Source organism: Triticum urartu, chromosome 1A (assembly GCF_056163025.1).
Source record: "Triticum urartu cultivar PI428250 chromosome 1A, HENAU_Tu73, whole genome shotgun sequence".
NCBI classification, from domain to species: domain Eukaryota; kingdom Viridiplantae; phylum Streptophyta; class Magnoliopsida; order Poales; family Poaceae; genus Triticum; species Triticum urartu.
Window position 1 is genome coordinate 534,082,667 of NC_141873.1, and position 144,179 is coordinate 534,226,845.

The 144,179-nt window shown below is 44.2% G+C and overlaps 1 protein-coding gene and 1 pseudogene across 1 annotated transcript; one reads left to right on the forward strand and one right to left on the reverse strand.

Moving 5' to 3' along the window:
• Positions 1-3,968: 3,968 nt before the first annotated feature.
• On the forward strand, positions 3,969-121,033 carry LOC147992312 (uncharacterized; annotated as a pseudogene).
• LOC125537734 (putative receptor protein kinase ZmPK1) lies at positions 98,846-101,471 on the reverse strand. Its single transcript, XM_048701055.2, has one exon. It carries the CDS (start codon positions 101,463-101,465, stop codon positions 99,048-99,050), a length of 2,418 nt encoding a protein of 805 aa, XP_048557012.2. The 5' UTR covers positions 101,466-101,471; the 3' UTR covers positions 98,846-99,047.
• Positions 121,034-144,179: the final 23,146 nt, after the last annotated feature.

Sequence of the window (144,179 nt, forward strand, 5' to 3'; positions counted from 1 at the left end):
GAAAGCAGATTCAATTTAGGGAACTATCGAGGGATTCTATTGAGGGATTATTATTGAGGGATTCGACCTACTTTAGTGGTGAGGATCAAAAGTGGAGGTATAGTTCCTCACAGGGTCAAAAGTGGAGGTATAGTTCCTCACAGGGTCCCCTTCATTTTGTACAGCCTGGAGGTATCATAATCTAGTCGAGCGACCCTTGCCTCTCTTGAGATTATTGGTGAGGATCAAAAGTAAGAAATATATCCATCAGTAAAAGGCCCAAACGGCTTCCTCCTATGCAGTATTACACCATTATTATTATTTGTGGGAAAGGTCTAGAGTTATGGTAAATATCTCATGTCTTCTATTCTTATGTAAATAAGAATTATTGTGACCTTGAACCTTAGGCATATTGATAACTCAACTCTTGCTTTTCTGCTTCAGAATATATATAAAGTTGTATGCCTTTATTTGTTAAAATAAAATCAAACTGATTATTTATTGATCATTAACTAATACCTCATTTAGAGATACTGCATATTGTCACCAAAATCTTATTTTAAATACAACCAAGATGAACAGAAATAAATCTCAACTTACTTTTGGTGGAAACACACTTGTCTAATTGATCATTCCTTGAGACAGTGATCTTCTCAACATATCGCAAGTTGATATGCTACCACATAAGTCAAGCATCGGCATCAAAACAACACGAGGAATGAAATGTTTGATATCTCAAACAGAGAGCAATCAGTACTACAGATCTATTGCTAACCAGCCTACCAATGCATGCATATTTGTATATCATTGTCCGCACCATTTATGCTTTTCACGATCCCTCATTGCTGCAACACATATGCTGCTAAGCCAGATCCAACTAAATAAATAATACATGTATCTGTTTGAACTGTCACAACTGACAATAAAATAGACTTTATATGAACCAGCAAAAAGGTACTATTTAGCTAGTTCGGCAGAATTTTAATCTGTGGTTATAATAACATATTGTAGCTTACTGAGATCATATTTGCATAACAGGGATAACACACAGGAGTTCAACATTTGGAAGTAGACCAGTTCACACAGAACTCATGCAAACTCTTTTTTCTTGGGTACCAGTCTACTCTTTTGTTAGCACTCCGTGTGTATGTATTAGAATTGCTCATAATAATTCCCGTAGCATTTGCACTAATGCTTTATAAGGGCATTTGGGCTTAGTGACATATATATATAAAGTTCAATTCAAAACTAAGAAATCTCACAGCTCTGTACTCCATATTAGTGACAAAACAAGTGTTTAAAACATTTGATAATGCAACATCCTTACATGATACATTAATTAAATTAAGAGAGAGCAGTAGAATAATACCTTCTCCATTCCCCTCACAAAAAGTGTCCACCAGAATAAAAAAAGGCAGTCACTTTCCCTGAGTTCATGCAACCAACATAAATTTGAATTAACCATAAATGGAAGGCGACCAATAGAAACCAGATGAGTTTCATCCACAAGATCTCTCTTGTACCCAAAAAGATCATTCTCTATTTTAGACTTGACACTTTTCTCCATAGAATAAATTTGTTAATAGTTTAGAGCACGTCGGTAAATGTTGACTCAGTGACTACAACACCTAAGTGCACAAATATGAGTATCCGATATTGATGAGGTAACTTCAAAATACACACACCATGAGAAATCTTATCACATAGTTTATATAAGTAAATTAACATATCAACACAATAGTTCAATAGGATCAAGCGCATGAAGAATTAGCACACATCAGTGACATCCACAACTATGTAGCTAATCTGGGAACATCAAGCAACCATTTGTTCCTTGCTGCTCCATTACATGTTGTGTCAATGGACTTGATTCTTCTACAAATAGAAAGACATGAAGAATAAGAAAAGTCATGTACTTGTTAACAAATATCCACCACCGGTGACCCTATGCGGCAATTCATACTGAGATCAGTGCCTACAAAACAATAGACATCAAGGAAGGAACACTGTGTTAAATCTGTGATTCCTGCTGGTAAAGGATTAACAAGAGGTAAAAGGAAAAGGAAAAAAAATGATGGAACTGGTGCCCATGTCTTCGCCCCTAGTTGGATGGCACCCCGCCGTCTACCAACCCAACTCGTGCTTCAGTTTAGGAAACCACATCAAGAAACAACAGTAGTTGGAGACACATACCTTTCTTTTGGAATTAGGTATTCGAAGCAGTGAAAGCACTTTCCAAAGAAATTAAAATGTAGTTCGTACCCAAACTGCAAGTTGAAGAATATGATTGGTCATTTCAGAACTACGAGATTGATCACAAAATTACATCTAATCTCATCCCTCAAAACATATGTAACTGTTCTAAATAATTAGAGAAACATAATAAGGTTTTAATACTCATATGCCAGAGGACTGATTGGTAAGACCTTTTGACCCCCGCTCGCCCCCCGCTCGGGCGACTCGGGGTAGCGGAGTAGCGGCCCGACTTTGCTACATCAACGGACTAATACGGGGCTTTACGGGGTTTGGCGCCCACCCCCACCAGTTAGAATAAGGGGGCCCGGTTAATTAGGAGGGAAGGTTAATTAGCCCAATTAAAAAGGACAAATCAGCTGATCCGTAACGGCCTATGAATTTATTCCGTGTGTGTAGCATTTTTGGTAGCAGCCCGCGAAACGGTGCGCTCTACGTGTGATGCGTAATTAGCGTAACAATGTGGAGTGCTAGGAGGACCAACTGATCCAGAGCGTCCATGAGCATGATCGGACGGCTGCTGAGTCAAAATCCTTGTGGAGGCTCCTAGGTGGCTCAGTTTTACTGTTTTTCAATACCCTACCCTGCTTGTCATCAAGGCCGAGCCGCAAGCCCTTGTCAGTGAAGTATGAATCATTCACTACCGGATACGCCAACGTGGGTTTTCTTAGATCTATATCGCTGGCGGAATTTTAGCCCTAGACATCCTATAAACTTATATTGAGCATATTATCCTCGGTGATGACCAATACGCGATCAATAAGGAGATGGATCCCTCGGGTATATTCTCTGTCAAATCTGCCTACGCCAAGCTGGTTTGTGGGCCCAAAGTTCGGTACGCCAAGGCTTGGGCTACTTGCGTGCCCCTCAAACTGTGTATATTCATTTGGCAAGCGGCCGTGGACCTTCTTCCGAGCCCTGCTCCAGTGCTCCCCCCTAACCTAATTTCGGAGGGGTATTTTTGTCCTCGCGGATTTGTTTTTTTCCTGGCCCGCCGCAGCCCAGATCCAAGCCCTGTCTAGCCCTGTATAACCCAGACCGTATACGTACACTACCCTGGTCCGAAAAGAAACATGACACGACCCCACGTCCATGTAAGACCTACTGAATCCAATCATTCACGCGAGCAGCTCCATCAATCTCGCGAGCATTGACGCAGCTCCATAAGTCACGTAGTAGATCTCCACCGGTGGCTATCTTGTTGCCGGCAATCTCGTCGGACAGCGGGCGCGACAACGTCGTGAATCTCCAACGATCGCGCACAGGTACCGCATCCCGCGTCCCCCCTGTAGTCTCGCTCGCGGCAACATCGAACGAACTGCCGTCGCGCCAGTGGCAATGGTTAACCTAGTGGAGCGGGTAACCTAGCTACCCGGCGGCACATGCGATCGTGGATCTTGTTCTGGTAGTGCTGCTCCTCATGATCTGGGTTCACGTAGCATCGGTAGCCGTCGGCTGTGCGCACCACCAGTATCCTTATTTGATGTGGTGGCTAACCTAGGTATCCGGCGGCAGAGGTAATCACGGATCTAGCTAGGTTTTGAGATCATGCAGTTCCTCGCGATTGAAAGTGATCACGACGGGTGCCGTGGCCATCTTCCTTGATAAGTTCAGCAGATCTGAACGGCCTCAGTTGCGGTTGTTTACATAACACCCGTGATCGTGTGCTATGTGTTTTATATTTCATCATTGATAATGTTTGCACATGTGATGATACATAATATTGGTTGTAGGAAATGGCGGACGAGGAGTTAACTGCTATCATGGTAGACATGGAGTTTGGGGAACTAATGAAAGACTGGATAGAAGATTGGTCAGATGATGAAAATTCAGATCGTGAAGATCGGTCAGAGAATGGGAACGAATGGGACGATCTTAATGTGAGTGGCATTGTCATGTTGTAATTTTTTGGTGGCATCCGACAACATTAAATCTTTGTGTTGAAAATTTATAGATCGATGAGCTTGATGATGATCAGGAAAACAACTCGGAGCTCTCGAATGAAGATTACATTAGTCAGGTATGTAAGTGAAAATTTTTGTTGGCATGCAAATTGAATTTCTTCTGGAATATTATATGATAAGTAATTATGTATTTGTGTTGTATTTTTCAGTTCATTTATGAATGTCATAACGCGTACGACTATTACGGTGAATCCGACACGGAGACAGGCCTTAACGACGAATCATTAGATGCACCTGGTTCTGGGGAGTCCGAGTCGTCTGTCATCATGAGTGAGGTATGTGTGTAATCAATGTTCTATGGAAGTAAGTAATGTTAAACCATAGAAATCTGTTTTCATGGCTGTGGTTTGATTGTGTAGGTGACACAAGATGATGGTGCAAAGCATGTCCAAGATACTGCCAGTGCAGATGATAAGAGGGATATGTTCATGCAGATAATGGAAATGACCTTTACGTCTCACGATGCTGCGTATGATTTCTACAACATCTATGCTAGAGATAATGGTTTCAGCATTAGAAAGAATAAGGTCAGGTATAGGAAAACAGAGTCACGTCATATGCGTTATAGGCGGTTTGTTTGTTCAAGACAAGGGAAATGTGACAGCAAGTTGCTAACCGAGGAAGGACACAGCCGCAGGCTCAGAGCCGAGACACGATGCTTTTGCGAAGCGCACCTGACCGTCAAGCTTGACCAAAAGTGTGGGGTTTGGTATGTTGAAAGTTTTGAGGACAAGCATAGCCATATGTTGGCAGGACCGGACGAGGTACCTTTTCTTTGGTCCGACAGAAAAATCAAGGGACAATTCCATTTCTCCCCCTAACTTGAGCCACCACCTGGCATTTGCCTCTAATTTTCAGGTATGCTCAAAAATACCCCTCTTCCGTCAAGTCACCTTATAGAAATGCCCTTGCCGTCCGGTCAAAGGGCTTTGACCGTCTAGTGAATAGTAACATGGTGAACATTAAATTTGAAAAAATAGCAAAAAAAATCAAAAAAAATCTGAAATTTTGTTGGCTCGAAGATACTCAAGGGCGCAAGGAGCGTACAAATTTTCAAGCTATTTGGACATTCCAGGAACTCGTGGGAAAGGAAAAAATGTAAATCTATACGCTATGAATAGTAAATTACAAAAAAATAGCAAGAAAAATTTAAAAAGTATGAATTTTTCTGGCATCAAAGAGGCTTGGGTGCGCAAGGCGCTTGCAATTTTTTTTGATCAAATGACATGCGAGGTGCTCTAGCAAAAAAAAACAAAATAGTGCATTTTTCAGAGTTTTTTTCTGCGCCAAATATAGTTTTTTCTCCACGAGCTCCTACAGTGTCGAAACACGACAAAAAATTGCACACACCTTGCGCACCCCAGCTTCTTTGATGCCAAAATTTTTCATATTTTTTTGAATTTTCTTACTATTTTTTTTGAATTTACTATTTACAGCGTACATTTTAAAGTTTTTCCTTTGACACGAGCTCCTGGAATGTCCAAACTGTGCCAAAATTTGTACGCACCTTGCTCCCTTGAGTATCTTCGATCCCACAAAATTTCAGATTTTTTTGATTTTTTTTGCTAGTTTTTTCGAATTTACTGTTCACAATGTTACTGTTCACCGGACGGTCAAACCCCTTTGACCGGACGGTAACGGCAGAAAAGGGCATTTCTGTAAGGTGACTTAACGGAAGAGGGGTATTTTTGAGCATACCTGAAAATTAGGGGCAAATGCCAGGTGGTGGCTCAAGTTAGGGGGATAAATGGAATTGTCCCAAAAATCAAAGAGTACCAGAAGCATGAGATATTGTCCATGGGAGCTGCAGGGATTAGAATTCATGACATGATGGATTGCTTCATCAGCAAGCATGTATGGTACGGCGGTGTTGGTTTTACCAGGCGTGAAATATACAACCTTTGCGCCAAGGAGAAGAGGAAGCTGCTTTCAAAAGGTGATGCTGCCACAGCCATAGGCATCATGGCCAGTAGGAAACAGAGGGATCCTAGCTTCTTTTTCGAGTAAAGGCTAGATAAGGAAGGACATTTGAATAGGATGTTCTGGTGCGACTCCTAGTCTCGTCATGACTATGAGGACTTCAGCGACGTGCTTGTATTTGACAACACGTACAAGATGAACCGCTATGGTATGCCATTCATACCTTTTGTTGGTCTTAACAATCACCGGAAGACCATTGTTTTTGGTTGTGCCATAGTTCCGGACGAGACCGAGGAGACATACGTGTGGCTTCTGCAGACGTTTTTGAGGTCCATGTGTCAAAAGATGGCTAAGAGTGTTATCACAAACACCGACGCTGCGATGATCAAGGCAATTCGCGAAGTCTTGCCAGACGTGTGGCACCGTATATGTACGTGGCACATAGAGAAAAATATGAAGATTCACCTCAGTCACAAGTCCTTGAAGGAGTTCCGAACTCTTCTGTACTACAGCACATCCACGGCAACGTTTGAGGAGAGATGGCACGCATTTTCCAAAAAATGGCAGTCGGAAGAAATTGTAACATGGTTGAGGCGGATGTATAAGAAGAGGAGACTATGGGCCGCGGCATATCTAACACAGGGGTTTTGGCTTGGCATGAAAACCAACCTGCAGAGTGAAAGCCTGAACTCATGCCTTCACCTCCACCTAGACGGTGAAATGACCCTGGTGGATATGATTTTGCACTATGAGAACGCCGTTGTGCGTATCCGTGAAAACGAGGCGCGAGATGACTGCACGGCCTCACAGAGTTTACCGGTGCCAGTTACTAGCTCGAGGGAACTTGAGATAGCTGCTTCTCACGTCTTCACTCCAGCAAACTTCTATATGTTGCAGGATGATCTTAGAAAAATTGACAGCATGGAGATTGTAGAAATTAAGCTGGGAGACGGATCACTGCAGTACATCGTGGCCTGGAAGAATAACCGGAAGCACCGTTTTTGGGTGGAGTATACACCAGTAAATTCTGCAGAAACTATAAGGTGCAGCTGCAGAAGAATGATTCGAAAGGGTCTACCTTGCAAGCACATATTCCATGTACTGAAGCACTTGAACATATCTGAAATACCAAAGTGTTTAGTTCTTATTCGGTTCACAAAAGAAGCAAGGTTGGGACTGCCCGCGAGGCGCACAAGCGATCTGTTGGGATTTGGTTGGACTGGGGCCGGAGAAAGAATGAAATATAGCTAGGTCAGTGTGTTAGCGTCTGAAGCTATGCATGCGACATGCAAACACCCTACTTTGTGGGATCAGTTACAGGAGAGTTTGAAGGCTGTGATAGCTAGGAGTCATGAGTATGATCTGCTACAGGAAAATTTGTTGAAGCAAGCAAATGACATCAGTAAGTGTGCAGTTGAATATGTGGACGATGGTGAAGGCAACATGATTGAGGTTAAAGATCCTATGAAAGTGTCAAGCAAAGGTGCAACAAAGGCAGATGAGAGCGGCCCTGTCTCGAAAAATGGTAGACCACTCTCTTTTGATGAGTTGAAAACCCGGTGCGGCGCTTGCAAATTGGTAGGATACTCTAGACGTAGCAAGAAATGCAAACTAAATCAGAAGTAAGTGTTTGTATGCATTGTGGATTATTAAATTTTGTATCATTCATTAACTTAGCTTGTCTTCTATCATGTGGAGAAAAGTGGAGAAGGAACAAGAGTAGAACACTTGCTTCAATTATTTACTGTGTTAATCAGCCGGCTCATACCTTGGCTAAGGTAGCTGTAGGCGCTTGTGTTTCTTTGGTTTGGAGGCTTTGGCCCCCTGATTGTATCCTTAGTGTATTAGCAGACGAGATCCCAGTCTTTGTTCAAATAAAGTAAAATAAAAAAAATTCTTTACTGTGTCATGACCGGGGCGGGAGGTAGAAAGAATATTATTGTACATTTCCCCTGCCCACGTCCTAAATGCCATTAAATAAGTAACTATACCACTCTCCTCCCCACCACACACTCACCCACCTCCCACGGGCGCCGGTTCGAACTCCCCTCTTATCCCCACCTAAAGTAGATCGAGAATACCCTCGCCGGCGACCGCTGCAGCCACCTCCATGGAGAGAAGCCTCAGCTGGCAGAGAGCGATGATGGACCTCGCCGGCGATGACGAGGGGTGGCGCGCAGTTGATGGACGTGTGCGTCTGGTTCCCCAGCACGGAGAAGTTGGTCAACCACGCGCGTGGCCTCGTCAAAGTCCTCACCGACGCCAGAGGAAGCGCGCCTTCCCCTACGGCCGCGGCGTCCTGCCGGCTGTCCTACTCGTGCGGGCAATGCAAGAGGCCATGCTGAGCAACTCCCCTGTTCAGCGCGCAAGGTGGTGGATGTACCGCTCCACCACCATGACGCTGCGGCCAGATTCAGCACACGTTGCGTCGAGGGCGGACCGCATCGACGTCGAGCTCGCTGTCCCTGCGCCCATCAGCCCGGACTACCAGGCCCGCCATGTGTCGAAGCCAGTGCTGCCATTGGGCTCTGACGTCGTGGAGGATGACATGGAGGAGGTACTGGTCATCCTTGATGACCATGAGGAGGGCGAGGAGGACGCTGTGCAGATGGTAGTGCCGGTCGCCGTCGAGGGTGGCAAGACAATGCCCATTAACGTCAAGCTCCTTCCCCTCCTCCCTGACATAGTGAAGGTGGAAGAAGAGGAGGTGGCTCAGGATCAGGTGGCGCAGCTGTCCAACACAACGGTGGTCAAGAAGAAGGCTTCTCCGTGTGTGGTGCGCCGCTCACGCCGCCTCAAATTTCTGAAGAAGTGAAGATGGGCATAGTTGCTGAAGGAGGAGGAAGCTGCTGGTTATCTTAAGTTACGTATGCTGTTATATGTTTCAGCATATAAGTTAACATTATTTTGGGTTTGATGTTGGTTAGGTATGCTTTTATATGTAAGCATATAAGTTATGCAATCGGTACGGTTTGATCGGGTTCTTTGTGGCTGAAGAACTGAATATCTACTGCTCACCCTAAGTGCCAAGTTCAGTTAAATTTCTGATTATTGAATATGTATTGTTGCTTTGCTTCAGTGTTACATGGAAGCTGCTAGATGTTGCTCCTATGTTGCAACAAGACAATGAACTAGTCTTCTACATAAATCAGTAGTGTTGCTAGGTGATGTGCCCATGTGCATCACATACCAAATATAGAACATGCCAAAAGTGCATTGTCTGTCAAATACAGGACATGCCGAAAGTGCATTGTCTACCAAATATAGAACATGCCAAAAGTGCACTGTCTACCAATCATGATGGCCCCATGTTATTTATGCTGCAATCTCTGTTACACTTTGCCCATAAACTGAATAGCAAATAATTCAGCATCATTTCATCATGTCAATTACAATGATGTCAATAACTTTATGAACAATCTACTTGCTAACTATGACAGCAATCATAATGGCAAGCAGGCCAAGATACAGAAGACCTCCAAATCCTAAAATCCTATCCCTATAGAGCAATATCTCCTTGTGCATCTTAACCATTGCCCTCTTTTCTTTCTCATTCCTTTTAATTTCAGCTTCATATTCTATAATCTTAGTCTCCGGTTTCTTGTTCTTCATGGCAAGATACTTAATGACTGACTTTGCTTTGCTATCCCACTCCCCATCAACCCATTCAACATACTCAGAAGTGATATCATCCTAAATAAATCATGAGCAATTCAAGTCATTTTATAACTGAACTTGTCTCTACAAGAGTTAAATACTGAACTTTTTTGCAGCTTGACCGCAATAGCAGTACTAGTTTGACGATCATGCTCAGTAGACTAACCTGAAACACACATCCCCCGAGTGCCTACCAAAATTGTCTACATCTATGTAGACACGGCCACTAGGAGTTTCCTGATGACCACATAGATGGAGCTTGTCATGGCCACAGGTGATGAATTATGGGCGATAATGCTGGGATGTAAAGAACAACGGTAAAGAACTTACCTTTTTGCCACCAAAGTGTAGCACTGAAGAAACCCTAGCCGTGGGTTCTCCCGGCCCGCCGCCGCCCACAAAACCCCCGTCCCCTGTTCCACTAGATCCGCCGCCGCTGCCTCCCGTGCCACTGAATCCGGCCCACCTGCTTGCAGGACCCAGGGTTCGACCTAACTTGCGGTCGCCACCGCTCTTCTCGCCGCAGCCGCCGCCGCCCGACGCCCAGCTCGCTGTCATGCTTTCGCCGTCGAGATTTGGAGGCGCAAATAGAGAGGGAGGGCTTGGGATTTGGAAAGGGAAACGAGAAAAGGGGAAAGATCGATGTGAACCTAGCAAAATGGGCTGGTGTAGCGCTGCCGGGAAGATAGCCCGCCTGTGGGGCCCCTCAAGTGGTTAGATGGGCCGTGCCTGGCATTATGGTGAGTACTGAAAAAGGTAATTATACATATAATAAAAAAACGACGGTTTTGTAAAACAAACTAGAAAAACATGATGCCTGATAACACGCGATAGAGCCAACGAGCTGACATGACTAATTTTGATGAGTGTAATATTACATTTTGGCTCGATATATTTACTTATCTACCATGACTAATTTTCATAATAATGTGATGAGGGGGAATTACTAGGAGATTATGCAAGATGATGGCATGCAGATAGCTAAGGCAGAATGCTAAGCTTGGTAGAGTTTTAAAAAAAGTTAAGATTGTGAAAATTTTAATATGAAACTTACGAGAGCAGTTGAAGAGAAAAATAGACTATTATAAAAAATTGGAGAAGGAGAAAAATATTAAGCAAGAACACTTGATAAGTGAAGCCGTGAAAAATACAATTATAAAAAATTGGAGAAGGAGAAAAATATTAAGCAAGAACAATTGATAAGTGAAGCCAAAACTTTATTGGTAGGACCAAATTGTCTTCTCCGAGCGAATTTTATGACCGAATTGTCTTGTACGAGCGAATTGTCTGACAGACACATACACATGCATGTGCCCTATTTATTACATAAAAATGATAGAACCCCTAAGATAATCATGCCGTCAAAACCTTCGACCGGACTAAATCCAAACCACTAAAACTTCAATCTTGCATGCCGCATGAATTCTTCAGGCGAGCCTTTTGCTTGCGATTTCGTGAATTTTGTTCTTCACACACTCCATCGAGTTTGAAGGTGACATAATCAACTCTGCGACGAAACGTCTTCTCCTTGCGTCAACGGTGGCCTACAAAAAATGACATAAAGGTTACATGAACCGAAGTTGCTACACCACCATAGTAGCTAGTCTACAAACGAAAATAATAGCATACCTGTGTAAATTTGCGGGTGATTTTGTCCCCGTCCCAATGTTCTAGACATTCTGTGACAAAAAGGCCACAAGAGTTCCTGGTACATATGCAAACATTAGCGGTGGGCAATACAAACATGTGTGTTCTTGTTTGATTGTGCATGATGTCCTATTAACTCATCCATCCTCTTGCTGGGGTATGTCGTACTCCTTGATAGGCCACTTACTTACGTCCGGATATTTCCCTGGTGTAATAAGATTTGCCTGGCGCATATCGTATGCTATAGCCATTCGCTATAAAGAGGATAGTGTTGAAGAACAATCATTAACAATATGTAAGAGCAATGGTACAAATGTTGGTTACATTACTAGTGCTTTAACAGTCCTCTCAGTCAGGTCCAGAGGATAGTGCGAATCGAGAGCTTGGAATTCTTTCTTGATCATGTGCATGACCACGGTCATCCAGTGGCTATTGTCGATATTCAACGCGATATATGTCTACAGTGCAAAAAACCATTACGGATCAAAAGAAATACTTGATGAACTATCCTGTAGTGATGAATCACAAACATTACGTACCTTATCACGCATAGTATACTCTTTCGTGACTATTAACTGCCCCAGCTTTGGTCAAAGCACTATCCATGTTGCAGCTCGATGGAAATGGATCGTCATGTGCGATAGCATGATCTACAAGGAATTTGGACCTCCACGCTGGACAGAGGTAACGATCATGACCAACACGCAGCTCCAAATGTCCATATAAGCATCAATAACCTGCATAGAATATCAGCCCAGTAGATGTTGAGAGTTGAGACATAGATTTTTGAGCATTTTAAAAACAGGACATGCAAGTAGTACTTACATCGTCCGACAGCCATCTATGAGCTAGTACCGGTAGAATCCTTTCGGAAGTCAGAGTTATGCCACGGCCTTCACTGTAGTAAATTCTTTTGTTCTTGTTCTTCTCAATGCTAGCAGCTAACTCGACAAATGAAACAGCTGCATCAATTATTTTTGGCGAAAACTCATCTGCCACAACCTCCGGCACATTATTGTTCAAAAATAGAGCTGCATGAAATAATATGAACGTCAACAATGGTGATCATATGCATTGGTAGTAAATAAAAAATTAAGAATGGTAGTTATGATACCTCTAGTAGCAGTACTAGTACCAGAGGTTCTCTGACCACGGCTGGTATGCCTGACGGGCTTGTGAAGTGCGTAGGGGGATTCAAATTTCTTGGGAACGGTCCGCTTCCACTTACTGGACATAACCTCCTCATCCTTATCGATTGTTGCACCCTTTTTTCCATTCTCCTTAGCCATGAACTTGCTAACAGAAGATGGACAAATGTCTATGTCCGATGAAGGTGCTAGAGTAGAAGTACCAACCACCCAAGGGTTTTTCGGTGTACCCACACATACATCATTACGCCTAACAGGTGAAGCTTCCTTGTGTCCATTCAGCTTCGGTGGGGTTTTCTGTTTCGCAAACTAAATCGTGTGAACATTTCTGGACGAAGAAAATTAAACGAGAAAATTATAGATAGAAAGATAAATACATAGTACCTCAGGTACGGTTTTATGGTCGGGAAGCACTATATCAGGCTGCGTCATGTCAATGATCGGCTGTCCATCACTGTCCATGTCTTCCTTGTACACGAATTCCTTCTTTTCATATGGACCATTCTCGAACGAATCCACTTCGTCCGGATCATTCTCCGCGGATGGCACGGCAGCAGCCGGCTTGTACATGACACCTTCTTTGTTCAACTTCTCCAACAACCTCTGCAATAGAAATATAAACTTAATAATGGTAGGATGGTTTAAAACAGCAAACATACTGTAAACTATAAAGTTTGGGTGTGATACCTCAGCAACTTGATCAGGGATTTACCTCATCTCGGTGTGTATGAAGTCCATGCACCGCTTCATTAGAAGCTCCATCAAATCTTCCGACAATGCGGCTGTCGTCGACTTCTTTGCGTTTCGAGTTGCAGGCTTGGTTTTTGGCTTCATGGTAGGCGCATTATTTGGGATGTTGGGCTCCTGAGCCCTATACTCCTGGGTGATATTATTCTCGATCTGCATGCGATATTGAAGTACATGTGATGAATAAAAAATAAATAGTATTAAGTTACAAAACATTTAAGAAAGACGAAACACAATGACTTACCCTTACGTTACCACAGCTGCGCCCATTTTCATAGTCGAACCTATCTGTCCTAGTGGCTGCACCTTCCGTCCAGTTCCTCGTAAGAGGTTGTATGGACAAGTTGGGATTATAGGCGCATTTGCCTTCGACCGGTTGCACCTTCTCCCAGTACAAGTACTACAAAAAAAATATAAGGATTTAGAGTTAGTAAAATACATCACATAAAATTGCAATGATATGATAATTGACATTATGCAACAGGTCTGATACGAGTACCTGCAAGAGAGCCAAATTGCCTTTCGGCCATTGGCGGAGGTGTTTGCCTTTCTTCACTATGCGAAGGCAATCAAGGAGAACACGCATGGTGAAGGCATTCCAGTTAATCTTTGAAATACGTTTCACATCGTAGACCAAAGCGTAGTACTGCTTTGGCACAATCTTGCTCGACATGGGAGCAATAATTGTTCCTAACAGGACCAACACTACTTTGCGAAGGAAATCGTCGTCGGTGGCTTTACTTTTAATTATGTCCTCAATGAGATTATCTATCACTATGTTTTCTGATGTCTTACTGAGAAATTGTGGCGGCACCCGCTCCTTCATGTCCTCGCCTTCTTCAGTCAGAATGTCCGAAGCGGACAGTCCTTGGTTCTCGAGGTTAAAGATGCACTCGACGTCGACCGCACCGAGAGTCACCTCCCCAACCTGCTCTTGTATAATGAATCTACCCGTGCTGGCCTGAAAATTCTCAATCATATACCTAATCAGCAGGGTACGCATCTTAATAGATGGTATTTGCAGCATGCTGCGTAATGATGTATCAGCCACTCTAGCGCGTTGACCGCTCGATAGATCTGCAACAAGCTTGCACCATTTCTCAACTGCGCATACTATTTCTCCATTCAGCTCGTCCATCCTGTTGAAAGAAAATATATAACGTCGTGACATTAGCTAACACTAAAGCAAAAATAACAATAGACATGCAAAAATATAAAACTTTCTGGCAGTAGCTAACACTAATGCAAAATTAACACTAATGGAAATACAAAACTATCACCATGTATACTGCAACTTGCAGCCAAGTGTGTGCTGACATGAGGCAATAAAAAAGTAACTACAATTGGTAATTGAATTTACTTGCATCTGATCAAGTTCTTTGAGTATCATATAAATTATATAATCAATAAATTTAATATGGTAAACTGTTACTTGTTCGTCTGGTTGTCTTACTAACAGGGTGACAAATTGTTCAGCTGTAAATAAACTAGAGTCTATAGCAATGGTACCTATTTGAGGTTGATCAACATCTAATGTTAATAACTCTTTAATGTTCTATGTGCACAACAATATAATTGTATCGTGTGACAAAAATATAATTGGATCTTGTGACAAAAAATGTATTGCATCATGCTTCTCGAGAAACAACATCTTATTCTACCATGCTATGAAAGAACCAAAGAATGTTTTCATCTATGCCATCTGGTCAGAACGCATCTAGCCGAGTTCATACTAGTTGAAAATATGTGTAAACCTAAGTCCATCAAAGCAACGAGACGGAGGAAGTAGCTTGCTATGAAGGCGCGAGGGAAGGAGGACAATTTACTTGATCGGTCGACGAAGATGAAAGAAGTCGGCGATGCGTTCCCGACGTAGTTCGTTGAGGTCGGCCTGCACGTGCGGACGACCTTGATCTTCTCGGGGTTTTTGTGGCGTGTGGGATGCGGTGGACGGAGCTGTCGACGCCTCGCCGGCAGGAGTCGATCTAGTCGATGACGTGTGTGAGGAGGAGGAGATTATATAGGAGGTCGACGCCTAGGTCGTCGTAACTTCCCTGTGGCCAATCTCGCGATCTATATTTTCCTTCGTTGAAGCGAGGCTGAACGTGCTCCTCAATCGTAGGGATTAGGAACATATGGATTAGCATGATCCCAGAATTGTGTAACAGAATGACAACTACTCCCGTGATCGACGTGCGTGTGATCGACGTGCATGGAAAGCACAGCGTTGTGGGATCCACAATATGGATCCGACACTTATTTGCTGTCTGGGCCGGCCCGCCTACCTGCATTGTTTCTTCCCTCAAAATAAATATCATTGGTTCATCCCTAAAAAAACTCTTTGTGACACGTATTAGTTATTGTATACTTGTATATGTTCAACAGTATTTATAGTATCTCTATCATTTCTACAATATTATACATGCATCGAGTGTCGGAAATGAACGATACTTGTCATGCATGCATGCCATGGTCATCGTAGGTTATGGATTAAGTTTGGGATCATTTCTTGAGATCATAGGTTACGCATAAACCACTTTCAGACCTGCCCTACGGCAGACCCGAATGGTCCTGCTTGTACATGGTGCATGTGGAAGCATGCATGAGATGACCCCCAACTTTTGGGAGCATGTGGGCCTGGCCAATGTGGTCCCCCAGGCAAGGTGTGCACGAATTCGGACACAAAACGCACGTTGCGTCACATGGGGGCAGTGTTGTAGGGTTTTGTCGCCAGAAAACCCTAGAAATTGCATCGAGTGTCGCAAATGAACGATACTTGTCACGCATGCAAGCCATGGTCATCGTAGGGTATGCATGAAGTTTGGGATCATTTGGTGGGACCGTCAAGGAAAACCAATTTTAGACCTGACCTCCGGCAGACCCGAATGGTCCTGCTTGTACATGGTGCATGTGGAAGCATGCATGGGTGACCCCAACTTTTGGGAGCTTGTGGGCTTGGCCAATGTGGCCCCCCAGGCAAGGTGTGCACGAATTCGGACACAAAACGCACGTTGCATCACGTGGGGGTAGTGTTGTAGGGTTTTGTCACCGGAAAACCCTAGAAAATGCATCGAGTGTCGCAAATGAACGATACTTGTCACGCATGCATGCCATGGTCATCGTAGGGTATGCATGAAGTTTGGGACCATTTGGTTGGACCGTCAAGGAAAACCAATTTCGGACCTGATCTCCGGCAGACCCGAATGGTCCTGCTTGTACATAGTCCATGTGGGGGCATGCATGAGATGACCCCAACTTTTGGGAGCATGTGAGCATGGCCAATGTGCCCCCCCAGGCAAGGTGTGCACGAGTTCGGACACAAAACACACGTTGCGTCACGTGGGGGCAGTGTTGTGGGGTTTTGTCGCCGGAAAAACCCTAGAAAATTCATCGAGTTTTGGAAATGAATGATACTCGTCATGCATGCTTGCCATGGTCATCCTAGGGTGTGCATACAGTTTGGTCTGAATTGGTGAGACCGAGAAGATAAACCTGCTCCTAGTACATGGTGCATGTGGAGGTATGGATGCGACTGTCCCAACTACATTTGATTTAATAATATTTCAAGTATCAAACAGAAAATAGAATTTATAATTTGGAATGAAGAATTGAAATAATGAAGAAGTGCAATAGAACATAACATATTATCTTACATTTTGGAAATATTTCGAATATAAAGAAGAGAACAAATATTAGAATGAAGAAGTGAAATAAAACAGAACATTTTATCTTACAAATTAAAAATATTTCAAAAATAATAAAGATAAGAAATATTAAAATTAACAATTAAAATAAAACACACCATTTTAGTTTATATTTCGTAAATATTATCGACATACAAAAGAGAACGAACAAATGAAATAAAACACAACAGAATTTGGCTTATTTCTAAAATTTTAGTAAACACTTTTAGAAATAATATAGAAAAAAGAGATTTGATTTTAAATATTAGAAATATAAACAAGAAAAGAAACAAACAAAATATAAAACATATCAGCGCGCGGGTATGGCTGCCCTGGGCCAGCCCGCCCGAATTGGGCCCAAGGCGGAGCCGCGCAGGGCACATCGCAGCGCACAGCCGTTGGGTGGTGGGAGTTTAGTCCCACCTCGCCAAGCGAGGGAGCGCCGCACCGGTTTATATACCCGACTGCGACTCCCCTCACAAGTTCCTATCAATTGCAGGTAGTACATTGCCTAACTCTCGTCCCCTCTGCCCCGTGGGGCCTACTAGCAGCAGAGATACTCTCGACCACGGGCCTGCATCCTGGCCCATGCACCGCAGGGTTCCTAGTCGTATGCAGGCCGTGGAGTATGAATTCTCCTGCTCTGGTAGGTGGGCACTTTTTTTGGCATATTGCCATGTGTATTGATCTTCAAATCACACACTAAATTATACAGATGCTCACTTGCATTCAATACACAATTTTTTTGTGCATACATGACAAGTTAATGTTTTGACCTTCAAGTCATCTAATAAATTTTACACAGGCTCACTTACATGTAATTCACATGGATATTAATTGGATTTCAACAAAAATGAGGCCGTGGTGTATGAATTCTACTACCACATGCATGCCATGGTCATGGTACGGTGTGCAAAAAGTTTGGGATCTTTTGGTGGGACCGTCAAGGAAAACCTCTTCCAAACTTGCCCTTCGGCAGACCCGAATGGTTCGGCTTGTACATGGTGCATGTGGGGGCATGCATGAGATGACCCCAACTTTTGGGAGCATGTGAGCATGGCCAATGTGCCCCCCAGGCAAGGTGTGCATGAGTTCGGACACAAAACACACGTTGCGTCACACCGTGGCAGTGTTCTAGGGTTTTATCACCGCAATACGCCTACAAGATGAATAGGGTGTCAGAAATGAACGGTAGTTGCCAGGCATGCTTGCTATGGTCATTGTAGGGTGTGCATAAAAGTTTGGTATCAATTGGTGAGACCGAGAAGAAGAAGAACTTGCTTGTAGTACATGGTGCAAGTGGAGGCATACATGCGATTGTCCCAACTATATTTGATTTAATAATATTTCATGTATGAAACAGAAAATAAAATTTATAATTAGGAAAGACAACCATGAAAAGTGAAATATGAGAGAACAATATATCATACATTATTTAAATTTATAACTGTCAGAACAAAGAAAAGAGGAGAATATAGAAAACAGAAGAAAAAATTTGAATGAATAAGTGCAATAAAAGACAACATATTTGTTGGGGAACGTTGCAGAAAACAAAAAAATTTCCTACGTTTTCACCAAGATCCATCTATGAGTTCATCTAGCAACGAGTGATCGGATGCATCTACATACCTTTGTAGATCGCGAGCGGAAGCGTTCAAGAGAACGGGGATGAGGGAGTCGTACTCGACGTGATCCAAATCACCGGAGATCCTAGCGCCGAACAGACGGCACCTCCGCGTTCAACACACGTACGGTCAGCGTGACGTCTCCTCCTTCTTGATCCAGCAAGGGGGAAGGAGAGGTTGATGAAGATCCAGCAGCACGACGGCGTGGTGGTGGATGCAGCAGTCACCGCAGCAGGGCTTCGCCGTTTTACTGCAAGAGGGAGAGGTGTAGCAGGGGAGAGGGAGGCAACAAGACTTCAGGGTGCGGCTTCCCTCCCTCCCCCCTTTATATAGGGCCCTAGGGGGGTGCGCCGGCCCTAGGAGATGGGATCTCCTAGGGGGGCGGCGGCCATGGGGGAGGAGTGCCCCCCAAGGCAAGTGGAGGCGCCCCCTCCCCTAGGGTTCCCAACCCTAGGCTCATGGGGGGCCCAAGGGTGGCGCACCAGCCCGTTATGGGCTGGTTCCCTCCCCACTTCAGCCCATGGGGCCCTCCGGGATGGGTGGCCCCACCCGGTGGACCCCCGGGACCCTTCCGGTGGTCCCGGTACAATACCGTTGACCCCTAAACTCTCCCGATGGCCGGAACTGCACTTCCTATATATAATTCTTCACCTCCGGACCATTCCGGAACTCCTCATGACGTCCGGAATCTCATCCGGGACTCCGAACAACTTTCGGGTTACTGCAAATTCATATCTCTACAACCCTAGCGTCACCGAACCTTAAGTGTGTAGACCCTACGGGTTCGGGAGACATGTAGACATGACCGAGACGGCTCTCCGGTCAATAACCAACAAAGGGATCTGGATACCCATGTTGGCTCCTACATGCTCCTCGATGATCTCATCGGATGAACCACAATGTCGAGGATTCAAGCAACCCCGTATACAATTCCCTTTGTCAATCGGTATGTTACTTGCCCGAGATTCGATCGTCGGTATCCCAATACCTCGTTCAATCTCGTTACCGGCAAGTCACTTTACTCGTACCGTAATGCATGATCCCGTGACCAGACACTTGGTCACTTTGAGCTCATTATGATGATACATTTCTGAGTGGGCCCAGAGATACCTCTCCGTCATACGGAGTGACAAATCCCAGTCTTGATCCGTGTCAACCCAACAGACACTTTCGGAGATACCCGTAGTATACCTTTATAGTCACCCAGTTACGTTGTGATGTTTGGTACACCCAAAGTATTTCTACGGTATCCGGGAGTTACACGATCTCATGGTCTAAGGAAAAGATACTTGACATTTGGAAAAACTCTAGCAAATGAACTATACGATCTTGTGCTATGTTTAGGATCGGGTCTTGTCCATCACATCATTCACCTAATGATGTGATCTCGTTATCAATGACATCCAATGTCCATAGTCAGGAAACCATGACTATCTGTTGATCAACGAGCTAGTTAACTAGAGGCTTACTAGGGACATGTTGGTGTCTAAGTATTCACACATGTATTACGATTTCCGGATAACACAAATATAGCATGAATAAAAGACAATTATCATGAACAAGGAAATATAATAATAATCGTTTTATTATTGCCTCTAGGGCATATTTCCAACAGTCTCCCACTTGCACTAGAGTCAATAATCTAGTTACATTATGATGAATCGTACACCCATGGAATTCTAGTGTTGATCATGTTTTGCTCTAGGGAGAGGTTTAGTGAACGGATCTGCTACATTCAGGTCCGTATGTACTTTACAAATATCTATGTCTCCATCTTGAACATTTTCACGAATGGAGTTGAAACGACGCTTGATGTGCCTGGTCTTCTTGTGAAACCTGGGCTCCTTGGCAAGTGCAATAGCTCCAGTGTTGTCACAGAAGAGTTTGATCGGCCCCGACGCATTGGGTATGACTCCTAGGTCGGTGATGAACTCCTTCACCCAAATTACTTCATGCGCTTCCTCCGAGGCTGCCATGTACTCTGCTTCACATGTAGATCCCGCCACGACGCTCTGCTTGTAACTGCACCAGCTTACTGCCCCACCATTCAAAACATACACGTATCCGGTTTGTGACTTAGAGTCATCCAGATCTGTGTCGAAGCTAGCGTCGACGTAACCTTTTACGACGAGCTCTTCGTCACCTCCAAAAACGAGAAATATTTCCTTAGTCCTTTTCAGGTACTTCAGGATATTCTTGACCGCTGTCCAGTGTTCCTTGCCGGGATTACTTTGGTACCTACCTACCAAAGTTACGACAAGTTTTACATCAGGTCTGGTACACAGCATGGCATATATGATAGAACCTATGGCTGAGGCATAGGGGATGACACTCATCTCTTCTATATCTTCTGCCGTGGTCGGACATTGAGCTGAGCTCAATTTCACACCTTGCAACACAGGCAAGAACCCCTTCTTAGACTGATCCATATTGAACTTCTTCAATATCTTATCAAGGTATGTGCTTTGTGAAAGACCTATGAGGCGTCTTGATCTATCTCTATAGATCTTGATGCCTAATATATAAGCAGCTTCTCCAAGGTCCTTCATTGAAAAACTCTTATTCAAGTAGGCCTTAATGTTGTCCAAAAGCTCTATATCATTTCCCATCAAAAGTATGTCATCTACATATAATATGAGAAATGCTACAGAGCTCCCACTCACTTTCTTGTAAACGCAGGCTTCTCCATAAGTCTGCATAAACCCAAACGCTTTGATCATCTCATCAAAGCGAATGTTCCAACTCCGAGATGCTTGCACCAGCCCATATATCGAGCGTTGGAGCTTGCACACCTTGTCAGCATTCTTAGGATCGACAAAACCTTCCGGCTGCATCATATACAATTCTTCCTTAAGGAAACCATTAAGGAATGCCATTTTGACGTCCATTTGCCATATCTCATAATCATAGAATGCGGCAATTGCTAACATGATTTGGACGGACTTCAGCTTCGCTACCGGTGAGAAAGTCTCATCGTAGTCAACCCCTTGAACTTGTCGATAACCCTTAGCGACAAGCCGAGCTTTATAGATGGTCACATTACCATCCGCGTCTGTCTTCTTCTTAAAGATCCATTTATTTTCTATGGCTCGCCGCTCAACGGGCAAGTCAGTCAAAGTCCATACTTCGTTTTCATACATGGATCCTATCTCGGATTTCATGGCTTCCAGCCATTTGTCAGAATCCGGGCCCGCCATCGCTTATTCATAGTTCGAAGGTTCACCGTTGTCTAACAACATGATTTCCAAGACAGGGTTGCCGTACCACTCTGGTGTGGAACATCTCCTTGTGGACCTACGGAGTTCAGTAGCAACTTGATTTGAAGTTTCATGATCATCATCATTAACTTCCTCTCTAGTCGGTGCAGGCACCTCAGGAATATTTTCTTGAGTTGCACCACTTTCCGGTTCAAGAGGTAATACTTCATCAAGTTCTACTTTCCTCCCACTTACTTCTTTTGAGAGAAACTCTTTCTCTAGAAAGGATCCATTCTTGGCAACAAAGATCTTGCCTTCGGATCTGAGGTAGAAGGTATACCCAATAGTTTCTTTAGGGTATCCTATGAAGACGCATTTTTCCGACTTGGGTTCGAGCTTTTCAAGTTGAAGTTTCTTGACATAAGCATCCCATCCCCAAACTTTTAGAAACGACAGATTTGGTTTCTTCCCAAACCATAATTCATACGGTGTCGTCTTAACGGATTTCGACGGAGCCCTATTTAGAGTGAATGCGGCAGTCTCTAAAGCATAGCCCCAAAATGATAGCGGTAAATCGGTGAGAGACATCATAGATCGCACCATATCTAAGATAGTGCGATTACGACATTCGGAAACACCATTATGCTGAGGTGTTCCAGGCGGCGTGAGTTGTGAAACTATTCCACATTTTCTTAAGTGTGTGCCAAATTCGTGACTGAAGTATTCTCCCCCACGATCTGATCGCAAGAACTTGATTTTCCTGTCACGTTGATTCTCAACCTCACTCCGAAATTCCTTGAACTTTTCAAAGGTCTCAGACTTGTGTTTCATTAAGTAGACATACCCATATCTACTCAAGTCATCAGTGAGGTGAGAACATAACGATAGCCACCGCGAGCCTCAACACTCATTGGACCGCACACATCAGTATGTATGATTTCCAATAAGTTGGTTGCTCGCTCCATTGTTCCTGAGAACGGAGTCTTGGTCATTTTACCCATGAGGCATGGTTCGCACATGTCAAATGATTCGTAATCAAGAGACTCTAAAAGTCCATCTGCATGGAGCTTCTTCATGTGTTTGACACCTATGTGACCAAGGCGGCAGTGCCACAAGTATGTGGGACTATCATTATCAACCTTACATCTTTTTGTACTCACACTATGAATATCTGTAGCATTACGCTCGAGATTCATTAAGAATAAACCATTGACTATCGGAGCATGACCATAAAACATATCTCTCATATAAATAGAACAACCATTATTCTCGGATTTAAATGAGTACCCATCTCGTATTAAACGAGATCCTGATACAATGTTCATGCTCAAACATGGCACTAAATAATAATTATTGAGGTTCAAAACTAATCCCGTAGGTAAATGTAGAGGTAGCGTGCCAACGGCGATCACATCGACCTTGGAACCATTCCCGACGCGCATCGTCACCTCGTCCTTCGCCAGTCTCCGCTTATTCCGCAGCTCCTGCTTTGAGTTACAAATGTGAGCAACTGCACCGGTATCAAATACCCAGGAGCTACTACGAGTACTGGTAAGGTACACATCAATTACATGTATATCACATATACCTTTCGTTTTACCGGCCTTCTTGTCCGCTAAGTATTTGGGGCAGTTCCGCTTCCAGTGACCACTTTCCTTGCAATAAAAAACACTCAGTCTCGGGCTTGGGTCCATTCTTTGGCTTCTTCCCGGCAGCTTGCTTGCCGGGCGCGGCAACTCCCTTGCCGTCCTTCTTGAAGTTTTTCTTACCCTTGCCTTTCTTGAACTTAGTGGTTTTATTCACCATCAACACTTGATGTTCCTTTTTGACTTCTACCTCTGCTGCTTTCTGCATTGCAAATACTTTAGGAATGGTCTTTTCCATCCCCTGCATATTGAAGTTCATCACAAAGCTCTTGTAGCTTGGTGGAAGCGACTGAAGGATTCTGTCAATGACCGCGTCATCCGGGAGATTAACTCCCAGCTGAGTCAAGCGGTTATGTAACCCAGACATAGTGAGTATGTGCTCACTGACAGAACTGTTTTCCTCCATCTTACAGCTGAAGAACTTATCAGAGACTTCATATCTCTCGACCCGGGCATGAGCTTGAAAAACCATTTTCAGCTCTTCGAACATCTCATATCCTCCGTGTCTCTCAAAACGCTTTTGGAGCCCCAGCTCTAAGCTGTAAGGCATGCCGCACTGAACGAGGGAGTAATCATCGGTACGTGTCTGCCAAGCGTTCATAACGTCTTGTTCTGCAGGGAGAGCAGGTGCTTCACCTAGCGGTGCTTGTAGGACATACTCTTTCTTGGCAGCTATGAGGATGATCCTCAGGTTCCGGACCCAGTCCGTATAGTTGCTGCCATCGTCTTTCAGCTTGGTTTTCTCTAGGAACGCGTTGAAGTTCAGGACAACATTGGCCATTTGATCTACAATACATGTTGTAAAGATTTTAGACTAAGTTCATGATAATTAAGTTCATCTAATCAAATTATTCAATTAACTCCCACTTAGATAGACATCCCTCCAGTCATCTAAGTATAACATGATCCGAGTTAACTAGGCCGTGTCCGATCATCACGTGAGACGGACTAGTCAACATCGGTGAACATCTTCATGTTGATCGTATCTTCTATACGAATCATGCTCGACCTTTCGGTCTTCTGTGTTCCGAGGCCATGTCTGTACATGCTAGGCTCGTCAAGTCAACCTAAGTGTTTGCATGTGTAAATCTATCTTACACCCGTTGTATGTGAACGTTGGAATCTATCACACCCGATCATCACGTGGTGCTTCGAAACAACGAACTGTCGCAACGGTGCACAGTTAGGGGGAACACTTTCTTGAAATTATTATGAGGGATCATCTTATTTACTACCGTCGTTCTAAGTAAACAAGATACAAAAACATGATAAACATCACATGCAATCAAATAATAATAGTGACATGATATGGCCAATATCACATAGCTCCTTTGATCTCCATCTTGGGGCTCCATGATCATCTCGTCACCGGCATGACACCATGATTTCCATCATCATGATCTCCATCATCGTGTCTCCATGAAGTTGCTCGCCAACTATTACTTCTACTACTATGGCTAACACGTTTAGCAATAAAGTAAAGTAATTTACATGGCGTTTCTCAATGACACGCAGGTCATACAAAAAATAAAGACAACTCCTATGGTTCCTGCCGGTTGTCATACTCATCGACATGCAAGTCGTGATTCCTATTACAATAGCATGAACATCTCATACATCACATATATATCATTCATCATTCATCACAACTTTGGCCATATCACATCACAAAACACTTGCTGCAAAAACAAGTTAGACGTCCTCTAATTGTTGTTGCAAGTTTTACGTGGCTGCAATAGGGTTCTAGCAAGAACGTTTTCTTACCTACGTGAAAGCCACAACGTGATTTTTCAACTTCTATTTACTCTTCATAAGGACCCTTTTCATCGAATCCGCTCCAACTAAAGTGGGAGAGACAGACACCCGCCAGCCACCTTATGCAACTAGTGCATGTCAGTCGGTGGAACCGATCTCACGTAAGCGTATGTGTACGGTTGGTCCGGGCCGCTTCATCCCACAATACCGCTGAAGCAAAATAAGACTAGTAGCGGCAAGAAAGTTGACAACATCTACGCCCACAAAAAATTGTGTTCTACTCGTGCAAAGAGAACTACACATAGACCTAGCTCATGATGCCACTGTTGGGGAACGTTGCAGAAAACAAAAAAATTTCCTACGTTTTCACCAAGATCCATCTATGAGTTCATCTAGCAACGAGTGATCGGATGCATCTACATACCTTTGTAGATCGTGAGCGGAAGCGTTCAAGAGAACGGGGATGAGGGAGTCGTACTCGATGTGATCCAAATCACCGAAGATCCTAGCGCCGAACGGACGGCACCTCCGCGTTCAACACACGAACGGTCAGCGTGACGTCTCCTCCTTCTTGATCCAGCAAGGGGGAAGGAGAGGTTGATGAAGATCCAGCAGCACGACGGCGTGGTGGTGGATGCAGCAGTCACCGCAGCAGGTGTCGGGGGTCTAATCCACGAACACCTATGGGACCGGCGGACCGAGTCCCTTTCGGTTCAGCGGGGGGGCGGAGACTGCACGAAGAGCAGATCGAGGCGAAAAACACGAGGGATTTACCCAGGTTCGGGCCGCACAGATGCGTAAAACCCTACTCCTGCTTGTGGTTTGTATTGAGTTCTTGCTCGGGAGCGCTGAGTGCTACAGTACACAACAGCAGCTAACGAGACCGAGCGTGAATGAGTGTCCTCCTCCCTCCCTACGTTGCGCATGGGCCTCCTTTTATATGCTCAAGGGGTCACCGACAGGTGGCAACATAGACGAGGGCAAAAATGGCAAGGTGTTGTGGTGGGTACAACTACCTGCTAGAGTGTATCATACCTAACCCTGACGGCAGGGGACAAGGGCATTAAATGCCCGTCTGTGTCGCCCAAATAGTGTAAAAGGGACCGTCAGGGACGCCACAGCACGCCACGATGGCGATCTTGTCAGCGCCGCTTGCCACCGCGCACCCCTGGCTGCACAGCCGCCCGCCACGCATGCCTGGAAGGGTCCCAGAGCGACATGTTGGTGGACGTGCTGGAGCGCGGGCACAGAGTGGTGGCTTGCCGCGGTCGTTGTCTTGTTGCGTCCGGGAGCTTGTCGCTCACCGGGCCTTGTCGGGACGTGTGGCGCGCCACGGCAAGTTCCTTGAGATGCCTTGGGTGGTCTTCCCGGCAAGCTCCTCTTGCCGGGGTCTTAAGGTGCCTTGGTTGGCCTTCCCGGCAAGCTCCTCTTGCCGGGGTCTTGACTTGGATACTTTGTTCTTGAATGGCTCCAAAGGAACCACGGAGGACCTTGTCGGTCACCCGGCAAGCCTTGCCGCGGGATGCTGCGACTGCCCGTGCAAAAGATCGGGATACTAGGGTACCCCTACTCTAGTACACCGACAGCAGGGCTTCGTCGTTCTACTTCAAGAGGGAGAGGTGTAGCAGGGGAGAGGGAGGCGCCAAGACTTCAGGGTGCGGCTGCCCTCCCTCCCCCCTTTATATAGGCCCCCTAGGGGGGTGCGCCGGCCCTAGGAGATGGGATCTCCTAGGGGTGCGGCGGCCAAGGGGGAGGAGTGCCCCCCAAAGCAAGTGGAGGCGCCCCCTCCCCTAGGGTTCCCAACCCTAGGCGCATGGGGGGCCAAAGGGGGCCGCGCACCAGCCCATTATGGGCTGGTTCCCTCCCTAATTCAGCCCATGGGGCCCTCCGGGATGGGTGGCCCCACCCGGTGGACCCCCGGGACCCTTCCGGTGGTCCCGGTACAATACCGTTGACCCCGAAACTCTCCCGATGGCCAAAACTGCACTTCCTATATATAATTCTTCACCTCCGGAACATTCCGGAACTCCTCGTGGTGTCCGGGATCTCATCCTGGACTCCGAACAACTTTCGGGTTACTGCATATTCATATCTCTACAACCCTAGCGTCACCGAACCTTAAGTGTGTAGACCCTACGGGTTCGGGAGACATGTAGACATGACCGAGACGGCTCTCCGGTCAATAACCAACAGCGGGATCTGGATACCCATGTTGGATCCCACATGCTCCTCGATGATCTCATCGGATGAACCATGATGTCGAGGATTCAAGCAACCCCGTATAAAGTTCCCTTTGTCAATCGGTATGTTACTTGCCCGAGATTCGATCGTCGGTATCCCAATACCACGTTCAATCTCGTTACCGGCAAGTAACTTTACTCGTACCGTAATGCATGATCCCGTGACCAGACACTTGGTCACTTTGGGCTCATTATGATGATGCATTACCGAGTGGGCCCAGAGATACCACTCCGTCATACGGAGTGACAAATCCCAGTCTTGATCCGTGTCAACCCAACAGACACTTTCGGAGATACCCGTAGTATACCTTTATAGTCATCCAGTTACGTTGTGACGTTTGGTACACCCAAAGTATTCCTACGGTATCCGGGAGTTACACGATCTCATGGTCTAAGGAAAAGATACTTGACGTTTGGAAAAACTCTAGCAAACGAACTATACGATCTTGTGCTATGTTTAGGATCGGGTCTTGTCCATCACATCATTCTCCTAATGATGTGATCTCGTTATCAATGACATCCAATGTCCATAGTCAGGAAACCATGACTATCTGTTGATCAATGAGCTAGTTAACTAGAGGCTTACTAGGGACATGTTGGTGTCCAAGTATTCACACATGTATTACGATTTCCACATAACACAATCATAGCATGAATAAAAGACAATTATCATGAACAAGGAAATATAATAATAATCCTTTTATTATTGCCTCTAGGGCATATTTCCAACAATATTATCTTACATTTTGGAAATATTTCAAATATAAAGAAGAGAACAAATATTAGAATGAAGAAGTGAAATAAAACAGAACATTTTATCTTACAAACTAAAAATATTTAAAAAATAATAAAGATAAGAAATATTGGAATGAAATTGAATTAAAACACAACATTTTAGTTCATATTTCGTAAATATTATCAATATACAAAAGAGTACGAACAAATGAAATAAAACACAACAGAATTTGGCATATTTTCTAAATTTTAGTAAACACTGTTAGAAATAATATAGAAAAAAGAGACTTGATTTTAAATATTAGAAATATAAACAAGAAAAAAACAAAGAAAATATAAAACGTATCAGCGAGCGGAATAAGGCTGCCCTCGGCCAGCCCGCCCGAATTGGGCCCAAGGCGGAGTCGCGCAGGGCACATCGCAGCGCATAGCCGTTGGGTGGTGGTAGTTTAGTCCCACCTTGCCAAGCGAGAGAGAGCCGCACCGGTTTATATACCTTGCTGCGATTCCCCTCCCAAGCTCCTATCAATTGCAGGCAGTACATTGCCTAACTCTTGTCCCCTCTGCCACGTGGGGCCTACTAGCAGCAGAGATATTCTGCACCACGGGCCTGCATCCTGGCCCATGCACAGCAGGGTTCCTAGTCGTATGCAGGCCGTGGAGTATGAATTCTTCTGCTCTGGTAGGTGGGCAATTTTTTGGCATATTGCCATTGTGTATTGATTTGTTCTTGAAATCACACACTAAATTATACACATGCTCAGTTGCGTTCAATACACATATTTTTTGCATAGATGATAAGTTAATGTTTTAACCTTCAAGTCATCTAATAAATTTTTTTTGAAATTGTTTGAATTTTTTATTAATTTATAATGCCTTCTAGACTAACTGGTCAAAACATCGGTCTATACCTCAGGGGGGCATTGTAAAATATTCTTTTTCCAAATTTTATTTCATAGCCATGATTGGCACATGTGGGTCACCATGTTCAAGAAAGTTTGTATGATTTCGAGGTGGTGGGAAAAATCACATTTCTTCAAAAACTGGCTTAAGTTAGACCAAATGGCCCCTCCGGAATGCGGTCTTTATTTCGACCACCTCCTAATGACCTCAACTTTGGCACACATGATCTATTGCACAAACAAAAGTGGGTTTCAAAGGTTTTATATGTTTTGAATTGTTTATTAACTTATAATGCCCTCTAGACTGACTGGTCAAAACATCGGTCTATACCTCAAGGGGGGCATTGTAAAATATTCTTTTTCCAAATTTTACTTCATACCATGATTGGCACATGTGGGTCACCATGTTCAAGAAAGTTTGTGTGATTTGGAGGTGGTCGGAAAAATCACATTTCTTTCAAAAACTGCATTAAGTTAGACCAAATGCCCCTCCGGAATGCGGTCATTTTTTCGACCACCTCCAAATGACCTCAACTTTGGCACACATGATCTATTGCACAAACAAAGGTGGGTTTCAAAGGTTTTATATTTGTTTGAATTTTTTATTAATTTATAATGCCCTCTAGACCGACTGGTCAAAACATCGGTCTATACCTCAGGGGGGCATTGTAAAATAATCTTTTTCCAATTTTTCTTTCATAGCCATGATTGGCACATGTGGGTCACCATGTTCAAGAAAGTTTGTGTGATTTGGAGGTGGTGGGAAAAATCACATTTTTTCAAAAACTGGCTTAAGTTAGACCAAATGGCCCCTCCGGAATGCGGTCATTTTTTCGACCACCTCCAAATGACCTCAACTTTGGCATACATGATCTATTGCACAAACAAAGGTGGGTTTCAAAGGTTTTATATTTTTTTAATTTTTTATTAATTTATAATGCCCTCTAGACTGACTGGTCAAAACATCGGTGTATACCTCAGGGGGCATTGTAAAATATTCTTTTTCCAAATTTTCATTCATAGCCATGATTGGCACATGTGGGTCACCATGTTCAAGAAAGTTTGTGTGATTTGGAGGTGGTGGGAAAAATCACATTTTTTCAAAAACTGGCTTAAGTTAGACCAAATGGCCCCTCCGGAATGCGGTCATTTTTTCGACCACCTCCAAATGACCTCAACTTTGGCACACATGATCTATTGCACAAACAAATCTGGGTTTCAAAGGTTTTATATTTTTTTGAATTTTTTTATTAATTTATAATGCCCTCTAGACTGAGTGGTCAAAACATCGGTCTATACCTCAGGGGGGCATTGTAAAATATTCTTTTTCCAACTTTTCTTTCATATCCATGATTGGCACATGTGGGTTACCATGTTCAAGAAAGTTTGTGTGATTTGGAGGTGGTGGGAAAAATCACATTTTTTCAAAAACTGGCTTAAGTTAGACCAAATGGCCCCTCCGGAATGCGGTCATTTCTTCGACCACCTCCAAATGACCTCAACTTCAGCACACATGATCTATTGCACAAACAAAGGTGGGTTTCCAAGGTTTTATATTTTTTTGAATTTTTTATTAATTTATAGTGCCCTCTAGACTGACTGGTCAAAACATTGGTCTATACCTCAGGGGCATTGTAAAATATTCTTTTTCCAAATTTTCTTTCATAGCCATGATTGGCTCATGTGGGTCACCATGTTCAAGAAAGTTTGTGTGATTTGGAGTTGGTGGGAAAAATCACATTTTTTCAAAAACTGGCTTAAGTTAAGACCAAATGGCCCCTCCGGAAGGCGGTCATTTTTTCGACCACCTCCAAATGACCTCAACATTGGCACACATGATCTATTGCACAAACAAATCTGGGTTTCAAAGGTTTTATATTTTTTTGAATTTTTTATTAACTTATAATGCCCTCTAGACTGAGTGGTCAAAACATCGGTCTATACCTCAGGGGGGCATTGTAAAATATTCTTTTTCCAACTTTTCTTTCATATCCATGATTGGAAAATGTGGTTCACCATGTTAAAGAAAGTTTGTGTGATTTGGAGGTGGTGGGAAAAATCACATTTTTTCAAAAACTGGCTTAAGTTAGACCAAATGGCCCCTCCGGAATGCGGTCATTTTTTCGACCACCTCCAAATGACCTCAACTTTGGCACACATGATCTATTGCATAAACAAACCTGGGTTTCAAAGGTTTTATATTTTTTTGAATTTTTTATTAATTTATAATGCCCTCTAGACTGACTGGTCAAAACATCGGTCTATACCTTAGGGGGGCATTGTAAAATATTCTTTTTCCAAATTTTCTTTCATAGCCATGATTGGCACATGTGGGTCACCATGTTCAAGAAAGTTTGTGTGATTTGGAGGTGGTGGAAAAAATCACATTTTTTCAAAAACTGGCTTAAGTAGACCAAATGGCCCCTCCGGAATGCGGTCATTTTTTCGACCACCTCCAAATGACCTCAACTTTGGCACACATGATCTATTGCACAAACAAAGGTGGGTTTCAAAGGTTTTATATTTTTTTGAATTTTTTATTAATTTATAATGCCCTCTAGACCGACTAGTCAAAACATCGGTCTATACCTCAGGGGGGCATTGTAAAATATTCTTTTTCCAAATTTTCTTTCATAGCCATGATTGGCACATGTGGGTCACCATGTTCAAGAAAGTTTGTGTGATTTTGAGGTGGTGGGAAAAATCACATTTTTTCAAAAACTGGCTTAAGTTAGACCAAATGGCCCCTCCGGAATGCGGTCATTTCTTCGACCACCTCCAAATGACCTCAACTTCGGCACACATGATCTATTGCACAAACAAAGGCGGGTTTCCAAGGTTTTATATTTTTTTGAATTTTTTATTAATTTATAGTGCCCTCTAGACTGACTGGTCAAAACATCGGTCTATACCTTAGGGGCATTGTAAAATATTCTTTTTCCAAATTTTCTATCATAGCCATGATTGGCACATGTGGGTCACCATGTTCAAATTTGTGTGATTTGGAGGTGGTGTGAAAATCACATTTTTTTCAGAAACTGGCTTATGTTAGACCAAATGGCCCCTCCGGAATGCGGTCATTTTTTCGAACACCTCCAAATGACCTCAACTTTGGCACACATGATATATTGCACAAAAAAAGGTGGGTTTCCAAGGTTTTATATTTTTTTGAATTTTTTATTAATTTATAATGCCCTCTAGACTGACTGGTTAAAACATCGGTCTATACCTCAGGGGGGCATTGTAAAATATTCTTTTTCCAAATTTTCTTTCATAGCCATGATTGGCACATGTGGGTCACCATTTTCAAGAAAGTTTGTGTGATTTGGAGGTGGTGCGAAAAATCACATTTTTTTCAAAAACTGGCTTAAGTTAAGACCAAATGGCCCCTCCGGAATGTGGTCATTTTTTCGACCACCTCCAAATGACCTCAAATTTGGCACACATGATCTACTGCGCAAACAAAGGTGGGTTTCAAAGGTTTTATATTTTTTGAATATTTTTATTAATTTATAATGCCCTTTAGACTGACTGGTCAAAACATCGGTCTATACCTCAGGGGGGCCTTGTAAAATATTCTTTTTCCAAATTTTCTTTCATAGCCATGATTGGCACATGTGGGTCACCATGTTCAAGAAAGTTTGTGTGATTTGGAGGTGGTGGGAAAAATCACATTTTTTCAAAAACTGGCTTAAGTTAGACCAAATGGCCCCTCCGGAATGCGGTCATTTTTTCGACCACCTCCAAATGACATCAACTTTGGCACACATGATCTATTGCACAAACAAAGGTGGGTTTCCAAGGTTTTATATTTTTTGAATTTTTTTATTAATTTATAATGCCCTCTAGACTGACTAGTCAAAACATCGGTCTATACCTCAGGGGGGCATTGTAAAATATTCTTTCTATATTATTTTTTTGAATTTTTTATTTATAAAGCTAGGTTTCCAAGATGGATAGGATGGCCCATGCTTTTCCTTTTGTTTATTTTTTCATTTTCCTTCACTTTACATAAAAATTACCTGAGCACTCCAAAAATAACATTAAAATTACATGACCCCTCAAATAATAACATACCAAAAATTCAAAAGGTATTTTTATCAAACACATCTTTTTGAATATTTATATTTTCTTTTCTTATAAATAAGTGACATTTTCAAAATTCTAATAAGTAGGGTAATATAACTTTATTACAAAATAAAGTAGATCTTATTTCAAATTCCTTTTTTGCACACATTATTTTTAACTATTACATTACTCTTCTAAATTTACATTTAATTCCTTCACACTTTGATGATGGAATATTTGCTCTCTAATTGCAACATAGGTTCAAATGATGGAACATTTGATCTTTTTGCTTATTCAAATTATGCAATCAAGGAATGTGTGAGGATGAACAATTATCAGTAACTTTAATAAACTCCATGTACTATAATTCATGACAGCCATTTTGGAACATTGCCACATTCAATATTTGGTATAATTGGCACATGGGCACAGCATGTTGCACTTGCCCACAGCATAGACAAGTGTTGCAGCATGTCTCAAGCAACACTGAAGCGCCATTTGTGATCATTGCACCATCGAAACAACAACTAAACATGAAGGAAGCATTCACCACCAATAAAGATAAGGCCACACATATATAGATCGCATTCTAATAGGTAGCAGGCAGTTCACAACAAATCCAGTTCAAACACACAATACATTACATTACATTACATTAATATAGCAAGTTTTCTAGTAGTTCAGACCCAGATGCAGCTTTCCAAAAGTAAAACATCATCAAATATATAGATGATGAGTACGGCTTCCAGCTTCCGATGATCAGCATGATGTACGACTAGAGGTCAGGGTTTCTCAGGACCTTCAGGAGGGCAGAATGCTGACCAATGATCTTGTAGTCATGACTGGAGATCGATGTAGCTCGGCAATGTTCCATCAGATGCTCCAATAACCCAGACCTGGGCTTGGGCTTGCTGTAGTAGGGGCACCGGTACTTTTCATTCCTCCAGTTGTAGTACTTAGCAGGTCCTTGGGCCCTGATCTTCAACACCTCCTTCTCTTCAAAGGACTCGACGTTCCCCTCGACCACATCATCTCCAGATTCATACTGCACACATTAATGACTGACATTAATACATTATGCATTCAAAAACTATAAACACATAATACTAACTCAATGGAGAAATAACATTTCAACTAGGCCTTACCTCGTACGACTCATCTTCATCAGAATCATATGGGTAGAACCCAGTCTTGTCCCACTTCCTCTGGTTGCACAGAAGATCCTCCTCCTGCTATATTGTCAAACAAGCACATCAATTACAATGAATTGAATTGCAGTTCACAGAATGTCATTACAAACAAAATTGTGAATGTGAACCACATTGGTATGTTGCAAGTGACCAAATGCTTTCCTTATAAATAAAGAATCTAAGCAATCAATCAATAGACAAATGATGTCCTTCATAAATGCTAATGAAAATGCAAGCTGCATTCTTGACATTCCCTGGATTAACCCAACCCTTTTCTTTTGAGGGAATTCCCCCCACACTACTTAATGGAAACATATAGTATATTTTGTTGCTAGGATCCTGCCTTGGAATGTTTACTTCACACTTTACATATAGTATATACTAATTACAGAAGCCAACTACAAATTTTAATATGCACAAATTACTGTTTTTGGGATAATGCAGCAAAGCTCCTACACATATTAACATAATGCAGTAGTTAATTAGGTACAACTTCAACTATAAATGCATACATCTCCAACAAACATCTAAAATTTCATTACTTACCTAAACAACAACAAATTATACTATAGATGAATCTTGTATCATCTAAATCAATTCATTGGCACATCTTAATTAACGCATTCCAAATCAAATATGTTTCCATCCAGTATCATTGAACCACAGATCAAATCAAATAATCATAAATGTCAGCAGCATTGAACTACAGATCTAATAATCATATGACATCTATATGACCTTAAATTCCCCCTTAAATAAGGTATTCATCCTCATTCTAATTAAATTCTAACAAGCAAAATTTCAACTACTAATCTAATAAGCATCTGAAAAAACCCCAAGATGCTTTTATCTCTGAAGCAACGGCATTGCAAAGGATGTTCAATGCTGTCAATATCTCTGAAGCAATGACAAAATTCCACTACTAACCCAAAGTAAATAAGAAAAAACTGCCCCTTCCCCTCGACCACGCTTCCCCTCTCCTTCAGAAACCCCAATCCAGCACAAAAAAATCCAGCCCTGGAGAAGCTCTTTTTGATTAACATGACAACACCCAGTACATCAGCACATCCTTCACTATATTTACAACCAAACTAATGCACCATCTAATCACCTCACGTAGACAATTTCCAAAAACACAAGTCTATGCACAACCCATCTCATAGCCTCTGCCTGACAGGCATCAATCAAGCATCAAATAACTGCAACTATGACAACATGCATCAATCAAGCATCTAAGAATTGCAACTATGACAGCCATAATCCCTAGAACTAAGCATCCATCTATCTATACCTATACTAATTACAGACTCCCTAGAAATTACCACGTTAATTAGATTTTACGGGCCGTTAATCTGGAAGGACCGAATTATTACGGTCTAGATCGACTCATATAACTCTCGGCTGAAATTTTGGTCAATTGTGAAAAAAACCAGGGCCCACAATTGTTCATTTGTTGTAACAATAGAATCCAATTAAGACACAATTCTACTACCAATCCACCATTTCTTCTCCTCTAATTAAAGCAATCTCTTTCTTTTTTAGAAAACTCATCTACTCTAGCTCCTTCCGTAAAAACAAAAGGACGAAAGAAAAATTTAAGCTTCTCTCATCCAATCTCACGATGTTGGTGTCCTATCTATTCCTCTTCCATCAACAAAAAAAGCAACGCATCTGGCATTCTCATGTTCTTGATTTTTGCTTTCCAATCCAGCCGGAAGCTCGCAACCATGTCCACGTCTTGAACTGCCTCCAGTTGATTCATGGGTGGCATGCCCACGCCTTGAAGTGCCTCCAGTTGATTCGTGGGTGCAACATGAAGAAACCAGGTCTGCCTCATCCACCATGTGATTTCTCAGCATCATGCAGATTGTTTCCTTGAGTTTTCATGTATGTTTTTTTTCAGGTGGCATACGTGTTCTCATGAAACTCCCGGACTACAAAACCAGCCCCAATCTTCCAAATATTGATGTTTTTATCTATGGCAGGCTCTCCCGCATATCATTGATCCATGCTTTTCTCCTGGGGATTTTTTGCGCTGCCATACAGGTACACCTGCTATCTCAACTGATAGAGAGAGGGTGACGTTGTAAAGGGGGGAGTTAGAGCGTTTCCTTCTGCTTGGAACAGTCCCATGTGTGCGAAAGGGGGAAGAAAGATGGGAAGGGAGAGATTTTCTGAGATTTAGCCTCCTTAATAGGGAGAGTGAGATACAAAATATGAGAGGAAAGAGCAGTTTTTAAGAGAGAGAAAGTAGCGGGAGATTTAGAATTGGCGAGAGATCTCTCAGATCCGTACGAGAGAGAAGCTTTGAGAGAATAGAAAGGAAGGAGAGAAAGCTGCTCTTAAGAGAGAGAAAGTGGAGGATATATATATAGAGAGAGAGAGCCACGTGAGAGAAAAGAAAGGTCGAAGGGAGAGATAGAGAGAATAGGATTACAGGAGAGACATTATTTATCTTCGTGTTGTGCTGGCTGCTGTACTATTCTGAACCGAAGTCAAATCACAAGGTCTGATAATGCGTCAGCTAACCTCCAACTCGCTACAGTCAAATGCTTATATGTCCACGTGCATCCACGGTATAGATAGGTGGTGTACATGCTGCTAATTCTTTCACACGTTACCCGGCTGCCGCCTCGCGAGCGCATCCGCAAGATTACTGTCCTGGAGGTTCGTGTGTTGATTTCCACTAAAATCGATGAGCATATGTCCGTTCTGCCCAGATTCATAATATGTGTTCTCCAACCTGGAACTTTGGAGAGTTGGATAATTGTGCGGATTTTATTGTTTATGTCTTTCCAGCGGGGTAGCAAGATGTGTGAAGAGGATTTCAAGTCCAAGATTTTTTTCATGACATGTATCAACCAAAATCATTACGTAGGTTCCCTCAAAAAAATCATTACGTAGGAATCTGTGCGGCCTCGCCCCATCCCCAACTTCCGCAACGATCACACCATAACCTACCGACCTTCGGTTTATTGGCTACAGGCTAATGGAAATTAATCTACAATACTTTTCACTTTTCTGCTATATATGGTTTGTCTCCACGGATTGAGTCTCGAACCTCTCACCAGGCTCTCCTCCTCCATTGGCTATCTGCTACATATTCTTTTGCATGTTACATGGCTGCCGCCTCCCGAGTAACTATGAAGCACCTTGGCATGGCCATTGCCCTATTGCACTCTTACCTCCTGCGACATCTTTTGAGCATGTAATTTAGTGTTTAGCAACGCCCTCATTGGAAGAGCGACGAAAACATGATAACTACCATGAACACAGGCAAGGAAGTGGTAGCTGGTATCCTTCAATTTCTTCTTGGAGTTCTGAACTTTTGATAGATTGATCTTTCCTGTTATCTCATATAAAACTATGGGTGATTTATTGCATATTTGTCATACAGGTTGATCAAGGAAGGTATGAGATTATGATGCGCGTTAAATGTCAGCATGTTCTGCAACCACAGGAAGATGAGCACGACGCATGTCATTTGCAAGCAACAACAACTTTACTTTGCCGTCGATCAATACAACAACAAGGAAGCTCACCCCCATCTGCATGCGTTACTACTCTTGCGGCATAGTATAATAAATGTTGCAGCATATATATACCCCTTTTCTCTCGCCAGCATACCGGTTGGACCAGCTTGCCATACATGTCTTTAAGGATTTGAGGTAATGTTCAGAGAAAATAGCTATGAATGCGTCTTTCCTTTTCTGTTGATTGTGGAGATTTAAAATTGAAAAGGATAAATTTATGTATATAAGTGAACGATATATCCTTTGAACCAATGCTCAAGGTCCTAAATTGAGGACACCATACATTACATGGTATTACTCTAAGAGTAGCTTCTGTTGTGCATGTAGTATTTCTACATGCTGGCTAGACATGCTATATGCAGATTCTTATCGTTGAAGTGAATCACATATAGTATTTTACAATTATTAAGTAATAGTAACATATGTTGTTGAGTCGTGTGTAGATTAAAGAGTTTGTCTACCAGCCATTATTTTCTTATATGTACTTTAGAAAAAGTCAAACCCTCATCTCTCTCATGTTAAATGCTAAAAAATGGGTGCACGTAAATTATGACCCTCGTCTCTCTTCAAAAACTCCAGCCATTATTTTCTTGCAGCATGTTCATCATCGGCCAAGTAGTGGTAACATTTTTTTCTCACCAACTCTACTTGAGTACATTCTAACATTGGCTATTTTTATGAAACGGTCAAGAGCATGCAGCTATATCAGTTCTGTTTTCTCCTATTATACTTGGAACTGATTTCTTCTAGCATGCTACTCCTAAATAGTTCATGGGTTGGTCAGGTTCATTTTTCTCTTCATAGGTTGTTTTCCTACTAGGTTTTTTCTGACCATGTTTAGGCATTGACTTAGCTGTGGACAAAAGCCTGTTATTTGCAAGACGCTCGGCTACAGGTGGTTGTTTAGTTATCAGGTATCTCACACAGTGACCAAATGGATGTTCATGCTGTCAATCAATATCTCCAGGTTGTGTGGTACGAAGGCCAAGATGACTGGTATATGATTAACAAGATTTTGTGTCGATCGAGTACCACTACTGAAATTACATTCGCTTAATAATTAAAATCATTGCCCACATCAGGTTAGAGAAGCTTCCTTCTAAAATTTTACTCTTCTAGATTCTCGAGTTTTTGAAGATGACAAGATGGATGATGCAATTTCTATTTCCTGAATGGTAAATTGGCATAAAAGAATATGTTTCATGTATTGATTTCTTTTGTTTTTCTCACTGGAATCACGGAGTATTCTATTTTTGCATAAAAAATGATTACGACTCTTTAAATTTTAATACATTTAATCATCATACTCAATGCTGAATTTATACACCATTGTCGAGGTGAAAATACTAACTACATCCCCGGTTAAACAATAAGCAAACATTCACCATAAAGTTACTCTAACTTTCTAACCCTCGGATTATTTAACCAAATAAGTTAGTGCTAACCAATACACGAGGTTTTGCAAGATATATTTTTCTTTTTCACACATGCAAGTGTGACTAACCATTTTATCCATGTTGTAACTATGTTGTAGATATTTACGTAAATTTAAATGCATATATTTCTTATCAATCCCAAACAGGATTCTGGTATATATAAGAATGCATCGCCATTTGAAAAAGCTACAGTCACACAAGTGGGCATGCACACCTAAATAGGTTAAACCCATTAAAGTGAGAATATGGATTGGGACCCAAAAGAGGCATTTTGCATGCTTTTTTATATTAACGGAAACAATTACATGCTCTCAATAATATCTTTAGGAAAACTATAATTCTAAGTTAGCGTACAAGTTAACAGTCTCATATGAATCATTCATGCATAGAAAAAAATGGGCAACACAAAGCAATTGATATATGATGAAGTAATAATGTTATGTGCAATTGGACTAACCCGTGCGAATGCACGGGTTGACGACTAGTTTAATTAATCATCAAGCCAAAGAACTAAAGCAGGCACCAACCCAAACCAATACAGAAGTATATATTTGACTCCAAACACCTAAAGAATTGCAAAAATTACACTACTAATCTAATAAGCATCTGAAAAAACCCCATCCCTCAATCTGCCTACTTCTAACCTAATCTAATAATCATATGTGGTCCATCATTCTTGCACGAATCAAATACAGAAAAACCCTAATGCAGAGATAACCCTACCTCCAAAAATTCTAACAAAACAAAGTTCTGGCCACAAACCCTACAATCTAAAAACTACCAACTAAAAGTTAGTCGCAGATACCTTCTTCTCCGCTTCCTCCTCGCCGGATCCGGCCTCCACCTTCTCCACCTCATGCGCCTCGCCAGAGCCCGCCCCCACCTTCTGCACCTGGCCAGAGCCCGCCTCCACCTTCCGCGCCTCGCCGAAGTTCGCCAGAGCGGGCGCGTCTGGCTGGACCGCGCCGTTGCGGCCTGCCCCGCCTTCTCCAGATCTCCAGCGAAGGGAGCACCGCGCTGGATGCCGGCACACCCCCTCACAAAGGTGCCCGCAGCGACCTGCCGCGCCTGCTCCACTGGATCTGCGCCCCAATCGGGGCGCTCGCCTCCTGCGTCCGCCATGGAGATGGAGTGGATGCGGTGAGGGAGACGAGGAGGTTGGAGAGGAGAGGGAGTGGGGAGTGGAGAGTGGAGAGAGGGAGACGATGCGGCGGGGGGAAATGGTGGGCGATGCGGCCGGAGGTGGTTGCCGTCCACATTTATATGATGGGACAGTTTTGGCAACTACCCGTGACACGTGCTGCCCCACGCGCGGGCGGCTTCACGCGTGGACGAAAGGCCTCCGTATACAACAAATACATATACGGACGGGCACACGTATACGGGCGGGCATACAATCTAACCGGGCCCATAAGGGCCTCCGAGGGCTCCTCGACAGCTATACGCGGGGGCAACAGAGATGATCGTGTCCCTCGTTATGAACCATTTTTGGTTCATCCTGGCCGTCGATGTGTTTTTCCACCCCGCGTTCAGCCCAGGGGGGGAGCACCGGAGCAGAAACGCCTTCTTCCCTCTCCTACTAAGGGCATGTACAAGTACAATGGTGCTATCTTAGGAGTGCCACGTAGGATAAATGATGAGGTGGAGGAAAGAGAACTCATAAGAGAAGGCTTGTCTTCTTTTATTTAAGATAAGACAATAGATGATCTCTTACCACAATATGTCTCACCACATTTTTAGGAATTGCTAGTTATTGAAGATAAGGCTAAGAGATGACTCATTGTAGACATTTTTGATGTCATCTCTAAATTACATGCAAAACTTAAGACAAAACTATCTTATCAACCATTGTACATGCTCTAAGCTTCAAAATGTCACGGCCCAGGCTATGGGTGTTGCGCTTTATGCGGAGCTCCGAGAAACACCACCAACATTCTATTCCAATGTGCTTCCGCAAAATTCCTGTGGAGATTCGTATGAGACTGTTTTGGTCAAATTGGAATCCTAATTCGATGGTAGAGATTCTTGCGTTGCTCAACAACGCATGCGGGTAGCAACGTCGCTTAGCTTTGGAAATGTTTAGTGCTTTAGCTTGGGCGCTACAGACTAGTTGTAACAAACTTGCCATTGAGGAAACCATTTCATGCCATCCAACTAACTATATCTTTAAATGGTCTCTATTATCTCATAATCGCATCCTCTAGGGAAGGGAAAGGACGGTGAGGCCGCGACAGACACCCTTCTTAAAATCAAGCATCTTCATGCTATCCATAGGAGCTCTTGAGTCGGAACTTTTCGGGCTTACTTATCTTACTAGAATATAAATGTGCGCGTTGCCGCACTCGTGATCTTAGCAACAAACAGAATAAAATATTCCTGAAAATTTGGAATGGTAGACGCATTTGATAGTTTGAAAGGAAAAATTACAAAGTCTTATAGTGGGGCATGTATGATAAATAGGTTGCAGAGTAGATTGCGGATGAGCTATACAGGAAGTGTCTCTTGATTCTGATTTGGTCTATTTGATGGTTCTAACTAATTTACTGAGATAAAAGGTGTTAGGAGGTGCAATGTTCAGGGGAATTTTAGTAAGTGAAAACAAAGCATAGGCTACATACCTGACTGTCAAGGTGAAACTTGGTAATTTTCAAGAAGGCGAGGATCAAACGCGGAAGGGTGGCATGTAGTATCTGCAACAACATGCATCAAAGCAATTGGTAGCTTGAGGTGCATAAGTAAAGAATCTTTACAATCCATAAAACTGTCTTAACACTTCCTGGAACCAGAGCACTACAACAGCATCCTATAACTATAAGAAGGCTTTAATGATAACAACTCCCTGCTAATGATGTACTGTTAAATAACCAGAGTAGAAGTTGGGTGTCACCTGCCCAAGAAAAACATGATGTTGCAAATGAACTCCCTAAGCACTCGGAGCACCATAAAGCGGCAAATGCATTGGACCTCATTTTTTGTATTCCCAGAGATCTGCATCAAAGAAGTTACACAATAGGTCACGACCCTAGGCTGCATGTATGGTCATCATCTGAAAATACAGAAACAGACCGCATGAGTGGAAAGGGAGATGATCTAAAACAATCTCGTATGAAAAAGGTCTACAAGAAAAGTAGGCAAACAGACAACAAGCCAACAAAACTTACAGAAAGGTGGGTCAAGCTTGGTCGCTATGATTCCGCCGCCGCTTCCCTAGTACGGGGTGATCATCTTTAGGTACGGAATGGGGAGGGACGTGCCCCACAGCTACAATGGCAAGAAGACGGACGCAGGAGGAAGACAACTGGTGATGGATGCCGACGGCGCGTGTGGCCGCTGCAGCCGCCATGGAAGAACGCTGCAGGATCCGACATTAAAAAAGAGGTAAATAACTAAAGAAGAGAGCCACCGTGGGGACCTGCAGAGGGGGAGTGGAGGGAACAGAGGCAGAAGCAAACCTAGCTCGACGCCGAGACAGAGGACGGCGGCGGCCGGGGTTGAGGAACATAGGAGCAGTTCGCAGCTCGGGGATGGGGATTGCGTCGCCGACCGGAAACCTGGACGAATCAGGATATGGTACTGGACTGTGCCTTCTACCTTACGACCCGACAACGGACGGAAACCGCAGCTCATTCTGCGGAGTAGCGGCCCGACTTTGCTACATCAACGGACTAATACGGGGCTTTACGGGGTTTGGCGCCCATCCCCACAAGTTAGAATCAAGGGGCCTCGGTTAATTAGGAGGGAAGGTTAATTAGCCCAATTAAAAAAGGACAAATCAGCTGATCCGTAACGGCCTGTGAATTTATTCCGTGTGTGTAGCATTTTTGGTAGCAGCCCGTGAAACGGTGCACTCTACGTGTGATGCGTAATTAGCATAACAATGTGGAGTGCTGGGAGGACCAACTGATCCAGAGAGTCCATGAGCATGATCGGACGGTTGACGAGTCAAAATCCTTGTGGAGGCTCCTAGGTGGCTCAGTTTTACTGTTTTTCAATAAACAACCTAAGCCGGGCAAGCTCCTCACTAGTGATGAACTATGCATCTCCATATAATGCTTATACACTAGTTGTTGGGGCGCGGCCTGCCGCGCCTCTTGAGTGGAATATGTGCGGTGCCAGGTTGCAAGCGCCCCTTTGGCTGTATTTTTTCTCTATTTGCTACCACACATGCATGTATAACTGAGGACCTTGTTAATCAATGATCATAAAGTAGGTCAAATCCCTCAATAGTAACCCAAATCATTAGAGATGAAAGCAGATTCAATTTAGGTTGTTAAACCTAAATTGAATCTGCTTTCATCTCTAATGATTTGGGTTACTATTGAGGGATTCGACCTACTTTAGTGGTGAGGATCAAAAGTGGAGGTATAGTTCCTCACAGGGTCAAAAGTGGAGGTATAGTTCCTCACAGGGTCCCCTTCATTTTGTACAGCCTGGAGGTATCATGATCTAGTCGAGCGACCCTTGCCTCTCCTGAGATTATTGGTGAGGATCAAAAGTAAGAAATATATCCATCAGTAAAAGGCCCAAACGGCTTCCTCCTATGCAGTATTACACCATTATTATTATTTGTGAGAAAGGTCTAGAGTTATGGTAAATATCTCATGTCTTCTATTCTCATGTAAATAAGAATTATTGTGACCTTGAACCTTAGGCATATTGATAACTCAACTCTTGCTTTTCTGCTTCAGAATATATATAAAGTTGTATGCCTTTATTTGTTAAAATAAAATCAAACTGATTATTTATTGATCATTAACTAATACCTCACTTAGAGATACTGCGTATTGTCGCCAAAATCTTATTTTAAATACAACCAAGATGAATAGAAATAAATCTCAACTTACTTTTGGTGGAAACACACTTGTCTAATTGATCATTCCTTGAGACAGTGATCTGCTCAACATATCGTAAGTCGATATGCAACCACATAAGTCGAGCATCGGCATCAAAACAACACGAGGGATGAAATGTTTGATATCTCAAACAGAGAGCAATTAGTACTACAGACCTGTCGCTAACCAGCCTTCCAATGCATGCATATTTGTAGAACATTGTCTGCACCATTTATGCTTTTCACGATCCCTCATTGCTGCAACACATATGCTGCTAAGCCAGATCCAACTAAATAAATAGTACATGTATCTGTTTGAACTGTCACAACTGACAATAAAAAAGACTTTATATGAACCAGCAAAAAGGTACTATTTAGCTAGTTCAGCACAATTTTATCATGTGGTTATAATAACATATTGTAGCTTACTGAGATCATATTTGCATAACAGGGATAACACACAAGAGTTCAACATATGGAAGTAGACCAATTCACACAGAACTCATGTAAACTCTTTTTTCTAGGGTACCAGTCTACTCTTTTGTTAGCACTCCGTGTGTATGTATTAGAATTGCTCATAATAATTCCCGTAGCATTTGCACTAATGCTTTATAAGGGCATTTGGGCTTAGTGACATATATATATAAAGTTCAATTCAAAACTAAGAAATTTCACAGCTCTGTACTCCATATTAGTGACAAAAGAAGTGTTTAAAACATTTGATAATGCAACATCCTTACATGATACATTAATTAAATTAAGAGAGAGCAGTAGAATAATACCTTCTCCATTCCCCTGACAAAAAGTGTCCACCGGAATAAAAAAGGCAGTCACTTTCCCTGAGTTCATGCAACCAACATAAATTTGAATTAACCATAACTGGAAGGCGACCAATAGAAACCAGATGAGTTTCATCCACAAGAACTCTCTTGTACCCAAAAAGATCATTCTCTATTTTAGATTTATCACTTTTCTCCATAGAATAAATTTGTTAACAGTTTAGAGCACGTCGGTAAATGCTGACTCAGTGACTACAACACCTAAGTGCACAAATATGAGTTTCCGATATTGATGAGGTAACTTAAAAATACACACACCATGAGAAATCTTATCACATAGTTTATATAAGTAAATTAACATATCAACACAATAGTTCAATAGGATCAAGCGCATGAAGAATTAGCACACATCAGCGACATCCACAACTATGTAGCTAATCTGGGAACATCAAGCAACCATTTGTTCCTTGCTGCTCCATTTCATGTTGTGTCAATGGACTTGATTCTTCTACAAATAGAAAGACATGAAGAATAAGAAAAGTCATGTACTTGTTAACAAACATCCACCACCGGTGACCCTATGCGGCAATTCATACTGAGATCAGTGCCTACAAAACAATAGACATCAAGGAAGGAACACTGTGTTAAATCTGCGATTCCTGCTCGTAAAGGATTAACAAGAGGTAAAAGGAAAAGGAAAAAAAATGATGGCACCCCGCCGTCTGCCAACGCGACTCGTGCTTCAGTTTAGGAAACCACATCAAGAAACAACAGTAGTTGGAGACACATACCTTTCTTTTGGAATTAGGTATTCGAAGCAGTGAAAGCACTTGCCAAAGAAATTAAAATGTAGTTCGTACCCAAACTGCAAGTTGAAGAATATGATTGGTCATTTCAGAACTACGAGATTGATCACAAAATTACATCTAATCTCATCCCTCAAAACATATGTAACTGTTCTAAATAATCATAGAAACATAATAAGGTTTTAATACTCATATGCCAGAGGACTGATTGGTAAGACCTTTTGACCCCCGCTCGCTGTAACGCCCTCGATGCGGCTATATCTCCTACGTGTTGAAGCATGACTTAGAGGCATAACCGTATTGAAAGCAATGTCGCAAATTAAGCAATCTTCACAACATCCCATGTAATATAAATAATAAAAGGGGAAGGAACATAGTTGGCTTACACTCGCCACGTCAAACAAAGTACATAAATAGCATTACATCATCCAATCACTCATGGCCCGACTACGGTGCCAAAATAAAAGACCAACCCAACATGCGACACGGTCCCGATCGCCCCAACTGGGTGCCACTACTGATCATCAGGGAAAGACACGTAGTAACGGTGTGAGTCCTCATCGAACTCCCACTTGAGCTCAAACGCGTCATCTGGAACGGAGTCGTCTGGCCCTGCATCTGGTTTGGAAGTAAACTGTGAGCCACAGGGACTCAGCAATCTCGCACCCTCGCGATCAAGACTATTTAAGCTTATAGGTAAGGAAAGGTAAATATGTGGAGCTGCAGCAAGCGACTAGCATATATGGTGGCTAACCTGTTCGCAAAAGAGAGAGAGAAGAGAAGGCAAAGCGCGAACGCATAACTAGAGAACAACCTGTGTCAAGCATTACTCCAACACCGTGTTCACTTCCCGGACTCCGCCGAGAAGAGACCATCACGGTAACTCACACAGTTGATTCATTTTAATTAAGTTAAGGTTCAAGTTATCTACAACCGGACATTAACAAATTTCCATCTGCCCATAACCGCGGTCATGGCTTTCGAAAGTTCAAATCCCTGCAGGGGAGTCCCAACTTAGCCCATGACAAGCTCTCACGGTCAACGAAGGATATACCTTCTCCCGAGACATTCCGATCAGACTCGGTATCCCGGTTCTATAAGACACTTCGACAAGTTAAAACAAATCCAGCAACACCGCCCGAATGTGCCGACAAATCCCGATAGGAGCTGCACATATCTCGTTCTTAGGGCACACTCAGATGAGCTCTCCATACAACTAAAACCAAACCTCGAGTTTCCCCGAGGGGGCGCTGCACAGGACTCTAGTTCGGACCAACACTCAGAGGAGCACTGGCCCGGGGGGGGGGTTAAATAAGGTGACCCTCGGGCTCCGGAAACCCAAGGGAAAAGAGGCTAGGTGGCAAATGGTAAAACCAAGGTTGGGCATTGCTGGAGAAGCTTTATTCAAGGCGAACTGTCAAGGGGTTCCCATTATCACCCAACCGCGTAAGGAACGCAAAATCCGGGAACATAACACCGATATGACGGAAACTAGGGCGGCAAGAGTGGAACAAAACACTAGGCGAGAGGCCGAGCCTTCCACCCTTTACCAAGTATATAGATGCATTAAGATAACAAGATAATATAATGATATCCCAACAGTAAATAATGTTCCAACAAGGAACGGTCTCCAATCTTCACCTGCAACTAGCAACACTATAAGAGGGGCTGAGCAAAGCGGTAACATAGCCAATCAACGGTTTGCTAGTACATGGTGGGTTAGAGGTTTGACATGGCAATTTGGGAGGCATGATAAGCAAGTGGTAGGCATCGTAGCATAGGCATAGCAAAAGAGCGAGCATCTAGCAAAGCAAAGATAGAAGTGATTTCGAGGGTATGATCATCTTGCCTGCAAAGTTGTCAGAGTTGACTGGATCCTCGAAAGCAAACTCAACGGGCTCCTCGTTAGCGAACTCGTCTCCTGGCTCTACCCAAACAAGACAAACAAGCAAACGGAACACAATCAACCACGTGCAATGCTCAAACAACATGATGCAAACATGGTATGCTATGCGGGATGCGATATGTGATGCATATGCAAGATTTGACAAGGAATGAAAAAACTTGGCCTCAACATGGAAATCCAAGTGTGCCACTGGAAAGGTGAGATGATTTCGCTTGAAAACAATATAAAGAACGCCGGAATTGGAGACACGGTTTGGAAATGGCAAGCAAAACAAATATGACACCGGTCTGCGATAAACAGCAAGTAGGCATCTAAATGCAACAAGTTAAACATGCTACGGCACCCAAACATGGCAACAAAATACATGGCAGGGATCCATTCATGAAGCTTAACAAAAGATGAACACTGAGCTACGGCCAATTCATCCATTAACAGGTTCAAACAAGCATGGCAAAAGTGCAATTGGTAAACAGATCTCAAACTTAGTGAAATTAACACTTGTCTGGAATTTCAGATCAGGTAGCACACTTTGGAGCATGAAAACTAGATACTACAGGAACTTAACATGGCAAGGTAAAGCATGGCATGGAGCTACTCAAAGATCTTAACAATAGTCCCTTAGTGACCTTGAGCCAAAAGGGATCAGAACATACAATTGCAAGCATGTGAACATGGCAAAAACATAATCAGATCACAGACTTAGTGAAAAACTGGAGCATGCAAAACAGATATCAAGTAGGCATGTTTACGAGCTCGATGCACTCACTACAGAGCAAGGCATGACAATCTAAGCATGCACCCATCAAGAATACACATTATGCAAGCTATACATGGCAAGAACAATAACATAGCATGCACGGATCAACTACAACATCCTCGGCAAAATCGCTAACAAGTAGACAATCTGCCCAGATTCACGAGATAGCAAAAGTAGAGATCGATTGACTCAAGCTAGGGTGCTCCATAAATGCAAAAAAAGACATGGATGGATAGAGCACTACAAGATTACCAAAACATCCTTACTGATCAACCTCCAAATAGGCACAGATCACTAGGAAACAACATCAACATATGGCATATTGATAAAAACAGTCCAAGGGCTTAGTGGAATTGCTAAGTCCCTGAAAACAGCGTTAACGAATGCACCACTTTGCAAGCTTGTGCTAGTCACCACACACATCACAAAAATACATGGATGTCACCACTAGAAAGATGACAAGGCATATAACAAAACATATGTAGAGCACAGGGGCATATCATGCACACAATAATCATGGCAAAAATAACAAATAGCTATTTGGAGCAGCAGATTTGACAATTATCTCAAATAGCATTTTTCCAAGAGCATTTCGGGCATCAAGATGAACTCAAAAGAAAATGATGCAATGAGTTAAATGATGTACTCTCTGAGACGAACATTTTGATATGCTATATGCCCAAAACGGATCTACGGATGCAAAGCTACGGCACGATGAACATAGCAAAATAAATCGGGGACTTGGGGAAAAGATGAAGTCAACCCTAGGGTTTTGAATCCGGATCTGCGCATGGATCGAGGTTCGCCGGGGGACCTTCGCCGGAGTTCGTCGGGAGGTGACCGGAGAGGGCCGGTTCCGGGACCGGTGAGGCGGGGGTGCGCCGGGGCGCGGTCGCCGGCGTGCTCGCCGGCGCCGGGCGGGCTCTTGAGGCGGCGAGGTGAGGTCCAGTGGCAGCGGCGAGCTCCTGCCGACGATGGTGCACCGGGTGGCAGCGGCCGGCGAAGTGCGGCGCAGCGGCGAGGGAGAAGAGGCGGCGGGCACGGGCGGATCTGGCCCGAGCGGCCGGCGGGGAGGGCTGGCCCCGGGCCTCGCGGGCCGGCAGCGGGAGGCGGTGGCAGGGCCACGTGGCGGCCTCTCAGTGGCCGCGGGCGGCGGCGGATGCTGTCCGGCGGGATCTGGACATGTCCGGCGGCGGCGGATGAGGTTTTTAGGGTTTCGAGAGAGGGGAACCGCGAATTTAGGAAGGGGTGTATTTATAGGCATAGAGGGAGCTAGGAGTGTCCAAATGAGGTGCGGTTTTCGGCCATGCGATCGTGATCGAACGCTCTAGATGATGGAGAGGGTTTTGGGCCAAATTGGAGGGGTGTTGGGCTGCAACACACACGAGGCCCTTTCGGTCCCTCGGTTAACTGTTGGAGCATCAAACGAAGTCCAAATGGTACGAAACTTGACAGGCGGTCTACCGGTAGTAAACCAAAGCCGCTTGGCAAGTCTCGGTCCAATCCGGAAATGTTTAACCCCCACACACGAAAGGAAGGTAGAAATGACCACCGGAGGAGAACGGAACGCCGGAATGCAAAACGGACAACGGGGAAAATGCTCGGATGCATGAGACAAACACGTATGCAAATGCAATGCACATGATGACATGATATGAGATGCATGACAACGACAATAACACACGGAGACAAAAACCCGAACCCGAGAAAATAAAATAACTTAACACCGGAAATGGCAAGAGTTGGATTACATATTAGGTAAATCATATCCGGGGTGTTACAACACACCACCACTACGGAAGGATCTCGTCCCGAGATCTAGGACTGGAAGAACGCCGGGTACTCAGAACGGGGGTGATCCTCGCGTTCCCAGGTGGCTTCACGGTCGGAATGGTGTGACCACTTGACTTTGAGGAATTTGATTGACTTATTGTGAGTCTTGCGTTCAGTCTCTTCAAGAATAGCCACGGGGTGCTCACGATAAGAGAGATCTTCTTGGAGCTCAATGTCTTCGAAGTTGACGGTGCATCCAGGAGTCTTGAAGCACTTGCGGAGCTGAGAGACATGGAACACGTCATGCACATTTGCAAAGTTTGAAGGAAGCTCGAGTTGATAGGCGAGATCGCCTCTCTTGCTGACGATCTTGAAAGGTCCCACGTATCTAGGGGCAAGCTTCCCTTTGATACCGAAGCGACGAGTACCTTTCATTGGAGAGACGCGGAGGTAAACATGATCTCTGATCTCGAAAGCCAAATCACGGTGCTTACTATCATAGTAGCTCTTCTGGCGCGATTGGGCTCCTTTGAGGTTATCTCGAATGACTTTGCACATTTCCTCTGCCTCTGTGATTAAGTCATTTCCCAGAAGTTGACGTTCGCCGGTTTCAGACCAGTTGAGAGGGGTACGGCACTTCTTGCCATACAGAATTTCGAATGGGGCCTTGCCCGAACTTGCTTGAAAACTGTTGTTGTAGGAGAATTCAGCATAAGGAAGACAATCCTCCCACTTCATGCCGAAGGAGATCACACAAGCCTGAGCATATCTTCAAGAATCTGGTTGACACGCTCGACTTGACCGCTAGTTTGAGGATGGAAAGCTGTGCTGAAGCGGATGTTGGTGCCCATTACCTTCTAAAAATAATCCCAAAACTTGGAGGTAAAGATGCTGCCACGGTCTGAAGAGATCACCTGAGGAATACCGTGCAACGAGACAATCCGAGAGGTATAGAGCTCCGCCAATTGAGCTGCAGTGATTGACTCTTTGATAGGCAGAAAGTGAGCCACTTTAGTGAGTTTGTCGATGACAACGAATATAGCATCATTGCCACGCTTGGACTTTGGAAACCCAGTCACGAAGTCCATCTCAATGTGGTCAAACTTCCATTCTGGAATGGCAAGAGGTTGGAGGAGACCAGCTGGGCTTTGGTGTTCTGCCTTCACTTTTCTGCAGACATCACACTCATTCACGAACTGAGCAATCTCGCGCTTCATTCGAGTCCACCAATAAGCCTGCTTGAGGTCCTGATACATCTTCGTGCTCCCAGGGTGGATGGAGAGGAGTGAATTATGAGCCTCGTTCATGATCACTTTAGAAGGTCACCTTTGGGCACAACAATACAATCCTCGAAGAAGAGAGTATCCTTGTCATCAAGGCGATAGCACTTGTACTTGGGTTGGCTCTTGGCAATCCCAATCTTCACCTCCTTCACCATAGCATTAAGAAGTTGGGCTTGGCGAATCTGGTCTTCCAAGGTAGGAGAGACTTGAAGGTTGGTGAGGAAACCTTGAGGAACAACTTGCAGATTAAGTTTGCGGAAAGCTTCACAAAGCTCGGGTTGATAAGGCTTGAGAATAAGACTGTTGCAATAAGCCTTCCTGCTCAATACGTCAGCAATCACATTGGCCTTGCCTGGAGTGTACTCGATACTTGGATTATACTCTTGAATCATTTCGACCCATCGAGTCTGCCTGAGGTTGAGATTAGGCTGAGCGAAGATGTACTTGAGACTCTTGTGGTCAGTGAAGATGTCCACTTTTCTTCCCAATAAGAGATGTCTCCAAGTCAAAAGAGCATGCACAACTGCCGCCAACTCAAGGTCATGAGTGGGTTAGTTCTTCTCGTTGGGCTTCAACTGGCGAGAAGTATAAGCCAGAACTTTCTTCTCTTGCATCAACACTGCACCGAGACCTTGGAGAGAGGCATCGCAGAAGACCTCGAATGGTTTGGATTCATCGGGAGGAGTCAGCACTGGAGCAGTGACCAATTTCTCTTTCAAAGTGTTGAAAGCAATGTCACACTCCGGAGACCAAACGTACTTGACGTGCTTCTGGAGAAGATTTGAGAGAGGCTTTGCGATCTTTGAAAAGTTCTCAACGAACCTTCGACAGTAGCTTGCGAGACCGAGGAAGCTACGGAGTTGCTTCACGTTCTGAGGTGGTTCCCAATTCACGATTGCAGACACCTTCTCAGGATTCACCGCAATGCCCTTGGCAGAGATGATATGCCCAAGATAAAGAACCTCATCGAGCCAGAATTCGCACTTTGAGAACTTGGCGTAGAACTGGTTTTCCCTGAGCTTATCGAGTACCAAACGTAAGTGCTTGGCATGATCTTCCTTGTTCTTCGAAAAGACCAGAATGTCATCGAGATAGACCAAAACGAAGTCATTGGTGTAGGCGTTGAAGATGAAGTTCATCATGCGAGAGAAAGTCGGAGGAGCATTGACGAGGCCAAAAGACATGACAGTGTATTCGTATGAACCATAGCTTGTCCTGAAAGCCGTCTTGGGAATATCTTGTTCACGGATTCGAATCTGGTGATAACCCATACGGAGATCAAGCTTGGAGAATACTTGGGCACCTTTGAGTTGTTCGAACAGCTCGTTGATGTTGGGAAGTGGGTATTTGTTCTTGATAGTCTTCTTGTTCAATGGACGGTAGTCAACACAAAGTCGGTCCGTTCCATCCTTCTTCTTCACAAAAAGAACTCCAGAACCCCCCGGAGAGGAACTAGGTCGAATGAGACCCATTCGCTCTTGAATATCGAGTTGCTTCTTCAGCTCCTTCAACTCTTCAGGTCCGAGCTTGTAAGGACGCTTGCAAACCGGTTCCGTGCCAGGCTCAAGATTGATGACGAATTCAACTGGCCGGTGCGGAGGCATGCCTGGAAGCTCTTCTGGAAAGACGTCTTGATATTTGCAAACGACTGGAATTTGCGAGATGGCATCCAGTTCACCCTTCTCATTGAGAGAAAATAGACGGATTGTATCATCACGAGCGGCAAAGACAATTACATCCTCAGACGAATGAGTCAATTGAATCTGCCTTGCTGCACAATCAAGATGCGCCTTGTGCTTAGAAGGCCAATCCATTCCGAGAATAAGATCAATATCCGAGTCGCCCAGAACAATAGGAGAAGCTAGAAATTTGTAGTCGCCCAACGTGATAGTAATATCCGGGACGTAGAAATTAGCTGTCATTTGCTTTCCCGGTGACACGATTTGCAAAGAATTTTGCAGACACTGATAATCGCACTCATACTTCGATGCAAAAGGTTTGGAAATGAAACAATGCGATGCACCAGTGTCAAAAAGAACTTTTGCAGGAACATCGTTAACAGGAAGGTTACCCATGATGACATCTGACGAGTCCTCTGCCTGAGCTGCACTCATCAAATTGACCTTGGCGTGCTTGGGGTTATGCTTGACCACAACTGTACTTGCCGATCTCACAGGAGGAGGAGGAGGAGGGATACACTTGTGGTTGAAGCACTTGTTGGCATAGTGACCCTTCTGTTGGCACTTGTTGCACGTGACCTCTGAAAGCGGACGGTGATACGGAGCACTCTATCTTGGAGCTTGAGACGAAGTCTTGTTCTGAAAGCCAGGGTTGGGTGGGTGGGAAGATCCACTGCCACCTTTGCTCTTCTGATACGGCTGACAGAATGGAGGAGGAGGAAGCCAATACTTTTGCTGGTTGGCCACTTGAGTAGAGGAAGAAGGAGTAGCATCTCTGACTCGCTTCTTGGAAGCATCACACCTCAGTTGAGCAGCCTCTCTCTTCAATGCCATGTTGTAGAACTCATCGTACCTCAAGGGCTCAAAGAGAACAAGAGCTAGCTAGATTTCTTCTCTGAGACCACCCCTGAACTGGTATATCATGCTCTTCTCGTCAGGGACGTCCTGCTTAGCAAAGCGGGCGAGCTTCTGAAACAACTTGTTGTAGTCATAGACAGACAAAGAGCCTTGCTTCAGGTTGCGGAATTCCTCACGCTTGCTTTCAACCACGCTCTGAGGCATATGATGAGCTTTGAAGTCTTGACTGAATTCATCCCAGGTAATCACACGGCCTCCTCTGGAATCTTTGTACTGCTGGAACCATTCTGCAGCTTGGTCTTTGAGTTGGAAGGAAGCGAACTTGACAAATTCCTCAGGCCTGACGTTACTGCACTCGAAATGCTTGCACAAGTCCATGAGCCAATCGACAGCATCAGTTGTCTCAACACAATTGCTGAAAGTCTTTGGCTGGTTAGCAAGGAACTGGTTGAGTGTAGCAAAGTGATTTTGATTGTTGCCTTGATTTCCTTGGTACGCTTGGTTGTGCTCTTGAAGAATTTGCATGATCAACTGCGTGTTTGCATTGGTAGTAGCCATCACAGCTTGCCATGCCTCCGGAGGAGGAGGAGGTGGTGGCAGATCCTGATTCTGATTCTGATTGCTGCTCTTAGCGGGAGCCATCCTGAAGAGGGTGACATCCGTTAGCACATTGACAGATAAAATTGAAGCTGAATCAAGCGGGATGAAATAGCAACATATAGTCTTCACATCCGAACATAAGAACGAATGCATTCCACTTGAAATGGTCACATATCCATAAATTGAGAAGCCACTTAGAATTTAGGTAGAGGAATAAATCAACAAGGTACGGATCAAGAACGAATACTCGGTAAGAAATCCCAATCTCAAATCAAATATCTGTGGAAGAAGAGCTAGAGCTACAAGAATTCCCACCTATGAAACTCCCGAACCTTTCCGGTTATGCAATCAGGTGTTGGGGATACAGGGGAAGCATAATATCTCACCCAAATCTAGCAAATCCTACATCCAGCTGTATCCATCCTTCAACATATAACCGAGAAAAACTTCGGAAACCATCTACCTCAACCTTCGAAAAGCATCCATTATACAAGTTATGGCAATACTCCCGAACTCCCTCCCCAGTACTGGGTGGCGTCGAGGTTATCTCACCAATAACTGCATAAAAGAGATTTTCGATGTCGGCGTACTAAACTCAGGTATTCCAGAACTGCAACGATAAAATTGTGACGACAACACCTCGGAGCTCAACTCCCCGGGACACTGCCACAACCCCAAAATGACAGGAGGCACCAAGAACAATGTTCTCGTCACAAATCCATCAGAACAATTCCAAGATACCCGCGTGATCCTAAATTTTTTTAGTGAAATTTGAGAAGAGAAGAGTCAAAACTCTACGTCAGGATGCCTTACCAGAGCGATGAAGGGACTCGAGAGTAAAAAGAATTCCTAAACTCTCCGATATATAATTCCTAAATGACTCAAAACATTTTTTTTTCTAGACTCAACTCGGCAGCTAAAAACGATCAAGCAGTGGGGGCTCCTAAGGTCGGGGAAGGCTCTGATTACCAACTTGTAATGCCCTCGATGCGGCTATATCTCCTACGTGTCGAAGCACGACTTAGAGGCATAACCGCATTGAAAGCAATGTCGCAAATTAGGCAATCTTCACAACATCCCATGTAATATAAATAATAAAAGGGGAAGGAACATAGTTGGCTTACACTCGCCACGTCAAACAAAGTACATAAATAGCATTACATCATCCAATCACTCATGGCCCGACTACGGTGCCAAAATAAAAGACCAACCCAACATGCGACACGGTCCCAATCGCCCCAACTGGGCGCCACTACTGATCATCAGGGAAAGACACGTAGTAACGGCGTGAGTCCTCGTCGAACTCCCACTCGAGCTCAAACCCGTCATCTGGAACGGAGTCATCTGGCCCTGCATCTGGTTTGGAAGTAAACTGTGAGCCACAGGGACTCAGCAATCTCGCACCCTCGCGATCAAGACTATTTAAGCTTATAGGTAAGGCAAGGTAAATATGTGGAGCTGTAGGAAGTGACTAGCATATATGGTGGCTAACCTGTTCGCAAAAGAGAGCGAGAAGAGAAGGCAAAGCGCGAACGCATAACTAGAGAACAACCTGCGTCAAGCATTACTCCAACACCGTGTTCACTTCCCGGACTCTGCCGAGAAGAGACCATCATGGTAACTCACACAGTTGATTCATTTTAATTAAGTTAAGGTTCAAGTTATCTACAAACGGACATTAACAAATTCCCATCTGCCCATAACCGCGGGCACGGCTTTCGAAAGTTCAAATCCCTGCAGGGGAGTCCCAACTTAGCCCATGACAAGCTCTCACGGTCAACAAAGGATATACCTTCTCCCGAGACATTCCGATCAGACTCAGTATCCCGGTTCTACAAGACACTTCGACAAGTTAAAAGAAATCCAGCAACACCACCCGAATGTGCTGACAAATCCCGATAGGAGCTGCACATATCTCGTTCTCAGGGCACACTCAGATGAGCTCTACATACAACTAAAACCAAACCTCGAGTTTCCCCGAGGGGGCGCTACACAGGACTCTAGTTCGGACCAACACTTAGAGGAGCAATGGCCCAGGGGGGTTTAAATAAGATGACCCTCGGGCTCCGAAAACCCAAGGGAAAAGAGGCTAGGTGGCAAATGGTAAAACCAAGGTTGGGCATTGCTGGAGAAGCTTTATTCAAGGCGAACTGTCAAGGGGTTCCCATTATCACCCAACCGCGTAAGGAACGCAAAATCCGGGAACATAACACCGATATGACGGAAACTAGGGCGGCAAGAGTGGAACAAAACACTAGGCGAGAGGCCGAGCCTTCCACCCTTTACCAAGTATATAGATGCATTAAGATAACAAGATAATATAATGATATCCCAATAGAAAATAATTTTCCAACAAGGAACGGTCTCCAATCTTCACCTGCAACTAGCAACGCTATAAGAGGGCTGAGCAAAGTGGTAACATAGCCAATCAACGGTTTGCTAGGACATGGTGGGTTAGAGGTTTGACATGGCAATTTGGGAGGCATGATAAGCAAGTGGTAGGCATCGTAGCATAGGCATAGCAAAAGAGCGAGCATCTAGCAAAGCAAAGATATAAGTGATTTCGAGGGTACACTAGTGCAGAACCGGGCAATAGCACCGGTTCGTAAGGCCCTTTAGTGTCGGTTAGGTAAACGGCACTAAAATTTCGGCACTAAAGCCCCCCCCTTTAGTACCGGTTCAGCACGAACCGGTGCTAAAGGGCAACCACGTGGCACGAGCCAGCTCCGGGGGCCGGGAGCCCTTTAGTACCGGTTGGTAACACCAACCGGTACTAAAATGTTTGGGGGGTTTTTGGTTTTATGATTTCTTTTTCATTTAATTTTGTGTTTTCCATTTTAATTCTTTTTCATTTGCTGGTATTTTACGGTACTACACATTGTACACGTTATGCATATATATATATATAAATAGAATTTCTAGTAGAACCAATCATATATATATCATCAATCATGTCTCACAAACCACCATATTAATTCACACATACACACATGTATAGCTATATACAATTTCTCCTACATATGCATGTTGCCTTCGGAGCCAGTGGCATTAGCCTGATTGGTGCCTTCGGAGCACGATGACAATTGGAAGTGGTTCATGACCTGGTCGATGGGGGCGGTAGCGGGTAATAGTATTCTCCCTTCGGATTTTTGACCTGGTCGAGCAAAAATCCCGCTATTTCCTCTTGAAGTGCTTCTACGCGCTCCGTTTCTAGGAGCTTGTCCCGCACCTCTTTGAACTGTTAAGAAGGAGATCAATATGCATGTGTATTAGTTGTGTGACTAGATATCGATAATGGTGTAAAATTGTGAATAGTGTTCTGACAAGCGTACCCATTCCTGTCTTTGAGATCTGCTCCTTTCGGACGCCATCATGCGAATGTTCTCGCAAACGCAGAATGCACACAGATCAGTCCCCTGCGCCTGCTTCAGGGCCGTTATTACGAGAATGGAATTTAATTTGATCAAATAATAATTAATCAAGCATGATAATTAAAGAGATGGCAGCTAGCTAGCTAGTACTACTTAATTACTTACCTTGGCTCGAAACCATTTCAGCTGTGGTTTCCATTCGCCTTCCGTGACGCTGATGAACCTTGCCCAAGCCCTGCCCACCGATAAAGAAAATGAATAAAGGGGTTATTAAATAGTTCATATCATGAAGTGACGAACTAAATAGGCCGAGATATATAGTTAATAATGATTGAAATTACCTGTTGACTATCCCAAACAAGATGTTATAGTCACTATTTGCTTTGAGTAGCGAGTCCAGTATTTCAACTGTTCCGGCGTCAACTTTAATGATACACAAGATCCAGTGAAATCTGCATGCACACACGTTTGCATGTCTTAATTAAGCGGGCATATGTAAGCAAAAACATGTAGCTAGCTAGTAGGCAAAAACAGAGAATTTGTAGTACAAGAAAGTGTGACTCACTGGAAGTTGTAAGGAAGTAGTATATCTTCATTGTATTTGAGGCGCTTCAAGAACTCTAGCATGCTGTCCTCTACCTCTTTTTCATGATGCTTGTTTATTTTCCATGTGTATTCATTAATGGTGTTTGGGTCAATGAACCCAATGCCATAGCGTCCACCTTTTCTCATTTCATACATCTTCATCCTGCATAATACCACAGAAAAGAATATAGTGAGGATAATTACACGTAATGATTGATCAAAAGGATCACTACAGCTAGCTTGAGACTTAAATTATAGAAAGAAATCACTTACAGACAATAGCAACTGACGATAGAATTGTCGAGTGCGTCTTGATTGTATAACTGAAACAGTTCAGAATACTCAACGGCCACAGCTTTCTCATGGTAGTAATCGTCCTTCTTGACATACACCATGAGGGACTCTCGATCGGATCTCTTGGTAATGTCCATGTACCATTGATGCAATTCATACATTCTCGTTGGGAGCTTGTTGACATCTTCTGGCTCGACCAAAGGTTGGCCCCGGACATATTTTCGTTTTATTTCCTCCTCTGTAATCCCAGGCATGTCCTTGATCTCGAGGAGTTGTCCAACAGTGATCTTGAGTTCTTCAGCCTGCATTATATGCTCCTGGGTTATTACCACATCGCCCACCTCGGGAACGTAAACTGTTTGGCCACAATAATATTGGCCGCGCGTACTGTCACGTGTTGTTGGCAGCACAACAAGCGCGGGGATCGATTGCGCCGCCTGTTTTCCCAGCTGGGTAACGGTTTTCCCGCATTTTTTGACAGCTGCTTGTTGTTTGCTCGAGCTCGAGCTCGCCTCATTCTGTAGACGTCGTCGATGTAACTTCCTGAGGTGGCGCTCATAGTCTGTGTCAACAGGCTTAGGAGCTGGTGGTTGAGCCATACGAATGAAGTGGTCAACTACTTCCACAGGCACTTTCTCCCTTGGCGGCGGTGGCGGTTTCGGTCCAAAATGGGCGTCGACTTCTGCCTGCACTATGGCATTGGTTTGCTCCTCGGTCCTGTCGTAAGCCCTCACAGGAAGAGAAGTAGTGAGGTTTGGACCATATTTATATCGCTTGCCTCCGCCTGTACTTCCTGTACTATGACCTCGACTCGTACCGCTACGCACCATAGCTGCGGGGTGTCTCTTCTGCGATTGCTGAGGCGGCGGAGACGGCTGACGGGGCTGAGTTGGACGAGGAGGAGTGGCATGAAGCTGTGCCGGACTTGCAATGGCCTGAGGTTGTGCCGGACTTGGAGGAGGAGTGGATGTCTGACGCTGTGTCGGACTTGGAGGAGGAGTGGCCTGCCACTTTGCCGGACTTGGAGGAGGAGGAGTGGCCTCACGCGTTGGTGGACTTGGAGGAGAGGGAGTCTGCTGACTCGGTGGCGGACTTCGACAAGGAGTCGGGTGACGCGGTGTCGGTGGCCTTCGAAAGATGATGCAATCCTTTCTGCATAGGATGACACGATGTATGGCCTCTCCCAATGTGTGCTCGTCGTCACCTCCAGGAATGTCAAGCTGTAGCTCCGAATATGGTTCCACCACCTCATCAACCAAGACACGAGCATAGCCCGCTGGAATCGGGTTGCAATGGAAGGTTGCCTTGGGGGAATTTGAAAAAGCAACGGCGTCCGCCACCTTCATGGATATGTCCTTCATTTTGAAGTGTAGCTTGCAGTTAGTGTTCTCCGTGATGTCATCCACGGGGTATCTATCCAGCACTGCGTCGCCCGAGGCGGAACCCACGCTGCTTCTCGGCATGGATGGGGCGGTGGTATCCAATGCTGGATCATCCGCTAGCTGCTGCAGCTGCTGAGACCCCCTTTGCTGGCTAAGTGAGTCGATCTGCTCCTGCTGCCGCTGGAATTTAGCTGCCAATTCCGCTTGACTTGCTTCTAGGCCTTGAAGGCGTTCATAGTCCCGCTTCCTCTGCTCCTCCTCCATTTTCCTCTTCTTCTCCTCCGCAATCTTCTTTCTCGCACGGGTTCTGTAGTCGGCGTTCCAGTCCGAAAACCCCTCATACCACGGAATAGCGCCCTTGCCTCGTGTTCTTCCCGGGTGTTCAGGATTTCCCAGGGCACGCGTAAGCTCGTCGTTCTCTCTGTTGGGCTGGAACACCCCCGATCGAGCCTCTTCTATTGCAACAAGTAGCGCATTGTCGGCTCCGTTCAGACATGCCTTCGTCGAAACATTGCCTGTCTTCGGGTCCAACTCCCCCCCATGCACATAGAACCAAGTCCTGCACCTGGGGGGCCAGCTCTTAGTAACCGGAGTGACACTTGCATCCTCCATCTCCTTCTCAGACTTATCCCACTTAGGCATTGCCACTGCGTAGCCACCTGGCCCCAGCTTATGGAACTTATCCTTTTTCTCGGCATTCTTCTTGTTTATTCTCGACCGTTCCTTAGCTAATTCTGAATCCTTGAATTTCACGAAATCGTCCCAATGAGCACTTTGATTCTCTAGTATCCCCTCGAATACTGGAGTCTTCCTTCCTCCCTTGACGTACTTCTCCCACGTCGTTCTCTTGTGGTTCTTGAATGCAACCGCCATCTTCCTAAAAGCAGCGTCCTTGACTTTCCGCACATCTACTTCTGTGAAATGATCTGGTACGGTGAAATGTTCCATGAGAGTATCCCAAAGCAGTTTTTTTTTATTCTCGTCGACAAAAGTAACATTTGGACGTGGCTTTGCTGGCTTTCTCCATTCTTGAAGGGAGATCGGGAGTTGGTCCTTCACAAGAACTCCGCACTGACGAACGAACTTGTCCGCAATCTTCTTAGGCGCTAATGGTTCGCCATTAGGTTTGATTTCCTCGATATTGTACTTTACGCCCTCCTTCAACTTTTTGTTCGGGCCTCATTTCGTCCTTTTGCCTGAAGATTTGCTCGATCTGGATGGCTGAAAGAAGAAAGATTGATTCGTTAATATATCTTCAACTCATTTAAAACATGCGATGATCACCAGATTCCTTCTTATATAAATATATATACCTCGCCGGTGTTTGTTGTTTCAGGATCAACATGTTCTTCGTCGTAGTTCATGACTTCATCTTCTCGGTCGTCGCGATCGAATATCATATCACCTCTCCCGTGTTGTTTAGAAATTCGGCGCCGTCAAAATCTTCTTCATTCTGATCATCATCTGGCCCGCGTATGATATCGAACATGGTCTGTTCTCTCTCTCTGTCGGTATTGACCGCCATAGCTTTTATTTAACTATGCCAAAAGAAATATAAAACAATTTAGTATAATCTCGAATAATAGATATAATCTCGAATACATCGTCTCGAATAATAGATATAATCTCGAATACATCGTGTCGAATAATAGATTTAATCTCGAATACGTCTTCTCGAAAATAGATATAATCTCGAATACATCGTCTCAAATAATATATATAATCTCGAATAAATCATCTCGAATATTATATATCGAATACATCACTAGCTAGCTAGCTAGCTAATAAAGATCGAATACTAGAGAGTAATCTAGGCGGTGGACAACCAAAGTGAAGGAACCATCACTGGATCATAGCTCGGGTGATCTCCCCAAAGAACCTGCCAGGTATTGGAGAACCTGACGTCCATAGCAGCCATGTAGCGATGGACGTGCTCGTCCTCCTCCCTAACACGGCGACGTACCACCTCCGGCGGGGCCGGCTCCCTCCGCACCGAAAGTGGCCCACGCGAATGCCACCAAAGGAGATGAGGGTCGACGACGGGACCCGGGGTCGGGTTCCTCACCAAGCGTCGCGCCCCTGAAGGTAGCACCTCCCAGTGCCAGCCCGGCGGAGCCCAGTCCCGGACATGGGTCCTCTGAAGCAGGACGTCGTCGCGAACGGGTCGACGGCGAGGATGCGGGCCGGGCATCGTCAACAACAAATACTATATGCAAATGTAACACTAATTATGCTATCATTGCATATGTCAAAATTCTATATGCTATTTCATACTAATTAAGCATCTAACACTAAAAACAGAAAAAACAACTTCTATACATCCATTAAAAACAGAAAAACAACATTATATAAAAAAATTCCATACTAATTAAACACTAATTATATCCATCTAACATGCATTCATACATATATACTAGTGAAAAATAATAATCTGAAAATTCTAAACTAATTAAACATACAAAATACGTATATACTAATTAACTTAAGGAAATGTGCGTGTGTGTGTGTTCATCATGCTTGTGTGTGTGTATGGGCTTGGGGAGGGGCGGCGCCCATGGTGGCCACCGGGGGCGAGGGAGAGGGGTTAGAGGGGGAGAGCTCACAGCGGGGCGACGGCGACGGCGAGGCGACGGGCCGGGGCGGCGACGGGCCGGGGCGTGACGGGGCGGCGACGGCGACGGGGGCGGCAACGGGGATAGGGGCGGCGACGGGGATGAGGGCGGCGACGAGGATGGGGGCGGCAACGGCAACGGCGCGCGACGGGGGCGGCGTAGGACGGGGGCGGCGACGGCGTCGATCGATCGGGAAACAGAGGAAGAAACAGAGGGAGAATGAAATTTTTCGAAGTGATGTATATATAGAAGGCACCTTTAGTACCGGTTGGAGCCACCAACCGGTACTAAAGGCCTGTTTTGGCCAGGCCAAGCGGTGGGAAGCACCCCTCCTTTAGTACCGGTTTGTGGAACCAACCGGTACTAAAGCCCCCCCCCCTTTAGTACCGGTTGGTGCCATGAACCGGTACTAAAGGGGGGTACGCTGCCAGGCGAGGGGCACAAAAGTTTAGTCCCACCTCGCTAGCCGAGGGGCACTCGCACCTGCTTATAAGCCCCGCCGTCGCTGCTGTCTCGAGCTCCTCTCTTAAGCAGGCCTTCTGGGCCTACCTCTTCTGCGATGCCCTGTTGGGCCTACTGGGCTAGCGGGCCTGCATCCTGGCCCAACTTGAATTTGGGTTTCTAGTCGTATGCAGGCCGCTTTGGCCCAGTAGGTGGGCTTTTTTTCTTATTTTTTTTGCTTTATTTATTTTTATGAATAACTTAACTTTGAAAATAGATTTTTCAGTGATTCTTTTTTCTTATGTTTAATATTAGTGTGTTTTATCATTATATTCAATTTGGTAATGCTTAGGTTATTTAAAAAATGAAATTCCTTTGTAACGGATGAGTTTTCGTCTGAAACCCTGATACTTCGAAACAGATTGTCCATTTTGTACACGAAGTGCATCCAGTTTTTGCGGCAACCCTCTCTACTCTTTTGCACATGCTATGTGGGTAAAATTATGATACCATGCCAACTTTCATCCTTTTCTGAGTTCATTTGAAATGCTTTTCAATTTCAGGGTCATTTAGCTAAAAAAAATCAGTAAATGCATGAAAGAATTTGCTTGCACATAAAATTTCTTCGCGTTTCAAATGCCAAAACACATAACTAGCTACCCTAACTATTACAGAGATTCCCTCCTGGGTGTGAAACACAGAAGAAAGTGATGATAGTTAAGCCGATCACATCCCAGATCTTTGGGTGTGAAACTTTTTCTTCGCCTGTGTCCCTTTGCGTCGTAGCCATGGAAAATCTTCATCATTTAACGGGATGCTCGGGTCAATATTCACTGTGAATGGAGCAATTTCATCAAACTTTTCATAATCTTCTGACTTGTCTGTCTTGTCATCCACTCCCACGATGTTTCTCTTCCCAGAAAGAACTATGTGCCGCTTTGGCTCATTGTACGATGCATTCGCTTCCTTATCTTTTCTTTTTCTTGGCTTGGTAGACATGTCCTTCACATAGAAAACCTGTGCCACATCATTGGCTAGGACGAATGGTTCGTCTGCATACGCAAGATTGTTGAGATCCACTATTGTCATTCCGTACTGCGGGTCTTCCGTTACCCCGCCTCGTGTCATATTGACCCATTTGCACCGAAACAAAGGGACCTTCAAACCACGTCGATAGTCAAGTTCCCATATGTCCTGTATATAACCATAATATGTTTCCTTTCCCGTCTTGGTTTCTGCATCAAAGCGGACACCACTATTTTGGTTGGTGCTCTTCTTATCTTGGGCGATCGTGTAAAATGTATTACCATTTATCTCGTGCCCTTTGAAAGTCATTATATTCGAAGATGGTAACTGGGAAAGCAAGTACAGGTCATCTTCAATAGAGGTGTCACGCATGGTACGTGCTTGCAACCAGCTGGCGAAACTCCTGGTCTGTTCACGTGTAATCCAGTCATCAGACCGCTCCGGGTGTTTGGAGCGTAGCAAATTCTTGTGTTCATCCATATACGGAGCCACCAAGGCGGAATTCTGTAGAACTGTGTAGTGTGCTTCAGTGAGAGAATGTCCGTCCATACATATTATTTGTTCCCCTCCTAGCGTGCCTTTTCCATCCAGTCTGCCCTTATGCCGCGATTCAGGAACACCAATCGGCTTAAGGTCAGGAATAAAGTCAATACAAAACTCAATGACCTCCTCATTTTGACGGCCCTTGGAGATGCTTCCTTCTGGCCTAGCACAGTTATGAACATATTTCTTTAAGACTCCCATGAACCTCTCAAAGGGGAACATATTGTGTAGAAATACAGGACCCAAAACGTTAATCTCTTCGCATAGGTGAACTAGGACGTGTGTCATGATGTTGAAGAAGGATGGTGGGAACACCAACTCGAAACTGACAAGACATTGCACCAAATCATTCTGTAACCTTGGTATGTTTTATGGATCGATTACCTTCTGAGAGATTGCATTGAGAAATGCACATAGCTTCACAATGGCTAATCGAACGTTTTCCGGTAGAAGCCCCCTCAATGCAACCGGAAGCAGTTGCGTCATAATCACGTGGCAGTCATGAGACTTTAGGTTCTGGAACTTTTTCTCTGCCATGTTTATTATTCCCTTTATATTCGACGAGAAGCCAGACGGTACCTTAATACTGAGCAGGCATTCAAAGAAGATTTCCTTCTCTTCTTTGGTAAGAGCGTAGCTTGCATGACCCTGATGTATGCCGTCTTTTCCATGCATACGTTGCTGGTCCTCCCGTGCCTCAGGTGTATCTTTTGTCTTCCCATACACGCCCAAGAAGTCAAGCAGGGTCACACAAAGATTCTTCGTCACGTGCATCACGTCGATTGCGGAGCGGACCTCGAGGTCTTTCCAATAGGGCAGGTCCCAAAATATAGATTTCTTCTTCCACATGGGTGCGCGTCCGTCAGCGTCATTCGGAACAGGTTGTCCACCAGGGCCCTTTCCAAAGACCACCTTCAAATCCTTGACCATATCATGTACATCAGCACCAGTACGGTGGCGAGGCTTCGTCCGGTGATCCGCCTCACCTTTGAAATGCTTGCCTTTCTTTCTTACGGGATGCCTGCTCGGAAGAAATCGACGATGTCCCAGGTACACATTCTTATTAGCCAAATATATACTGTCGGTATCGTCCAAACAGTGCGTGCATGCGCGGTATCCCTTGTTTGTCTATCCTGAAAGGTTACTGAGAGCAGGCCAATCATTGATGGTCACGAACAGCAACGCCTTTAGGTCAAATTCTTCCCCCATGTGCTCATCCCACGCACGTACACCTGTTCCATTCCACAGTTTTAAGAGTTCTTCAACTAATGGCCTTAGGTACACATCAATGTCGTTGCCGGGTTGCTTAGGGCCTTGGATGAGCACTGGCATCATAATGAACTTCCGCTTCATGCACAACCAAGGAGGAAGGTTATACAAACATAGAGTCACAGGCCAGGTGCTATGGTTGCTGCTCTGCTCCCCAAAAGGATTAATGCCATCTGCGCTTAGACCAAACCATACGCTCCTTGCGTCATCTGCAAACTCCTTCTCGTACTTTCTTTCGATTTTTCTCCACTGCGACCCGTCAGCGAGTACTCTCAACTTTTCGTCTTTCTTACGATCTTCTCTGTGCCATCGCATCGCCTTGGCATGCTCTTTGTTTTGGAACAAACGTTTCAACCGTGGTATTATAGGAGCATACCACATCACCTTGGCAGGAATCTTCTTCCTGGGGCGCCGGCCCTCGACATCACCAGGGTCATCGCGGCAGATCTTATAGTGCAATGCACCACATACCAGGCAAGCGTTCAAATCCTCGTACTCACCGCGGTAGAGGATGCAATCATTAGGGCATGCATGTCTCTTCTGCACCTCTAACCCTAGAGGGCAGACAACCTTCTTTGCTTCGTACGTACTCTTGGGCAATTCGTTGTCCTTTGGAAGCATATCCTTTATCATTACCAGCAACTTTCCAAATCCCTTGTCAGATACACCATTCTCTGCCTTCCATTGCAGCAATTCCAGTGTGGTGCCCAGCTTTTTCTTGTCACCTACGCAATTCGGGTACAACAATTTTTTGTGATACTCTAACATGCGTTGCAACTTCTTCTTCTCCAAATCACTTGCGCAGTTTCTCTTTGCATCGGCAATGGCCCGACCTAGATCATCAACGGGCTCATCTGATGCCTCTTCTTCAGCTTCTTCCCGCATTGCCAGCTCAGCTTCTTCCCGCATTACCGGCTCAGCTTCTTCCCCCATTGTTGTATCATCGTATTCAGGGAACCCATGGCCAGGATAGCTATCGTCGTCCTCTTCTTCTTTATTGTCTTCCATCATAACCCTTCTTTCTCCGTGCTTGGTCCAAACATTATAATGGGGCATAAAACCGGACTTAAACAGGTGGACGTGAATGGTTCTTGACGTAGAGTAATTGTGACCATTCTTACAGCGAGCACATGGACAAGGCATAAAACCATCCGCCCGCTTGTTTGCCTCAGCCGCAAGCAGAAAAGTATGCACGCCCTCAACGAACTGGGGAGAGCATCGGTCATCGTACATCCATTGCCGGCTCATCTTCATTACACAACACCGAATAGACCAAATTAATACAAGTTCATACATAAAGTTCATACAACACTTAAATGCAACAAACAAATAACTCTCTAGCTAAAGCATTTAAATGCAACAACAAATACGATCAAGATCGCAACTAAGGTAACAATGTTGGAAATATGCCCTAGAGGCAATAATAAATTGATTATTATTATATTTCCTTGTTCATGATAATCGTTTATTATCCATGCTAGAATTGTATTGATAGGAAACTCAGATACATGTGTGGATACATAGACAACACCATGTCCCTAGTAAGCCTCTAGTTGACTAGCTCGTTAATCAATAGATGGTTACGGTTTCCTGACCATGGACATTGGATGTCATTGATAACGGGATCACATCATTAGAAGAATGATGTGATGGACAAGACCCAATCCTAAGCCTAGCACAAAGATCGTGTAGTTCGTTCGCTAAAGCTTTTCTAATGTCAAGTATCATTTCCTTAGACCATGAGATTGTGCAACTCCCAGATACCGTAGGAATACTTTGGGTGTGCCAAACGTCACAACGTAACTGGGTGACTATAAAGGTGCACTACGGGTATCTCCAAAAGTGTCTGTTGGGTTGGCACGAATCGAGACTGGGATTTGTCATTCCGTGTGACGGAGAGGTATCTCTGGGCCCACTCGGTAGGACATCATCATAATGTGCACAATGTGATCAAGGAGTTGATCACGGGATGATGTGTTACGGAACGAGTAAAGAGACTTGCCGGTAACGAGATTGAACAAGGTATCGGGATACCGACGATCGAATCTCGGGCAAGCATCGTACCGATAGACAAAGGGAATTGCATACGGGATTGATTAAGTCCTTGACATCGTGGTTCATCCGATGAGATCATCGTGGAACATGTGGGAACCAACATGGGTATCCAGATCCCGCTGTTGGTTATTGACCGGAGAACGTCTCGGTCATGTCTCCATGGTTCCCGAACCCGTAGGGTCTACACACTTAAGGTTCGATGACGCTAGGGTTATAAAGGAAGTTTGTATGTGGTTACCGAATGTTGTTCGGAGTCCCGGATGAGATCCCGGACATCACGAGGAGTTCCGAAATGGTCCGGAGGTAAAGATTTATATATGGGAAGTCATGTTTTGGTCACCGGAAAAGTTTCGGGTTTTATCGGTAACGTACCGGGACCACCGGGAGGGTCCCGGGGGTCCACCAAGTGGGGCCACCAGCCCCGGAGGCTTGCATGGGCCAAGAGTGGTAAGGGACCAGCCCCTGAGTGGGTTGGTGCGCCTCCCACAAGGCCCAAGGCACAGTTAGGAGGAGAAGGGGGAAACCCTAGGCTCAGATGGGCCTAAGGCCCACCCTAGGGGGCGCCCCCCCTCTCCCCCTCTTGGCCGCCCCCTTTTTCCCATCTAGGGATGTCGCCCCCTAGGGGTGGGAACCCTAGAGGGGGCGCACCCTCCTCCCCTTCCCCTATATATACTTGAGGCCTAGGGGCTGCCCATCACACGATTTGATCTCTCCCTGTTGGTGCAGCCCTGCCTCTCTTTTCCTCATATCTCGTAGTGCTTGGCGAAGCCCTGCTGGATCACCACGCTCCTCCACCACCACCATGCCATTGTGCTGCTGCTGGATGGAGTCTTCCTCAACCTCTCCCACTCTCCTTGCTGGATCAAGGCATGGGAGACGTCACCGGGTTGTATGTGTGTTGAACACGGAGGTGCCGTCCATTCGGCGCTAGGATCATCGGTGATTTGGATCACGACGAGTACGACTCCTTCAACCCCGTTCTCTTGAACGCTTCCGCTTAGTGATCTACAAGGGTATGTAGATGCACTCTCCTTCCCCTCGTTGCTAGATTACTCCATAGATTGATCTTGGTGATGCGTACAAAATTTTGAATTTCTGCTACGTTCCCCAAAGTGGCATCATGAGCTAGGTCTATTGCGTAGATTCTATCCACGAGTAGAACACAAAGTAGTTGTGGTCATTGATTTTGTTCAATATGCTTACTGTTACTAGTCCAATCTTGATTCGGCGGCATTGTGGGATGAAGCGGCCAGGACCAACCTTACATGTACGCTTACGTGAGACCGGTTCCACCGACTGACATGCACTAGTTGCATAAGGTGGCTGGCGGGTGTCTGTCTCTCCCACTTTAGTCGGATCGGATTCGATGAAAAGGGTCCTTATGAAGGGTAAATAGCAATTGGCATATCACATTGTGGTTTTTGCGTAGGTAAGAAACGTTCTTGCTAGAAACCCATAGCAGCCACGTAAAACATGCAAACAACAATTAGAGGACGTCTAACTTGTTTTTGCAGGGTATGCTATGTGATGTGATATGGCCAAGAAGAATGTGATGAATGATATGTGATGTATGAGATTGATCATGTTCTTGTAATAGGAATCACGACTTGCATGTCGATGAGTTTGACAACCGGCAGGAGCCATAGGAGTTTTCTTTATATATTATATGACCTGCGTGTCATTAAACAACGCCATGTAATTACTTTACTTTATTGCTAACCGTTAGCTGTAGTAGTAGAAGTAATAGTTGGCGAGACAACTTCATGAAGACACGATGATGGAGATCATGATGATGGAGATCATGGTGTCATGCCGGTGACGATGATGATCATGGAGCCCCGAAGATGGAGATCAAAAGGAGCAATATGATATTGGCCATATCATGTCACTATTTGATTGCATGTGATGTTTATCATGTTTATACATCTTATTTGCTTAGAACGACGGTAGTAAATAAGATGATCCCTCATTAAAATTTCAAGAAAGTGTTCCCCCTAACTGTGCACCATTGCGAAAGTTCGTCGTTTCGAAGCACCATGTGATGATCGGGTGTGATAGATTCTTACGTTCGAATACAACGGGTGTTGACGAGCCTAGCATGTACAGACATGGCCTCGGAACACATGCAAAACACTTAGGTTGACTTGACGAGCCTAGCATGTACAGACATGGCCTCGGAACACAAGAGACCGAAAGGTCGAGCATGAGTCGTATGGTAGATACAATCAACATGAAGATGTTCACCGATGTTGACTAGTCCGTCTCACGTGATGATCGGACACGGCCTAGTTGAATCGGATCATGTAATCACTTAGATGACTAGAGGGATGTCTATCTGAGTGGGAGTTCATAAGATGAACTTAATTATCCTGAACATAGTCAAAAGGTCTTCGCAAATTATGTCGTAGCTCGCGCTTCAGTTCTACTGTTTAGACATGTTCCTAGAGAAAATTTAGTTGAAAGTTGATAGTAGAAATTATGCGGACTAGGTCTGTAAACTAAGGATTGTCCTCATTGCTTCATAGAAGGCTTATGTCCTTAATGTACCGCTCAGTATGCTGAACCTCGAACGTCGTCTGTGGATGTTGTGAACATCTGACATACACATTTTGATAACTACGTGATAGTTCAGTTAAACGGTTTACAGTTGAGGCACCGAAGACGTTTTAAAACGTCACGAAACATATGAGATGTTTCGAGGGCTGAAATTGGGATTTCAGGCTCGTGCCCACGTCAAGAGGTATAAGACCTCCGACGATTTTCTTAGCCTGCAAACTAAGGGAGAAAAGCTCAATTGTTGAGCTTGTGCTCAGATTGTCTAAGTACAACAATCATTTGAATCGAGTGGGAGTTGATCTTCCAGATGAGACAGTGATGTTTCTCCGAAGTCATTGCCACCAAGCTGCTAGAGCTTCATGATGAACTATAATATATCAGGGACATATATGATGATCCTTGAGATATTCGCGATGTTTGACACCACAAAAGTAGAAATCAAGAAGGAGCATCAATTGTTGATGGTTGGTGAAACCACTAGTTTCAAGATGGGCAAGGGCAAGAAGGGATACTTCATGAAACGGCAATTCAGCTGCTGCTCTAGTGAAGAAACCCAAGGTTGAACCCAAACCCGAGACTAAGTGCTTCTGTAATAAGGGGAACAGCCACTGGAGCAGAATTACCCTAGATACTTGGTAGATTAGAAGGCTGGCAAGGTCGATAGAAGTATATTGGATATACATTGTGTTGATGTGTACTTTACTAGTACTCGTTGTAGCACCAGGGTATTAGATACTGGTTCGGTTGCTAGTAACTCGAAATAAAAGCTACGGAATAAACGGAGACTAGCTAAAGGTGAGCTGACGATATGTGTTGGAAGTGTTTCCAATGTTGATATGATCAAGCATCGCATGCTCCCTCTACCATCGAAATTGGTGTTAAACCTAAATAATTGTTATTTGGTGTTTGCGTTGAGCATAGACATGATTGGATTATGACTATTGCAATACGGTTATTCATTTAAAGAGAATAATAGTTACTCTATTTATTTGAATAATACCTTCAATGGTCTTGCACCTAAAATGAATGGTTTATTGAATCTCGATCGTAGTGATACACATGTTCATGCCAAAAGATATAAGATAGTAATGATAGTACCACCTACTTGTGGCACTGCCACGTAAGTCATATCGGTATAAAATGCATGAAGAAGCTCCATGTTGATGGATCTTTGGGCTCACTCGTTTTGAAAAGTTTGAGACATGCGAACCATGTCTATTGGTGTATATGCATGAAGAAACTCCATGAAAATGGACCGTTTGGACTCACTTGATTTTTGAATCACTTGAGACATGAAAATCATACCACATGGGCAAGATGACTGAAAGCCTTGTTTTCAGTAAAATGGAACTAGAAAGCAACTTGTTGGAAATAATACATTTTGATGTGTGCAGTCCAATGAGTGCTGAGGCGTGTAGTGGATATCGTTATGTTCTTACTTCACAGATGATTTGAGTAGATGTTGAGTATATTTACTTGATGAATCACGAGTCTAAATTATTGAAAGGTTCAAGTAATTTCAGGGTGAAGTTGAAAGATCGTCGTGACAAGAGGATAAAATATCTATGATATGATCATAGAGATGAATATCTGAATTACGAGTTTGGTACGGAATTAAGACATTGTGGAAATTGTTTCACAACTAATACAGCCTGGAACACCATAGTGTGATGGTGTGTCCGAACATCATAACTGCACCCTATTGGATATGATGCATACCATGATGTCTCTTATCGAATTACCACGATAGTTTATGGGTTAGGCATTAGAAACAACCACATTCACTTTAAATAGGGCACCACGTAATTCCGATGAGATGACACCGTATGAACTATGGTTTAGAGAAACCTAAGCTGTCATTTCTTAAAAGTTTGGGCTGCGACGCTTATGTGGAAAAGTTTCAGGCTGATAAGCTTGAACCCAAAGCGGATAAATGCATCTTCATAGGACACCCAAAATAGTTGGGTATACCTCCTGTCTCAAATTCGAAAGCAATAAGGGATTGTTTCTAGAATCGGGTCCTTTCTCGAGGAAAAGTTTCTCTCGAAAGAATTGAGTGGGAGGATGGTGGAGACTTGATGAGGTTATTGAACCGTCTCTTCAACTAGTGTGTGACAGGGCACAGGGAGTTGTTCCTGTGGCACCTACACCAATTGAAGTGGAAGCTTATGATAGTGATCATGAAACTTCAGATCAAGTCACTACCAAACCTCGTGGGATGACAAGGATGCGTACTACTTCAGAGTGGTACGTAATCCTGTCTTGAAAGTCATGTTGCTAGACAACAATGAACCTACGAGCTATGGAGAAGCGATGGTGGGCCCGGATTCTGATAAATGGCTCGAGGCCATATAATCCGAGAGAGGATCCATATATGAAAACAAAGTGTAGACTTTGGAAGAGCTACTTGATGGTCGTAAGGCTGTTAGGTACAGATGGATTTTAAAAGGAAGACGGACAATGATGGTAAATGTCACCATTAAGAAAGCTCGACTTGTCGTTAAGATGTTTCCCGACAAGTTCAAGGAGTTGACTATGATGAGACTTTCTCACTTGTAGCGATGCTAAAAGTCTGTTGGAATTATGTTAGCGGTTACTGCATTATTTATGAAATCTTGCAGATAGGATGTCAAAACATTGTTTCCTCGACGATTTTCTTGAGGAAAGGTTGTATGAGATACAACCAGAAGGTTTTCTCAATCCTGAAAAATGCTAACAAGTATGCAAAGCTCCAGCAATCCTTCTAAGGACTGGAGTAAGCATCTCGGAGTTGGAATGTACGCTTTGATGAGATGATCAAAGATTTTGGGTGTATAGAAAGTTTATGAGAAACTTGTACTTCCAAAGAAGTGAGTGGGAGCACTATAGAATTTCCGATGAGTATATGTTGTTGACATATTGTTGATCAGAAATGACGTAGAATTTCTGGAAAGCATATAGGGTTATTTGGAAAGTGTTTTTCAATGGAGATCCTGGATTAAGCTACTTGAACATTGAGCATCAAGATCTATAAGGATAGATCAAAACGCTTATTGGTACTTTCAAATGAGTACATACCTTGACATGATCTTGAAGGTGTTCAAGATGGATCAGTCAAAGAAGGAGTTGTTGCCTGAGTTGTAAGGTTTGAAGTTAAGACTTAAAGCTCGACCATGGCAGAATAGAGAGAAAGGATGAAGGTCGTCCCCTATGCTTAAGACGTAGGCTCTACAGTATGCTATGCTGTGTACCGCACCTGAAGTGTGCCTTGCCATGAGTCAATCAAGGGGTACAAGAGTGATACAAGAATGGATCACAGGACAGCGGTCAAAGTTATCCTTAGTAACTAGTGGACTAAGGAATTTTCTTGATTATGGAGGTGGTAAAAGAGTTCGTCGTAAAGGGTTACGTCGATGCAAGCTTAACACCTATCCGGATAGCTCTGAGTAGAAATACCGGATACGTATAATGGAGCAACAATTTAGAATAGCTCCAAGTAGAACAGTTATTTGGAATAGCTCCAAATGTAGCGTAGTAGTTGCATCTACAAGATGACATAGAAATTTGCGAAGTACATACGGATCTAAATGTTGCAGACCCGTTGACTAAAACCTCTCTCACAAGCATAACATGATCAAACCCAGAACTCTTTGGGGGTTAGTCACATGGGGATGTGACCTTGAGTGTTAATCACATATCGATGTGAACTGGATTATTGACTCTAGTGCAAGTGGGAGACTGTTGGAAATATGCCCTAGAGGCAATAATAATTTGATTATTATTATATTTCCTTGTTCATGATAATTGTTTATTATCCATGCTAGAATTGTATTGATAGGAAACTCAGATACATGTGTGGATACATAGACAACACCATGTCCCTAGTAAGCCTCTAGTTGACTAGCTCGTTAATCAATAGATGGTTACGGTTTCCTGACCATGGACATTGGATGTCATTGATAACGGGATCACATCATTAGAAGAATGATGTGATGGACAAGACCCAATCCTAAGCCTAGCACAAAGATCGTGTAGTTCGTTCGCTAAAGCTTTTCTAATGTAAAGTATCATTTCCTTAGACCATGAGATTATGCAACTCCTGGATACCGTAGGAATACTTTGGGTGTGCCAAACGTCACAACGTAATTGGGTGAGTATAAAGGTGCACTACGGGTATCTCCGAAAGTGTCTGTTGGGTTGGCACGAATCGAGACTGGGATTTGTCATTCCGTGTGACGGAGAGGTATGTCTGGGCCCACTCGGTAGGACATCATCATAATGTGCACAATGTGATCAAGGAGTTGATCACGGGATGATGTGTTACGGAATGAGTAAAGAGACTTGCCGGTAACGAGATTGAACAAGGTATCGGGATACCGACGATCGAATCTCGGGCAAGTATCGTACCGATAGACAAAGGGAATTGCATACGGGATTGATTAAGTCCTTGACATCGTGGTTCATCCGATGAGATCATCGTGGAACATGTGGGAACCAACATGGGTATCCAGATCCCGCTGTTGGTTATTAACCGGAGAACGTCTCGGTCATGTCTGCATGGTTCCCGAACCCGTAGGGTCTACACACTTAAGGTTCGATGACGCTAGGGTTATAAAGGAAGTTTGTATGTGGTTACCGAATGTTGTTCGGAGTCCCGGATGAGATCCCGGACGTCACGAGGAGTTCCGGAATGGTCCGGAGGTAAAGATTTATATATGGGAAGTCCTGTTTTGGTCACCGGAAAAGTTTCGGGTTTTATCGGTAACGTACCGGGACCACCGGGAGGGTCCCGGGGGTCCACCAAGTGGGGCCACCAGCCCCGGAGGTTTGCATGGGCCAAGAGTGGTAAGGGACCAGCCCCTGAGTGGGCTGGTGTGCCTCCCACAAGGCCCAAGGCACAGCTAGGAGGAGAAGGGGGAAACCCTAGGCTCAGATGGGCCTAAGGCCCACCCTAGGGGGCGCCCCCCCTCTCCCCCTCTTGGCCGCCCCCTTTTTCCCATCTAGGGCTGCCGCCCCCTAGGGGTGGGAACCCTAGAGGGGGCGCAGCCTCCTCCCCTTCCCCTATATATACTTGAGGCCTAGGGGCTGCCCATCACACGATTTGATCTCTCCCTGTTGGTGCAGCCCTGCCTCTCTTTTCCTCATATCTCGTAGTGCTTGGCGAAGCCCTGCTGGATCACCACGCTCCTCCACCACCACCACGCCGTTTTGCTGCTGCTGGATGGAGTCTTCCTCAACCTCTCCCTCTCTCCTTGCTGGATCAAGGCATGGGAGACGTCACCGGGCTGTACGTGTGTTGAACATGGAGGTGCCGTCCGTTCGGCACTTGGATCATCGGTGATTTGGATCACGACGAGTACGACTCCTTCAACCCCGTTCTCTTGAACGCTTCCGCTTAGCGATCTACAAGGGTATGTAGATGCACTCTCCTTCCCCTCGTTGCTAGATTACTCCATAGATTGATCTTGGTGATGCGTACAAAATTTTGAATTTCTGCTACGTTCCCCAACAAACAATGGATCCAATAGCATAATGATACCAAGCCTCACTATCGATGGCATATTTTCTAATCTTTCTAATCTTCAAGCGCATTTTCTCCATCTTGATCTTGTGATCATCGACGACATCGGCAACATGCAACTCCAATTCCATCTTCTCCCCCTCAATTCTTTTCAATTTTTCTTTCAAGTACTCATTTTTTCTTTCAACTAAATTTAACCTCTCGGCAATAGGGTCGGTTGGAATTTCCGGTTCACATACCTCCTAGAAAAAATTTCTATGTCAACTTGATGGCAATAATTTGTCATAAACACGAAATGCAGCTAGTTTTAAAAGAGAATATACATACCACATCCGAATCATAACAAGGACTAGGGCCGACGGGGACGGATATCAAAACCATGGCACTATATGTATAACAAACAACGTACGGGTAAGATAATTATACGAGTAACTATATATCCAAATCACACAAACATCAATTTTTATATAAAATTTCATGAACAAGAGGCTCACCACAAGGTGGTGCCGACGACGAGACGGTGCGGGCGATCGACGGTGGCTACGATGGAGATTTAGAAGGCACTAAGTAAACCACACCTACATATGCAAACTAAGTGTTATTTTTGACCTCAAATTGCATATAAATCAAATACTAGCACATATATATATATCCTCCCAAATTACTAAACTCACAAATTAATCACTATATAAAGCATTGCAAGAGCTAATCTAGCAATGAGAGATGAAAGGACAAAGTTGCTAACCTTTGTGATCATTTGAATGGATGGGGGCCTTCAAATCTTGACAAATTTTGGGCAAAATGTGTGATGAGCTCGAGAGGAAGAGGGGAAGAACAGAGAGGAGAGGGGAAAGGGGAAGAACAGAGAGAGCTCGGGTGGACGAAGGGTTTATGTAGGACGACCTTTAGTACCGGTTTGTGCCAAGAACCGGTACTAAAGGGGCTGGAGGGGCCCCATTCTGACAACATCCTGCCACCACTCTCATTAGTACCGGTTCGTGGCACGAACCAGTGCTAAAGGTTCGCCATGAACCGGTACTAATGAAAGCGGCTCGGCTAGCCGTTGGAACCGGCACTAATTTATACATTAGTGCCGGCTCAAATACAAACCGGCACTAATGTGCTTCACGTTTGACCCTTTTTCTACTAGTGGTATGATCATCTTGCCTGCAAAGTTGTCAGAGTTGACTGGATCCTCGAAAGAAAAATCAACGGGCTCCTCGTTAGCGAACTCGTCTCCCGGCTCTACCCAAACAAGACAAACAAGCAAACGAAACACAATCAACCACGTGCAAAGCTCAAACAACATGATGCAAACATGGTATGCTATGCGGGATGCGATATGTGATGCATATGCAAGATTTGACAAGGAATGAAAGAACCTGGCCTCAACTTGGAAATCCAAGTGTGCTACTGGAAAGGTGAGATGATTTCGTTTGAAAACGATATAAAGAACGCCGGAATCGGAGACACGGTTTGGAAATGGCAAGCAAAACAAATATGACACCAGTCTGCGATAAACAGCAAGTAGGCATCTAAATGCAACAAGCTAAACATGCTACAGCACCCAAACATGGCAACAAAATACATGGCAGGGATCCATTCATGAAGCTTAACAAAAGATGAACACTGAGCTACGGCCAATTCATCCATTAACAGGTTCAAACAAGCATGGCAAAAGTGCAATTGGTAAACAGATCTCAGACTTAGTGAAATTAACACTTGTCTGGAATTTCAGATCAGGTAGCACACTTTGGAGCATGAAAACTAGATGCTACAGGAACTTAACATGGCAAGGTAAAGCATGGCATGGAGCTACTCAAAGAGCTTAACAAAAGTCCCTTAGTGACCTTGAGCCAAAAGGGATCAGAACATACAATTGCAAGCATGTGAACATGGCGAAAACATAATCAGATCACAGACTTAGTGAAAAACTGGAGCATGCAAAACAGATATCAAGTAGGCATGTTTACGAGCTCGATGCACTCACTACAGAGTAAGGAATGACAATCTAAGCATGCACCCATCAAGAGTACACATTATGCAAGCTAGACATGGCAAGAACAATAACATAGCATGCACGGATCGACTACAACATCCTCGGCAAAATCGCTAACAAGTAGACAATCTGCCCAGATTCACGAAATAGCAAAAGTAGAGCTCGATTGACTCAAGCTAGGCTGCTCCATAAATGCAAACAAAGACATGGATGGATAGAGCACTACAAGGTTAACAAAACATCCTTACTGATCATCCTCAAAAGAGGCACGGATCACTAGGAAATAACATGAACATATGGCATATTGATAAAAACAGTCCAAGGACTTGGTGGAATTGCTAAGTCCCTGAAAACAGCGTTAACGAATGCACCACTTTGCAAGCTTGTGCTAGTCACCACACACATCACAAAAATACATGGATGGCACCACTGGAAAGATGACAAGGCATGTAACAAAACATATGTAGAGCACAGGGGCATATCATGCACACAATAATCATGGCAAAAATGACAAATAGCCATTTGGAGCAGCAGATCTGACAATTATCTCAAATAGCATTCTTCCAACAGCATTTCGGGCATCAAGATGAACTCAAAAGAAAATGATGCAATGAGATGAAATGATGTACTCTCTGAGACAAACATTTTGATATGCTATATGCCCAAAACGGATCTACGGATGCAAAGCTACGACACGATGAACATAGCAAAATAAATCAGGGACTTAGAGAAAAGATGAAGTCAACCCTAGGGTTTTGAATCCGGATCTGAGATCCAGCGCGTGGATTGAGGTTCGCCGGGGGACCTTCGCCGGAGTTCATCGGGAGGTGACCGGAGAGGGCCAGTTCCAGGACCGGTGAGGCGGGGGTGCGCCGGGGCGCGGTCGCCGGCGTGCTCGCCGGCACCGGGCGGGGTCTTGAGGCGGCGAGGCGAGGTCCGGTGGCGGCGGCGAGCTCCTGCCGGCGATGGTGCGCCGGGCGGCGGCGGCCGGCGAAGTGCGGCGGAGCGGCGAGGGAGAAGAGGCGGCGGGCGCGGGCGGATCTGGCCCGATCGGCCGGCGGGGAGGGCCGGCCCCGGGCCTCGCGGGCCGGCGGCGGGAGGCGGTGGCTGGGCCGCGTGGCGGCCTCTCAGTGGCCGCGGGCGGCGGCGGATGCTGTCCGGCGGGATCTGGACATGTCCGGCGACGGCGGATGAGGTTTTTAGGGTTTCGGGAGAGGGGAACCGCGAATTTAGGAAGGGGTGTATTTATAGGCATAGAGGGAGCTAGGAGTGTCCAAATGAGGTGCGGTTTTCGGCCATGCGATTGTGATCGAACGCTCTAGATGATGGAGAGGGTTTTGGTGGGTTTTGGGCCAAATTGGAGGGGTGTTGGGCTGCAACACACACGAGGCCTTTTCGGCCCTCGGTTAACCGTTGGAGCATCAAACGAAGTCCAAATGGTACGAAACTTGACAGGCGGTCTACCGGTAGTAAACCAAGGCCGCTTGGCAAGTCTCGGTCCAATCCGGAAATGTTTAACCCCCACACACCATAGGAAGGTAGAAATGACCACCGGAGGAGAACGGAACGCCGGAATGCAAAACGGACAACGGGGAAAATGCTCGGATGCATGAGACGAACACGTATGCAAATGCAATGCACATGATGACATGATATGAGATGCATGACAACAACAACAACACACAGAGACAAAAACCCGAACCCGAGAAAATAAAATAACTTAACGCCGGAAACGGCAAGAGTTGGATTACATATTAGGTAAATCATATCCGGGGTGTTACACTCGCCCCCCGCTCGGGAAACTCGGGGGCTCCCCAACCCTAGCCGCCGTCGGGCCTAGCCCATCTTCCTCTCCTCCTCCCGCCGCCGTCGGAGGACGCCGCCGGCTTGCGCCCGGAGGCCAACGGCGGTGGCGGGGGCTCTTCCTCCCTCCCGCGTCTCAGGGGTGGCGGGGCCCCAACATGCGTGGAGGTGGGGCCGATCTAGAAGCGGTGGCGGCGGTCGGCCCTGCCTCGGGCCACGGGCGGCGGCTGCGGCGGTTGGCCTGGATCAGACGGCGGCGCGATGCAGTTTTCGACGGCATGTCATATGGCTTTAGATCGGCAGCGGCGTCGAGGGCCTGGTGGACTGCTTGGCGGCACCCATGGCAGATCTGTTCTGGCCGGTGTAGCCAGTGGTGGTGGTCATCTTGTTCGTCGGTGGTGGCCGGCCAGAAGCTTGGTGATTGGATCTCAAGATCCATCATCTAGTCCCGGCTGCGAGTTGGGGAGACATGGTTGCCGGTGAAAACCGAGCCGACGGCAGGCGATGGCGGCGTTCTACACTATTACCTTGATGAAGGCATCGTCTTGTAACTACTGTTGACCCACTCGTGCTGCTCCGGGGGAAACCCTAGGATCTGATGTTCTAGATCGAACGATGGCAGCACTGCGGTGTCGTTTCTCTCTTGAGAGCATCGTTTGTGGAGCAGCGCTGGAAGTCAGAGGAAGGAGGTGGACCAGCTTCGTCTTGCACGGAGCTTCGGTGGAGATGTCAAGTCATGCCTGACCGACAGGTGCTACGCCTTGTCATGCCTGGTCGGCAGGAGCTACGCACGACAGATCTTCCAAGGACTTCAAGCTGTGTCGGCTGGTGGTACTTGGCAGCATGGAGCTAAGGTGTATCAGTGGCGACCGCGACGTGCTCAGTTGTTTGCGCGCAGGGAGGAGGTGCCATTGGGCGCCGTGGTGGCGTCGACGATAGCTAGACCGAGCAAGGTTGATGCGTCAGTACAGTTCTGAAGATGGAGCGGTGGCAGTTGGCGGCGGCGGCCTCTGAGAGCACGCCGGACCAGTGAGTGCCCAAGACCCGGCAAGTGGCTAGGTTGGGGTCTCAGGTCTTAGATGTTAGGCTTGGCTGCGATATCTGTTTGGTATTAGGCCCAGGCTATCTGCACCCCTTCATCAACTAGATAGGTGTAGCGACATTTGTTGCTTAGACGGATGTGTGCCTTGGCCCTCGAGGCGGACAGCCAACGGATGTGTGCCTTGGCGTGCTTGCGTGCGTTGTGTACGTGGGTGATCTAGCACCTGGGCGTGCCTGATGCCCTGATGGATGCTAGCCTGCTAGGCGTGCGTGTGCCTGGGCGTGCGTGTGTGCATGAGTGCTCTGCGTGTGTTGTGTGCGTGCGTGCTCGCTCTAGCACCTGGGCGCCCGGCTGTTTCTGCTTCTACTGCTGCATGCACGGAGAAGGACGCCGTGGTCCGAGCTCGCCATGTACAGCCACCACGTCCCCGGGCTCGGACCATGGACGGCACCCTCCGCGCGCCACATCTGGCATGACCCCTTGGTCCTTTCGTGGGAGCTCGCTAGAGATGCTCGGCGAGGCCGGCGTGGCGGCGGCGGCGGCCACGTGCCCGTGGAGATGCACACGCGTCTATTGGTGCTCGTGGCGGACAACACGGTCCGCGCCGTCAAGGCAGGGTGACCGGTGCAGGAAGTGCGGCACCTTCCTCAGAGAGCTCGACTGGTCTACGGGTGTTGCGCTTCGCCCGAGAATCTTGCCCATGGACGAACGCCGGAGCTGCGCCTCGAGCATGTTCGTTGTAGAGGAGGGAGGAGGACATGGGGAGAGGAGGAGGAGCATCAGCTCGTAGCCCGCACCATGGCATGCGGGGAGGAGCGGCAGTGGCTTGGCATTGGAGTGTGGGAAGAGGAGCAGTAGCAGCATAGCACGACAGCAAGTGGGCTGTGGGACGAACATATAAGGAAGAAGGGCATTTGGATCATCCAATTTGTAGTGTAATCTCAAACCAGGTAGAAAGGGCAAATCATCAAAGTTTTAGCAAAGGTGTGGCAAAAGATCTAAGTCAATGAAAAGGAGGGCAAATCCTAGAAGTGCAAGCAAAGGTGGGGCAAATCCTCAAATTTCCGTTTCTAAAAAAAAATACTCATATGCCCGCAACCATATCTCATTGTTACTGGCTTTGTGTTTTTGGCCAGGCCTTGGACCTGTAGCTTTTTATTCCCCTGCTATCTGAACTCTAGTTTGCTTCTTTTTGCTGTAATCCTTGAACTTCTGTAACTTGGTGCTTTCATGATAATGGAACCGGGAGGCCTTTCTGATGATCTGCAAAAAAAATATCTCATAGACCTCAATCAGTCCTAGTAGGTAAAAAATGCAGAAGATTGAACACAAAAGCGAGAGGAAACTGAAAATGCATATGCGCCATTATAATCCATCCTGATTCGGCACCTACTGACCTACAAACTTGTCACTGTACCATATATACCCCTACACTGAACCACACATTAGTAGGCGAAGTAACAATCACTCTTTAATTATCTTAACCGAATCAGAATACAAAAAACCTACAACTTCAATGCTCATTAGATAGACATACTCAACAAATTACCAAGAACAAAAATTTAACCCTTGAACCATTACCATATAAACGAGGTAGATGAGATCCATGTCTAGAGTTGTGGACACTAAACAAATTCAATTTTCATCGTGGCGCCCAACATCTAAAAGACGCCAGCTGGTTTTCAGTAGAATATCTCAGTCTTGAACTCTTGATCATGACATTCCACTCTAGCTTAATAGCAAGGTAGTAGTTTCATGGCGCTATCACAATACAAGAGATTTTAAGCGGACAGTGAATGGCATCCCTGAAAACCAGAATTGTATTTTCTTCAGCACATGTCAAACCCAGAGGGTGGGCTGTTTAGTTCTCTCTGGTTTCTACTACATGGTTGACGTAATAAACATAATCATCCTGTGTGTGTGTGTGTGATAGATGCTGATGCCCAATTCATTCCATCCCCGAAACAAGCTAAATCACGAGTGCTGCAATCCACTGCTCAGACCAAACACGAAGGAGAGAAGGCGCATCTAATCATCAGTTGAGGCGGCGTGCACGAGAGGGAAGGGGATCAGGGAGAGGAGTGGAGCAGGAGACCGACCGTCGAGGGGAATGGGGAGCAGATCCGTGGCGGCGCCGACCTCCCATTGGTCCTCGTCGCCGGCAACAGCGACCTTCAGGTGACGGCCCGCAGAGGAGGGGAGCACCACGACAACCCATGCCGACGGAGCACCAGCGCGGCGAAAACCATCCCTGCTCAAGCCAAGTGCCTCCTCCCGCCTGCATCCGCGCGCGCGTGTTGGTGGCAGGGGCACGACCCGACGGCGGCCATGGAGAGAGAAAAAGAGGGGAATGTGGAGGAGAGGGATGACATGGAGGAGAGAGATCTGGAGGACGAGCAACGAGGCAGGTTAGCTTCGTAGAAAAAGGAAGGAAATTGTTTTTTAGCTGGTGGAGGTGTTATCGCGAGACGGTTTTATCTCAATAATCCTACACTACGGGGCATACATCACGGGAAAGAGGCTACGGGCTAATGTGTCTACTCGTTGTTAATCTCTCTCCCCTTGAATTTCGTTGAGGACCTCACCACTAGCAAACCATAGATTTACACTTCAGCCCGTAATCCCTTCCGTGCCAAAACAGTCCGTAAATGTAGCATTTCCTATTTTACCTTGACACAATAAAAGGGAGACGTAGATGTTGCAAGGAGGTGCTTATGATGCACACCTTATTGTTTTGAATGTGTCCACGGTAAAACTTGTAATTACTTGTCTAGACATAACTTATTGTCGACCACATGGATCTTGAGTCTTGATTAACCATGCATACACAACGTGCATGCACGTCTTGTTCATCGATGGTCTGTCAATCTCTATTTCCTAAATCCTAAAGGAGGAGTTCCTACGTCGTTCATTCATTTGACCTCCCCTCTCTCTTATAAACTGCCTCACCGGTCCATCGATTTTTCTGTTTAAACCGATGCCCCACCCTGCACGCGAATATAACAAAAAAGCTAGGGAAGAAAAAACGCTCATGGAACCCACGGGGCCGCGCCCGTCCCCTCCTACCGCAAACCCTAGCCACCGCACGTCTCTCTTCTCGCCCCACATATCTTTTTGAGCCCCGATCTAGATGGCGCACGATCGAGGGAGGAGGAGAGGAGGGAGAGGAGGATGCACACCGCCTCCATGCCCATCGGCCGCCGGCCTCTCTGCACTCCATGTCTCCAACGCCGGCCTCACCAGTCACCACATGCCCGCCGGCCGCGTCCTTGGTGGCATACATCCAGGAACTCGTGGCACGGTGAAGGCCCCACTCTCCAAAGTCTTATCCACTCCAAGCCGCGCTAGCCCACCGTGGCTGCAACAGAGGAGGCATAGGACATTCGCCCACTCGAGAAGGTGTCCCTGGACCGTGGTAAGCTACATCCATGCCATCTCCGCCCGCCATCGACGCACTCACCGTCAGGGAGGTCGGCAACGGCAATGATCTCCGACGTTGGGGCCGTCGTCGTCAAGAAAGTTCATGCGCCAGTCCACCGCATCGCTCTCTCACCACACGGAAGAAGAAATACAAACACATCCCACGCCTACTCCCATCCTGACCTGGAACTAACGCACTATGGTTAGTGTCGGCTCCAACCCTACATGGCCACCTTCACCCTCGCCCATGTCATTCTCCCATCCTGTGGCTACGCTCGCCCCGCCCTCGCCGGCATGGTGGTAACCTACATGTGAACCCCATCTCCGCCGCCAGTGGCGCTCAACAAGTTTATGCCGGCTAACACTACCTTGTACAGATCCTACGTCACTGACGCGGAAAGAAGCATGGGAAATCAAGCTAATAAGCCAAGCCTATTAGTTAATTTGCAGCGCTGCATACTACCAAGCTGTTACTTTGTTAACGCTTTCCTGTTGTTATTTGGATCCAGGTTTGTTCTATTATGTTCAATTGCATGTGTTTTCTCTGTACATCAATATAGGTTGAGAAAAGTCCACATTTCAACTCCGAACTAACTAGTCGGTTTGATTTAGAGACTTCATCTTTGAAACCGGACATATTAGGGCATGTACAACGGGGGCGCTTAGGCCCGATGCCAGGGTTCCATTCCTGGCCGTTTTGATTTAATCCCGTCCGATTCTGGGATTCTCGCTAGCATCGATGCCAGCCTAGTCGTCGGGCGCCTCTTTCCTTTTTCTGTCCTACGTACGAGAAAAAATCTGCTTGTTAGCGCTTAAATAGGCGCCCATGTATTGGCCCTTCAGACTCTTACATCGACGCAATCTTCAAAATTAATTGTTTATATTATCTAAGCGCCCATACAAGAGTCTCTTCATTGTAGATGCCCTTACACCCTCAACTTAAGACAAAGTTCAAATGACAATCCTGGTCTATGTTTTTGGTTTAGTCAACCGGTTTTGACCGAAGTCAAAACTTACTCCGCGTTCACTGAGTAGCCAACTCACGCATGCTGCAGCATCTCTGAACTTACCCCTCTCTCCCTCCATTCAGTCCCGACCGCAGTCTCCACCGCCGTCGCCAGGACGCTCCGACCGCCAACCAGCTCCGCCCCCAGCAGCACCACTGACACCGGCTACCGGAGACCGGTGGCTCCGCCACAACAACCCCACGCGCGGCGCCTGCATCGGCGTCCTCCGGCTCTTGCGCTGGACGAGCTCTCACCTGGGCCGAGATACGGCGCTCGCTTGCGCACATTCCCGTGTGTCGAGCGGCACCAGCTGCGTCGCGGCGGCCCATACGGCCTCGAAGTCAGCTCGTGAGCAGGCGCAAAGACCGTGGGCAGTTCCCCCGGCTCCAACGAAACAACAATGAGGTACATACATGCATGCGTGCAGTGTGTGCCGCTGGGTGCGATGCTTGCTTCTTGGAAGTTGGACTTGGAACCATCCGTGCTGCGTGTGCCCATACGTGATCGGCTTGCTGTGTGTGGCTGTGTGCTCGGAGCCGCCCTGGTCAACCATGTCCTCGTCCCGAGTTCCCCCTGCATCGCAGACCATGCCGACGTGGTCTAGCTGAGCAGCTGGTCTTTCCCACTTTTTCCAGAGTTTCCCCTGCCCTGTGGGTCTCCCTGGCCTTGCTCCGCCGTGAGTCCTCGCCGGCGCAGCTCCCGCAACCCTAGCATCCCGTGCTTGCTTCCTCGGACGCGCCCCCTCTAGCATGCTCTCCCACGGCCTACTCCTGCAGCTCTCTCGAGGCTGGGTCGGCTCTGGTGGTGTGGAGCGGCTCGGGGCTAGAGATGGCTCGCGGGTAAAACGTGTGGGGGCGGTGTGGCGGCGGCGCCGGTCTCCGGTGGCCGGCGGCGGAGGTGGTGGTGGCGACGGCGGTGGAGACGTGGAGGCGTCCCAGGCGGCGGCGGCAGGGGTTCGTGGTGGACTAATCGAGACAGAGGAGGGAGTAGGTTTAGTTGCTGCATGCGTGAGTTGGCTGCTGAGTCAGCGCCGAGTCAGCGTGGAGTAAGCTTGACTTTGGTCAAAACCGGTTGACCAGACGAAAAACAAGACCAGGGCAGGGCCGGCCCTGAGGGGGGGCGAACGGGGCGGCCGCCCCGGGCCCCCAAACGCCAGGGGGCCCCCTCCAGGTACGTGTATGTAGGGTACACAAGTATATACTACGACCAAAAAAAATTGAAGCCAAACTCAGCAACGCCCCAGCCTCTGCTCCTCTCGTGTGACTCACGTGCTAGGTCTAGGAAAGAAAGGGAGAGATGATGGGCTTGGCCCATGTTTGCACGTACAGGCAAATGACGTGAAAGAAATCGCTCGATTCACGCACGATTTCCTTTTCCTTCAGATCCTCGATCGTCTCGTTCCCTGCCCTTTTGCATGTTCCGCCGACCGCTATTCGTCTTCAAGACTTCAACTCCGCCTCCTGACGAACGGCGCGACGACTACGGCAGATACGTCTCCTCGTGCGCGCCTTCTGCCCTTGCTTGATCTTCTTCCTGTTTCTTTCTTTTTCTAATCCTGATTTCCGAATTCTCGAACAGGTCAATAGGGAATTGTTGCCAGGGTGATCAAACGCGCGCACATAGCCAGATTAGACTACGGAGAGAAGGTACTATACTATGCCCTAGCAGATTTTGTCATGATATTAGGTGAAGATCTTCTGTAATTAATCCAATATTTTAATTTTTTGCACTAATTTTATTGTTCCTTTCAATTTCAGCACTGCCATATTGGGTTCGGGTGTAAAGTATCCATCTGGATGTGATAAAAGAAAAAGGAAGGAGGTAGATGACATGAAAGGATCCCTTCTTAATAAATCATAAGAGCCATCCGAGCACTTCAAAAAATCTAGACGAGTTGGTGATAGTTCTTATGGATGACCAAACTAGTGCCAATCGGAAAAATGATGGTCATTCTCCTACAGAAGATGATGTTGACATCAACATTGATGATACCAATGTGAGCGATCCTGCGTCCATATTTAATTCATCTGCGACATAATTTGCTAGTGTTGATGACGAACCGGTTATTACTGTGGATATTTATGATCTAAGCAATTTGGGTAATCTTGAAAATAAATTGAGGGATATATTAGTGGAAAAGGGGCCTAAAAGGAAAGAAGAAAACACTAAATATTCTTTGGATGAAAATTCAAGACATTTTTCATATACGCATTACTCAAGAAATATGTGCAATTGAGAAGTGCGTGATAGGAAATGGTCAGTTATTTCAAAAGGCGCAAAAAAAGTGTTTTCATTGTGATGTAAGCTTTTCAATTCTGACAAATGCAAAAGTGCATTGAGGCATGAGGGGTTTTGTGATTGGAAGCATATTAATGCGAGACCGAAACATGCAGCTAGTGTTGACCATATTACCAACATAAACTCTTGGAATGAACTGAGCACTGGACTGAGAAAGCATGAAACAAATTGACAAAGGGTTACAACAGCTTGGCAACATTATGCATTGAGAAAAACATGCTTGATGAAATTGATATTGATAATATCATTAGCGATTTTCCATCTCAGAATATGAGGAGATTTTTTGAAGGAATATGTAATACATTATTTGATATGCACTTAATTTTTTCTTTGATACAAATTATATCTACATATAATGATTTATAAATAGACATCTATACTAAGGGCCATCAAGGGCCCCCAATTATAATTTCGCCCAGGGCCCCTGAAATCTCAGGACCGGCCCTGGACCAGGGTTGTCTTTTGAACTTTGTTGTAAGTTGAGGGTGCAATATGTTCGGTTTTAAAGATGAAGGTTGTAAATCAGACCAAGTGGTTAATTAGTTCAGGGTTGAAAAGTGGACTTTTCTCATATAGGTTTCATAGATTGAAAATTTTCTCCTTTTCCTGCTATGTTATCTTGCTATGAGGCGGACTTTGCCTTTCTTAATACTACAGCCACCAGATTTTGTTTCGAATGCTCTTGATGTCATGGTGCAAGAATTGATTGCTACCGCAATGCATAGACAAGGCATGAGCCATTCCAACCTTTGAGAGTAATCACTGGAGCTGCATGTTCTAAAACATGATTTGGTTTGCATGTATTCAGTGACAGAGAATGAACTGACATGTGTGAAGAATCTTGAATCAAGGGTAATTCGAGCCCAGGCACAAATTGTTTCTTGTCAGTTATCACATATAGAACCCCATGTAAACTTTGTACTATAGGTAATTGTTGCAGAAGATATAGGGAAACATCTTTTGACTTACGGCTGCAGGTTACTCAATATCTTCAGATAGAACCAGTATTTCACAAACTCGTCTTATACTAATTGATCCCCTCTCTTTATTGTTTGTTAGAATCACAACACCTATCTATTATTTCTTCTCGGTGTATGGATGATTTGGCCCTAGATGATATTACAACATTTGCTAAGAAGTTGCTATCTTACTAACCCACAATGGTTAGCTGGGGAGATTGCATTCTCCTTGATTTCCCTTTAGGCTTCAACTGCTCTTGACGATATAATATTCACTATTTCACCATTTTTCTTTGTATGGTGTATGGTTCAGATGTGCTATGTCCTTGGTTTTGCTCAAATCTCTCATATACGAACCTGAAAGTACGTGAGGTTAGTGCAATATAAACACTTGCATTCCAATCCCACTGTTGCATCTTTTTGTTACCGTTGTCAACAAGTGATGTTTAAAATCGGTTCGACGTTCCACAAAAAATATGGTTTAAACTGTTACAGTGCGACAAATATTTGGTCAAAGGAGAATTCAGGAACAGCCATCTACCGAGGAAAATGGTTTTAACACAGAAGGCATTTTATTTTGTAGACTATCGATTTGAATTATATGGTTCTTTAACTTTCAAGTAACGTGAATTAGGTTACAATGTGAACTGTGGCTGCTTTTAGAAAGAGCAAGTGGTCATGCAAGAGCTATCACAATTCGGTCGAAAGGCACGGGCTCGATGGCATGAGCATCCTTCGCTGATCTTGTGTGCCATTTGTTGTTGTTGACGCTACTGATTCAGCCCATGATATTTTTGGTTTTGAGCGTGTGTAGAGCATAGGAACATACATGTTCCCCTCTAGGTGCCGAAGCATTGTGGATTTACACCATTGCGGTATTTTCCAGGGTAGCTGGACGTGATTTGGAGATGGGTAATTTTGAGCCAAAATCAGCCTTAAAGGTAGGTCTCAAATTTTACTCATGCTTCAACTATGATGTTCTTATCAGTACATTATATGCTTGATAAAATGCTTGACAAGTTGATAATTATAACCTGCCAGCCACATGTTTTCTAGGATGCATCACATATACGTGTAATTTTAAAATTTGCGCCAAAGATATTTCCATTATCATGCAAGACTAGATTGTATGGATAGAACTAATCTAAGATTTGTTTGTTTTAGACCATTCGTATATGAAATGTTGAATATCTCATGCAATATATTTGAAGGTCACAGTAAAGCTTCTTTTTTGAGAAAAAGTTTCATATATTGTTGGTTCTAGCTAAATTTTGTATCGCAGACATTTTAGCTGACATATATTTACAAATACAAACATTTGATCTGTGTCGTTTGTTATAGATCTAATGACTCATGAAGAATTTTTTCACTGGATACGTATCAGCTTGTTTTAGTTACAATTATGTTTTGATTAATACTTTCTCTATGCAAGTTTGTTATCTAATTGTTGCATTCCATTTATTTATTGTTACTGCAGTCTCTATGGGAGAAGTCTAATTAGTGGTCTGATTCCTTGCAGTGAATAAGCCGCCTCACTTGTTATCATGATCAGTGGGATTGGAATAAATTTACGGCTGATGGTCATAAAAGTTAGCCAAAATTTGTTTGAAAGTCATGTTCTGCAACTAAATATCAGCAGCCAAATTATTTGCTAATTCGTTTTGCACTATCTCTCAATGTGGTTGCAGTTACTTGGCTATAGATCAATTATAAATTTATACTTTTGATGAACATCTACACTGAATTCGTTTAGGAGAAGAAAAAAGCAATTCCAAGTTTGTTTGAAAGGTATATGTTCTTTTTTAACCTTAATTCGACTAATTCTTCATTTTTCTTTCAATTCTACGTAATGATTTTGCCGCTCAATTGCATCCTCCAAAGGTGCATCTTTTCTGTAGAAATAAGCATTCTCACTTCGACTAACAACATTGATCAGTACTTACCAAGCATCAATATAAAATATCCTAACTCTATATTAGTGCTAGAAAAATAGGCGGTACAAACTTCTATGTTTATATATTAGGGGCTTTTGGCAGAACTGATTATACAATAAAAATATTTGTGTCTCAGTTTCATTCTCACAAATGAAACTGATTGTACAATGAAATAATCCATATTCCTCTTTCAAAGCATTTTATTGCTTATATCAAGGTATTTATATGCACTTTCTGTATTTACTTACTAACCTCTCTTCGTAATTATTTTGGATTAAATATAGCTTTTTAGGAAGTGGTAAAGAATGGTTCTAACTTTTGTGGGTAGTCAACCAAATTCTGGTTCTTGGTTGAAAGCACATGTTCATTATAGTTACTTGAAGGCAACTTCAGATTGATTTTCATACTGAGGGAGTCATATTTGGATGCAATAGTTCTACTTTTTATAAAGAACCATGTTATATTTGTTTTTTTCTATAAACAACAAATCTTTCAAACGGTGAGAGATCTATGTCTAAATTACACATAATGTGTACTAGCAAATTACTATAGTTTGAATTTCTTGTCTTGGATCTGTGGGGAAGCATAGTCACATTACTACTACTACTATATTGCTTTCTACATGTCTTCTCATGGCCTTATTAAATATCTCTGTTTCTATGGTTTTAAACACAAGATGGCATTTTTGTAACACATTCCGTATACCACGGGGAAGAGATCAGAAATTTAGAACATCAGCAACCTCTTGCGGTGTTCCTCCTCCTCGTCACCAGTGCCGCCACCAATAGCAACAATGATGACCATCTCACAAGACGGCTACTAGAGCGCTGAAGCCTTTTCGAGATCAAGAGAGATTTGAGAGAGTGAGGGAGAGACCAATGGAGGGAGGGAGGAAGAGGGAGAGAGATCTTGTAGGTACACATCGGTAGGACAACCACGTTAAAAATATAAATGGGATTTGGTAGCAAGTCGCCATTGTGTTTGTTGGCAATCTGTCAGACAACTTTCATGTCGAATGTGTTGTAGAAATTTTCTTCTATAAATATGTTTTTAGCACTTGATATTTTATTATGGCTGTAAATTTATCAATTCACAAATCACTTCGATAAACATTTTTATCTGGGTCAGGGACAAAAGGAAGAAAAGCAGAGCACTTTGCTAACGATAAAAAAGAAGTCGCCATTGCTGCCAGTTGCAACGCACGGACATTCTACTAGTTTATCAAAGGTAGATCACCTGTTGTCTTATTGTCCCGTAAAACTATGTGTATTGGAAAGATAATGTGTAAAAAATAAAATGAGTACAACATGTGAGATTTTCTGATGGGGAAGATAGAGATCAGGACATAAAAACAAAGATAATATGAAGGTGCTAGATAACATGAAACGTGCTAGTCCAGAACCAGCGGATTGATGTCTTAATCCAGCAACAGCAGTAACCATACTACTTGGCCCGATAAGGTTTTCAGGTACGTGCTCAGATCCCGCAAGATCACCAAAGAAACTAGAGACTGGAGACACGGGCTAGCTTGCTATGCGCTGTGACTGCAAGCCAGAAGTCATCTTGCACACCTGCCCGATCCTGCCGACGTGCATGGATGATTGTTGGCACCGGCGTATCTTTGTTTAACCGCCAAATGACAATGGCAATGCTTACGTGCACGAAGAATTAAGCCCATCAACATAATTTGACGGCCGATTTTCTCATATATGAAGCTGAGGTGCATGGTATCATCTGTGTGATGGTTATCAACGGACCATAAGGACGTGAGTATGAGGGAGGGACGTACCATAGGAACTTGGCTCCTGTCGTCGACCGATCGTACGTCCTGTAGTGTGCTGGCATGAACTGACCATGGATCTGCATGCCCGCGCTAGGTCGTTGTAGACATCGGCTAGGATGCTAGGTGCATACATACTACGCGAGTAGAACGCCGGCCGCTGGCCGCCGGGCAGGGTACACGTTAACAGTTAACGCGAGTAGATGGCCAGCCGCCGGGCTGAGTACACGTATTAACAGTCCATGCACGAGTAGATCTAGAGATTTTTTACCGTACATCATACTACCGAATTTAAGAGGTAGTATTAAGTTGATCCAACGGCTGATATTGTTCGACTCAAAGATTGGTTCGAGGATAGCTTGGTAATTTCCTACTGTTCATCTTGGTAATTCCCCAAGTCTTCCCAACGGTTCTACTTGGCACAAACACTAATTAAACACAAAAAAACACAACCTAAACAGAGGCTAGATAAATTATTTATTACTAAACAGGATAAAAAAGCAAGGAATAAAAATAAAATTGGGTTGCCTCCCAACAAGCGCTATCGTTTAACGCCCCTAGGTAGGCATAAAAGCAAGGATAGATCTAGGTATTGCCATCTTTGGTAGGCAATCCATAAGTGGCTCTCATAATAGATTCATATGGTAATTTAATTTTCTTTCTAGGGAAGTGTTTCGTGCCTTTCCTTCACGGAAATTGAAATCTAATATTCCCTTCCTTCATATCAATAATGACACCAATCGTTCTAAGGAAAGGTCTACCAAGAATAATAGGACATGAAGGATTGTAATCTTCCTATTTGCAACAATAAGAACATCATTAATTCTTCCCATAGGTTTCTTAATAGTTGAATTCACAAGGTGCAAGTTTAAAGAGCAATCATCAAAATCACGAAAACCTAGCAAATCACACAAAGTCTTTGGAATCGTGGAAACACTAGCACCCAAACCACACAAAGCATAGCATTCATGATCTTTAATTTTAATTTTAATAGTAGGTTCCCACTTATCATAAAGTTTTCTAGGGATAGACACTTCCAACTCAAGTTTTTCTTCATATGATTGCATCAAAGCATCAACGATATGTTTGGTAAAGGCTTTATTTTGACTATAAGCATGAGGAGAATTTAGCACGGATTGCAACAAGGAAATACAATCTATCAAAGAGCAATTATCATAATTAAATTCCTTGAGATCCAAAATAGTGGGTTGATTGATATTTAAAGTTTTGACTTCTTCAATCCCACTTTTAACAATTTTAGCATCAAGATCTAAAGATTCTGAATTTTTGGAACGTCTTCTAGGTAAAGGTGGATCATATTCAGCCCCATAATTATCAAGATTCATATTGCAATACAAAGATTTAATAGGGGACACATCAATAACTTTTAGATCTTCATCTTTATTATCATGGAAACTAGAAGAACACGCTTTTATAAAGCAATCTTTCTTAGCACGCATCCTAGCGGTTCTTTCTTTGCACTCATCAATGGAAATTCTCATGGCTTTGAGAGACTCATTGATATCATGCTTAGGTGGAATAAATCTAAATTTCAAAAAATCAATATCAAGAGAAATTCTATCAACGTTCCTAGCCAACTCATCAATCTTAAGCAATTTTTCTTCAATCAAAGCATTGAAATTCTTTTGCGAAGTAATAAATTATTTAATATTAGATTCAAAATCAGAGGGTATATTATTAAAAATTTCATAAGAATTGTTGTAGGAATTACCATAATTATTAGAGGAATTACTAGGATACGGCCTAGGATTAAAGTTTCCTCTATGCGCGTTGTTACCAAAATTATTCCTACCAACAAAATTCACATCCATAGATTCATTATTATTCTCAATTAAAGTAGACAAAGGCATATCATTAGGATCAGAAGAAACACTTTTATTAGCAAATAATTTCATAAGTTCATCCATCTTTCCACTCAAAACATTAATTTCTTCTATCGCATGCACTTTCTTATTAGTAGATCTTTCAGTGTGCCATTGAGAATAATTAACCATAATATTTTCTAGGAGTTTAGTAGCTTCTCCTAAAGTGATTTCCATAAAGGTGCCTCCCGCGGCCGAATCTAAAAGATTTCTAGAAGCAAAATTCAATCCGGCATAATTTTTTTGTATAATCATCCATAAATTCAAACCATGTGTAGGGAAATTACATACCATTAATTTCATCCTCTCCCAAGATTGTGCAACATGTTCATGATCAAGTTGCTTAAAATTCATGATATCGTTTCTAAAAGAGATGATCTTAGCAGGAGGAAAATACTTAGAGATAAAAGCATCTTTGCACTTATACCACGAATCAATATATTTTTAGGCAAAGACGAAAACCAAGCTTTAGCACGATCTCTAAGCAAAAAAGGAAATAGCTTCAATTTAACAATATCATTGTCCACATCTTTCTTCTTTTGCATATCACACAAATCAACAAAGTTGTTTAGATGGGTAGCGGCATCTTCACTAGGAAGGCCGGAAAACGGATCTTTCATGACAATATTCAACAAAACAGCATTAATTTCACAAGATTCAACATCGGTAAGAGGAGCAATCGGAGTGCTAATAAAATCATTGTTGTTGGTTGATAACCCACAAGTATAGGGGATCACAACAGTTTTTGAGGGAAGAGTATTCAACCCAAATTTATTGATTCGACACAAGGGGAGCCAAAGAATATTCTCAAGTATTAGCAGCTGAGTTGTCAATTCAACCACACCTGGAAACTTAATATTTGCAGCAAAGTATTTAGTAGCAAAGTAATATGATAGTAGTGGTAACGATAGCAAAAGGTAACGGTAACAAAAGTAGTGTTTTTGGTATTTTGTAGTGATTGTAACAGTAGCAACGGAAAAGTAAATAAGCGAAGAACAATATACGGAAAGCTCGTAGGCAATGGATCAATGATGAGAATTATGCCGGATGCGGTTCATCATGTAACAGTCATGACCTAGGGTGACACAGAACTAGCTCCAATTCATCAATGTAATGTAGGCATGTATTCCGAATATAGTCATATGTGCTTATGGAAAAGAACTTGCATGGCATCTTTTGTCCTACCCTCCCGTGGCAGCGGGGTCCTAGTGGAAACTAAGGGATATTAAGGCCTCCTTTTAATAGAGTACCGGACCAAAGTATTAACACATAGTGAATACATAAACTCCTCAAACTACGGTCATCACCGGGAGTGATCCTGATTATTGTCACTTCGGGGTTGCCGGATCATAACACATAGTAGGTGACTATAGACTTGCAAGATAGGATCAAGAACTCTCATATATTGATGAAAACATAATAGGTTCAGATCTAAAATCATGGCACTCGGGCCCTAGTGACAAGCATTAATCGTAGCAAAGTCATAGCAACATCAATCTCAGAACATAGTGGATACTAGGGATCAAACCCTAACAAAACTATCTCGATTACATGATAAATCTCATCCAACCCATCACCCTCCAGCAAGCCTACGATGGAAATACTCACGCACGGCGGTGAGCATCATGAAATTGGTTATGGAGGAAAGTTGATGATGACGATGGCGACGGATTCCCCTCTCCGGAGCCCCGAACGGACTCCAGATCAGCCCTTCCGAGAGGTTTTAGGGCTTGCTGGCGGCTCCGTATCGTAAAACGCGATGAATCCTTCTCTCTGTTTTTTTTCTCCCCGAAAGCAAATATATAGAGTTGGATTTGAGGTCGGAGGAGCTCCAAGGGGCCCACGAGGTAGGCCCCCCCCACCCTCGTGGCTAGGGTGTGGGCCCCCTAGTCTGCATCTTTTGCAGGGATTTTTTATTATTTCCAAAAAGACGTTCCGTGAAGTTTCAGGTCATTCCGAGAACTTTTTTTTCTACACATAAATAACACCATGGCAATTCTGCTAAAAACAGCGTCAGTCCGGGTTAGTTCCAGTCAAATCATGCAAGTTAGAGTCCAAAACAAGGGCAAAAGTGTTTGGAAAAGTAGATACGACGAAAACGTATCATTGGTATTAGTAAAGTCACACAATTTGGTATTATCTTGAGCCATCGTGACAAGCAAGCAATCCAACACACAATCAAACAAGAGACGGGCAAAAAGAGGCAAATAGAGAAAGAGAAGGAGGACAGAGAAAGAGGGCGAATAAAACGGCAAGGGTAAATTGGGGGGGGGGAAACGAGAGGCAAATGGAAAATAATGTAATGTGGGAGATAAGGGTTTGTGATGGGTACTTGGTATGTTGACTTTTGCGTAGACTCCCCGGCAACGGCGCCAGAAATCCTTCTTGCTACCTCTTGAGAACTGCGTTGGTTTTCCCTTGAAGAGGAAAGGGTGATGCAGCAAAGTAGCGTAAGTATTTCCCTCAATTTTTGAGAACCAATGTATCAATCCAGTAAGAGGCCACGCACGAGTCCCTCGCACCTACACAAACAAATAAAATCCTCGCAACCAACGCAATAAAGGGGTTGTCAATCCCTTCACGGTCACTTACGAAAGTGAGATATGATAGATATGATAAGATAATATTTTTGGTATTTTTATGATAAAGATGCAAAGTAAAGAAAGCAAAATAAACGGAAAAGGAAATAGCTTGTTGACGGAAGATTAATATGATGGAAAATAGACCTGGGGGCCATAGGTTTCACTAGTGGCTTCTCTCGAGAGCATAAGTATTACCGTAGGTAAACAAATTACTGTTGAGCAATTGACAGAATTGAGCATAGTTATGAGAATATCTAGGTATGATCATGTATATAGGCATCACGTCCGAGACAAGTAGACCGACTCCTGCCTGCATCTACTACTATTACTCCACACATCGACCGCTATCCAGCATGCATCTAGAGTATTAAGTTCAAAAGAACAGAGTAACGCTTTAAGCAAGATGACATGATGTAGAGGGATAAACTCATGCGATATGAAATAAACCCCATCTTGTTATCCTTGATGGCAACAATACAATACGTGCCTTGCTACCCCTACTGTCACTGGGAAAAGACACCACAAGATTGAACCCAAAGCTAAGCACTTCTCCCATTGCAAGAAAGATCAATCTAGTAGGCCAAACCAAACTGATAATTCGAAAAGACTTGCAAAGATAACCAATCATACATAAAGAATTAAGAGAAGATTCAAATATTGTTCATAGATAAACTTGATCATAAACCCAGAATTCATCGGTCTCAACAAACACACCGCAAAATAAGATTACATCGAATAGATCTCCACAAGAGAGGGGGAGAACTTTGTATTGAGATCCAAAAAGAGAGAAGAATCCATCTAGCTAATAACTATGGACCCGAAGGTCTGAAGTAAACTACTCACACTTCATCGGAGAGGCTATGGTGTTGATGTAGAAGCCCTCCGTGATCGATGCCCCCTCCGACGGAGCTCCAGAAAAGGCCCCAAGATGGGATCTCACGGGTACAGAAAGTTACGGCGGTGAAATTAGGGTTTTGGCTCCGTATCTGATAGTTTGGGGGTACGTAGGTATATATAGGAGGAAGAAGTACGTCGATGGAGCAACGTGGGCCCCAGGAGGGTGGAGGGCGCGCCTGGGGGTGGGGGGTAGGCGCGCCCCCTACCTCGTTGCCCTCTTGGTTGCTTTCTTGACGTATGGTCCAAGTCCTCTGGATCATGTTCGTTCCGAAAATCACGTTCCCGATGGTTTCATTCTGTTTGGACTGCGTTTGATATTCTTTTTCTGCAAAACTCTGAAATAGGCAAAAAAACAGCAATTCTGGGCTGGACCTCCGGTTAATAGGTTAGTCCCAAAAATAATATAAAAATGTATAATAAAGTCCAATAATGTACAAAATAGGATATAATATAGCATGAAACAATAAAAAATTATAGATATGTTTGAGACGTATCAATGTACAATTTATTTATATGCATTTGGTTGTCCGTTTGATGTTGATTTCGCTGTGCGTTGGTTGATCACGTAGAGTAGGTCACGTTGATCAATGCGTAGTATTGATATAGGATGCCGGATATGAGGTCCATTGATGTGGAGGAAAATTTAAGGCGTGACCGTTCAGTGCCTGTGGACGCGCCTGCGAGCGTCCGCGGGCGTTTGAGGGCTCGAATTTGCCGTAGCTGCTCTTAGGATATATTTTTTTCTAAATTAGGCTTTGAGGATGACAATGTTTTCCGTGATGGCATTGGGGGTGGGGGTGGGGGTAATATCTTTCAGTTACAAAAAATGTAATTGCCTAATTGTTGTGCTTTTATGAGATGCCAAATTGACCGTTACCCATTTTTATGAGATTTTCTAGCATGATTCTATATTTTTAACCATATTTTTCTTTTATTAAAGCATTGTAATTGTAATTATAGAAACAATGATAGATAAATTTCTATAAAAATTCCTGTAAACCAAAGAAGGCCTTACTCCTTTGGTCTCTGCTCCGAGAGAAGTAAAAAAAAACAAGTGGTGCCATAGGCAGGTGCAAACCAAACGACATATCAATTGTAATCGCATGCACAGCTAACTGCAATCTTATCTTTTCACGTCTAGAAGACCATATTCAACGTCTCACTACATTTTTGGTAAATCTTTGGCCGAATTAATATAGCAAGGAATCCAAGTTATGACAAGTACGCAGGGTGTTCGTCCTCGTCATCGCAAGCTATAAGAGCTTTAAAAATGTCGTCCATGGTCGGCCTGCTGCTCCTCTCCTCCATGCACGACAAGGAGATCTTCAACATTTCCATGGCTTGTTGAGGGTTGAACAGCCCGTTCAGCCTGCTATCCACCAACGACACGACGTCTCCACTCGCCACCACCTGCTTCAGGGCCTGCACAATTTGGCTCATCTGCAGCCGCTCGACGCGGTCCACTGTCGTCTGTTCAGTTATCCGGCTTCCCATCAGGATCTCCAGAAGCACAATGCCATAGCTGTAAACATCGACCTTTGCGTCAATCGGTAGCCCCAGCACCCACTCAGGTGCCATGTACCCTGCCGTCCCCCTCATCTGGGAGAGCTGCATGCCGTCGGCGACGGCTTTCCTCCCGAATAGCTTGGACAGCCCAAAGTCGGCGATCTTTGGATCAAGGTCTCGAGTGAGTAGGATGTTCTCCGGCTTGACGTCACAGTGGATGACCCACTCCAGACACTCGTGGTGGAGGTAGGCTAGGCCCTTGGCCGCGCCCAGTGCGATCTTGAACCGCTCTCTCCATGCCAGCGCCTTGCCGATGTCCTCGCCGAACAGGTGCCTGTCCAGCGACCTGTTCTCCACGTACTCGTACACCAGCAGCTTGTGCTTTCCCTCGGAGCAGAACCCCCAGATCCTCACCAGGTTGATATGGTTGATTCTCCCAAACACCGCCATCTCCGCCCAGAACTCCTCCTCGCCCTGCACCACGTTTGTCAGCTCCTTCACCGCCACCACGGTGGTCTTGTCAAGCACGCCGCGGTACACCACGCCGGAACCGCCGCGACCGAGCTCCTCGTTGAAGTTTCCGGTTGCTTTCTTGAGCTCTCGATATGTGAACCTTCTGAACTGGGTCCCCATGACCAGCCGGTAGCCGGCCATCAGCGAACTGGGCATGCTCTCCTGGCCTGACAGGAACCACCACGCCGTGGCGATGAAGAGGGCCTCGAGAAATCCTAGCACCGCTGCGAACCAAAAAAGATAGGACAAATTTGGGCCGCTGCTTGGTGTCCCGTACATGTCCGCGTATGCTGGCGGGACGATGGCGGCATTTTGATCGCAGTCGAGTACCGCGGGTGGCGGCGTTGCCGGGGCGTTGAGGTCGCTAGGCAGCTTGAGATATATGGTCCCTTCGGGCGTGGGCGACGTGTAACCGTTGAACAAGATGCCCTTGGGATAGCAACCGCCCTTGCCATCCGTCCTGTATTGGAAGGCGGCGCAGGAGCACATACTCAAGCAGATGGTCTTGCAGTATTGGAACGTGACGGACTGGTTGAACCCGAGGTCGTAGCCGTAGAAGTCGGTGTGCGCCACCTTGACGAACGTGAACCGCTTTTCCGACGTGCTGCAGTTGGTGGCGGTGGTGGTGGGTAGGCTGAAGGTGGGGTTGCAGCCCTTCCTCCAGTCCCGGCGGTCCACCATCTCGTACCCCGGCGCGCAGGAGCACCGGAGGAACGGCTGGTACTCGCAGACGGCGTTCTTGCCGCACAGCCCACGGACGGAGCACGGCTGCTTGACCGCAGCCCACGTGACAGTCCATCCTCCGGCCGCGTCGAGGCTGTACATCCTCACGTTTCCGTCCTGCTCGATGGTTAGCCGCCTCTTGACCCCGGAGGCGCCCAGGTCGGAGGCCTCGACTCGCAGGTTGTCGCTGGAGAGGAACACGCCGGTGTCGTCGAGGACGCCGATGCGTGAGCTGTTGTAGTTGGTCCGGCCGTTGTCGAACACGCTTATGCCCGGGTTAGGCCAGTAGATGCTGGCGATCTCCGGGCCGTCGTAGAGGAGCCGCAGCACGTTGTCGTTGTCGTAGTAGAGGGCGTAGTAGCCGGCGACGAGCTTCCTGTCCTTGGTCAGCGCCTGCGACGGGAGCAGGGTGTCCGTCGGCCAGTCGAAGCTCTGCCACACGGGACGGCCGGTGGACGGGTCCACGACCCGAAGATTGCCGGTGTCGAGGAGGGAGACGGTGAAGTAGTTGTTGCTGGCTGCCTTACTGTCCCACACAGTCGTCCCGTTGGCGTCGGCGAGGGCTAGCTTGCCGTCGGCACCGAAGGATACACGGGAAACCCGGCCGTTCACGGGGGCGCCGGGGTTTGCCGTCCAGACGGCGGTCCTGTCCGTGGCCGCGGTGAACCAGACGGAAAAGTAGAAGGCGTTGTCGACTTCGCCGGCTGGGAGGAAGCCACAGGAGAAGGTGGCGTCCGGCGACACCAGGAAGGGCCGCTCGTGATCTTCCACGGACAGGGATGACCCGGCGCCCAGCGTGTGTCCTACCGATGCTGCAGCACAGGAGCGCAGCGCAAGAAGAGAGATGAGTGGAAGGAGGACTATAAGACTAATCACGAATCTAGCCATGGTCCATGAAATTAATGTCGCGATGGATGTGAGGTACCTGTAGTTCTACTATTTATTGTATTTGTTTTACGTCAGGCCACTTGCATTGTGTTTATTCAACTCTCTATACATACGCCAACGGAGACTAGACAGCCACGTTCATAATACTGTGGAATTGGACTTGTGACTCACTCCTGCACCGTACCATACCAACTTGTTGGACGGATCTTGTATTGGATCCGGTGCAAGTTTTTCTTCGGAAAACTTCAGATCTAATCATTAAAAATGCCACGTCTAACTGTCCCCCGTGTCGTCCCCGCCAGGGTGACTCGGATGGCGCCCAAACCTTAGCCACCAGGGGCGTGCACTCCCGCCTCCCCTGCCTTCGTCATCGCTGGGGGACGCCGCCGGGCTACGCCCGGGGAGCGACGGGCCGACGGCTGTGGTGGGGGACTCCCTCTCTCTCGTGTCTCAGGGGTGGTGCGGGGCCTCTACACGTGTGGAGGCGTGGCCGATCTAGCGAAGCGGCAAAGATGGCTGTGGTCGGCCCTGTCTCGTGCGACGACGGCTGCAGGCGCGTCGGGCAGCCCGGTCACGGGTGGCATCATGCGGCGGCTTGCCTGGTTCGGGTGGCAGCGATGCGGCCGGCAACGGCGGCTCGCTATGAGGCGGCGGCGCGCCATCTAGATTCGGACCGGCGGCGGCGTGGAGGGCCTGGTGGACTGCTCGGTGGCACCTCTGTTCTGGCCGATGCAACCGGCCATGGTGGTCATCTCCTCCGTCGGAGGTGGTTGGCCTGAGGTTGGATGGTCGGATCTCGAGATCTGTCATCTAGTCCAGGCTGCGAGTTGGGAGACATAGTTGCCGGTGAAAACTGAGGCGACGGCAGGCGATGGCGGCATTCTGCATCATTACCTTGATGAAGGCATCATCGTGTAACTACTATTGACCCACTCGTGTTGCTCCGCGGGAAACCATAGGATCTGGTCTTCCAGATCGGACGATGGCGGCACTACGGTGTCGTTTCTTTTTTGGGAGTATCGTTTGTGGAGCAGCGCTGAAGAGAGAGGCGGGAGGTGGTGCAGCTTCGTCTTGAACGGGGCTTCGCTGGAGATGTCAAGTCATGCCTGGACGACAGGTGCTACGCTGTGTTATGCCTGTTCTACGCATGACAGATCTTCCAGAGTCTCCACGTCGGGATGGACAAGAGCACGACGGTGGAGTCGTTAGGCACCGTGGTGGCCTCGATGGATGACCGGACTGGCAAGGATGATGCGGATGTCTCTCCTAAAGATGGGACGGTGGTTCGATGATGATGGCGGCTTCTAAAGCGTGTGCATGTGGTGTATGCTTTAGGTCTGTTGCACCGGTTGTTGGTTCCGATACATTATATGGATGGATCGGCGATGACATCGGTTATAGATATGGGGAGTGAGAGCACTCCATATTACGTTGTTCCCTTTGTCATCGCTATGTTACTTGCCCGAGATTCGATCATCGGTATCTTAATACCTAGTTCAATCTCGTTACCGGCAAGTCTCTTTACTCGTTCTGTAATACATCATCCCGCAACTAACTCATTAGTTGCAATGCTTTCAAGGCTTAAGTGATGTGCATTACCGAGAGGGCCCAGAGATACCTCTCCGACAATCGGAGTGACAAATCCTAATCTCGAAATACGCCAACCCAACATGTACCTTCGGAGACACCTGTAGAGCACCTTTATAATCACCCAGTTAGGTTGTGACGTTTGGTAGCACACAAAGTGTTCCTCCGGTAAACGGGAGTTGCATAATCTCATAGTCATAGGAACATGTATAAGTCATGAAGAAAGCAATAGCAACATACTAAACGATCAAGTGCTAAGCTAACAGAACGGGTCAAGTCAATCACATCACTCTCCTAATGATGTGATCCCGTTAATCAAATGACAACTCATGTCTATGGCTAGGAAACATAACCATCTTTGATCAATGAGCTAGTCAAGTAGAGGCATACTAGTGACACTCTGTTTGTCTATGTATTCACACAAGTATTATGTTTCCGGTTAATACAATTCTAGCATGAATAATAAACATTTATCATGATATAAGGAAATAAATAATAACTTTATTATTGCCTCTAGGGTATATTTCCTTCAGTCTCCCACTTGCACTAGAGTCAATAATCTAGTTCACATCGCCATGTGATTTAATACCAATAGTTCACATCACCATGTGATTAACACCCATAGTTCACATCGACATGTGACCAACACCCAAAGGGTTTACTAGAGTCAATAAGCTAGTTCACATTGCTATGTGATTAAAAACCAAAGAGTACTAAGGTGTGATCATGTTTTGCTTGTGAGAGATGTTTAGACAACGGGCCTGCCACATTCAGATCCGTACGTATTTTACAAATTTCTATGTCAACATTGCTCTGCACGGAGCTACTCTAGCTAATTGCTCTCACTTTCAATATGTATCCAGATTGAGACTTACAGTCATCTGGATCAGTGTCAAAACTTGCATCGACGTAACCCTTTACGACGAATCTTTTGTCACCTCCATAATCGAGAAACATATCCTTATTCCACTAAGGATAATTTTGACCAATGTCCAGTGATCTACTCCTAGATCACTATTGTACTCCCTTGCCAAACTCAGGGCAGGTTATACAATAGGTCTGGTACACGGCATGGCATACTTTATAGAACCTATGGCTGAGGCATAGGGAATGACTTTCATTCTCTCTCTATCTTCTGCCGTGGTCGGGTTTTGAGTCTTACTCAACTTCATACCTTGTAACACATGCAAGAACTCCTTTTTGACTGTTCCATTTTGAACTACTTCAAAATCTTGTCAAGGTATGTACTCATTGAAAAACTTATCAAGCGTCTTGATCTATCTCTATAGATCTTGATGCTCAATATGTAAGCAACTTCACCGAGGTCTTTCTTTGAAAAACTCCTTTCAAACATTCATTGATGCTTTGCAGAATAATTCTACATTATCTCCGATCAACAATATGTCATTCACATATACTTATCAGAAATGCTGTAATGCTCCCACTCACTTTCTTGTAAATACAGGCTTCACCGCAAGTATGTATAAAACTATATGCTTTGATCAACTTATCAAAGCGTATATTCCAACTCCGAGATGCTTGCACCAGTCCATAGATGGATCGCTGGAGCTCGCATATTTTGTTAGTACCTTTAGGATTCACAAAATCTTCTGGTTGCATCATATACAACTCTTCTTTAATAAATCCATTAAGGAATGCAGTTTTGTTTATCCACTTGCCAGATTTCATAAAATGCGGCAATTTCTAACATGATTCGGACAGACTTAAGCACAGATACGAGTGAGAAACTCTCATCGTAGTCAACACCTTGAACTTGTCGAAAACCTTTTTGCGACAATTCTAGCTTTGTAGATAGTGATACTACTATCAGCGTACGTCTTCCTCTTGAAGATCCATTTAATATCAATGGCTCGCCGATCAATGGGCAAGTCAATCAAAGTCCATACTTTGTTCTCATACATGGATCTCATCTCAGATTTCACGGCCTCAAGCCATTTCGCGGAATCTGGGCTCATCATCGCTTCCTCATAGTTCGTAGGTTCGTCATGGTCAAGTAACATGACCTCTAGAATAGGATTATTGTACCACACTGGTGTGGATCTCACTCTAGTTTACCTACGAGGTTCGGTAGTAACTTGATCTGAAGTTACATGATCATCATCATTAGCTTCCTCACTAATTGGTGTAGTAGTCACAGGAACAGATTTCTGTGATGAACTACTTTCCAATAAGGGAGCAGGTACAGTTACCTCATCAAGTTCTACTTTCCTCCCACTCACTTCTTTATAGAGAAACTCCTTCTCTAGAAAGGATCCATTCTCAGCAACGAATATCTTGCCTTCGGATATGTGATAGAAGGTGTACCCAACATTTTCTTTTGGGTATCCTATGAAGACGCAGTTCTCCGATTTGGGTTTGTTCTTATCAGGTTAAAAAAAATTCACATAAGCATTGCAACCTCAAACTTTAAGAAACGACATCTTAGGTTTCTTGCCAAACCATAGTTCATACTGTGTTGTCTCAACGGATTTAGATGGTTCCCTATTTAACGTGAATGCAGCTGTCTCTAATGCATAACCCCAAAACGATAGTGGTAAATCGGTAAGAGACATCATAGATCGCACCATATCTAATAAAGTACGGTTACGATGTTCGGATACACCATTACACTGTGGTGTTCCAGGTGGCGTGAGTAGTGAAACTATTTCACATTGTTTTAACTGAAGGCCAAACTCGTAACTCAAATATTCTCCTCCACGATCAGATCGTAGAAACTTTATTTTCTTGTTATGATGATTTTCCACTTCACTCTGAAATTATATGAACTTTTCAAATATTTCAGACTTTTGTTTCATCAAGTAGATATACTCATATCTGCTCAAATCATCTGTGAAGATCAGAAAATAATGATACATGTCGTGAGCTTCAATATTCATCGGACCACATACATCAGTATTGTATGATTTCCAACAAATCTGTTGCTCGCTCCATTGTTCCAGAGAACGGAGTCTTAGTCATCTTGCCCATGAGGCATGGTTCGCAAGCATCAACTGATTCATAATCAAGTGATTCCAAAAGCCCATCAGCATGGATTTTCTTCATGCGCTTTACACCAATATGACCTAAACGGCAGTGCCACAAATAAGTTGCACTATCATCATTAACTTTGCATCTTTTTGGCTTGAATATTATGAATATGTGTATCACTATGATTGAGATCCAACAAACCATTTTTGTTGGTGTGTATGAACATCGAAGGTACTATTCATGTAAACAGAACAACAATTGTTCTCTAACTTAAATGAATAACCATATTGCAATAAACATGATCAAATCATATTTATGCTCAACGTAAACACCAAATAACACTTATTTAGGTTCAACACTAATCCTGAAAGTATAGGGAGTGTGCGATGATGATCATATCAATCTTGGAACCACTTCCAACACACATCGTCACTTCATCCTTAACTAGTCTCTGTTCATTCTACAACTCCCGTTTTGAGTTACTACTCTTAGCAACTGAACCAGTATCAAATACCGAGGGGTTGCTACGAACACTAGTAATATATACATCAATAATCTGTATATCAAATATACCTTTGTTCACTTTGCCATCCTTCTTATCCGCCAAATACTTGGGGCAGTTCCGCTTCTAGTGACCAGTCCCTTTGCAGTAGAAGCACTCAGTTCAGGCTTAGGTCCATACTTGGGTTTCTTCTCCTGAGCAGCAACTTGCTTGCCGTTCTTCTTGAAGTTCCCTTTCTCCCCTTTTCCCTTTTTGAAACTAGTGGTCTTTGTCAACCATCAACACTTGATGCTTTTCTTGATTTCTACCTTCGTCGATTTCAGCATCACGAAGAGCTTGGGAATTAGTTTTGTCATCCCTTGCATATTATAGTTCATCACTAAGTTCTAGTAACTCGGTGATAGTGACTAGAGAACTTTGTCAATTACTCTCTTATCTGGAATATTAACTCCCGCTTGATTCAAGCAATTGTAGTACTCAGACAATCTGAGCACATGCTCACTGGTTGAGCTATTCTCCTCCAGCTTGTAGGCAAAGTACTGTCAGAGGTCTCATACCTCTCGACACGGGCATGAGTATGAAATACCAATTTCAACTCTTGGAACATCTTATATGCTCCATGGCGTTCAAAACGTCTTTGAAGCCCCGATTCTAAGCCGTTAAGCATGGTGCACTAAACTATCAAGTAGTCATCATATTGAGTTAGCCAAACGTTCATAACGTCTGCATCTGCTCCTGCAATAGGTTTGTCACCTAGCGGTGCATCAAGGACATAATTCTTCTGTGCAGCAATGAGGATAAACCTCAGATCACGGATCCAATCCGCATCATTGCTATTTACATCTTTCAACTTACTTTTCTCTAGGAACATATCAAAAATAAAATAGGGGAGCTAAACGCGAGCTATTGATCTACAACATAGATATGCTAATACTACCAGGACTAAGTTCATGATAAATTTAAGTTCAATTAATCATATTACTTAAGAACTCCCACTTAGAAAGACATCCCTCTAATCTTCTAAGTGATCACGTGATCCAAATCAACTAAACCATAACCGATCATCACGTGAAATGGAGTAGTTTTCAATGGTGAACATCACTATGTTGATCATATCTACTATATGATTCACGCTCGACCTTTCGGTCTCAGTGTTCCGAGGCCATATCTGCATATGCTAGGCTCCAAGTTTAACCTAAGTATTCTGCGTGTGCAAAACTGGCTTGCACCCGTTGTAGATGGATGTAGAGCTTATCACACCCGATCATCACGTGGTGTCTGGGCACGACGAACTTTGGTAACGGTGCATACTCAGGGAGAACACTTCTTATCTTGAAATTTAGTGAGAGATCATCTTATAAAGCTACTGTCGAACTAAGCAAAATAAGATGCATAAAAGATAAACATCACATGCAATCAAAATATGTGACATGATATGACCATCATCATCTTGTGCCTTTGATCTCCATCTCCAAAGCATCGTCATGATTTCCATCGTCACCGGCATGACACCATGATCTCCATCATCTTGATCTATATCAATGTGTCGTCACATGGTCGTCTCGCCAACTATTGCTCTTGCAACTATTGCCATCGCATAGCGATAAAGTAAATCAATTATTTGGCGCTTGCATCTTATGCAATAGAGAGATAACCATAAGGCTTTTGCCAGTTGCCGATAACTTCAACAAAACATGATCATCTCATACAACAACTTATATCTCATCACGTCTTGACCATATCACATCACAACATGCCCTGCAAAAACAAGTTAGACGTCCTCTACTTTGTTGTTGCAAGTTTTACGTGGCTGCTATGGGCTGAGCAAGAACCGTTCTTACCTACGCATCAAAACCACAATGATAGTTTGTCAAGTTGGTGTTGTTTTAACCTTCACAAGGAACGGGCGTAGCCATACTCAGTTCAACTAAAGTTGGAGAAACTGACACCCACCAGCCACCTGTGTGCAAAGCACGTCGGTAGAACCAGTCTCGCGTTAGCGAACGCGTAATGTCGGTCCAGGCCGCTTCATCCAACAATACCGCCGAACCAAAGTATGACATGCTGGTAAGCAATATGACTTATATCGCCCACAACTCACTTGTGTTCTACTCGTGCATATGACATCTACGCATAAAACCTGGCTCTGATACCACTGTTGGGGAACGTAGTAATTTCAAAATTTTCCTACGCACACGCAAGATCATGGTGATGCATAGCAACGAGAGGGGAGAGTGTTGTACACGTACCCTTGTAGACCGAAAGCGGAAGCGTTTGCACAACGCGGTTGATGTAGTCGTACGTCTTCACGGCCTGACCGATCAAGCACCGAAACTACGGCACCTCCGAGTTCTAGCACACGTTCAGCTCGATGACGATCCCCGGACTCCGATCCAGCAGAATGTCAAGGAAGAGTTCCGTCAGCAAGACGGCGTGGTGACGATCTTGATGTTCTACCGTCGTAGGGCTTCGCCTAAGCACCGCTACAATATTATCGAGGATTATGGTGGAGGGGGGCACCGCACACTGCTAAGAGATCAATGATCAATTGTTGTGTCTATGGGGTGCCCCCCTGCCCCCGTATATAAAGGAGCAAGGGGGAGGAGGTGCGGCCAGGCAAGGGGCGCGCCAGGAGGAGTCCTGCTCTTACCGGGAGTAGGACTCCCCCCTTTTTCCATGTTGGACTAGGACTTGGGGGGGAGGAGAGAGAGAGGGGAAAGGAAAGGGGGGGCGCCACCCCCCTCCTTGTCCAATTCGGACTTGGGGGGAAGGGGCACGCGGTTGCCCCTTGGCCTCCTCTCCTCTTCCTCCACTAGGCCCATTAAGGCCCATTAGGTTACCGGGGGGTTCCGGTAACCTCCCGGTACTCCGGTAAAATGCCGATTTCACCCGGAACACTTCCGATGTCCAAACTGTTGGAAATATGCCCTAGAGGCAATAATAAAAGTATTATTATTATATTTCTTTGTTCATGATAATTTTCTTTATTCATGCTATAACTGTATTATCCGGAAATCGTAATACACGTGTGAATACATAGACCATAATATGTCCCTAGTAAGCCTCTAGTTGACTAGCTCGTTGATCAACAGATAGTCATGGTTTCCTGGCTATGGACATTGGATGTCATTGATAACGGGATCACATCATTAGGAGAATGATGTGATGGACAAGACCTAATCCTAAGCATAGCACAAGATCGTGTAGTTCGTTTGCTAGAGCTTTTCCAATGTCAAGTATCTTTTCCTTTGACCATGAGATCGTGTAACTCCCGGATACCGTAAGAGTGCTTTGGGTGTATCAAACGTCACAACGTAACTGGGTGACTATAAAGGTGCACTACAGGTATTTCCGAAAGTGTCTGTTGGGTTGACACGGATCGAGACTGGGATTTGTCACTCCATATAACGGAGAGGTATCACTGGGCCCACTCGGTAATGCATCATCATTATGAGCTCAAGGTGACCAAGTGTTTGATCACGGGATCGTGCATTACGGTACGAGTAAAGTGACTTGCCGGTAACGAGACTGAACAAGGTACTGGGATACCGACGATCGAGTCTCGGGCAAAGTAACATACCGATTGACAAAGGGAATTGTATACGGGGTTGTTTAATCCTCGACATCGTGGTTCATCCGATGAGATCATCGTGGAGCATGTGGGAGCCAACATGGGTATCCAGATCCCGCTGTTGGTTATTGACCGGAGAGTCGTCCCGGTCATGTCTGCATGTCTCCCGAACCCGTAGGGTCTACACACTTAAGGTTCGGTGACGCTAGGGTTGTGAAGATATGTGTATGCAGTAACCCGAATGTTGTTCGGAGTCCTGGATGAGATCCCGGACGTCACGAGGAGTTCCGGAATGGTCCAGAGGTAAAGAATTATATATAGGAAGTGCTGTTTCGGCCATCGGGACAAGTTTCGGGGTTATCGGTATTGTATCGGGTCCACCGAAGGGGTCCCGGGGGCCCACCGGGTGGGGCCACCTGTCCCGGGGGGCCACATGGGCTGTAGGGGGTGCGCCTTGGCCTAGATGGGCCAAGGGCACCAGCCCCAAAAGCCCATGCGCCTAGGGTTCCACTTAAGGGAAGAGTCCCAATGGTGGAAGGCACCTCTAGGTGCCTTGGGGGGAGGGAAACCTCCCCTTGGCTGCCGCACCTAGGAGATTGGATCTCCTAGGCTGGCGCACCACCCCCCTTGGCCCTCCTATATATAGTTGAGGAGAGGGAGGACTTCATACCTCAGCCTTTGGTGCTTCCCTCTCCCCTGTTACATCTCTCCCTCGTAGTACACGGCGAAGCCCTGCTACTGTGACGCCCTGCATCCACCACCACGCCGTCGTGCTGCTGGATCTTCATCAACCTCTCCTCCCCCCCTTGCTGGATCAAGAAAGGAGGAGACGTCATCCGCTCCGTACGTGTGTTGAACGCGGAGGTACCGTCCGTTCGGTGCTAGGATCTCCGGTGATTTGAATCACGTCGTGTTCGACTACATCAACCCCGTTCTTCGAACGCTTCCGCTCGCGATCTACAAAGGTATGTAGATGCATCTAATCACTCGTTGCTAGATGAACTCCTAGATGGATCTTGGTGAAACGAGTAGGAAATTTTTTGTTTTTCTGCAACGTTCCCCTACAGTGGCATCATGAGCTAGGTCTATGCGTAGTTCTCTTGCGCGAGTAGAACACAATTTGTTGTGGGCGTAGATGTTGTCAACTTTCTTGCCGCTACTAGTCTTATCTTGCTTCAACGGTATTGTGGGATGAAGCGGCCCGGACCAACCTTACACGTATGCTTACATGAGACCGGTTCCACCGACTAACATGCACAAGTTGCATAAGGTGGCTGGCGGGTGTCTGTCTCTCCTACTTTAGTTGGAGCAGATTCGATGAACAGGGTCCTTATGAAGGGTAAATAGAAGTTGACAAATCACGTTGTGGCTTTCACGTAGGTAAGAAAACGTTCTTGTTAGAACCCTACTTCAGCCACGTAAAATCTGCAACAACAATTAGAGGACGTCTAACTTGTTTTTGCAGCAAGTGCTTTGTGATATGATATGGCCAAAGTTGTGATGAATGATGAATGATCTATATGTGATGTATGAGATGTTCATGCTATTGTACAAGGAATCACAACTTACATGTCGATGAGTATGACGGTGACAGGATGATCATGAAGCCCCAAGATGGAGATCAAAGGAGCTATGTGATATTGGCCATATCATGTCACTATTATTATTTGATTGCATGTGATGTTTATCATGTTTTGCATCTTGTTTACTTAGAACGACGGTAGTAAATAAGATGATCCCTTACAACAATTTCAAGAAGTGTTCTCCCCTAACTGTGCACCGTTGCTACAGTTCGTCATTTCGAAGCACCACGTGTTAATCGGGTGTGATAGATCCTTACGTTCACATACAACGGGTGTAAGACAGTTTTACACATGTAAAAACACTTAGGGTTAACTTGACGAGCCTAGCATGTACAGACATGGCCTCGGAACACAGAGACCGAAAGGTCGAACACGAGTCGTATGGAAGATACGATCAACATGAAGATGTTCACTGGCGATGACTAGTCCGTCTCACGTGTTAATCGGACACGGCCTAGTCGACTCGGATCGTGTAACACTTAGATGACTAGAGGGATGTCTAATCTGAGTGGGAGTTCATTAATAATTTGATTAGATGAACTTAATTATCATGAACTTAGTCTAAAATCTTTACAATATGTCTTGTAGATCAAATGGCCAACGTCGTATTCAATTTCAACGCGTTCCTAGAGAAAACCAAGCTGAAAGACGATGGCAGCAACTATACGGACTGGGTCCGGAACCTGAGGATCATCCTCATAGCTGCCAAGAAAGATTATGTCCTACAAGAACCGCTAGGTGATCCACCCGTCCCACAGAACCAAGACGCTATGAACGCTTGGCAGACACGTACTGATGACTACTCCCTCGTTCAGTGCGGCATGCTTTACAGCTTAGAGCCGGGGCTCCAAAAGCATTTTGAGAGACATGGAGCATATGAAATGTTCGAAGAGCTAAAAATGGTTTTTCAAGCTCATGCCCGGATCGAGAGATATGAAGTCTCCGATAAGTTCTTCAGCTGGAAGATGGAGGAAAATAGTTTTGTCAGTGAGCACATACTCACTATGTCTGGGTTACATAACCGCTTGACTCAGCTGGGAGTTAATCTCCCGGATGACGCGGTCATTGACAGAATCCTCCAGTCGCTTCCACCAAGCTACAAGAGCTTTGTGATGAACTTCAATATGCAGGGGATGGTAAAGACCATTCCTGAAGTATTTGCTATGCTGAAATCAGCAGAGGTAGAAGTCAAGAAGGAACATCAAGTGTTGATGATGAATAAAACCACTAAGTTCAAGAAGGGCAAGGGTAAAAAGAACTTCAAGAAGGACGGCAAGGAAGTTGCTGCGCCCGGCAAGCAAGCTGTCGGGAAGAAGTCAAAGAATGGACCCAAGCCTGAGACAGAGTGCTTTTATTGCAAAGGGAAGGGTCACTGGAAGCGGAACTGCCCCAAATACTTAGCGGACAAGAAGGCCGGCAACACCAAAGGTATATTTGATATACATGTAATTGATGTGTACCTTACCAGTGCTCGTAGTAACTCCTGGGTATTTGATACCGGTGCCGTTGCTCATATTTGTAACTCACAGCAGGAGCTGCGGAATAAACGGAGACTGGCGAAGGACGAGGTGACGATGCGCGTCGGGAATGGTTCCAAGGTCGATGTGATCGCCGTCGGCACGCTACCTCTACATTTACCTACGGGATTAGTTATAAACCTCAATAATTGTTATTTAGTGCCATGTTTGAGCATGAACATTGTATCAGGATCTCGTTTAATACGAGATGGCTACTCATTTAAATCCGAGAATAATGGTTGTTCTATTTATATGAGAGATATGTTTTATGGTCATGCTCCGATAGTCAATGGTTTATTCTTAATGAATCTCGAGCGTATTACTACACATATTCATAGTGTGAGTACCAAAAGATGTAAGGTTGATAATGATAGTCCCACATACTTATGGCACTGCCGCCTTGGTCACATAGGTGTCAAACGCATGAAGAAGCTCCATGCAGATGGACTTTTAGAGTCTCTTGATTATGAATCATTTGACACGTGCGAACCATGCCTCATGGGAAAAATGACCAAGACTCCGTTCTCAGGAACAATGGAGCGAGCAACCAACTTATTGGAAATCATACATACTGATGTGTGCGGTCCAATGAGTGTAGAGGCTCGCGGTGGCTATCGTTATGTTCTCACCCTCACTGATGACTTGAGTAGATATGGGTATGTCTACTTAATGAAACACAAGTCTGAAACCTTTGAAAAGTTCAAGGAATTTCAGAGTGAGGTTGAGAATCAACGTGACAGGAAAATCAAGTTTCTACGATCAGATCGTGGAGGAGAATACTTGAGTCACGAATTTGGCACACACTTAAGAAAATGTGGAATAGTTTCACAACTCACGCCGCCTGGAACACCTCAGCGTAATGGTGTGTCCGAACGTCGTAATCGCACTCTATTAGATATGGTACGATCTATGATGTCTCTTACCGATTTACCGCTATCTTTTTGGGGCTATGCTTTAGAGACTGCCGCATTCACTTTAAATAGGGCTCCGTCGAAATCCGTTGAGACGACACCGTATGAATTATGGTTTGGGAAGAAACCTAAGCTGTCGTTTCTAAAAGTTTGGGGATGCGATGCTTATGTCAAGAAACTTCAACCTGAAAAGCTCGAACTCAAGTCGGAAAAATGCGTCTTCATAGGATACCCTAAAGAAACTGCTGGGTATACCTTCTACCTCAGATCCGAAGGCAAGATCTTTATTGCCAGGAATGGATCCTTTCTAGAGAAAGAGTTTCTCTCGAAAGAAGTAAGTGGGAGGAAAGTAGAACTTGATGAAGTATTGCCTCTTGAACCGGTAAATGGCGCAACTCAAGAAAATGTTCCTGAGGTGCCTGCACCGACTAGAGAGGAAGTTATTCATGATGATCAAGATACTTCTGATCAAGCTCCTACTGAAATTCGAAGGTCCACAAGAACACGTTCCGCACCAGAGTGGTACGGCAACCCTGTCTTGGAAATCATGTTGTTAGACAACGGTGAACCTTCGAACTATGAAGAAGCGATGGCGGGACCGGATTCCGACAAATGGCTAGAAGCCATGAAATCCGAGATAGGATCCATGTATGAAAACGAAGTATGGACTTTGACTGACTTGCCCATTGAACGGCGAGCCATAGAAAATAAATGGATCTTTAAGAAGAAGACAGACGCGGATGGTAATGTGACCATCTATAAAGCTCGGCTTGTCGCTAAGGGTTATCGACAAGTTCAAGGGGTTGACTATGATGAGACTTTCTCACCGGTAGCGAAGCTAAAGTCCGTCCGAATCATGTTAGCAATTGCCGCATTCTACGATTATGAAATATGGCAAATGGACGTCAAAACGGCATTCCTTAATGGTTTCCTTAAGGAAGAATTGTATATGATGCAGCCGGAAGGTTTTGTCGATCCTAAGAATGCTGACAAGGTGTGCAAGCTCCAACGCTGGATTTATGGGCTGGTGCAAGCATCTCGGAGTTGGAACATTCGCTTTGATGAGATGATCAAAGCGTTTGGGTTTACGCAGACTTATGGAGAAGCCTGCGTTTACAAGAAAGTGAGTGGGAGCTCTGTAGCATTCCTCATACTATATGTAGATGACATACTTTTGATGGGAAATGATATAGAACTCTTGGACAACATCAAGGCCTACTTGAATAAGAGTTTTTCAATGAAGGACCTTGGAGAAGCTGCTTATATATTAGGCATCAAGATCTATAGGGATAGATCGAGACGCCTCATAGGTCTTTCACAAAGCACGTACCTTGATAAGATTTTGAAGAAGTTCAAAATGGATCAGTCCAAGAAAGGGTTCTTGCCTGTTTTGCAAGGTATGAAATTGAGCTCGGCTCAATGCCCGACAACGGCATAAGATATAGAAGAGATGAGTGTCATCCCCTATGCCTCAGCCATAGGTTCTATTATGTATGCCATGCTGTGTACCAGACCTGATGTAAACCTTGCCGTAAGTTTGGTAGGAAGGTACCAAAGTAATCCCGGCAAGGAACACTGGACAGCGGTCAAGAATATCCTGAAGTACCTGAAATGGACTAAGGAAATGTTTCTCGTTTATGGAGGTGACGAAGAGCTCGTCGTAAAGGGTTACGTCGACGCTAGCTTCGACACAGATCTGGATGACTCTAAGTCACAAACCGGATACGTGTATATGTTGAATGGTGGAGCAGTGAGCTGGTGCAGCTGCAAGCAGAGCATCGTGGCAGGATCTACATGTGAAGCGGAGTACATGGCAGCCTCGGAGGCAGCACATGAAGCAATATGGGTGAAGGAGTTCATCAACAACCTAGGAGTCATACCCAATGCGTCGAGGCCAATCAAACTCTTTTGTGACAACACTAGGGCTATTGCACTTGCCAAGGAGCCCAGGTTTCACAAGAAGACAAGGCACATCAAGCGTCGCTTCAACTCCATTCGTGAAAATGTTCAAGATGGAGACATAGAGATTTGTAAAGTACATACGGACCTGAATATAGCAGATCCGTTGACTAAACCTCTCCCTAGGGCAAAACATGATCAACACCAGAATTCCATGGGTGTTCGATTCATCACAATGTAACTAGATTATTAACTCTAGTGCAAGTGGGAGACTGTTGGAAATATGCCCTAGAGGCAATAATAAAAGTATTATTATTATATTTCTTTGTTCATGATAATTGTCTTTATTCATGCTATAACTGTATTATCCGGAAATCGTAATACAAGTGTGAATACATAGACCATAATATGTCCCTAGTAAGCCTCTAGTTGACTAGCTCGTTGATCAACAGATAGTCATGGTTTCCTGGCTATGGACATTGGATGTCATTGATAACGGGATCACATCATTAGGAGAATGATGTGATGGACAAGACCTAATCCTAAGCATAGCACAAGATCGTGTAGTTCGTTTGCTAGAGCTTTTCCAATGTCAAGTATCTTTTCCTTTGACCATGAGATCGTGTAACTCCCGGATACCGTAAGAGTGCTTTGGGTGTATCAAACGTCACAACGTAACTGGGTGACTATAAAGGTGCACTACAGGTATTTCCGAAAGTGTCTGTTGGGTTGACACGGATCGAGACTGGGATTTGTCACTCCATATAACGGAGAGGTATCACTGGGCCCACTCGGTAATGCATCATCATTATGAGCTCAAGGTGACCAAGTGGTTGATCACGGGATCGTGCATTACGGTATGAGTAAAGTGACTTGCCGGTAACGAGACTGAACAAGGTATTGGGATACCGACGATCGAGTCTCGGGCAAGTAACATACCGATTAACAAAGGGAATTGTATACGGGGTTGTTTAATCCTCGACATCGTGGTTCATCCGATGAGATCATCGTGGAGCATGTGGGAGCCAACATGGGTATCCAGATCCCGCTGTTGGTTATTGACCGGAGAGTCGTCCCGGTCATGTCTGCATGTCTCCCGAACCCGTAGGGTCTACACACTTAAGGTTCGGTGACGCTAGGGTTGTGAAGATATGTGTATGCAGTAACCCAAATGTTGTTCGGAGTCCTGGATGAGATCCCGGACGTCACGAGGAGTTCCGGAATGGTCCGGAGGTAAAGAATTATATATAGGAAGTGCTGTTTCGGCCATCGAGACAAGTTTCGGGGTTATCGGTATTGTATCGGGTCCACCGGAGGGGTCCCGGGGGCCCACCGGGTGGGGCCACCTGTCCCGGGGGGGCACATGGGCTGTAGGGGGTGCGCCTTGGCCTAGATGGGCCAAGGGCACCAGCCCCAAAAGCCCATGCGCCTAGGGTTCCACTTAAGGGAAGAGTCCCAATGGTGGAAGGCACCTCTAGGTGCCTTGGGGGGGGGAGGGAAACCTCCCCTTGGCTGCCGCACCTAGGAGATTGGATCTCCTAGGCTGGCGCACCACCCCCCTTGGCCCTCCTATATATAGTTGAGGAGAGGGAGGACTTCATACCTCAGCCTTTGGTGCTTCCCTCTCCCCTGTTACATCTCTCCCTCGTAGTACACGGCGAAGCCCTGCTACTGTGACGCCCTGCATCCACCACCACGCCGTCGTGCTGCTGGATCTTCATCAACCTCTCCTCCCCCCTTGCTGGATCAAGAAAGGAGGAGACGTCATCCGCTCTGTATGTGTGTTGAACGCGGAGGTACCGTCCGTTCGGTGCTAGGATCTCCGATGATTTGAATCACGTCGTGTTCGACTACATCAACCCCGTTCTTCGAACGCTTCCGCTCGCGATCTACAAAGGTATGTAGATGCATCTAATCACTCGTTGCTAGATGAACTCCTAGATGGATCTTGGTGAAACGAGTAGGAAAAATTTTGTTTTTTTGCAACGTTCCCCTACACAAACATAGGCTTCCAATATATCAATCTTCATGTCTCGACCATTTCGAGACTCCTCGTCATGTCCGTGATCACATCCGGGACTCGGAACAACCTTCAGTGCATCAAAACATATAAACTCATAATGAAACTGTCATCGTAACGTTAAGCGTGCGGACCCTACGGGTTCGAGAACAATGTAGACATGACCGAGACACGTCTCCGGTCACTAACCAATAGTGGAACCTGGATGCTCATATTGGCTCCTACATATTCTACGAAGATCTTTACCGGTCAGACCGCATAACAACATACGTTGTTCCCTTTGTCATCGGTATGTTACTTGCCTGAGATTCGATCGTCGGTATCTTAATACCTAGTTCAATCTCGTTACCGGCAAGTCTCTTTACTCGTTCTGTAATACATCATCCCGCAACTAACTCATTAGTTGCAATGCTTGCAAGTCTAAAGTGATGTGCATTACCGAGAGGGCCCAGAGATACCTCTCCGACAATCGGAGTGACAAATCCTAATCTCGAAATACGCCAACCCAAAATGTACCTTCGGAGACACCTGTAGGGCACCTTTATAATCACCCAGTTACGTTGTGACGTTTGGTAGCACAAAAAGTGTTCCTCCAGTAAACGGGAGTTGCATAATCTCATAGTCATAGGAACATATATAAGTCATGAAGAAAGCAATAGCAACATACTAAACGATCAAGTGCTAAGCTAACGGAATGGGTCAAGTCAATCACATCATTCTCCTAATGATGTGTTCCCGTTAATCAAATGACAACTCATGTCTATGGCTAGGAAACATAACCATCTTTGATCAACGAGCTAGTCAAGTAGAGGCATACTAGTGACACTCTGTTTGTCTATGTATTCACACAAGTATTCTGTTTCCGGTTAATACAATTCTAGCATGAATAATAAACATTTATCATGATATAAGGAAATAAATAATAACTTTATCATTGCCTCTAGGGCATATTTCCTTCAATATATGTATATTCATATACCCTGAAACATCCAGGAGCACCATGAAACCCTATTTCCACCGCCGCAACCTTCTGTACCCAAGAGATCCCATTTTGGGTCCTTTTCCGCAGTTCCGCCGGAGGGGGAATCGATCACGGAGGGCCTCTACATAAACTCCATGGCCCCTCCGATGATGTGTGAGTACTTTACTTCAGACCTTCGGGTCCATAGTTATTAGCTAGATGGCTTCTTCTCTCTCTTTGGATCTCAATACAATGTTCTCCTCGATCTTCTTGGAGATCTGATGTAACTCTTTTTGTGGTGTGTTTGTTGAGATCCGATGAATTGTGGGTTTATGATCAAGTTTATCTATGAACAATATTTGATTCTTCTCTGAAATCTTTTATGTATGATTGGTTATCTTTGCAAGTCTCTTCAAATTATCAGTTTGTTTTGGCCTAGTAGATTGATCTTTCTTGCAATGGCAGAAGTGCTTAGCTTTGGGTTCAATCTTGCGGTGTCCTTTCCAAGTGACAGCAGGGGCAGCAAGGCACGTATTCTATTGTTTCCATCGAGGATAAAAAGATGGGGTTTATATCATATTGCTTGAGTTTATCCCTCTACATCATGTCATCTTGCCTAATGCGTTACTCTGTTCTTATGAACTTAATACTCTAGATGCATGCTGGATAGCGGTCGATGTGTGGAGTAATAGTAGTAGATGCAGAATCGTTTCGGTCTACTTGTCACGGACGTGATGCCTATATACATGATCATGCCTAGATATTCTCATAATTATGCACTTTTCTATCAATTGCTCGATAGTAATTTGTTCACCCACTGTAATACTTATGCTATCTTGAGAGAAGCCACTAGTGAAACCTATGGCCCCTGAGTCTATTCTCCTTTATATTAATCTCTCGTCAACAAGCTATTTCTGGCACCGTTTATTTTGCAATCTTTACTTTCAATCTATATCATAAAAATACCAAAAATATTTATATTATCATCATTATCTCTATCAGATCTCACTCTCATAAGTGACCGTGAAGGGATTGACAACCCCTTTATCGTGTTGGTTGCGAGGTTCTTATTTGTTTGTGTAGGTACGAGGGACTTGCGTGTAGTCTCCTACCGGATTGATACCTTGGTTCTCAAAAACTGAGGGAAATACTTACGCTACTTTGCTGCATCACCCTTTCCTCTTCAAGGAAAAACCAACGCAATGCTCAAGAGGAAGCAAGAAGGATTTCTAGCACCGTTGCCGGGGAGATCTACGACAAGTCAAGACATACCAAGTACCCATCACAAACTCTTATCCCTCGCATTACATTATTTTCCATTTGCCTCTCATTTTACTCTCCCCCACTTCACTCTTGCCGTTTTATTCGCCCACTTTTCCGTTCCCCTTCTCTTTTCTAGCTCGTCTTTTTTTCGCTTGCTTCTTGTGTCGCCGTGTGTCATCATGGCTAGTCCTTCTATCATTGTTAGTACTCCCGATCATGAAGTTCTTAATTTTAAACAAAGGGAGGGAGAAAATCTAAAAGATGCTTGGCATAGAATTTGCAATGCTCAGAATAGATCTACTAGGAAGCAGTCCACTTTCGTTCTTCTTCGTAATTTTTATGTAGGCATCACTCCTTGGAATAGATATATTCTTGATACCATTACCGGAGGGAATTTCTTGGGTAGCCATACTTTTGATTCTTATAATGCTATGATAGATTTGTTTGGCCCTCCACCTCTTTTGGTTAATGGAACTGTTTTAACTTTGGAACATGTGATGCAAAGGCTTGAAATTATTGAAAATAAAGTTGCCTCTGTGGAGTTGATTGAAAATTTGGATAAAAAGATCCGTAACGAAATAACTCAATTTGGATCTAAGGTAGGGGTTACTCTGAAAAACTTTAAAGAAAAAGAACCTATAATTAACGAAAGAATAGATCAAGATTTTGCAAGAATTGGTAAACTTGAGGATATCATTACTAATTTACGGTCTACCTTTTCATCCGTTAAAAGTACTCCAAATCCTCCTACTACCAAGATTGCTAAATTAATGCATGTTCCTTAAAATAAGGGTGAATCTTCTAGTAAGGAAAATGCGGATCTCAAATCAATAAGTGTTCACCCTCAACTTCTTCAATATCATTAAGGAACCTTTTGCTACAAACGAATTTCTTGATTTCTAGCATAGGAGTTTGATCATTAATAAAAATAAGGAGACTCCAAAGGGTTATAAGTGTTCCATTGAAGAATTGCATACCAAAGATGATAATACCTAGTCTATTCTTGCTTTTATGCCTAGCTAGGGGCGTTAAACGATAGCGCTTGTTGGGAGGCAACCCAATTTTATTTTTGTTTCTTGATTTTTGGTTCTGTTTAGTAATAAATAATTCATCTAGCCTCTGTTTAGATGTGGTTTTATGCTTTTAATTAGTGTTCGTGCCAAGTAGAACCTTTGGGAAGACTTGGGGAAAGTCTTTGAGATCTTGCTGTAAAAAAACAGAAACTTTAGCGCTCACGAGATTTGCTGCCATTTTTTACTGGAGAGTGTGATTAAGTTGATTCTTTTTTAATATGATTAATAGATAAATTCCTCATGTCCATAAATTTATTTTAGAATTGTTTGGGTTATATAAGTATTCGAAACTCACAGATTACTACAGACTGTTCTGTTTTTTACAAATTCTGTTTTTCGTGTGTTGTTTGCTTATTTTGATGAATCTATGGCTAGTATCGGAGGTTATGAACCATAGAGAAGTTGGAATACAGTAGGTTTAACACCAAAATAAATAAAGAATGAGTTCATCACAGTACCTTAAGTGGTGGTTTGTTTTCTTATACTAACGGAGCTTATGAGATTTTCTGTTTAAGTTTTGTGTTGTGAAGTTTTCAAGTTTTGGGTAAAGATTTGATGGATTATGGAACAAGGAGTAGCAAGAGCCTAAGCTTGGGGATGCCGAAGGCACCCCAAGGTAAAATTCAAGGACAACCAATAGCCTAAGCTTGGGGATGCCCCGGAAGGCATCCCCTCTTTCGTCTGCTTCTATCGGTAACTTTACTTGAGGCTATATTTTTATTCACCACATGATATGTGTTTTGCTTGGAGCGTGTTGTATGATTTGAGTATTTGCTTTTTAGTTTACCACAATCATCCTTTATTTACACACCTTTTGGGAGAGACACACATGAATTGGAATTTGTTAGAATACTCTATGTGCTTCACTTATATTTTTTGAGCTAGATAATTTTGCTCTAGTGCTTCACTTATATCTTTTAGAGCACGGTGGTGGTTTTATTTTATAGAAATTATTGATATCTCATGCTTCACTTATATTATTTTGAGAGTCCCTTAAAACAGCATGGTAATTTGCTTTGGTTATAAAACTAGTCCTAATATGATAGGCATCCAAGATGGGTATAATAAAAACTATCATAGAAAGTGAATTGAATACTATGAGAAGTTTGATACTTGATAATTGTTTTGAGATATAAAGGTGATGATATTAGAGTGTGCTAGTTGAGTAATTGTGAATCTGAGAAATACTTGTGTTGAAGTTTGCAAGTCCCGTAGCATGCACGTATGGTAACCGTTGTGTAACAAATTTGAAACACGAGGTGTTCTTTGATTGTCTTCCTTATGAGTTGCGGTCGGGGATGCGCGCTGGTCTTTTCCTACCAATCTACCCCCTAGGAGCATGCGCGTAGTGCTTGGTTTTTGATGACTTGTAGATTTTTGCAATAAGTATGTGAGTTCTTTATGACTAATGTTAAGTCCATGGATTATACGCACTCTCACCCTTCTATCATTGCTAGCCTCTTTGGTACCGTGCATTGCCCTTTCTCACCTTGACAGTTGGTGCAAACTTCGCCGGTGCATCCAAACCCCGTGATATGATATGCTCTATCACACATAAACCTCCTTATATCTTCCTCAAAACAGCCACCATACCTACCTATTATGGCATTTCCATAGCCATTCCGAGATATATTGCCATGCAACTTTCCACCGTTTCATTTATGACACGCTTCATCATTGTCATATTGTTTTGCATGATCATGTAGTTGACATCGTATTTGTGGCAAAGCCACCATGCATAATTTATCATACATGTCACTCTTGATTCATTGCCCTTCCCGGTACACCGCCGGAGGCATTCATATAGAGTCATATTTTGTTCTAGTATCGAGTTGTAATCATTGAGTTGTAAATAAATAGAAGTGTGATGATCATCATAAATAGAGCATTGTCCCAAATAAAAAAAGAGAAAGGCCAAATAAAAAAGGGAAGGCCCAAAAAAAGAAAAAAGAAGAAAAGAAATAAAAAGGGGCAATGTTACTATCCTTTTTTTCCGCGCCTGTGCTTCAAAGTAGCACCATGATCTTTATGATAGAGAGTCTCTTGTTTTGTCACTTTCATATACTAGTGGGAATTTTTCATTATAGAACTTGGCTTTTATATTATAACAATGGGCTTCCTCAAATGCCCTAGGTCTTCGTGAGCAAGCAAGTTGGATGCACACCCACTTAGTTTCTTTTGTTGAGCTTTCATACATTTATAGCTCTAGTGCATCTGTTGCATGGCAATCCCTACTCCTTGCATTGACATCAATTGATGGGCATCTCCCTAGCCCGTTGATTAGCCTCATCGATGTGAGACTTTCTCCTTTTTTGTCTTCTCCACATAACCCCATATCATTATTCTATTCCACCCATAGTGCTATATCCATGGCTCACGCTCATGTATTGCGTGAAAGTTGAAAAAAGTTTGAGATTACTACAGTATGAAACAATTGCTTGGCTTGTCATCGGGGTTGAGCAAGATGAGAGCATTCCTGTGTGACGGAAATGGAGCATGACCAAACTATATGATTTTGTAGGGATGGACTATCTTTTGCCATGTTATTTTGAGAAGACATGGTTGCTTAGTTAGTATGCTTGAAGTATATTATTATTTTTATGCTCGGATCAGAATATTCATGCCACAATAAAAGAAAATTACATTGAGAATTATGCTAGGTAGCATTCCACATCAAAAATTCTGTTTTTATCATTTACCTACTCGAGGACGAGCAGGAATTAAGCTTGGGGATGCTTGACACGTCTCCAACGTATCTATAATTTTTTATTGTTCCATGCTATTATATTATCTGTTTTTGATGTTAATGGGCTTATTTATACACTTTTATATTATTTTTGGGACTAACCTACTAACCCAAGGCCTAGTGCAAATTGTTGTTTTCTTGCCTATTTCAATGTTTCGCAGAAAAGGAATATCAAACAGAATCCAAATGGAATAAAACCTTCGGGAGAGTTATTTTTGGAACAAACATGATCCAGGGGACTTGGAGTGGACATCAAGCAACTAACGAGGAGGCCACGAGGCAGGGGGGCGCGCCTACCCCCCCTGGGCGTGCCCTCCAACCTCGTGGCCCCCTCATGGCTCCACCGACCTACTTCTTCCTCCTATATATATTAATATACCCCGAAAACATCCAGGAGCACCACGAAACCCTATTTCCACTGACGCAACCTTCTGTACCCAAGAGATCCCATCTTGGGGCCTTTTCCGGAGCTTCACCGGAGGGGGAACCGATCACGGAGGGCCTCTACATCAACTCCATGTCCCCTCCGATGATGTGTGAGTACTTTACTTCAGACCTTCGGGTCCATAGTTATTATTTAGATGGCTTCTTCTCTCTCTTTGGATCTCAATACAATGTTCTCATTGATCTTCTTGGAGATCTGATGTAACTCTTTTTGCGGTGTGTTTGTCGAGATCCGATGAATTGTGGGTTTATGATCAAGTTTATCTATGAACAATATTTGATTCTTCTCTGAAATCTTTTTTGTATGATTGGTTATCGTTGCAAGTCTCTTCAAATTATCATTTTGGTTTGGCCTACTAGAGTGATATTTCTTGCAATGGGAGAAGTGCTTAGATTTGGGTTCAATCTTGCGGTGTCCTTTCCTAGTGACAGCAGGGGCAGCAAGGCACATACTGTATTGTTGCCATCGAGGATAAAAAGATGGGGTTTATATCATATTGCTTGAGTTTATCCCTCTACATCATGTCATCTTGCCTAATGTGTTACTCTGTTCTTATGAACTTATACTCTAGATGCATGCTCGATAGCGGTCGATGTGTGGAGTAATAGTAGTAGATGCAGAATCATTTCGGTCTACTTGTCGTGGACGTGATGCCTATATACATGATCATGCCTAGATATTCTCATAATTATGCACTTTTCTATCAATTGCTCGATAGTAATTTGTTCACCCACCGTAATACTTATGCTATCTTGAGAGAAGCCACTAGTGAAACCTATGGCCCCCGGGTCTATTCTCCTTTATATTAATCTCCCGTCAACAAGCTATTTCTGGCACCGTTTATTTTGCAATCTTTACTTTCAATCTATATCATAAAAATACCAAAAATATTTATCTTATTATCATTATCTCTATCAGATCTCACTCTCGTAAGTGACCGTGAAGGGATTGACAAGCCCTTTATCACGTTGGTTGCGAGGTTCTTATTTGTTTGTGTAGGTACGAGGGACTTGCATGTAGTCTCCTACTGGATTGATACATTGGTTCTCAAAAACCGAGGGAAATACTTACGCTACTTTGCAGCATCACCGTTTTCTCTTCAAGGGAAAACCAACGCAGTGCTCAAGAGGTAGCAAGGCTCTGTAGTAGTCTCTTCGGATCCTCCGTGTTGCTCCGGATGAAAATCTTGATCCTTTTGGACCGACTGGTGACAGCGCTCTGGTGTCATGTCCTTCCTGAAGGCACTACCTTGGAGCTCATTGTTCATTGATGGTTAGTTGAGTTCTTCACATTGGCTTGCTCTCGGTGGAGAGCTCTGTCATCGTCGAAGTAGGGCTTGTTGTACATCTGTTGTTCGCTTCAAGTTGGCTTAGCTGATCTTCGACACCTTTGTATCTTGCTTTGGGTGTATGCGTTTGGGTGTCGTGTTGTATAGTTTAGATGTATGAGAATCGTTGCATTATATATAAAGCAGGGTAAAAGTCTTTTTTGTTAACAGTAGCCCTTCCATGAACACACCGACAAATGTTGGAATCCACCGTGCATTTGTGGCTCAAAGGCTACGTGTCGGTGCCGATGGAAGACAAAGAGTAACCCTAGCGTGAGAGGAGCAAGGCCAACCTGTTCCATCAAAGACAAAGAGTAACCCTTGCACGTTCTTGGCAGGGCGATGACTCGGTCTAGCTTAACCCGATCTACGGCTTAGTGGCCTCAGACGGTGCGGGGTGTCTCGCCGGCAGGGTGCGGGTGCGTCTACTGCGGCTCGAATAGCTGCCGATGGCCGGTGGGCAAGGCCCAGCGTGCCATGTCCTGTGGCCATCTTCGGGGCAGATCTTGACCGTCTGGGCGCCCTCGTCGTCGGGCGGGTGCCCGGCGTGCTTCTCGCTGATCTAAACTGGTGGTCGTGGTTGGGCGTTGCAGCGGGCAACGTGAGAAGGCTGCCAGGAGGGATGGGTGGTCTCGCACCGCTCTGCCCCGTCCTCTTTCCCCTAGCATGGTTGCCTCCGGCTCAATCTGTCGAGGCGTGTTGACGCCGGCTGCTCCAACGATGGTAGGGGCCTGCTGGTGGTGGAGTTTCGTTCATTTGGGCGGTAGATGGGGTGTCGGGTGGCGGGGCAGCGGCTCTGCAGTGGGAGTTGCGGTGCTCGCGGCAGAGCTCACAACTCAGGTGCAAACTGACGGCCTTGGTCACATGGGTGGCAGGGTGGCTCTGGCTCAGCGATCCGTGGCGGTGGTGTGGCTGGTCTCTCCGACCGGGTGCACCCTGGTCAGAGGTAGAGTGTGTAAGTGAATCTAGTGCCCCTTAGTGATTTTGTTGTATTGAAGACTTATAGGTTAAGGGACTAATGCGTTTGTGAGTGTACACAGGTCTATAAGTCTATGAGGAGTTTGATATTTACAGAGAAAGTCGACCCCTAAAAATGAAATTCTTCGACTGAAGACTTTGGATTTCTGAAGACTTTCTGAAGACTTTGAAAGTGAAGAAATTGGTGTGATCCTGAAGACTTGGTATTTATTCGAGGAACATGAAGCATTAAGACTTTTGTTTTCGTAGTTTCATTTTCTCTTTCTTGAGTCATAGGAAACACCGTACTGTTAAAGGGGGTCGAGGAAATACTAAGGAAAAATTTCAGGTGATGCTCAACTCAAATCCTACATCTACCAATCCCTTCGAGTGAAGCCATTGGAAATCTCATACAGTTCAGTCAAATTTCTTCAGTGACAGAGACGAAGTTCTTCTGGTCTCTGAGGAATTTGTTCCGAGTGAGGAGTTAGGAATTCTCCAGTGCGGATTGCCTACACAGTGAGGAACATGATAGCCCTGAGGAATTTGATACTCAAAATTCCAACCGTTGATGTGCTATGCGCCAGTTGTCCCAAAATATCTACCCACCTAACGGTCATATCATTGAAGCGCATTTATGTCTTATCTTGCCGGGCTGCTCCCTAGGCTATAAATAGCCGCCCCCTACAACCACTAGCTGGTTGGCTGCTTCGAGAGAAACTGACACTTGTCATTTGAGAGCATCCCATCCTCCGAGTACTTTGAGTGAAAATCATCAAGTGAGGAAAACCCAAACCCAAACACCTACAAACCCAAAGTGATTGCGCATCACTAAAGAGATTGATCCTGCATGGATCCGACGCTTGTTACCTTTGAAGATTGTGCATCTTCCAGACGGTTAGGCGTCATGGTCTAGAGCATCCAAGAGGAAATTGTGGATCGTTGAGTGTCCGAGTCTGTGAAGGTTTGGAAGTCACCTGAAGACTTACCACGAGTGATTGGGCGAGGTCTGTGTGACCTTAGCTCAAGGGGAATACGGTGAGGACTAAGTGTCCTGAGCTGCGTGTTCAGGACTGGGTGTCCGTGACTGTGTGTCCTCGGGTTTAAATACCTAGCCGCCCTAACCAGACGTACAACTGTCACAGCAGTTGGAACTGGTCTACCAAATCATTATCTTTACCGAGCTAACTGGTTCCAATTCCTCAACCCTTCTATTTCCTCATCTCCGTGTTCTGTGCTTGTTCATATATGTTTGAAGACTTTGACTGAAGACTTTCTCTATTTCCTCAGCTCAATTTCTTCAGTCTGTTTGTCTTCATTCTGTTTATCCTGTGTTTACGCTTTCTGTACTCTGTGCTTGTTTTCATTTCATCATGAAGACCATGCTCATGTTCTGTTATGTTTACTTCTGAGTACTTATTCCGCTGCAAGTAGTTCTTCACTCAGGAATTTCCTCACCCGCAAATTCCTCAGTGAAGAATTCATAAAAATCACCTATTCACCCCCCTCTAGCCGATATAACGCACTTTCAATTGGTATCAGAGCAAGGTACTCCCTTGTTCTATGTGATTTTGGCTTAACCGCCTGGAGTTTTAGTTATGTCGACCACAGGAATGAAGACTGTGACATGCCCCATCTTTGACGGTCATGATTATCCCAAGTGGAAGGCCATGATGAAGAAGCGCCTCATGGCGATGAATAGCGAACTCTGGACCGTCACCGAAATTGGTCTTACTGATCTATGCAAGATGGCGGAGGTTGATGATATTCACAAGTACACGCTACTCAACCTCACGGCGAAGGACATCATCTGCTCCGGCTTGTCACAAAACCAATTCAGGAACGTTATGCATCTCAGCCATGCGAAACTCATCTGGGACCGACTCTCTAAGGTCTATGAAAGTCATCGATCTCACCATTGACCCTGGTTCGAGGACTTCAAGGAATCGCGCAAGGCTATGACTTTCAATCCAGAATCATCATCCTCTGCACCATGCCTAATGGCAAAAGGTGCCAAGGTAACTGAATGCTACTTATCTGGGTCCAATGATGATGAATCTGGTGATGAATTTGGACCCAGTTATGTCAAACTTGCTTCCCTTGCCACTAAACAACAAAGAGCTTTGGAAAAATTTCAAAACATGCTAAATGAGAGCGACGATATGTTGGGTGAAGAAATGGATCGTTCCAAAGATTTGGCTGAAAGTCTTTAGGGACTCCAGTCCAAGTTTGATAATCTTCAGACTCATCATAACACTCTCTTATCTGATCATGAGAAGCTTTCGTATGAATTTCTTCAAAGAAAGCAAGATCTTGAGCAGTTAAGAGTGAGTTATGAAGATCTTCAGAAGGAGCGTGATTCATTACTTGCTCAACAGATCAGCGCTACTCGGGAAGAGTTTGTTCCTCCATGTTTGAAGTGCATTGAACATGAAACTGCTAATTCTTCACCTGAATGCTCAAATACTTCCATTGCTGCAAGTTCTTCAACTGCCTCTGCTATCACTAATTCCTCATCTGAGGACATTTCTAGTATCACTGATGATGCAGGGCTGAAGGAATTGTATAAGACAGGCATGTACAAAAGCCTCAAAGGGCATCAGGATCTTTGTGACGTGCTTAAAAAGCAGATCCTCAACATGAACCCTAGGAAAGAGGGTATTCCCTTTGAGAGGAAACTTAATGCTGATGGGACCTACTGGAAACCTGAGCAGTATCCCAAAACCTCATGGGTTGCTGCAAAGGGACCTTCAGTGGATCCATCTACTTTATCTGGCTTTACATGTGAATCTTCATATTCTTCTGATGAGTCAATTGACTCCAACTATAAACTGTTCAAAAATCAGAATGGTGAAGTATTTGCTAGATATGTTGGCACTAACTACAGGAACGGTTCTCCTATGAAGAAAATCTGGGTTCCCAAAAGGTGCCTTGAAAATCTTCAGGTGAATGTCATCATGACACCACATGTGAAGAATAGGAACCCCAGATCAAATTCTTCATATGGACCAAATTCTTCATATGGATCAAAGTCCTCATACGGACCAAACTCCTCACGTGGATCAAATTCCTCAAAAGGATCAAAGTCTTCATATGAACATCATCGTGCTAACCCGTCTGTTTCACAGGGAAGATCTAAGGATTATGGATATGCCCATTATTCTTCAAATAATTATGTTCATAAGTCCTCGAAGAATTTCTCTGCTTACTCTTTTGCTTACCCTAATCCCTCTTATGTGAAACGAAGTGGATTGGCATCTATGCCACCTTTCTCTTATGGAGCTTGCAGAATGATGAACTCTTTGTCATCCCTTCAGATGTGGGTGGTGAAGAAAAAAAACTAATCTCTTATACAGGGTCAGATCGCCAGACGAATTTAATCGTGTGGAGAATTTGGTGGAGACCTGAATATGCTTGAAAGGATGCAAACTAATCATGAAGAAATGGATTTTCATTTCTCATGTCCTCATACTGCTTTATCTGTTCTATTGCTTGATGAAATTGATCTGATGAAATTGATACCATATTCTTCACTAATGAAGTATATGAGTTCATAAGTTGCACTAATTCATCTGCAGGATGATCAACCCAAAGCCATTGAGTGGGTCCTCGATAGTGGATGTACAAATCACATGACTGGTGACAGGAGCTTATTGATGGACTCTGCTTTATCTTCATCACATCTGAAGCATATCACCTACGCTGACAAAGGCAAAAGCAAGGTATTGGGTCTAGGTAAGGTTGCAATCTCAAAGGATCGACACATGGACAAAGTCATGCTTGTCGAGTCCTTAGGGTTCAACCTCATGTCTGTCTCAATGCTTTGTGATCTTGATATGGTTGTTGTCTTTGGCAAGTATCGTTGTGTTGTGATCATGGAAGCTGACAATTCCAAAGTCTTCGAAGGATTTAGGAGAGGAGATTTGTATATTGTTGATTTATCTACAGGACCACAACCTGCTACATGTCTACTTGCAAAAGCTTCAGAAGGCTGGCTATGGCATCGACGACTTGGCCATGCTGGCATGAGGAATCTGCACACGCTCGCGAAGAAAAAGCATGTCATTGGCATTGAGAATGTCAAATTCCGCAAGGATCACTTATGTGGAGCCTGTGAAGCTGGAAAGATGACCAAGGCCAAGCATCCAGCGAAGACTATCATGACTACTACTCGACCATTTGAATTGCTTCAGATGGATCTCTTTGGCCCTAGTCACTATGCCACATTTACTAATGTTGTATCTTTATATGGCTTTGTCATTGTTGATAATTATTCTCGATATACATGGGTGCATATCATCACTTACAAAACTGAAGTGCAGGAAGTCTTCAAACGATTTTCCTCGAGGGCCTCAACCAACTTTGGTGTGAAGATCAAGCACATTAGAAGTGATAATGGAACTGAGTTCAGGAACACTGGTCTTGATGACTATCTTAATGAACTTGGTATTACTCATGAGTTATCTTCTCCTTACCTCAGAAAAATGGCGTCGTGGAGCGCAAGAACATGACTCTTGTTGAGATGGCTCGCACTATACTTGATGAGTACAAGACGCTAACTCGCTTCTGGCCTGAGGCAATTGATACTGCTTGCCACATCATCAATAGGGTATATCTTCACAAATTATTCAGGAAGACTGCATATGAACTCCTCACTGGCAAGAAACTCAATGTGAGTTATTTCAAATTCTTCGATGCTAAATGCTGGATTAGAGATCCTCATCACAGTTCTAAATTTGCACGGAAAGCACATGAAGGTTTTATGCTCGGTTATGGTAAGGACTTGCACACCTACAGAGTCTTCAACACCTATCATCACAAGGTTGTTGAAACTGTAGATGTGCGGTTCGATGAAACTAATGGCTCGCAAAGAGAGGACCTACCTCCTGTGACAGATGAAATACCCCCTGAGGAATCTATTAAGTTCAAGGCTACTGAGGATGTCATTCCTACCGAAGAATCTGCTGAAGAAGTCGTTCCAGAACGTGAAGAACGTCATGCTGATGCACCTGAGGAAAATGGTGCTAAAGAAAATGTTGATCAAATTCCTCAACGACAACCCGCTCATCCTCGCGTTGCAAACGAAGTGCAGATTGAGAAAATCATCAGCGACATCAACATTCCAGGTCCTCTCACACGCTCAATAGCTTCACATTTATCTAACTTTTGTGGGCACTTTGCTTTTTTCTCTATCATAGAGCCCACTAAGGTAGATGAAGCATTTCTGGAGCCTGAGTGGATTCAAGCTATGCAAGAGGAATTACATCAATTCGAGCTCAACAACGTCTGGGAACTGGTCAAACGTCCAGATCCTCGCAAGCATAATATCATTGGCACAAAGTGGATCTACCGCAACAAGCAAGATGAAAATGGCCTTGTGGTGAGGAATAAGGCACGGCTTGTAGCTCAAGGCTACACATAGGTTGAAGGAATTAACTTCGATGAAACTTTTGCACTTGTTGCTAGACTTGAAGCTATTCGCATATTACTTGCTTATGCTAACCATCATGATATCATCTTATATCAAATGGATGTGAAAAGTGCATTCCTCAATGGTAAGCTTGAGGAAGAAGTATATGTTGCTCAACCCCTAGGTTTTGAAGATCCAAAGCATCCTGACAAAGTCTTTAGACTCAATAAGGCCCTCTATGGCCCCAAGCAGGCCCCTCGGGCATGTGATGAATTTGCCTATATGATGAGTGAAGAATACCAAATGTTTATGACGGGAGAATTGCCTCAACAGCGCAATGGCATATTCATATCTCAGGAGAAATGCCTCAAGGATGTATTGAGGAAATTTGGCATGCAAGATTGCAAAGGAGTCAAAATCCCTATGCCCACAAATGGCCATCTATGCACTGATGAAAATGGTATTGACTTCGATCAAAAGGTATACCGCTCCATGATTGGTTCTTTATTGTACTTATGTGCATCTAGGCCAGATATTATCCTTAGTGTTTGCATGTGTGCCTGATTTCAAGCTACACCGAAGGAATCACACCATAAGGCTGTGAAGCATATTCTTTGATATCTAGCTCACATGCCAACACTTGGATTATGGTGCCCCAAGGGCTCGGCTTTTGATCTCATTGGATATTCAGACTCTGACTATGCTGGTGATCGTGTGGACCTTAAGTCAACATATGGCACATGCCATTTCCTCGGATGATCCTTGGTATGTTGGTCCTCAAAGAAACAGAACTGCGTACCACTATCTACTGCTGAAGCTGAGTACATTGCTGCTGGTTCTTGCTGTGCTCAACTGCTATGGATGAAGCAAACACTCAAGGGCTACGGCGTCAACATGGAGAATGTGCCACTCTAGTGTGACAATGAGAGTGCCATCAAGATTTCTCATAACCCAGTTCAGCACTCGAAGACAAAGCACATTCAGATTCATCATCATTTTCTTCGTGATCATGTGTTGAAGGGCGACATCTCTATTGAGCATGTGAAGACTAAAGAACAGCTAGCCGATATCTTCACTAAGCCCTTGGATGAGAAGAGATTTAGCAAGTTGAGGTGTGAGCTAAATATTTTAGAATCTACGAATGTCCTTTCAAAAGGACACACATCCTAACACTTATGCAAAATTGATGACTTAGATGTGCAACACACAAAGTAACGTTTTTCTTCAATCAATGAAGACTAATCCTCTAAGTATGAAGAAATTAACGAAGAATTTGATTCTCAGAACCCTACGACAATTGTACGCGGTGTCTGAAATCATCATTCTTATACGGTGGGTCACGCCACCACCAAAAGTTGAAAATCTTCAATTTGAGTTTTTCCTCAGTTGTTCAATTTCTTCAACTTTGCAATGTCTTCACCATTTCCGTCGTTTTTCTTCATTGGCATTCACTTATGATTTTATGTCCTCTACAGCATTCACTTATTGCTAGTTCTTCAAGTTGCTTGTTTTGCTAAGTGAATGTGATCGGACCCTTTCCCCTCTATGCTAAACTCAACCTAGTCTATTCAAAAAATTTTCATGTGCGTTCTATTTGAAACTCGTTCAAAATCTTCACTGTGTCCTTGTCAGCTGAAGAATCTGCGAACGAAACTTTAAAACTTAACTTATCTAAATTTTTGGCTTTTTTCGCTCAAACCGTTCGCATTCTGTGAAATGTTTATCTATTCGCCCACGATCTCACATGATCGTCACCTCTTAGTACGTGGGTGACACATGTCAAGCGAATGAGAAGGGTCAGGGGCACGTTCGTCCAATTTCCTCGGGTGAACAGTTTTTCACTTCGACTATAAATACCCCTCCCCTTCCTCACTTCGTTTTTACTCCGCTCGACCTCTCTCCCGCTCGAGCTTCCCAAAACCTAGTGCCGCCGCTACTTCATCGTCGCCGGTGAGGAAGAGCTTCACTGCCTCGACCTTGTCGCCATCGTACTCACGCCGGCTGCAAATTTCTTCACTCCGCCGCCGCCGTAGTTGTCTTCCTCTGCCAAGTTAGGGCGTGGAAGATCTGAACCGACGAGCTTGACATCTACACTTCTCAGTTCGTCGTGTTCTTCGTCCAGGGTAATTAAAAGTTACTTTTACTGCCCTCTTTGATTCAAATGTTTTCTACAAGATCTTCAAAAAGTTTTTATTCTTCAAATCTTCACACACTGGACACCTCCCATAACATTTGTTCTTGATCTGTTTCCCTAAGCAACATTTTTCTTCAAGATTCCTCAATTTTGTGGATTTTTGAATCTGTACAACTCTAGAACCTAAGTCAAAAAACGCTTAGTGAAATTCTTCAAGACTCAACTGGTCAAATTCCTCAAACTTTTTCTTATTACAAAACCTTTTGAGAATGCATATGACCTCTCCAAATTCTTCGCAACTATACTCTGTTTACAGGTACACATGTCCGCTGTTGAATCACTAGGTTCTCATCAACTTAACTTATTTGTAGCGTTCCTTGAAGAAAAGTTGCACACCTCTTCAGAGAATTCCATTGCTCAAATTCCTCAGGTGAAGAAAATGGCTGACGGTGAGAAGCCACAGAAGGGAGGAAAGAGGCCCAAGGTCAATACTGCTTTCGAGATTCCTGATGACATATACAAGGATTATTGCACTCCTGATGAGGCCAAATTTGGCAAGGAGGACAAAAATCAGCACAAGGTGCGCATACAAAGGATAGAGAGGAGATGGGCACGGGAATGGAGGGAGTACAAATATGTTACTCCCAAGTATATGAAGAAATTTGCTCTTAATCCTCCATGCCCAAGACCTCCATTGGCACCTGGCCAAGAAGCTGATCCCACCAGCCTCAAGCGTGGTGAGGACTATCCTGATGAATGGGCCAAGCGCTAGGCCAAGCTAGCCAAAATAGCTAAGGAAGCAATGAGGAAATTTAATGAAGACTCTGCTACTGTTGCTGCCACTGCTGAGGCTTCTGCAAGCAAGCCAAAGAAGTCCATGGCAAAGAAGCCTGCTCATAAGCCAAGTGCTTGACCCCCAATGCCCTCACGGCCAAGTTCCTCAGCAATGTCCTCACGGCCAGATTCTTCAAAGCCCTCACGGCCAATTCCTCAAGCTGCTCCAGCTCCTCCGTCAAAATCCTTAGTACCTGTGCATCTCACCACATGCCAAAGGACAACAAGTGTCTCTATTGCCTCAGGAGCTTCTACTAGTTCTTCAGCTCCACCCAATTCATCAACTAGCCCCTCTCTGCTGAAGAAAAAGGTCACTGTTGGACGAGGCTCTCGACCAAGTCCTCACAAGAAGCAGGTCGCCTTTCAAGTACCGTCCGAAGATGACGAAGCTGATGATGAGGAACTTGGCGAAATCATCAGAGACAGGCAGCTCAGGGCCGCTAGAGCCAAAGGCAGCAATGTGCCATTGATACTGGATCTGAAGTTGATCCTAGACTTCATCGACCTATGGCACAAGGATCCCAACACACCTTTGCCGGAGATGAACCTCACTCCTGGTAAAAGTCATGTTTTGACTGCCTTCATTGATGAGAAAAAATGGAAATTTGAACATGGAAGGAGGGTGAAGAAAGCGCAGTACAAGAAAGAGTGCTTTCTGAAGCAAAACATTCTGAAGCTTTCACCTGAAGAACTTGTTGCTCTTCAATCTGAGATCAAGCAACTAAGTGATGAATTTGATCGCTGCTATGCTGACTGGTTTGGTGCCAAAGTCAGATTTGTCAAGATAAGAGAAGTTCACTTCCAATGTTGTAGCCCCAATGCAACAAGAAAATCATCAGGCTGAGGCATCTGCTTAGCCTACTAAAGAGCATGCCAGCACCACTGATGAAAATCAGGCTACTGAAGATACTCAGAGTACCAGGGCTGATGACTGCATTCCAGCCGCTGAAGAAATTGCCAGGGCAACCACTAGTGTTGCGCCTAAAGAAACTGAAGACGTCGGGGCAACTGCACCAGTTGTGCCTGAAATTATTGAACCAAATTCCTTTGCTCCTCCTGCACCTACCCCAACTCCGATCCTTCCGTCTGCATCAGATGTGAAGAAGACCAAGGCCGCAGAGCGTGCAGCTGTGAAGAAAAGGAAGGCATCAACTGCATCAGATTCTTCAGCTCCGAAGAAGATGAAGACGCTGACTAGCTCTTTTGACAATCCAATTGATGTTGTTCCTTTCTCATCCATGCCATCAAAGGACCTTGTTCCTTTTGATGAAGAATATGAGATCCCAAGTGGATCTGATGATGGCATTCCTTCTGCTGCTTCTTCAGAGCAGTTGGATGAATAAATTGAAGCGGGTGCAATCCCTTCAACCCCAATAGTCTCATCGCCCATGTCTCAGTTCACTGCTGAAGAGGCTGGCGTTGAGGAAAAGAGTGAAGAAGAATATGTGGACATTGGGTGCACAACTTCAGTGTTGAACAACGACTTTTGGGAAAGTCGGCACCCCAATTCTCCTCTGTTCACACCCCTTCAACAAATTCCCCAGTCCCCTGTGACCACTGAAGTTCAAATGGGATCTAAAGAAACTCATGCCACACCGTATGTCCATGAAGAGATTCCAGCCACTAGTGTTGAAGAAAATGTTAATGAAGAATTGAAGACCCAGGATGTCACTGAAGAAGAAGCTAAAATTCCTCAGCCAGTGGATTCTGAGATTGCGATTCCTGAGGTGGTGATGCAATTGACCGATACCCCTCAGCCCAAGCCAACTGATCCCTTCTCGAAGAAGCAGAAATTCAAGGCTAATGACTTCTTTGGCGAACATGTGTTCTTCATAGACTATAACCCTTATGACTCTGCTCGTCTTAGAAGGAAGCGCTTCTGGACTGCCAGCCAAGCAAACTTTTATTCTTCACTGCTCTTCAACAAGGACAAATTCTTCGACCATGAGCATATTCCTCACGTGGACATGGAATCACTGCCTTGCTTCACCCCAGTCCTCAGTGTGCTTCATGATGCAGGACTGCTCAACTTTTGCACAGATATTTCCGATTGGAATGAAGAGCTCATTCTTCAATTTTGTGCAACTATGCATATCACAGGCGATGCTGACGATGTGAACTCTTGGGTTTTGGACTAGATGGCCGATAATACTCACTATAAAGCACCGGCCTCTGAATTACTTCATGCCATGCCTATTAGTCCTCCCCTTGAAGGTGCTCGTTTCATCTATCATGAACCTAAACTCACTGCCCATTACGTGCAAGTGCTAATGAAGCCTTTGAAGCCTGGTCAAGCTCCAAGGACGAAATTCCTCGTGAAGAAATTGATGTTTGTGCCTAGAACTATCTATCACATTCTAACGAAGACATTGAGTCCAATCAAAGGCCATGATTCAAATGATGAAGAAGTTGTTGGCATCATGGAGAATCTTCTATTCAATATCATACATGGCATTCCTATCAACTACCATGATTTATTCATGAGGACTCGGGCAAATGTTGCCCTCTCTCCATTTGAGTTGAAGCCTTATGCTCCTTGGAATATGAGATTCCTCATAACAAGGTCTTCACTCAACTACAAGGCTGATTTTCAGAATCATGTCAGTTACCTGCCCCCAATAGAAGTCCTCAAGCGGACATTTTCCTCATCTGATGAAAAGGGCAAGGCTACTGCAATTATTGATGAAGGCATTCGTCCATTGGATGGTCATTTTCGCAAAGCTGCATCTTACTCCACCAATGATTATTCTGCTACTCATGATTCTGCCGCTAATGCATCTAAGAAAAATCCTCAAGCCACAGCTCCCAGGGTAATGACTCACCGTGAGCTTCTTCTTAGTCTTCACCAGAAGGTGGATCGAAACAACAAATGGGTTAAGCGTCAGTTTGGTTCTCTTCTTCATAACATGACTGCTACACACAATGCACTGGAGAAAACCAATTACTACCTCCATGAAGTCTTCGGCCGCACCTGGGTTGTCTTATCACATCTGTATGGTGAAGAAGATCTGAAGAAAATGGGTCTCAAGAAGGATTTTGACTGGTCTGCTCCTCCATAGAAGAAATTCAAGAAGGTCAAAGTTCCTCCCTTGGTAGCTGATACGTCTCCAACGTATCTTTTTTGATTGCTCCATGCTATATTATCTACTGTTTTCGACTATATTGGCCTTTATTTTCCACTTTTATATTATTTTTGGGACTAACCTATTAACCGGAGGCCCAGCCTAGAATTGCTGTTTTTTTTTGCCTATTTTAGTATTTCGGAGAAACAGAATATCAAACGGAGTCCAAACGGAATAAAACCTTCGGGAACGTGATTTTCTCACCGAACATGATCCAGGAGACTTGGAACCTACTCCAAGGAGTCAAAGAGGCGGTCACGAGGGTGGGGGCGCCCCCCTAGGGCGCGCCCCCTGCCTCTTGGGCCCCTCGGTGCTCCACCGACGTACTCCTTCCTCCTATATATACCTACGTACCCCCAAACGATCAGAACAGGAGACAAAAACCTAATTCCACCGTCGCAACTTTCTGTATCCACGAGATCCCATCTTGGCGCCTGTTCCGCAGCTCCGTCGGAGAGGGCCATCATCACGGAGGGCTTCTACATCATCATAGCCCCTCCGATGAAGTGTGAGTAGTTTACCTCAGACCTTCGGGTCCATAGTTAGTAGCTAGATGGCTTCTTCTCTCTTTTTGGATCTCAATACAAAGTTCTCCCCCTCTCTCATGGAGATCTATTCGATGTAATCTTCTTCTTTTTGCGGTGTGTTTGTTGAGACCGATGAATTGTGGGTTTATGATCAAGTCTATCTATGAATAATATTTGAATCTTCTCTGAATTCTTTTATGTATGATTGGTTATCTTTGCAAGTCTCTTCGAATTATCCGTTTGGTTTGGCCAACTAGATTGGTAGTTCTTGCCATGGGAGAAGTGCTTAGCTTTGGGTTCGATCTTGCGGTGTCCTTTCCCAGTCACAGAAAGGGCAGCAAGGCACGTATTATATCATTGCCATCGAGGATAACAAGATGGGGTTTATTTCATATTGCATGAATTTATCTCTCTACATCATGTCATCTTGCTTAAAGCGTTACTCTGTTTTTAACTTAATACCCTATATGCATGCTGGATAGCGGTCGATGAGTGGAGTAATAGTAGTAGATGCAGAATCGTTTTGGTCTACTTGTCACGGACGTGATGCCTATATACATGATCATGCGTACATATTCTCATAACTATGCTCAATTCTGTCAATTGCTCAACAGTAATTTGTTCACCCACCTTAGAATACTTATGCTCTTGAGAGAAGCCACTAGTGAAACATATGGCCCCCGGGTCTATTCTCATCATATCAATCTCCATCACTTTAATCTTGCTTTGCTTTTTACTTTGCCTTTACTTTTTACTTTGCATTTCTATACCAAAAATACCAAAAATATTATATCTATCAGATCTCACTCTCGTAAGTGACCGTGAAGGGATTGACAACCCCTAATCGCGTTGGTTGTGAGTAGCTATCGTTTTGTGCAGGTACGAGGGACTTGAGCGTGGCCTCCTACTGGATTGATACCTTGGTTCTCAAAAACTGAGGGAAATACTTACGCTACTCTGCTGCATCATCCCTTCCTCTTCGGGGAAATCCAACGCAAGCTCAAGATGTAGCAAGAAAGATTTCTGGCGCTGTTGCCGGGGAGGCTACGCAAAAATTCAACATACCAAGTACCCATCACAATCCCTATCTCTCGCATTACATTATTTGCCATTTGCCTCTCGTTTTCCTCTCCCCCACTTCACCCTTGCCATTTTATTCGCCCTCTCTCTCTCTCTATCCTCCCTCTCTATTTGCCTCTTTTTGCCCGCTTGCCTTTTGTTTGCTCGTGTGTTGGATTTCTTGTTTGTCCCAATGGCTCAAGATACTACCAAATTGTGTGACTTCACCAATACCAATAATAATGATTTCCTTAGCACTCCGATTGCTCCTCTTGCCAATACTGAATCTTGTGAAATCAATACTGCTTTGTTGAATCTTGTTATGAAAGATCAATTCGCCGGCCTTCCTAGTGAAGATGCCGCTACTCATCTGAATAGCTTCATTGATTTATGTGATATGCAAAAGAAAAAAGATGTCGATAATGATGTCGTTAAATTGAAGCTATTTCCTTTTTCGCTTAGAGATCGTGCTAAAGCTTGGTTTTCGTCTTTTCCTAAAAATAGTATTGATTCTTGGAACAAGTGCAAAGATGCTTTTATCTCTAAGTATTTCCCTCCCGCTAAGATCATCTCTCTTAGAAACGATATTATGAACTTTAAGCAACTTGATCATGAACATGTTGCACAAGCTTGGGAGAGAATGAAATTAATGATACGTAACTGCCCTACTCATGGTTTGAATTTGTGGATGATTATACAAAAAAATTATGCCAGATTGAATTTTGCTTCTAGAAATCTTTTAGATTCGGCCGCAGGAGGCACTTTTATGGAAATCACTTTAGGAGATGCTACTAAACTCCTAGATAATATTATGGTTAATTATTCTCAATGCCATACTGAAAGATCTTCTAATAAAGAAGTGCATGCGATAGAAGAAATCAATGTTTTGAGTGGAAAGATGGATGAAGTTATGAAATTATTTGCTACTAAGAGTGTTTCTTCTGATCCTAATGATATGCCTTCGTCTACTATGATTGAGAATAACAATGAATCTATGGATTTGAATTTTGTTGGTAGGAATAATTCTGGTAACAATGCTTATAGAGGGAACTTTAATCCTAGGCCATATCCTAGTAATCCTTCTAATAATTATGGGAATTCCTACAACAACTCTTATGGAAATTATAATAAGATGCCCTCTGAATTTGAGAATAGTGTTAAAGAGTTTATGAATTCACAAAAGAATTTTAATGCTTTGCTTGAAGAGAAATTGCTTAAAGTTGATGATTTGGCTAGGAACGTTGATAGAATTTCTCTTGAGATTGATTCTTTAAATCTTAGATCTATTCCTCCTAAGCATGATATCAATGAGTCTCTCAAAGCCATGAGAATTTCCATTGATGAGTGCAAGGAAAGAACCGCTAGGATGCATGCTTCCAAAGATGCCTTTATTAAAGCGTGTTCTTCCAATTCATATGAAAATCAAGATGAAGATATAAAAGTTATTGATGTGTCACCTATTAAATCTTTGTTTTGCAATATGAATCTTTTTGAAACTGAAAATGATCTTCCTTTACCTAGCAGGCGTTCTAAAAATCCTGAGTATTTAGATCTTTATGATGAAATTGATGAAAGTGGGATTGAAAGAAATAAAAATCTAGATGTTGCTAAACCCACTATATTGGATTTCAAGGAATTTAATTATGAAATTTGTTCTTTAATTGATTGTATTTCCTTGTTGCAATCCGTGCTAAATTCTCCACATGCTTATAGTCAAAAGAAAGCCTTCACCGAACATATTGTTGATGCCTTGATGCAATCTTATGAAGAAAAACTTGAGTTGAAAGTTTCTATCCCTAGAAAACTCTATGATGAGTGGGAACCAACTATTAAAATTAAAATTAAAGATCATGAGTTTTATGCTTTGTGTGATTTGGTTGCTAGTGTCTCCACTATTCCCAAGACTTTCTGTGATTTGCTAGATTTCCGTAATTTTGATGATTGCTCTCTAAACTTGCATCTTGCGGATTCTACTATTAAGAAAACTATGGGAAGGATTAATTTCTTATTGTTGCAAATAGGAATTATATGCCCGTAGATTTCATTGTTCTTGATATAGATTGCAATCCTTCTTGCCCTATTATTCTTGGTAGACCTTTCCTTAGAACGGTTGGTGCGATTATTGATATGAAGGAAGGGAATATTAGATTTAAATTTCCATTAAAAAAGGGCATGGAACACTTTCCTAGAAAGAAAATAAAATTGCCATATGAAACTATCATGAGATCCACTTATGGATTGCCTACCAAAGATGGCAATACCTAGATCTATCCTCGCTTTTATGCCTAGCTAGGGGAGTTAAACGATAGCGCTTGTTGGGAGGCAACCCAATTTTATTTTTATTCCTTCCTTTTTGCTCCTGTTTAGTAATAAATAATTTATTTATCCTCTGTTTTGTTTGTGTTTTTTGTGTTTAATTAGTGTTTGTGCCAAGTATAACCGTTGGGAAGACTTGGGGAAAGTCTTGTTGAACTTGCTGTAAAAAACAGAAACTTTAGCGCTCACGAGAACTGCTGTCATTTTTTTGGAGAGTGCTATTTAGTTAATTATTTTTGCAGATGATTAATAGATAAATTCCTCACGTCCAGCAATTTATTTTAGAATTTTTGGGGTTCCAGATATTGCGCTAGCTACAGATTACTACAGACTGTTCTGTTTTTGACAGATTCTGTTTTTCGTGTGTTGTTTGCTTATTTTGATGAATCTATGGCTAGTAAAATAGTTTATAATCCATAGAGAAGTTGGAATACAGTAGGTTTAACACCAATATAAATAAATAATGAGTTCATTACAGTACCTTGAAGTGGTCTTTTGTTTTCTTTCGCTAACGGAGCTCACGAGTTTTCTACTTTAAGTTTTGTGTTGTGAAGTTTTCAAGTTTTGGGTGAATTCTTTTGATGGATTATGGAACAAGGAGTGGCAAGAGCCTAAGCTTGGGGATGCCCATGGCACCCCAAATATAATCCAAGGAGACCAAAAAGTCAAAGCTTGGGGATGCCCCGGAAGGCATCCCCTCTTTCGTCCACTTCCATCGGTAATTTACTTGGAGCTATATTTTTATTCACCAACATGATATGTGTTTTGCTTGGAGTGTCTTTTATTATTTTTGTCTTTGTATTTTAGTATGCCACAATCATCCTTGATGTACACACCTTTTGAGAGAGCCATACATGAATCAAAATTTGATAGAATACTCTATGTGCTTCACTTATATCTTTTGAGCTATGTAGTTTCTCTCTATGTGCTTCACTTATATCTTCTTGAGCTAAGTAATTTTGCTCTATGTGCTTCACTTAGATTTTTTTTGAGCACGGTGGTGGATTTGTTTTAAAGAAACTATTGGTCTCTCATGCTTCACTTAAATTATTTTGAGAGTCTTAATAGCATGGTAATTTGCTTAATAATAACACGCTTGGTATTCAAGATTTGTGAAACTTTCTTTTGAGTGTGTTGAATACTAAGAAAATTTGGATGCTTGATAATTGTTTTGAGATATGGAGGTAGTAATATCAAAGTCATGCTAGTAGAGTAATTGTGAATTTGAGAAGTGCTTGAGTTAAAATTTGCAAGTTCCGTAGCATGCACGTATGGTAAACATTCGTTATGCAACAAATTTGAAACATGAGGTGTTATTTGATTGTCCTCCTTATGAGTGGCGGTCAGGGACGAGCGGTGGTCTTTTCCTACCAATCTATCCCCCTAGGAGCATGCGCGTAATACTTTGGTTTTTGATGGCTTGTAGATTTTTGCAATAAGTATATGAGTTCTTTATGACTAATGTTGAGTCCATGGATTATACGCACTCCCACCCTTCCATCATTGCTGGCCTCTATGGTACCGTGCATTGCCCTTTCTCACATCGAGAGTTGGTGCAAACTTCGCCGGTGCATCCAAACCCCGTGATATGATACGCTCTTTCACACATAAACCTCCTTATATCTTCCTCAAAACAGCCACCATACCTACCTATTATGGCATTTCCATAGCCATTCCGAGATATATTGCCATGCAACTTTCCACCATCCAGTTTATCATGACACATCCATCATTGTCATATTGCTTAGCATGATCATGTAGTTGACATAGTATTTTTGGCAAAGCCACCGTTCATAAATTTTTTTCATACTTGCCACTCTTGATTCATTGCATATCCCGGTACACCGCCGGAGGCATCCATATAGAGTCATACTTTGTTCTAGAATCGAGTTGTAATGATTGAGTTGTAAATAAATAGAAGTGTGATGATCATCATTTAATAGAGCATTGTCCCAAAAAGGC

Bases quoted from the DNA above. Each gene is read 5' to 3' on its own strand.
- LOC125537734 (XM_048701055.2), bottom strand. From the start codon at position 101,465: ATGGCTAGATTCGTGATTAGTCTTATAGTCCTCCTTCCACTCATCTCT.